The following is a 126,220-nucleotide window of genomic DNA, read 5'->3' as shown; positions in this document are numbered from 1 at the left end:
TTTCAGTGTTTAACGGTAGCACTCTGGTTTACCGTAACATAAACGCACATTGCTTGGATCAGCGATAACTTCACATGTATAAAACAGGCAAACATTCTAATAAAGACATGCATTGTTATACCTACACTCGACTCGTTTATTGTACTACCCTAATACCCCGGTTCTGCCTCCGTCTACAGTCTCCATATTCTAGTAATATTGTACGAGACTGACCTCTATACTGACCAACTTATGCATCGAAAACCCGACACAGTGGTATCGACATATCAGTCAAGTCCAAAGATGTATAAATAGTACCTACCAGCGCAGTATAGACACGTCACCATTCGAGCTACTTATAGGCGCTAAAATGAAGCTCAAAGAACCCAGGTAGCAAAGTGACGTCAACAACGTCTTAATGACGAAACAATGACGTCATAAATACGTCGCTGACGTCATAATGACGTATAAATGCTACCTGGGAAGACATGGAGATTTATGAGTTACTAGAACAAGAAAACAGAGACTGCTATGTACTAACTAGAGAAGAGAACAGAAGGAAGGCGAAAGAACAAATACCAAATACTATATTAGGTACAAGAAGAGAACAGGCGTACGTTTAACAGGAAACTGAGGAAACGGAAGGAAAGTACCAAGTACAAGGAAGGTGATCTGGTTGCAATAAAAATAACCCAATTTGGAGTCGGAATGAAGTTGAAGCCTAAGTACCTAGGTCCATACCTCCTCCTCCTTCATATGAAAAGATGGCCTGTGAACACCGATTGATAAGGCAGGTAATAAAAACTGTTTCCTTATTTTATTTTATCTTTTATTTTGTTGCTAGCTTAGGGTGAGAATCACATTGATCTTTTTCCCCCAAGTCATGTGGTATAACCATACAACGTTATACTCTTAAAGATATTATTTTAGATATGCTAATGATAAGACGGTTTTACCTAATTAAGATTTTGCTGTTGTAATGTGGCAAATGTCCACTTTCCGTGTTTAGCAGTTTGGTTTACTGCGACATAAACGCATATTGCTTGTATCAGCGACTATTTACTTGTATAAAATAGGACGATTACAAATAAAGAGGTTCATTACTTAAACCACACCGGTAGTTATCATTTATACTACTAAATACTCCCGGTTCTGCCTGTCCTACGCTCCGCATCTCCCCTTTAAAATATACTAATATTTCACTGTCACTAAACATATGATCTGAAAATAGCTGTGACTCGATTATCTAATTTTTTACCATCTGGTCTAAAGAAAAGATTTTTAATTATGTTTAGCTAAAATAACCCTATTCTAAGATGTTTAATTAATTCAGCTATATTTCAGAAACATGTTATATTTGTGTGAACTGTAATACTATAATGTGAGACTGAGAGACCAGTCTATATTTCAGGAACGGCCGACTGTAGGATTGAATGAAACGGAGCGTATGAATGACGAATTGCGAGTGAATGTGATAGACTAAAGATTGTCAACACGTATGAAAGGGATAGCATGAGTGAATTAAGACTTTTTAGATATCATATAAAATATAGGCCGTCCGCCATTGGAGATATGAATAGAATAGAATAGAATATATTTTATTTATAGTAAGTGTACAGCGTCATATTCAAAAATTATTTACAATTAGAAGAACAATACAATTATTATTAATTTATTACAATTATAAAACCAATAATACATTTAAAAGGCATATGCAAGTCAATACGTTTCTATTAAGTGAACATAATTTTAAGCATGTTTTCATTGAATTGAATTATAAATATAAAAAAAAAAATTGAAATGTCATGAAATGATTACATTAAATAAATTATAAGGTTTCGACATATTTAGTCATTCGTCTAGGAATTCTTTTACCGAGTAGTATGCTTTTTTGTGCAAAACGTTTTGAGTTCGCGTGTGAAACGTCGTTCAGTACTAAAGTTTTTTATTACTTCAGGTAATTTATTATAATTTTTTGCACCTATTACCCTTAAGGACTTCCCTGACTTCTGAAGCCTATGCGTGGGTATCGACAGCGCCGGTTTTCTTCTCGCTGAGTAGGGCTTGCTTAGAGGAAACTCATCAGGATTCTTCCTTACATATTTACCTATCTCAAATATAAAGAGCGAAGGTACAGTCATCACCTTTTGCCGACCGAAGCCAGCCTAGTGGTTCAGAAGGGCAGCTGTGGGAATGTGGAGTTGTTCGATGCGCTTGAGGGGTTCGGTAGAACTCTCGAGGCCATAAAAGGACAGAGTAGGAAACAGACGCACAAGGCGGCGGTACAAGCGTACATTGCCGAGTTGCGTGCTGATCCGATTGAAGATTCCCCAGCAGTAGCGGAGGTTCTCGTGGAGGAGGAGCGGCTGGTCGTACCACCTATTGCCGATGACATACCGAGGGTGAATGATGGAGAGCCTAGTGCCGCGGAAGTGCTTTCCGGTCTCTTACAGAGAGCGGGGAGCAGGGTAGCGGTGCAGGGAGCTCGGTCTAGTAACCCTGGCCGGCGTCGAGAGGGTCCTGTGACCGGCAACGCACGATTGTCGCGACGAGCACGGCGTAGAATGGAGTACGCTAGGGTGCAGGAGCTCTTCCGGAAGTGTCCTGGTCGTGCAGCAGCTGAAGCTATTGATGGCGCGTGTCGGGGTGTCTCACATTCGCTTGAGGAGATGGAAGCCTATTGGCGGCCTGTTCTTGAGAGGGTGTCGGAGGCCCCGGGGCCCACACCGGAGGCTCTTCGCTGGCTTAGGCGGGCAGAGCGGCACGGAGGTACACGTGACTACTCTCAGCTGTGGATTCCCTTCTGTGGATGAGATTAGGGAAGCCCGCATTGACGTAAGGACGGCGCCTGGACCGGACGGGATTCGTTCGGAGGAATGGCGTGGAGTTCCAGCCCCGGTTAAAGCGGAATTGTTCAACGCGTGGATGGTAAGTGGTGAGATTCCTGAGGCCCTAAGGCGGTGCCGGACAATCTTTGTGCCTAAAGTGGAGCGCCCTGCGAATCCGGGGGAGTACAGGCCGATTTCGATCGCGTCAGTACCTCTCCGGCACCTGCATGCGCTCTTGGCAAGGAGATTGTTGGCGTGCTGCCCCCCTGATATGCGTCAGCGCGGGTTCATTTGTGCAGATGGCACGTTGGAGAACTCGGCCGTTTTGGATGCTATATTAGGGGATAGCAGGAAGAAGCTCCGGGAGTGTCATGTGGCAGTGCTAGACTTTGCCAAGGCGTTCGATACGGTGTCGCATGCGGCATTGATTGATCTGCTGAGGGCGAGGGGCTTGCCTGGGCCTTTTTGTGAGTATATTGCTGGATTGTACCGGTCGGCAACGACTTCGTTGGCCGTGGGTGGGAAGTCCAGCCTTCCTGTTCAGGTGGGCCAAGGGTTCGCCAAGGTGACCCGTTATCGCCCATTCTGTTCAACATAGTGATGGATATGGTGTTGTCTTCTCTGCCAGTCGAGGTAGGCTACAGGCTAGAGGGAGAACGTGTCTCCGCTCTGGCGTATGCCGATGACCTTGTCCTCCTAGCGGGGTCTAGGCCGGGAATGCAAGAATCACTGAACTGTGTAGCGGAATCGGCGAAGTTAATGGGTCTGACACTAAACCATCGGAAGTGTTCTGTCCTCTCGATGGTCCCTGACGGGCATCGCAAGAAAAACCACTACTTGACCGAGAGATCCTTTAGGATAGGCGGTAGATGGATTAAGCAAGTGTCTTGTGTTGAACGTTGGAGATATCTCGGAGTAGACTTTCAGGCGTCTGGATCAGCGACGTTAGAGTGTTCAATACAGCAGGCTTTGGAGAACATTACCAGGGCTCCTCTGAAACCCCAACAGAGATTGGTGGTTGTAAGGGGCCACCTCATCCCGAGGTTCGCGCATGGCTTTGTGCTGGGCCGGATCACGGATGACAGGTTGAGAATGCTCGACGTACAGATCCGGAAGTCGGTCCGTTCTTGGCTTAGGCTACCTAAGGACGTTCCAACGGCGTATTTCCACGCTTCAGTTTCTGATGGCGGCTTGGGAATCCCCTCTTTGCGGGCCTGGATACCTGACCTCATTGTTAAGAGGTACGGGCGTTTGGGTTCTTCGGAGTGGGTGTATTCGAAGGCAGCTGCTAAATCCGAGCGGGTTCGAATGAAACTGAAGTGGGGTGAGCGTCAGTTCCAGAGGTTTTCTGCTGAACATCCCGTTACGCACACGAGGTCTGTGCAGCAATATTGGCGTGAAGCGCTGCATGTGTCTGTGGATGGCTCTGACCTTCGGGAGTCAACACGCACCCCGGATTCGACCAAGTGGTTGAGGGAGCGATGCATGCAGTATTCCGGCCGGGACTTCGTGCAGTTCGTGCACTGCCATATTAATGCGTTGCCGTCGAGAGTACGGAACTCTCGCGGTCGCAGAGTGGGTGATGGGTCGGACATCCTTTGTCGTGCTGGTTGCATGATGAGGGAAACCACCTATCATTGCATTCAGCAGTGTCATAGAACTCACGGCGGCCGGATTGAACGTCATAATTGCGCGAAAGCGATGGAGAGCGCGGGTTGGGCAGTGGAATTGGAGCCACAGCTGAGAACAGACCTTGGTCTGAGGAAGCCTGACATCATTGCTGTGAAGGAGGGTGTGGGGGTGGTCGTGGATGCACAGGTGGTCACGGGTCGCAGGCCGCTTGATGAGGCTCATCGTGAGAAACGGGCTAAGTACGGGACTCACGAAGGGTTGTTACAAGTGGTTGCGAGTAGACTGGGGCTACCCGGAAAGCAGTGTATCCGCGTCACATCCTGTACGCTTTCGTGGCGGGGTGTTTGGAGTTACGGCTCACATCACGAGCTGAAGACACTCCTAGAGCTGAAGAGACGGACCTTGCAGGCGATTCCGGGCCTGGTGCTGCCCTCAGCACCAGGCCCGGAATCGCCTGCCACATCACACACACACACACACACACACACTCACATGTCTCACATGAACTGGTCAAGGTTCAACCGAATGACTACCACTCGTGCGGAGTTTTCGTCCGAGCGATTGCCCGGATAGGGAGCCAGTGGGGGGGCATCTGTCGGGCCCCAAGCTGCCTCATGACCCCGCAGGGAGTTAAGGATCCGACCAGTCGGTCGCCTTGTATCGTCTTTTACTTGGTAACATCTGAGGCAGCTCCAAAATTTATTTCTTAATCCGACAAAATTTCGCCACGCTGAGAGTGGGTAGGGACTTGGGGGTCGCTCGCTCAAGAGTCAGCACGTTGGTCCATGATGATTATGTTCTGCGTTTGCTATGACGGGGCTGTGTGGCGTTTGAAAATTAACAAAGAGCTGCCGTGCAGGTTCGTCTTCAGGGACTCGGGATATCAATCTTATTACCTTTTTTTGCAGGATGAACGGTCGGTCCCTATCGGCCGCTAGGCCCCAAAGGTCAATACCTCTCGTTAGGTGTGCATGGAAATATGCATAGTATGCTGTCAGCAGGCCCTGTTCCGATAACGTATGCTTTAGGCGTCCTATAGCGTAGAAGGCAGAGTTTAGTTTTTTACAGATCGCGTCTATATGTTGGCTCCATTGCAAACCGCTATCGAAACAAAACCCAACATATCGAGCATAACCTACGGGTTCTATTTGAACCCCGTTAACAGTCAAATCCAGCCGTGGCTGTACCCTACTGTTAAGTGAGAATTGGAGGTTCGTTTTCTCGATATTTAACTGCATGCCGTTAGCTTGGAACCAGTGCAGCAATTTTAGAATTATGTCTGTAGCGTTCGACTGCAGTTCCTCTTGGCTACGACCGTGGATTATTTCACATATGTCATCCGCGTACATGATGAGTTTTGCAATAGGACTAGGGAATGGCAGGTCATTCATCAGTAGCGCGAATATACTATTGCCGACGTTTGAGCCCTGGGGAACGGACATATCTCCGACTAAGCCACATTTAGAATTCTCCCCGTTCACATCGGTGACTTGAACGCGGTGGGCTAAGAACGATCTTACTATATCCAGGGCCTTACCTCGGACACCGTAATGTTCAAGCTTCGCCGCTATTAACACATGGTCTACTAAGTCAAATGCACGAGACAAATCAAAAAATATAGCAGCAACGTAACTTTTTGCCTCTAGATGGTCTAATACGGTTTCCAGTAGCTTGCGCACCGCGCCTAGGGTTGATCGGCCCGCGCGATATGCATATTGGTCACCACAGAGTATGCCTTTGATATTGAAAAAATGTGCAAGCCTATTGCATAAGCCTGATTCAAATATCTTGGACAGTGCTGGCACAAGTGATATTGGCCGATAATTTTTCATTGTATCCTTACTACCTTTTCCCTTATACACTGGGGTTACTCTGATTTTCTTAAGGGATTCGGGATAATTACCACTTAGTATTGCGTCATTAAAATGTGAAGAAAATTGTGTGGTAAACTGTGAAGTATAGCAGTCGGAAAGCCATATATGTCCTTGGTTCCTTTCGCTTTGATCGACTTTATGATTGTCAAAACTTCCTGCGTTGTAAAAGGAGACATGAACATTGTGGTTGCTTGAGATGAGTACGTAGCGCGCAGTAGGCGCAGCGCTTCCACTATGCACGGGCGCAAAAGGGTGTCGCGCACCACGCCCAGGTAATGTTGGTTGAGCGCGTCTGCCAGCTCCCGACTGCAGCCCTGTTCGCCGCACACCGCTCGACGCAGCACGCAGAACTCGTCCCTAGTAACTCGGCCTTTGTTGGTCTCAGCCTTAATGACGTCCCAGAGGGCTAAGGTCTTATTAGAGCTACACTCGATTTTATTATTTATGAACGTTTTCCTTGTTCTATTTATGTTGTGTCTTGACATAGGTTTCCAAAGAAAACTCCAAATTCTAGGACACTGATGTGCTACATTTAATGTTCGAACACAGACTGACTTAGGTTACATCTACCCTCTATATGAAAACATAACAATTCCTCCACCAATAGCAAAGAAAGCTTCTTAAAATTAAAATAATCTAATAAATACATTAGAAAACTTATGTACTAAAATGGGCATCGGTACTCATTTATAAACTGGGTTAGGATTCCGAGTGGCTCGGATATTACGATCGGCATCCGTCGTAGGATGCAAGATGGTCTCGGTACCCTCCGTCCCACAGTCCATAAAAACATCATCATCAGACACCGGCCTGGCAACAGGCGAGACTACGGAGGCGGGGGGTGCACTTTCCCTCGGTACCAGCGATTGACAAGGCTCATCCGACTCATTCCCAATTTCGAGTAAACTTGACTCAGGGCTCTGGCCTTCGATCGCTGGTTGTGCCACTGGTTCATGATCTGGAGATAAAGACTCATTAATTGTTATTTCCAGCTCTGAAATGTTTTGGTTATCACTAGTAGTACACACAGTTTGACTTCCCTTGTACAACAGTAATTGATCTACATGTTTCTTAACAATGATATCTAAATCTATTATATGGACTAAATATAACATATTACCTATTGTTTTTTGTATACAACCTTTCTTCCATACGTGCTTATTACCGTTACTAAATATATGTTTAACTAACACCTGATCTCCTTCCTTAAAACACACCTTCCGCCGCCCTCCATAGTTCTTAATTTGTGAGATCTGTTTAAAAGAAACATTTTGGTTAGCTTCGGCGGACAACGACATCATCGGAAATGAGTGTGAGTCATACTTGTTACTAAGCAAATCGTTATCAGTCGAGTTTGAACTCACCGACTGCAACAGATCGAGACGACAACGGAGCGGGCGGCCAAACATCAGCTGTGCAGGCGAAAAACCGGTTGTGCAATGAACGGAATTCCTTATATTAAATAATAGCTTACCTATTCGCCTGGTTATAGGCTCCGTGTTGTTGCTACTTGCCATTATTATTTTTATGCCCCTTTTTAGGAAACCGACACTATTCTCTGATTGGCCGTTCGATTGGGGATGGTAAGGAGGACTTGTTAAATGTTTTATGCCATTAGCTAAGCAATAGGTATCCAATTCCTTGGAACAAAAATTTGCCGCGTTATCAGTTACTAAAACATGCATTGTCCCAAATCGACTATTTACCTCCACTAGCCTATCAATGATCGCTTTTGTGTCCGTTGATTGCATATGGAAACATTCGACCCACTTTGAGTGCGCATCGATTATAGCTAAATATTGTTTCCCGTCAATTGAAAACATATCCATATGCACATGTCAGATTTATTGATTGAAGATATAGTAATATACTTTATTTAATTAATTAAAATTAATGAAATAGGCAATAAGAAGGTAATGCAGTATTTAATTAAGACCAGTTAGTTACTGCTCAATGTATATGTTTTAAAGGGATACCTAGTTATCTACAAGGTTTGAATATGAAAACATGAAAAGTGTGAATATTATTTAATTATGAAGTAATATATTCGTGATAGCGGATATAAGTAAAAGTATATCGTACTTACTAAACATATAATCGATTTACATAATCGGCTCCATTACCAAAAATCTTAATATTGTATTGTTAAATTAGTCAAGTAAGTACGCTGCGCAATATATTGGTGGCTTATTATTAGTACTGGCTACCCTAACGTACATACTTGACATAATTTAAAGCAGTACTAAAACTAGCAAGGGCTGGTATATCATATATTACACTGTAATCAGTTGGAATATACGTTACGTAGTAATTACTAAAAACTCATTTTAAATCACGCTTATTAGGTCATCATAGGTCACATTGAAGATTGTAACGTACATACCATCAGACTATAATAAAAGCAAATCACACAGAAAGATATAATAAGTCATAAAAGTCACAAATAATAGAAATATAAAATTGACACTTAACTTGGTTCCTCGTCGTTAGCTCTCCAACCGAGAAGTGCCTCACAATTGTCAGACACCCGCTTATATTACATCAGGCTTTACCCCTTCCACCACTTCTTGGTAGGAGAAACAAAGTACGATGTTTCCGGCACATCCGGTTATCGTAATAATCAAATGTAGCAAATACAATTTATATGAAAATAAACCGATAGTAATTTAGGAAGGCTCATAATAAATAGATTAATTTATTATTAGCTTAAGACGGAATAATAAAATTGTCATCTAAGACTACCGCACATCCGGTTAGCGTAATAATTGAATTTAACAAATGTATTTGCTACATTTAATTTTAATTTATTATAGAATAATTAACGCAAACTAATACACATTTAATCGTGGCTAATTATTATTAATAGTTTACGTTACTTATGTTCTGACAGTTATGGTCACGAAATATACATGAAGGGTAGTTGTGTTATTGGCTGTGCTAAATTATTATAATTTATATCAATATACGGATTGCCTTAGCAAAAGTGAACTTTTTCGTGAAAATGTAAGTGTGATCGTTGTTAATAATACGTATCTCACACGGCCATACTGACAGGTACTTCGTTCTCGAAGTACCTTATTTCTGTAATCATATAAGCTGAGTACATACATTACAATCTTTTTTTTTTTTTTTACGGCTGCCATTTCACTTATTACATCAAGTGAGGCTCGCAGGCTCTGCAGCAAATCCCTATATTGCTACTTTTTCACATACATCATGTGAGAACGCGCAGGCTCGGCAGCAATTATCCTATTTACAATCATAATGCTACTGTTTCACTTATTACATCAAGTGAGCCTCGGTAGCATATATCACCCTAGGTTGGCTACTGGTCCACTTATAACATCAAGTGGGGCTCATAGGCTCTGCAGCATGTCCCTATATTGCTACTTTTTCACTTATAACATCAAGTGAGGGCACGCAGGCTCGGCAGCAATTCTCCTATTCACAGTTTCATTGCTACTGTTTCACTTATCACATCAAGTGAGCCTCGGTAGCAATAATTAATCCGTTATCATTTTTAAATGGGTCAAACATATTTCAAAATGAAGGTCTGTTTGGGAACAATACAATAAAATTATTTGAGTCTCAATTACTAAGCAAAAAAAAAATGTATCCGGCCTGTAAATTAGCGTTTGATCTTACTAATTTTGTGATGTCCACAAGAAGTTCACAATCGATCAATGATCTTAGCATGCAATGAAATGTGTATGACCCACGTGCGGAATTTCATTTATAATCATATCATCAACAAACATAGGTATAATAGAAAGAGGATTAAAATTCTAAATCAATTATACTCATGAAATAGATTTTATTAAGCATAATCACGTGTATTTAAATTATAATACGTGCTAATATTAATGACAAATATTAAATGATTACATTGTATGATCGTTTATTCGAATATTAATCAAATAGGTACTAATTTTGTTCGGGATCACTATTAGCAGCGTTCTCATCCAACAATTCCCCCGGCCATTGCCTTAGTTTATCTTTAGCGACTATCATATTTCGTAAGTTACCTAGCCCTCTCAGAGAATATCTATCATGCGGCATACCAATGATTTCGTATGGACCTTTAAACCTAGGACTTAATTTATCGAGACGCCTATGGTCCTGGTTTACGTAAACTATATCGCCGACTTGAAAGACTTTATTATCTCGCCTAGTAGAATCGAAATGGTTTTTGAATTTTTCAGCTTCCAACAATAAACGTTGATAAGCTAGCTCGCGATCTGCCCTGACATTTGTATTCAAATCTGGAACGTTTATTTCATCTAAACGGGCCTGAATACTAGGGATATTTGCATTACAACCTATTAGTAAACGAATAGGAGTAAAACCCGTAGACTTTTGGATGGTAGTATTAACAGATTGTTGTACTTTCCATAACCCGCTTGGCCAATCTGACGATCCATTGCAAGTAGTATTTAGCATGTTTATAACGGTCGCTACATATCGTTCTATCTGGCCATTTCCTCTTGGTGTGCCAGTCGCCACCATGTGATGCTCAATATGTAGTTCGTGAAACAGAGATCTAATTTGATGGGAGCTAAAATTTGTGCCTTGATCAGTGATTATCTTAGAAGGAGCTCGAATTGTGGTGATAATATCCCGAATTAGTGGCACTAAATCCTGGGACTTCAGACTTTTGAGGGGTTTTAATAGACAAAATTTTGTAAATCCATCTATTAAAAGGAGAATATACCTAAAGCCTTCATCAGTTCGCGTAAAAGGTCCTGTACAGTCCAAGTGGACAGTGTGGAACGGGATAGGATTTTTTTCAATGGGGTGTAAAAAACCCTGTTTTGGACCAGAGGTGCCGTTACGTTCTACGCATGTTAAACAGTGTTTAAGATATTTCTTTACAAATACTGCCATATGAGGGAACCAGAAATGTTCACGAAGCTTTCCTATGGTCTTTTCAAACCCAACATGGCAATTGTCATTATGAAACCATTTCAAGACATTGAATCGGCATGATTTTGGTATGTATAATTTAGGCTCACCAGGTTGGACGCTATAATATAGTAAGTTGTCACGCAGCAAATATCTATTTTCATCGAGATCACCAGCTAAAACCCGACCTATTAAATTTTGAGTTTCAGGATCATTTTGTTGAGCAGTATGTAACCAAGATTCCGGCTCCTCGATCAAATTTATATTAAGCACCACATTCGAAGCATCACAGTGCGACGACTTGGTATCTGAAGAGGATTTACATGCAGATACAACTTTTTGGTCATCAGAAATAGGCGTTTGAACAGGATTGCGGCTAAGAAAATCGACATGACCGATATATTTGCCCTTTTTGTACACTATTTCAAAGTCGAAATCTTGCATAAATGTCCACCAACGTGCGACACGAGGTGAAAGATCCTTCTTATTCATAGTGGATTTGATAGAATTACAATCTGTAAAGATTTGGAACCTAATACCCAGAAGATAGACCCGAAAATGTTTCAGTGCATTAAAAATTGCCAAAGTCTCTAAATCGTATGAGCAATACTTAGATTCTGTCGGTGTTGTTCTTTTACTGAAGTAAGCAACCACATTTTTGTTATTATTGACTTTCTGAACTAGTATAGCTCCATAACCTATGGAACTGGCATCAGTGTAAAGTTCTGTAGGCAACTTAGGGTCAAATACAGTTAAGAGAGGTTTGGTGGACAAGTGTTTTATTACGTAATTCCTCGCCTCATCCTGTTCAAGTCCCCATTCCCATTTTTGGTTAGCTTTGGTAAGTTTTGTGATGCAAGCCGTTCGTGCAGCAAAGTTCGGTATAAACTTGCGAAAATAACTTGCTAAACCCATTAACTGTCGTACTTGTTTAACGTTACGAGGGGCTGGAGAATTAACTAATGCTGATACTTTAGTCTCACTAGGTCTTACACCTTCATGCGATATATGTCTACCCAAATACTCTATATTGTCGACAAAGAATTTGCATTTTTTTAGATTTATTGTAAAGCCTGCACTACTAAGGGCCTTAATTGTCTCATCTAAGTATTCTAAACCCTCGTTTATGGTTTCAAAAGGAATGAGAATGTCGTCCATATAAACCAAGAGAAATTTCAGGTGCTGAACCGCTTTTGAAATAGCTCTTTGGAACACAGAGGGCCCATTGCAAATACCGAAAGGCATTTTTAAAAATTCGTAATGGCCGCTAGGTGTTACAAAGGCCGTATACTTTGTAGATTCTGCTGCGACCGGTATTTGGTGGAAACCATTTTTCATGTCAATGGAAATGTAATATTTTGCCTTACCTAACCTGTCGATTTGGTCTTCAATAAGAGGGAGGGGGTATCTGTCTTTTTCCAAATTTTTGTTTAATGCCCGATAATCAATACACAATCGGTCACTACCGTCCTTTTTCTTGACCAAAATAACAGGACTGGCAAAAGGAGACTCACTTTCTCGAATTATGTTTTTATCTAGAAGCTCGCGAATTATTTGATCCACTTTCTCCCTCTCTATTGGAGCCAATCGATACGGACGATAATAGACTACATTGTTATTTTTCATACGCAAATTTAATTCACCCGTTTGAACATTACCAGTTTCAGCCAAAACTGAAGGGTATTTTTGAAAGATGTTTTTGATTTCCTCCTGTAACTTGTCATCTAAATGATCTATCTTTGATGATAGATCGCATAAGTCTGATGCTAAATTAATTAAATTTACTTCAGTTTTGTTTGAAACCGATTTTCTAATTATCCGAGAACCAAAACAATCTGATTCAATTTTTATATCAGGGTACTTAACAGAGTTTCTACCTATTAAAAGGTCGTGATTAACGTCGTAATCTCTGGCAACATGAATGTCAAGTTCTAGGCAAACATCATCGAATTTAACGAATACGCTAATAATTGCAAAAATATGTATCCGGTTGTGACCTACACCATTAAGGTATACGGATACTGGTTTGAAATGACACCCTAATTTTCTTGCAACGGACTCTTTTATTAAGCTTACTGCTGCTCCCGTATCAATCAAACAATGTAACATATGATCATTAATAAAGCATCGCGTAAGGTTTAGTTCAGCTTCCCTAAAAAATTGACTTCTTTTGCTGGAGTTACCGTGGTCACAGAAGAATTATTAGATTCAGCACGTTGCTTGTGAAAACAAACTGCCTCAGTATGCCCGAGTTTTTTACAGTATGTACAAATTTTTGAGCGAAAGTCTGTAGGCCTGGGAGTCTGTGGAGCTTGGCTGGCTACTTGCACTGTTTTGTTTTTAAAACATTCAGTCTGAACATGACCGATCTTATTGCAAGTGAAGCATTTCTTCTCGCTATTAAATCTAGATCGCTTAGTTCCACTGGGTCCCTGGCCACTGACATCCTTTAAATTATTGGAATCAGTTGTCCTTTTCTTGGCTTTCGCGTATGTTGATAGTAGGGCTATGAGGGCAGATGATGTAGTAACACCGTTATTCAGTGAAGCCATCCTAATATCAACATCACTTATACCACCGCAAACTATCTCAACCATTTGAACTTCAGTAAAAGCAATCTTCGTATTACGCAGTAATCTCAATTTTTCTCTTGCATATTCACTATAGGATTCGGCAGAGTCAGAAGAGTAAAGAACAGCCCTGCTTAGTCTTTCGGACAAATTTTTCTTTTCAGGATAAGCATTAGTAATGTCAGTACGAAAATTACTCCAGGATCGGCCTTCTAATGGTTCCCAGGATTCGAACCATTTTAAGGCAGACCCTTTAAGAGCCTTACCGGCTTTAGCTGCAGTTTTGATGTCACTCCAGTTGAACTCCTTTGCCAGGGCTTCGATGCTGTCACACCAGCTGGCGGCTCCGCTGTCGCTCCGCTCCGGATCGAATAACGGCAGCGCAATGTCGTCATCCTTCAGATTGTTCCGTGTTGTGGTGACGGCATCACGAATCGCTTTTAAGAGGGCCTCTACTGATGCAGACGCTTCAGTAGACATTCTGGAATTCATAAATGAAATATGTTAACGAAGGTCGCATCATCCCACTTCTGATGTCAGATTTATTGATTGAAGATATAGTAATATACTTTATTTAATTAATTAAAATTAATGAAATAGGCAATAAGAAGGTAATGCAGTATTTAATTAAGACCAGTTAGTTACTGCTCAATGTATATGTTTTAAAGGGATACCTAGTTATCTACAAGGTTTGAATATGAAAACATGAAAAGTGTGAATATTATTTAATTATGAAGTAATATATTCGTGATAGCGGATATAAGTAAAAGTATATCGTACTTACTAAACATATAATCGATTTACATAATCGGCTCCATTACCAAAAATCTTAATATTGTATTGTTAAATTAGTCAAGTAAGTACGCTGCGCAATATATTGGTGGCTTATTATTAGTACTGGCTACCCTAACGTACATACTTGACATAATTTAAAGCAGTACTAAAACTAGCAAGGGCTGGTATATCATATATTACACTGTAATCAGTTGGAATATACGTTACGTAGTAATTACTAAAAACTCATTTTAAATCACGCTTATTAGGTCATCATAGGTCACATTGAAGATTGTAACGTACATACCATCAGACTATAATAAAAGCAAATCACACAGAAAGATATAATAAGTCATAAAAGTCACAAATAATAGAAATATAAAATTGACACTTAACTTGGTTCCTCGTCGTTAGCTCTCCAACCGAGAAGTGCCTCACAATTGTCAGACACCCGCTTATATTACATCAGGCTTTACCCCTTCCACCACTTCTTGGTAGGAGAAACAAAGTACGATGTTTCCGGCACATCCGGTTATCGTAATAATCAAATGTAGCAAATACAATTTATATGAAAATAAACCGATAGTAATTTAGGAAGGCTCATAATAAATAGATTAATTTATTATTAGCTTAAGACGGAATAATAAAATTGTCATCTAAGACTACCGCACATCCGGTTAGCGTAATAATTGAATTTAACAAATGTATTTGCTACATTTAATTTTAATTTATTATAGAATAATTAACGCAAACTAATACACATTTAATCGTGGCTAATTATTATTAATAGTTTACGTTACTTATGTTCTGACAGTTATGGTCACGAAATATACATGAAGGGTAGTTGTGTTATTGGCTGTGCTAAATTATTATAATTTATATCAATATACGGATTGCCTTAGCAAAAGTGAACTTTTTCGTGAAAATGTAAGTGTGATCGTTGTTAATAATACGTATCTCACACACACGACTCCAAGGACGCTTAGGGTATGGCCACACCGCGAGCGAGGAACGGGGCGGGGTCTTCCGCATCGCATTACAGATACTACATGAGCCTATCTTTTGTTCTATATGTTTGTCAATATCCGGCCACCACATTCGTGACCGCGCTTCAGTCTTTGTTTTGACGACACCAAAATGAGAACTATGTAATTCCTCTAAAATTTTCTCCCGGAATTCCTGTGGAATTATCAATTTGTGTCCCCTAAGAATACACCCATTTTCAACGTGAAGCTCAAGTCTACAATTAAAATATGGTTTTAACGTTTCATTTGTTACACGCGGCCACCCTTTTATGATGTACTGTCTGACCTCATTAAGAATACTATCAGACGTGGTTGCCTCTCTCACATCTGACAAAGTAACCGGTTTAAGCATGCTATCTGTGAAATAATTTATGTATAAACACATATCTACGAGTTGACTATCACTCTGTTCAACCGTCGAAGAATAACTGGCTATCGAACGCGAAAGAAAATCCGCGACATTTTCTTCGCTTTTTATGTACTCAATATTAAAGTTGTAACTCGACAAAAACAACGCGTATCTCTGTAAACGATTTGCAGCCATTTCCGGTATGCCCTTTTTATCGCCAAAAATAGTAATAAGAGGTTTGTGGTCCGTGCGTAGGACAAATGGCACGTCGCGGCCATACAAGTAGTGGTGAAATTTTTTCACCGCAAATACCAAACTCGCAGCCTCTTTTTGTATTTGAGCGTAGTTACACTCTGCTTTTGAAAGGGAACGAGAAGCGTAAGCGACCACGCGTTCTTCGCCAGAGGGCTGCGTCTGCGATAAAATGGCCCCAAGGCCAGCGGGGCCAGCATCAGCTGTCACAACCGTCACTAATTCGGGGTTGTAGTGCGCGAGGACCCTCTCGGAACCCATCTCCTCCTTAATACTTTTAAACGCTTTTTCTTGCTGTTTGGTCCACTCCCATTTTGCATCATTCCTTAGAAGCGAATACAAAGGCTTTAAAACGCTGGACGTGTTGGGCACAAAGCATCTGTAATAATTAACTAAGCCCAGGAAAGACTTGAGTTCGGTAGTATTCTTAGGAGGTACACACTTTAAAATAGCTTCCACTTTCTTGGGTGACTTATGCAACCCGTGTTTATCAATAATAAAACCGAGATACTCGACAGATTTTTGAAATAGATCGCACTTATCTCGTTTTAGTCGTAGACCGGCGTCCTCTAACCTACTCAAAACCTGTTCGAGCCTTTTTATATGTGTTGAATGCAGTAAGGTTCATTATTGAGTGGGAAATTAAAACACGTCCTGTTGCTATGATTTTTGTAATGCGACTAAATAAGAAATGCATGTATAATGCTGTCACTAGATATGATGATAGGTTTTGTGTGCGCGTTAACATACCGCCGGCCAAAGGACTACTAAGTCCTTTAAAAAACAATTATACATTTTAATAAATTGAAACCATGCAAAATAGATTGATACATTAATCATTAATCTCTATTGGTAATAAGCATAGTTTTGTAACAGGTCTTTTCACCACGCTATCACCACTTTTAACACTATACACTCGCGTAATATGGTCTGGACCTGGATGTTTAGCGACGATTCGGCCGAGAGCCCATTTTCCAGGTGGAAGATTGTCGGTTTTAATGAGAACAATCTGTCCCTCTTTGAACTCTTCTACTCTTTTCAACCACTTTGGTCGCTGTTGCAAACGTGACAGGTACTCTTGCTGCCATCTACACCAAAGGTATCTGACCAATTTCTGTGTGTGCTGCCATCGTGATAGTGAGCTCATTCTAACATCCTTCAAGTCGGGCGATGGGACGTTTATGGGTGCTTCGCCGATCAGAAAGTGCCCGGGTGTAAGGGGTTCTATGCTGTCTGTATCGTCGTTATCAATTGGACATAACGGCCTTGAATTCAAGCATGCCTCAATTTCGCAAAGGACCGTGTAAAATTCCTCGAAGGTAAGGTGAGAGGCGATGATCCTTTTTAGGTGATGTTTCAGGGATTTTACACCAGCCTCCCATAGACCACCAAAATTCGGACTATAGGCGGGGATGAAATGCCACTGCGTACCATCTTTAGCCAAGGACTCGGAAATTTCTCCAGTAAACTCTAGTTGTGCCTCTTTCCATGCATTAATCAATTCCTTATTGGCGCCAACAAAATTTCGTCCTTGGTCGCTCCACAAATGGTTGCATCTCCCTCTCCTGGCTACAAATCTCTTGAAGGCAGCTATAAAAGCTTCAGAAGTCAGGTCACTGACTAGCTCTAGATGTATGCATTTAACTGATAAGCATATAAATATAGCTACATACGTCTTCGTAGTCTTTGCTCCTCTACCCTTAGACATTAGGGTAGTGAAAGGTCCTGCAAAGTCGACGCCGCTATGTAAAAACGGTCTGGCAGGCGTGACTCGTTCTCTAGGCAGGTCTCCCATCAGCTGTGGTTTAGGAGCAGCGTTTTGTCTGACGCATACAAGGCATTTATTGACGTGAGCCTTTACCAAATTCTTTGATTTTATAATCCAAAATTTGGAACGTAAATAACTCATCGTGAGCGTTATTCCGCCATGCAAGGTCTTCAAGTGTGCATCGGCTATTATAAGAGGAGTTAAATTGTTTTTGTTACCCAATATTAAGGGATGCTTTTCTTCATTATTTATGTTTGCAAGTCTAAGCCTTCCTCCTACTCTTAGTAGACCTTCTTCCAAATAGGGATTTAAAGATTTTATAGGGCTCCGTTTGTGTACTTGTTTGTTTGTCGTTAATCTATCTATTTCTTCTCCAAATTCTTCTTTTTGTACAAGTCTTACACATATCTGCAGTGTGTGGTCCAAGTCATGAGTAGTTAATTTTAAATTGTCTATTTGTAGTTTTTTCATGTTCAGAAATTTGCGGCAATATGTAATTGTTTTTATCAGTTCTTGTAAATTATCAAATTCTTTAAATTGCTCTGCCAAATTTCTCTCTTTTTCGCTTCCGTACACGTTTAAATTTGTTTGTATCACATTTTTCCTTTCTATGTCTGTGGAAATGACATTTGGTCTTCTGTATTCTATTTCCTTTCTAGATAGCCATTCTGGTCCTTCCCACCATAGCTTAGAAGTCTTCAACTCTGACAAGCACATTCCTCTGGATGCAATGTCGGCGGGGTTATCCTCTGAAGTGACATGATGCCATTGATTTTGACTAACATTGTTTGTTATTTCCACAACTCTGTTTGCCACAAACGTTTTCCACCTTTGTGGTTCGCCAAAAATCCATGAAATTACAATGGAAGAGTCTGTCCATGCGAATATTTGTGAAGCCGGTATTCTCATAGCAAGGCTGACTTGTCGTAACAATTTTGCCAACACAACAGCTCCACACAGTTCCAATCTAGGCAAAGAGACAGTCTTCACGGGAGAGACCCTTGTCCTCGAAGCAATCAACCTTGTTTTGACTGTACCATCTGCCTTTTCTACTCTAATGTAAACGGCTGCACCGTAGGCGGAGATAGAGGCGTCACTGAATCCGTGTATCTGAATATTTGCTCCTTCAGTGCTGAAAGTGTCAAGCCATCTATCAACATGGATCTCATTGACATGTCTCAAGTCTGCTCTTAATTGAAGCCATTCGTCTTTCAAGGGTTGACTAAGTTCTTCGTCCCAGTTCACCTTTGCCAGCCACAACTTCTGTATCAATATTTTGGCCATCAGTACACACGGTGAGATCCAGCCCAGAGGGTCAAACAGTTTCTGGATATCAGACAAAATTGTTCGTTTGCTGATGTGATTGTTTACTTCTGGAAGGTTAAGGTTGTACTCGAACTGGTCTGTTCCCATGTTCCATTGGACACCAAGTGCCTTGATTGTGCCGTCCATGTTTAAATCAAGATGTGCATTAGCTGATCTGTCTTCGGGTTTCAAATTGCGCATAAACTCAACACTATTGGATGACCATTTCTTAAGCTGAAATCCACCTTTTCGCATAACTTCTTGCAATTGATTGCTGGCTTCTATGGCTTGTTCGGTGGTGTCACATCCTGACATCAGATCGTCGACGTAGAAGTCTTCTGTGATCATCTTTGATGCAATAGGAAACTCGTCTCCTTCATCTATAGCCAGCTGTTGCAATGTTTTAACTGCCAGATATGGAGCTGAAGCTGTTCCAAAGGTTACTGTCAGGAGACGGTAATCTTCTATTTCCTTGTCACTGCTACTTCTCCATAAAATTCTTTGATAGTCGGAATCTTCTTTAGTTGTCAGCACCATCCGATACATCTTGTGAATGTCTGAGACGAAGCATATAGCGTGCATTCGCCATCTCATGATCAAACTTCTCAAATCTTCTTGTAAAACTGGCCCAACAAGGAGGTCGTCGTTCAATGAGAAACCATTGGTACCCTTACAAGACGCGTCGTACACGACGCGCGTTTTTGTAGTTTCCTTCTCTTCTCGAATAATTGCATGGTGGGCTAAGTATACACTCTTCTTTGTATGTATTTCTTCTGTCGGTACCTTTTCCATGTGCTTCTGTTCGATGTAATCATCAATCACCTTTACATATTCTTCTTTAAGCTTTGGCATTTTTAGAAATCTTCTCTCTAGTTGTATTAATCTGTTCTGTGCTATTTCTCGTGTGTTTCCTTCACATGCTCTTGGTACTTCTGTCTTTAAAGGTAATTTGACGATGTATCGTCCTTCTTCATTTTTTTTGTAGGTAATTTCGTAAATTCTTTCACATGTTTGTTCTTCTTCAGTTAATGTTCTCTTTGTATCTGGTTCAACCTCCCATATCGTCTTTAATAAATCATCAACATCGACTTGATGATGCATCGTAATGAAAGATTTTTCTTGTGTACTTGTATCCGTCTCTCCATTATCTCCAAACAGGATCCAGCCGAAGTATGTTTTCTGAGCACATGGTGTACCCGGTGGACCCTTGATTATTGTTGTATCTTCTTGAATAATCTGTGCATATACTTTAACTCCAAGGAGAAGATCTACTGGACCTGGTGTGTTGTAACTTGGATCGGCCAGGTGTAGATTGTGTATGTGAGACCAGTTGCTTGTATTCATAGTTTTCACGGGCATTTGAGTGGTCAATTGCTTGGAAATCACATAGGCTCGAAGCTGTATGGAATACGACGTTTGATATTGCGACGAAACCTCTAATTGAACCACTTGATTTGCGTTCGCCTTTATAGGCCCCAATCCCGTTATGCTTGCTCTTGTTGACTCTCTTTTAAGTTTAAGTAATTGAGCCGCTTTCTCACTAATGAAAGATGCCTGTGAGCACGGGTCGATCAGAGCCCTGAGTGCAATGGTGTGCCCTTGCGCACTCTTTACGTTTACGATTGCAGTTGCTAATAAGCCATCACTATGTCTAGCTGTGTGGTGAGATGCGATTGCCATGGTAGCTTGAATTTCTGTTTCAGTCTCGTTGACCTTGGAGGGCGTCGATTGAGTATTGCTATCTTGCTGTGCTGTTTCCGGGCTCTTCGACACATGAACGAGTGAATGATGGCGCTTGCGACATATACGGCATGACATGGGCAATCGACACTTGAAAACCGCATGTCCTGGTGCTAGACAATTGTAACATAGCCTATTGTTTTTTGTATATTCACATCTCTCACTAGGTAGCATTTTTGTAAATTCTTTACAATGAGCGAGTGTGTGATTACCTTTACACATGACACAACTCTTCTCTGTTTGTGATTCTGTGGCGTGGAACGTGCGTTCTTTGACTACATTTCTTTCGCGGGGAGTTGATGAAGAAGCGGTGATGAGCTCTAGCGTTCGGAATTTAGCTTCCAGAAATTTGACGAAGTCTGTCCACTTGGGTAATTCCTCGGAATCATCCTTGTGAGCGTACTCCTCCCAATCCTTGTGCGACTCCGGGTCCAATTTCTGCACTACCAGAAAAATGATTAACGGATCCCAGGAATCGGTGGCCATGTTCAAATTTTGTAAACTATTTAAGCATTCAGTTGTAGTATCCAATAATGATTTCAATTGAGTGGCCGACTGAGTATTTAATTTCTTTTGCATAAATAACCGCTTCAATATAGAATTCACTATTAACTTTTTATTTCCATAACGCTTTTGCAGAATGTCCCACGCTTGTGTATAATTACTTTCAGTAATTTGAACGTGCTTTAAAATCGCCTCTGCCTCGCCGGATACACTGGTCTTCAAATAATGCAATTTTTGTACATTACTAAGCGACGCATTGTTATGCACTATTGACAAAAACAAATCTTTAAAAGTGGGCCATTGTTCATAACCACCAGTAAAACTTGGAAGTTGAATTCGAGGTAATTTTCCCACCTGGTTATCCGAGTTACATATATTGGGGTTGATTTGTTTCGTGTTGCTGTTCAATAAGTCCTTAAGATCACCTTCAATGTTCAAGTATAAATCTTCGTAAATAAAGTATTCCTCGTTAATAAAATATTGCGTAACAGCTCGTTCTTCGCGTGGCATAACCTTTATAAGTTCTTGATGTGTTTGTTTGAACGTCGCCCAGTACCCTTGTATGCAACTTAATCTCGCCTCAACATAACCTCTTGTTAATCGTGCCTTGGGGCATTTCCTCAAATTCACTTGTGTTTTCTGAAGTAAACTTGCCGTATCTTGCAAAACAGTCATTAATTGATCCACCGTAGTCATTTTTCGTAACTTAAATCTTCACTTATTCACGTAAAAACACAAGTAAACACAACGTTTTTTAAAGTAAATTGTGAGTTGAAACTAAATTGCATTGAAATCGTATATTTTAACTTGTTTTTAGCGGCTTGCTTATCACATTCTTTTGTTCTCGCGGCCAGGTGTCCGACGGCGGGCGCTCGATGCACTTTTTCCTTATCCGGATCGTTTGGACCATATGTTGAATGCAGTAAGGTTCATTATTGAGTGGGAAATTAAAACACGTCCTGTTGCTATGATTTTTGTAATGCGACTAAATAAGAAATGCATGTATAATGCTGTCACTAGATATGATGATAGGTTTTGTGTGCGCGTTAACAATATGAATTTCACGGTTTTCACCAGTCACCAGTATGTCGTCAATAAATATACAAACTCCGTCTATGTCGCCGAGTACGCTTTCGAGTGTCTGTTGAAATATATACGGCGCATTTGTGAGCCCAAAAACTAAACGGTTATAACGAAATAAGCCCTTATGGGTGTTTATACAAGTTAAGTCTCGGGACTCGTCCAATTCCAGCTGATTATACGCTCTAGAGAGGTCGAGTTTCGAGAACTCTTCCCCTCCATATAGCCTAGCAAACAAATCTTAAATACGCGGAACCGGGTAGTTGTCAACATATAACGCCTTATTTAACGTAACCGAATAGTCCCCACAAATCCTAATATTTCCGTCGGCGCGCAATACAGGTACTATCGGCGTCGCGACATCGGCGTGATCTACTTTCTCGAGTATCCCTAAATCCACTAAACGCTGAATTTCCGCTTCTACTTTACCTTTCAACGGCAACGGCACTGGGCGAGGCTTAAAAAACTTTAGAGGCATATTCGGCTTAACCTTGAGAGTAACTTTATATTTGCTAAAACAACCGAGTTCGTCTGCGAATAACTTAGAATACTTAGTCATAATTTTAGAACCTAAGTCATCTTCTACTATATTGTTAACGCTTTGTTTACAAATTTGCAAACTAAATGCCTTAAAAAAATCGCGCCCTAGTAAAGTAGGTCGATTATCGCTCTCCGCACTAACAAAAAACATAACCTGGTTAGTTTCCCCATCATAAGTGACGGGTAAGGTAACGGTGCCTTTAAGTGCCAATTTGCTTCTATTATAACACTTCAATACGACCTTTGGCGATTTTAACTCGTACTTGGAGAAATACCTATCGAAGATGTTATGGGGCAATAATGATACCGCGCTCCCACTGTCAATCTCGCAACTAATAGGCTCGCCCGCTATCGTGACGATCTGTATCATCGGTTCACCATTAACTGTTATAATATTGTAAACACTCTCACCTTGAATAATATCGTTATCCTCCTCTGCTATAAAATAATTCCTTCGCACTTTGGACTTGCACATTTTCTTTAAATGTCCCTTCTGTTTACACTTTTGACACGTATAATTAATAAAACGACACTGTTCTTTAGCATGATTTTTGTAGCCGCAAACTTCACAACTTTCCAAACTAGCACGAGGGTTACGTTGCGTGCGCGACGTATTTACGGTAAACACTGGAGTTTCGGGCACCGACTGTTGCGTTTTTTTCAACGCTAATCTCGCACAACGTACACTTTGCGCTAATTCTATAGCCTTGCTAAACGTCAAAGTGTCAACGCTTTCGGCAAATAATTTTTCTTTTTCTTTCACGTTCTCCAACCCTAAGACGAACCTGTCACGTAACACATTGTCTAGCTCCGATTTAAAACCACAGTATTGGGCCAGGCTACGCACTCGCGCGGCCCAATCTGGCAATTCTTCACTTGGACGCTGTTCAGCCTTGTAGAAAGTGTAACGTTCCGCAAAAGTACTCTTCTTGGGCGTGAAATGAGCGTCAAGATGTTCTAACAAGACCTTGTATTCCGCGACGTCAACCTCCTTTTGTGCCACTAAATCCCGAAGAATGCGGTAGGTATCTTCGGATAAAGCCGACAATAACACGGCCCTCCGTTTCACTTGTGACTTGTCCGATGTTTCATTAATGTCATTAACAGTACAGAATTGAAACAATTTGCTCTTGAAAATGCTCCATTCGTGAATCCGATGGTCAAAATTGAGACTGCTGCCGAACATTACGTTTGCACTTGTTGAAGCCATTTTTTTTCAACTAATTTATTGAAAAAACGTTCTCTGCACACGTAGATATCGATATCGTCGCCAATTGTTGCGTCTTGACATAGGTTTCCAAAGAAAACTCCAAATTCTAGGACACTGATGTGCTACATTTAATGTTCGAACACAGACTGACTTAGGTTACATCTACCCTCTATATGAAAACATAACAATTTAATAAAGCGTTATGTTTGCATGTATAGCATTTCGTAAACTGTATAAGATTTTTATTATCCGGGTAGTGTCTAGCTAGCATACCTAATAGCAGAAGAAATCCTTGCTTTTAGTAGTTTCAGGAATTGCCCACATCCTATCCTTCGGTCTAATGGGTACCTTTTTAACTGGGCAAAACGTTTCAAATTTACTAAGTAAAACTCTCAACATTGTATCGAAGCCGCCCATATTCTGTTGCGAGAATCTAGACCAGTCAGAGTTACCTACATTTTCAAGAAACCGCGCTAAGTGAGTTTCATTAGTTATTCTTTTAGTTATATGCCTAGTCTGGTTATTTGTTGACACAATCAACATTTTAAAGCAAACGGCACAGTGATCACTTAGACCAGTGTCCATTAGATAAGTCGAAATTAAATCCCTAGGAATATCAGTGTACACATGATCTAGGCAAGTTTTAAACTCACCTTGAATTCTGGTTGCAAAATTAACAATTGAAGTCAAATTATATCTAATTAAAATTTCTTGAATGTCCCGTCTTTGTTTACTCCGTTTCATAAAGTCTACATTGACGTCACCCATTATCAAAACGTTTGCATTTTCATTAATTAAATGACCAAGTAATAAATCTAATTGATGAGTAAATATGTCGAAATTACCCTCCGTATTCGAACGATATACACAAACAATGATTACATTTATATCTACAACTTGTACAGCGGCTATCCCGGCGTGCATTTCTATGGAGTAACTACATAAATCGGGTCTGTCAATAACTGTAATCCCGCTATGTGCATAGATGCATACACCACCATGCTGCCTAGTTGTACGACAATAGTGCGAGCTCAAAACATAATTGGTTATATTAGTTACTACTAACTCGTCAGGTGGCATCCAATGTTCAGTGAGCAGTAAGAGATCGTATTTAACACTACCTTGCAATAGGGACTCAATACCTACAGTCTTATTCCGGAGGCAACGCACATTTTGTAACATAATATGACATTGGCGTTCACATGCACTAATCATTCCATTGTTATTGTTGTTCGCTTGCCGGCGTAGTGTAGACTGCGGCGGACGCGGAGCCGTGCCCGGTGGCGCGGCGGGAGCGGACGAGAAACCAGTTTGCAAACTTGACACCGGGCGGCCACACAGTCGGCGAGCTCAGGCGTTCAAATAGGTTATTAGGAATCCTAATTATAAAGGAGGCGTGTCTGGTGGAATTAATCTGCCGTTTTTCGACAAAGTAATCGTTAGATTTCTCTATTTTGTTTAGAAATTGCAGGATATTGTCCTTAGTAGTATTTGGCTTGAAACTCCAGGCTTGTATATATTTTAACGACGGCACTGTTTTCAAAGTCTCGTCGATTTTCCCCGTTCCTACCACAATGGGCTTCGGCTTTTTTTTTTGTAGGTGGCTTTCTCCCAGGATTGGTCGTGACATTCATCTTGGTCATCATTAGTCTCCAACCTTTGTGTTGAGCCCTCAATCAGGCTGAGAACACTTGAGTGGTGTATCGCTCATAAGCGGAGCGATTTCAGATTTCGTGGCTACAACTGGAGTTGACGAATTCCTGCTGTCATTGGCTGAAGTGGACGTGTTAAGTGATTGGTCATTTGGCTTCGGGTCGTTTCGCATTTTTGAAGCAGCCGTTTGTTCCTTCCTTGTTCCACTAGTGTGCTTGTTAATGCTGGCAACTGCATTTGTCCGCGCTAGGCGCGCAGGTCTCTGTGATTTGGCAGGCTGCGCATGCGCAGGTGGCGGTGTCGGCACGGGCTGCTGAGTCTCTCTTGAAGACGATTGGCAGTTATCGTTTGAATCGCTCTCACCTCTGTTTTTACACAGCTGACAAACATTTATCACTTGCTTTTCCAACATACAATTTTGGTCGTTTATCTTGCTTTCGAGAGTATTCACTTTGTTCACAAGTGTTGTTACAGTTTTTTTTAGATCACGTATAAGGTTTTCAAGTAATTTCGACGTCATTTTTCGAAAATAATAATTAAATACGCGGAGTGCAATGACAGTGCAACCGAACTTGACCCGAGGTGGGAGGGGACTGATTGATGATTCGGAGACCTTAGAAAAAAGACGTGCCGTTAGGTTAATTTTGTTTGCCAATTTTTCTTTTAATATTTAAAAATATCTAGTTCAGTTTGAAAAGTGAGTTCCTTTCCAAATCCCCTTCCTACATTTATTTGTATATTATATATTTCGTTGGCGGCGGAGCATCGGGTAGACCTCCGGCTTCCTGGTGGTCCACTGTCAAAAGAGACCTGAAGACGCAAAACATCCCACCACTGACAACACGGGACAGATTGTCCTGGCGCAGATGCACAAGAAGGCCCGACCCCAAATGAAGTTGGGAAAAGGGCAGGATGATGATGATGATGATGATATTTCGTTGGCGGAGTACCCGAAACCCGCAACACAAGCCTTTCTTGAGCTTACTGTGGGACTTAGTCAATCTGTGTAAGAATGTCCTATAATATTTATTTATTTATTTCTGAAGTTGCTAGATTGATTAACTTTGGTTCGACTATTAACGGCAAAAACATTAAAGTTGCTATTAAAGGTTTTGTTTGTGATACTCCGGCAAAATCTTTTCTATTAGGAGTCAAGGGACACACAGGTAATTATTTGGAAAATAGAATGACATTTCCTGGCCATTGTGATTTGTGGTATAATGACGATGACGACGAAAGATGATGGACACGGATCTCATTTACCTACTAAACGCGCAGACACTCCCACACTAATTTATGAATTATGACTTTATAAATAACAAATATCATTGTCATGCTGTTGATGCATAAATTAGAGCAGGAAGTAATTAAATTGCTCACGGCGCAGTATTTTATAAGCAAAAGAGCGCCTATATTTGTGGTGACCTCGCGGTCTTTCTTAGCTTCTAATCTGAGCTCCATATAGCGGTGTTTGGATCTAGTCTGTAATGATAGATTGTTAAAGTATATACTTTTGCCTTGGAGTACAAATAAGTAATTTTTATGAATTAAAATGCGAAAGTACAAACGAATGCTTTTATATTTTGTCCAAGAAGAATGTTGACACATTGCTATGGTAACCAGTAGTTTTCTTAAATGTTGCTATATAAACTCTATTCTGCAACATATTCCGCCAACAGAAATAACATAACTAGGCACAAAATCAATACCTTATTAAATATAAACTACATTTTACATAAGCTCCTTGTATACTTGTATTACACAGATCAATATTTAGAGTGGACTGTAATCTTTTAAGGTTTGTGAAATTGAAATTAATATAACTCTTATTAAAACTTAATAAGTTGCTATGTAACCAAGTTCACAAGATTGCTACGAATGTAGATATGGAACAGTATGTAAGAACACAAGATAAGACACATGTTATATAACTAAATAAACATCTTAATATATTAGACGCGACCAGCATCAACATATAGCACATGACTACCTACTTACAGTTATAAATTAAGTATCAGTGCAATTCAGTAGGATTATTAGCCATAATAATACTTAACTAAAATATCAAAATACAGATATTATAACATTTTTAAAACATTACCTATTCATCTAAAGGCAATATACACACTTTGGTAATAGAAGTTGTATGAACTTTACCATTAGCCTTTTTAACTTCTAAGGCTCTTATCTTCCCATCCTGACCTGGAAAAACCTTAGTCACTCTAGCCATTGGCCAAGTCATAGGCGGAGCATCTATTTCACGCAAGATAACTAGAGCACCTACTTTAATATTAGGCAAGGCAGTCTTCCATTTAGGACGGTTTTGTAAGACATTTAAGTATTGTTTAGACCAATATCGCCAAAAATGCTGCTGCAGAGCAGTACATTTCCGCCAAAACTTTAATCTATTATCAGGTAAGTTTGTGATATCCTGTTCAGGATAGCAAGTTAAGGGCGCACCGGTTAAGAAATGCCCTGGCGTTAAATACGATAGATCCTCAATATCTGATGACATTGGCGTTATAGGCCTTGAGTTCAAAATGCTCTCAATTTGAACGAGTGCAGTGTACAGAAATTCATATGTTAAAACATGTGAGCCCAACATTCTTTTCAAATGATATTTAACACTTTTTACTGCGGCCTCCCATAGACCACCAAACACTGGCGAGTAACTTGGTATGAAATGGAATGTTGTTCCCAATTTTGCAGTTACATTTTGAACTTGAATTTGATGACATTTATTATTATTTAATTTATATAGCTCAGACAACTGAGTACTAGCTGACTTAAAAGTAGCGGCATTATCACAATATACCTCTGTTGGAACATTACGTCTGGCAATAAATCGTTTGAAGCTAGCCAAAAATGTATCAGTGGTCAGATCTGACACTAACTCTAAATGTATGGCTTTGGTAACAAAGCACACATACACAGCAATATAACCTTTAGTAGTGACGACACCTCTCACCCTTGACTGCTTTATCAGGATTGGTCCCGCAAAGTCTATACCAACCTTAGCAAACACCCGATCTATGCTGACTCTACCAGCGGGCAATGAACCCATCAGCTGTTTTGCTGTTACACCTTTTAGTCTAAAACATGTGAGACATTTATTCACAAACTTTTTTACCAATCTTAAGCCGTTAACTATATAATAGCGTTGACTTAAATTGCTAAGCACCTCTTTCTGACTGGCATGTAACAGTTTTAAATGTTCATTTTCAATAATAAGATAAGTCACCCTAGATTCTTTTGGCAAGATTATCTGATGCTTTTGGCTATAAGGTAAGGAGGAGTGTTGCAAACGTCCACCTATTCTGAGAATACCGTTAGCATCAATGAAGGGGTTGACAGATACTAAATACGACGAAACCTGCCTACCTGCCCGCAAAGAGGCCAGCTCTTTATCAAAGAACCTTTCCTGTTCATTCTTTATAAAGAAATGCAATGCCTGAGTTGCCTCGCTAAATGTAACGAAATTAAGCTTTATCTTTTGTGAGCCAGGCCTTACATTTTTACAGAATCTTTGTATGTAGGCAAGCACGTTAACTACCTTATTAATGTTAGAAAACGTATCTAACAAATCATTCGCAAGAGAAACCGATTGATATGATGCCATACACACCGGCTTGGAACCATCAGCATGCTTGATCTCCGGTAAGTTGTCAGGTACATTATTACTATCATCGGTGAATTTATACTCTGGATAAGACATGCTAGTCGGCCCACACCACCACAGTTGGTTACTTTGTAATTCACTAGGTTTTACACCTCGAATCAAACAATCAGAAGGATTGAGGTCTGTTTTTATATACAACCATTGAAAACCTTTGGTATATTCGTTAATTAATTTGACTCTATTAGCAACATAAGCGTTTAGCTTTGTTGGATCCGTTTTTTGCCATGACAAAACAACCTGAGAATCACTGAAAAGATGCACACTTTTAATAGACATTTTTTTACTTAATGTATTGTATGCTCTCAAGCATAATTTTGCCATCAAAAGAGATGCATTTAATTCTAATCGTGGCACAGTCCATTTCTTGTCTCTAGATGCAATGCGACTCTTAGAACAAAGAAGCGACATAGTTACTTTGCCATGCTCGTCAGTGACTCTTAAATAAATTGCTGCTCCATATGCAGAAATCGAGGCATCACCAAATGCTACTAGCTCTGCAGACTGAATGCTATCAACAGTGACATTTCGTTTTATTTTAATCTCTTTTATAGTCTGCAAATCATTGTAAAATTCAAGCCATTCTTTTAGTAAAATAGGCGAGGGCACTGAGTCCCAGTCGGTGCAAGCCTGAGCCAATTTTTGCATGATGATTTTGGCTTGGACAAAAACAGGTCCAGCTAGACCTAACGGGTCATAGAACTGGCTTATGTAACTTAAAATCTGTCTTTTTGTCTTAGGGACATTTTTTGACACTGGACATGAAAGTTTAAAAGAATCTGAGTCAATATCTAACTTTAAACCTAAAGTTTTGATGTCCTTATTCAGTTCCAGTTCTCCAACAACCTGCTGCTCTACTGGAATATTTGTCAAAATTAAAGGGTCATTAGCTGCCCATTTATGTAGTTTGAAACTACCTTTGGCAAGCAATTCTATCAACTGCGTTTGCGTGTCAACAATCTTTGCCAAACTATTCTCTGTATAAATGATGTCATCCACATATGTAGAGTTTAGTATTGCCGAACTGGCTAGAGGATATTGCCTCTCGAATTTCGTAGCCAGCTCGTTCAAGCATCTTGTTGAAAGATAACTTGATGACTTCATTCCATAGCAAACTGTGTTTAGCTGAATACATTTTATTGACTCTTTAGGAGTGTCTCGCCAGAGAATGTTTTGCAAAGATCGCTGATCTTTCTGTACTAAAATATTTCGGAACATACGCCTGATATCACAAGCAATGAAATATTTGTGCACTCTGAAGGACAACAATATGTCAAACAGCTCCTGTTGAACAATTGGCCCGTTCATTAAAATATTATTCAATGAAATCTTAGTACTCGTTAACATAGATCCATCGAAGACTACCCGAAGCTTAGTACTTACTGCATCCGGCCTTAAAACAGCTGAATGTCCCATAAAGTACACAGGATCTTTAGTAAGATCATATGAGGAAATGTCAACATATGATCCATGACCTAAGTCGAGATATTCATGAAATCCTTATAACCTTTATACAATTTCTTTCCTTTTGAAATCTCTTCTCAAGATTATAAAATCTTTTGAGAGCTAGCCCAAATGAATCCCCCAATGTATTGTTCACATCATAGATAGGTATTTTTAATGGCAATGAAACTGTAAATTGATTGTCATCAAGTTTGACAGTTTCAGTGAACAATTTTTCACACTGTTGTTGTTCAGATGTATGTTCCGCATATATTTCTGGTACTTTTTCTGTTTGCCAAAAATTAGACATAGTATCGCGTACATCGGTTTGACATTCTTGACAGAAAAGCGTAACAGCAGGTCGCTTAAGAATAGAAGATGGGACATCACCTCCTACTATGTAACCAAACTGTGTGTGAACCAAGCTGGGTGCGGCATCAGGATCGCCGCAGCTCCTCAGGCTGCGACAACAGGCACTGAAAAAAGATATTTGCAGCTAATAAAATATCTATCTCACTTGGAATATGGAAGGAGTCATCGGCCAGTGTTATATTTTCAGGGATCTCAATTTTTGAAATATCAATCTCAGTTTGTGGCATATTTTCCTTTGTAAATTTTTCTACCACTAACAGATTTACTTGTGCTTTATATGGATAAACACATGAGAAAATATCCAGTCGCAAACTATGTTTGACAGATTTATCTTCTAGAGTTACACCAGTTATTGTAGTACCTGGCAAGAGTGGGTAACCTAGTGCCTTTGCAAGTTTTGCTGTAATAAAGGAATTCTGAGATGCACAGTCAAGCATTGCTTTAACCATGATCTCCTTGCCACTTTTAGAAACCACTTTGACTTTTACCGTTGGCAACAACACAAGTGTCTGGTTATTAATGTTAGCCAATGACACCGATGGTTTCTCTTCATTAAGATGAAGTAGCGAGTTGTGGGATTCTTTGCACTCCTTACATTTAAAATGAAACCTGCACTTTCCTTGGTGAATGTTAAGACATATCTTGCACAGCTTTGTTTCCTTAACAAAATATATGCCAGCCACATGCCATATGGGCTCACCTAAAACCAGTCATAGACATAGGTAAGACATTAATTCCCGGTCAGACGCTTAAGAGAGTTCACATATTTTCAGACGGACCCAGTTCCCAGTACCGACAAAAAAAAAACAATTTTTATTTAATCAAATATTTCTCCACGCATTACAATGTCGATATCACGTGGTCGTTTTTCGAGAGTGGTCACGGAAAGGGTGTGGCTGATGCTATTGGAGGAGTTGTAAAAAGGGCTCTTGACAGACAAGTTTCTTACGGACGGGACATTATATCTGCATCAGATGTGAATTGTGTTCTAAAATCCACCGTTAAATCTATTAATGTGTTCTACATACATGAAACTGAAATTGAGAAAATCAAAAAACTTGTGCCTAAAAATAAAAGGGACGATGAAAATCCATCAGGTTATTTCTTTACCAAATGATAACTATATACACCATCGTATTCTGAGTTGTTTCTGCACTAAAAATAAAATACCTTGTAATTGTTACGATCTACTCAAGCACACATTTGTAAATTCAATAAAAACCAATCAGATTACCAAAAATAACTGTGACGAAACAGAAATTATAGACATTCCGGAATCTAGAACAGTTAGTATATGAATAAAAAAGATTTAGATTTTTTAATGAAAAGTTCCTTTTTCTGGTGCCAGACATGCAAACATTACACAGTGTACGATCACTATCCCATTGATGAATGCGAGTTCTGTTCTAATTAAAAACTTGTGTTGTATGTAAATTTATGTAAAAATTCGATTATACCTATAAGCTATAGTTTTAATTTAGAAACTAGTGTTCTTTTTAATTTAAAGTTTGAAAAGTTTTTTGAAAGAGTTTAGACTTGTTTACTATTAAGTTTTTAGTTGATTACAGCAATGTTGATTAGTGTTTAAAAAACCAAATCGACGTGCTCAAATTGAAATGGCTGTGTTTTATGTAGTATTTACAATTATTATGTACTGCGTAGTTTCTTAACTAGGTCTCCGATATAGAACTATTTAACTACACTTATAACTTACACGATCGTTAAAAAGGTATATAAGCCATTTAATGAAAATCATGACTGTAGAATAATTTGTGTTTAGAACACGATTGAGCTTTACTTGATTTATCTTTGCAATCACTATTTTTTGAGACGGTAAGTCTAAAAAGAGGTAAGAATTGTTAAATAACCTCGGTATTTGTTTTGATAGTAAGTATTTATATGTTTCAAGACACTTTTATTGAACGATAATAAATAATAAGTACAGTTAAGATTACCATCTTTTGTTTTGTAAGTGTTATGTTTTATGTGATGAGTGATGACGTCTTAAGAGAGTAAGACTGGTTAGTTGTGTTTTTTGAGAGCCGTTTATAAAATTGTTGAATATTCAATACTTAAGTAAAGTTAAAAGATTACTATCTTTTGTTTTTTAGGAGTTATATTTTTGTTACATATGTCTTGAGGGAGTAAGACTGGTTATTTGAGTATTTTCACATTATTTCCTTTGTAGTAAGCTACATTACCTATCTTTGTAGTCGACTGTACCTACACGGTATTTTTCGCATGAGCCGTGAAAAAGAGCCTGATAGCTCATTTACCTTTTTAGTAACACATATATATTACAAACTCTAACGTAAATATATTTATAAATATATATTTTATTGAACATAACAACGAAGTAAATCTTATGTAATACTTAAGTTTGACTTCCAAAAGAAATGTTCCAAACCGAAATTTAGTATTAATTAGTTACGTAATAATTCGTATGATTTTACAAAGGTTCTTATAGATCTCAATTTCTAGGTACATATATTATAATGGGTTACTACTATGTGCTCGATTTTTGGTGTAATTAAAAAAAATACTACCAATCAATCGTTATTTTATTTCATCAATTTCTCCTCTTGACAAAATAATTGTTTAAAACTTAATATTGAGGTACATTATATACACCTAGCCTTATATTTCATCCTTTGTTACCAATGGTCTTCTTTGTTACTGTCCCAACATTTTCACCGTCGTTATTTTCGTTTTATTTCATTTCTATTATATAAAAATAAATAATTCGGCTACTAATAAAACACATGAAAACGAAATTACAATATAATATACAAAACAATATTCAGATATGCTTACTTTACATAGAAAAAAAAACTATAAGGGTAATTTTATGTCAAGGTAACACAGAAAAAGAATCTGTACCAAATTTTTAAAGATAATTTTTAGTTTAATAGAATATTTTCACACGATTACATTACTTTTATAGTATTTTTTATAAAACACCAACATTTAAGGGATAAATTGTGCACCTCTTTATGATATTGATCAAAGAAAAAGTAACACAATAACAACCAATATTCTACTTACTCTCAATATTTTGCGATTTTTCATTATAAAACCTATTTAAAAAGCGGTTACTTGGTCAAAATCTGGAAATTTATAAAATATTCTATCAAATATCGTACATGAACTTTATATTTAGAGATATTTTGGTTTTTGGTCAATTTTGAAAACTACTGGCAAAAAAAAAAAAGAAACGCTCAAATGTCAAAATATAGTTTTTTTTTTGTTTATGGCATCGTGCTCCTGGCGCATTCAGCCAAACGAGTAAAACGGGGAAACGGAATTAAAGGATTACATACAATAAGGGATAACGGGTAATTCGGAATTTTGGAAAAGGATCAGGAAAAGGTAAATTATAGTAAGTTAAAGTTTAATGTTATGACGTGAGATAAATAAATATAATGATTTAAATATATATGGAGAAGAATCATTAACATACAGGAGTGTTGTAATAGATGTGGGAAACGGAACTTTCAAATCTGAAAGCTGTCTTAATAATATAGAACGGTCATATAGGTTACATGCAAAGAATATATGATTAAGATCAGCGGGATCAGCTCCACATGTACATGCAGAACTGGCCACGCGATTTAGTCGTTTCAGGTGTTCCGGTGAACAAACGTGACCCAATCTCATTCGAATTAACATACTAGTTGCAGGTTTTGGCAAAGAGATTTTAGCAAACCAGGGTTTGACAGGAATTGATGTTTGAATGCTCCGATAATGTAACGCAGCGGCACCCGCACCAGATGTCCATAATTTCGTCCATTCCTTTCGTAGGTATAATTTAGGCAGTGCCAACAAGTCTTCAGCAACATTCTTAAACGGAAACATGTCCCCACAACTAATGGCATCTCGAGCTAAGTCATCCACCCTTTCATTACCCTTAATCCCTCTGTGTCCAGGGATCCAATCAATGGAAACCGAATAACCTTTAAGGTGACATTTTAACAGTAGGCTACGGATTTGATAAATAATTGGGTTATTAGATTTAGATTTGAAAGGAAATTTATATATTGCCTGAAGTGAACTTAGGGAGTCTGAGAAAATAATTGCTTTTTTGAGATGCATTATAATGATGAACTCTATTGCTTTCAGGATTCCAAAGCACTCACCACTGTACACAGATGAAATATAGATTTGAAACGTAAAACGTTACTTGATTATTCCGTTCCACGCGCGGGCTTCGCTGCGCAGTGATTGGTGATCGTTGTGGTGCGTTTATGGAACGCGTTGCTTGCTGCCGGCTCGTAGAACACTGCACCGTCTGCACCGCTCAATGGCGGCACCTTTAAATTCGGCAATGCCAAACGGGACGACAGAAAAATTTTTCGTGCTTCTGGAATTCGCTGTTGCTTCTACGCAATCAATTTGATTTACTTACGGTTCGCGACTCAAAAGGACCATGTTAAAGTATATACTTTTGCCTTGGAGTACAAATAAGTAATTATGAATTAAAATGCGAAAGTACAAACGAATGCTTTTATATTTTGTCCAAGAAGAATGTTGACACATTGCTATGGTAACCAGTAGTTTTCTTAAATGTTGCTATATAAACTCTATTCTGCAACATAATGACTGTCGAATGGCGGATGACGAATGTCGGGAGACGGACGTCGAATAACGGATGTTGAATGACAGATGTCAGGTGGATGGTGGATGTATCATTCGAGGAAAATAAAGAATAATAAGTAGGTAAGTCTTCCTTCCTCTTCATATGTCGTGTACCCATGTAGAACGAGTTTTATTTCTTTCGAGTCTTTCTGCCTCTTCGCACAATAACGAAACGTTGACGTGGTAAGTTTGATGATTCGCCGCAAGCTTCGCCAGATGGCGCTCTGCGTTAACACTTTACACTGAATTGTTTTACTGCGATGTGAACATTTTACTGTGCGAAGTTCCACGGTGGGTCCCGGATCAATTTGTTCTGTAGAAGTTAGATATATATTTTTGCACTGACTGTTACATTACAGTACGTTGCCACAAGTATTTATAAAAAATAAATTTGTTTTAGCAATCATTGCCAAGCACTTGTCTCCTATTGACAATTGAGTCTGACATAAAAGAGCTCCAAATTGGCCAAAATGAAATGCTGCAACGATTAACAGCTTCATCTTCATTCACCGTTATAGAACATCCTCTACCGGCGGGCATAAAAGTACCGTGTGAGGACAGCGAGGACTTATCCGAAATCGAATCCTGGATTGCAATTCCAGAAAATTGTAAACTTCTGGTAAATTTACTAATAAATTCATGCTAGGTCAAATATTAGCACTGTTAGCCAGACCGCTAAACTTACTTTTTTTTATCTGGGGGTTTTAGCATTGAAGCTTTGTCACCCCCGTAATGCAAAGCGCAAGCTTACGAACTAACTACTATATTCCTAATTTATTGACGTAACATAAATGCTAAGTAGATCCCTGGCATCAACCGAGACTGACGGACGTCTGTTGTGATTTTCAATGATGCTCACGAGTTCCGTTCCGACTTGCTATTAAGGCGGTTCCCTGAGCTAGAAGGCGAAAAGTCTCCTTATATGATCCTGTTTTTCTAAGAGGCGTTGATATTCGTAGACGTGGAAAAAATATATGTAGTTCTTGACTATATTATCTTTAACATCATAGCTTCCGATACACGAATTATGACACTTCGCTCGATACAATTAATTCCCAAAGTAACCTCTAACTCGGACTTTTAATCCAACTTTACTCGGTTATTTATTATGTGGTACTATAAACAAAAAAAGAAGAAAAAACAATCTTAACTTAAATAATAATTTCATAGCTTTCGAATTTCGATATTGTAGGGTAACGTTTTTAAAATAAATAAAAATCGACAAAATTCGATCAAAATTGACACTTGGCGCACATGATCTTTCCCGTTCTTTCTTGCGAAATGTGACAGAGACAGCGGCAAGCCGATGGAACGGCCTTAAACAGGAATCTGTTATTCATATTTTGCAGGTAACATATCTCAGCCTTGTAGGTGGAAACAAGATACCAGTTATAATAAGAAGAATTTTAGAAAAGCTATTTACTAACAATTTTGCAGAATGAAAAATTAAAAAGACCAGGAGTGCGATTTTTGAATCTCACCAAGTGACTAATTCTCACCAATATGAGTGATTTCCGAGAGTTCGTATTTTTGAAACTCATTGGTAACTTACATTTGTCATACCTATGATGTCGCAGTTAAAGAGGTATTTCCCGTTCGATATATTTTTCATCGGCGCATCAAAAAAAAAATTTTTTTTTCGAAGATTTTTGAGCCCCCCTCCCCCCCGTGTAACGCGCCGTATCGTTTTCCTAAAAAATCCGTTCCCCCTATCCGTTCTTCCGTTTGCCGTAAAATTTTCGGGGAGGGGGAGAAACATTTTTTGTATGAAAAAAATTTTTTTTTCCAACACCTATTGTGTGTGGTATCATACGAAAGGGTTTTTTGAGGTGATTCTAAAAATATATCACATCATTACATTTCGGCCATTTTTTTAAATTAAAACAAAAAGAATTTTCGAAACATACCAAGTTTGGGGTCCTCCGGATACGATATGGCTGATTTTTTTTTTGTAAAAAAATATACCACAAATAATACGTGATATCCTCATATCCAACCCCAAGAAAGCAATTATGAAAATAATATCATTAACATTTATTTTTAAAGTTTTAATTGTACAAACTGACACAGTTCTACTTCAATACCTATTTTACGAGACTTATGGAACTGTACTGCAGATACGGTACATATTAATCATAAAATGATACGTAATATCCATATATTACATTTCATACAACAAAAAAGTGATATCCGCACATATACCGACACACAAAAATTTGAAACAAATGATTTAACGAAATAAAAAGAAGGGTGTTCCAAAGATTAAGGAACCCGAACATATAGATTTTGAAATATATTTAAGCGCATTAAATTGGAATGGTTTTCACGAGGATGAATTGATTGTAAAGGATAATTTACAAAATGGAAAACGAATTATTATTATATTTTCCCCAGCTGACATTACCAGTACCATCACCACTTGGTGCTGCCAGTGCTGGTTGTCCAACACTAACACAGGCGGCGGCGGTGGCTGTAGCAGCTCCACTTCACATTCGCCACCAGCCCAACTGCAAAAGCACAAGACGATGGGGACAAAGAAAATAACATTAATCCCTTGTACTGCCATGAGAGCGATTCCAGCGATGAAATGAAATCTTTTTATCGCGGATGTAAAAACAAGTTAATAAAAGCGTTCCTAAAGAATACTCTTATTAATACATGGCGCCTCCCCAATACTCCCCATGCGGTTACACACATTAAGAGCGGAAGTAGCGAGATTGTTAAAACGATTATATATCGAAGGTCACCATGACGATTGTCTCTCTCATAGAGGAGAACATTTCTAGGGTTATATGAGAGCGCTGTTAACGTTAATTTAGAACTCTTCGGACGATACAGTAAATGGATAAGGTTAATGATAACGATCAGGAGGTGGAGGAGGTGAAATCTTTCAATACTGTTTTATCTCCCACGCTGTTCTCGTTGTATGTCAATGACATGCCAAAAATCCCCGGTGTAAACTACGCTTTGTTTGCTGACGACACAGCGTTCTATGCGTCATCACGATCCCCAGCTAGGCTCACTTCACTTCTCCAGCGCGCAGCAGACTCCCTAGGCGACTGGTTCAACCGGTGGAGAATTGAGGTGAACTCTGATAAAAGCGTCGCTATTCTTTTCACCAGCAAGAACGGCGGCCTACAACACACTCAGAATAATTATGATAAAATAAAGCTTTTTAATAAACCCATTCAATGGAGCGAAAACGCAAAATATCTGGGCGTCACAATGGACAGTCGTCTCAATTTCCACAGGCATATCAAAACAGTAAGGGACAGGGCGGCGTTCATATTGGGTCGATTGCACCCACTTCTCAATCATAAAAGCAACATGTCAATCAGGAACAAAATCACATTATACAAGACTTGCGTTCGCCCGGTGCTCTCCTACGCAAGTGTAGTGTTTGCCCACTCCTCAACAGCAAAGTTGTATTCTATGCAAACATTGCAAAATCGTTTCATAAGAAGGGCGGTCGGCGCGCCTTGGTATGTCCGCAACGTCGACCTCCATCGAGACCTAGCCCTACAATCTATAAAAAGTTTCTTCCAGATGGCCTCTCGTAAATACTTCGATAGAGCCCCTCATCATACAACCCCCTTATCAACCAGACTGTTGACTACACCCCTAGACCTGACCCGAAAAGAGGGAATCGCGCCCAATGCTCGCTCTCTCTCTCTCTCCTTCTCGTGTAACTCACTGACAAACCAACAGACAAATCGACTAAAATAAATTCAAAACACTGACTGACTTACGTAGACATAATCTCGGAAATCTCTACGGAGGTAAAGACCTGCGTCCCTTCAGGACGCAGGCAACTCATTCTTTTCCCCCGGGATGCCCCTTCGGGACATCCCGGCGTCATCACATGGATATGATAGAGCTAATATTCAGTGATCGGAATAGGCAGAGTATATTTACCTACACTTGGTAGAACAAAGTCATGAAGTGGAGACTTCCTTGCGATAACATTTTTTTCCGGGACTTCCCGGATTTAAAAATCAGTAAAATAAATAAAATCTCACTATGTATCCCCAATGTACGTTAAATTAAATAGTAACCATAACACTACAAGTTTGTACTAGTTTACAGGTGATAATATAACATTATTGTATTTATATTATTTCAAACTTGTCCGTCTCTTTTACACCGATACCAGCTGTGTTTAAGTGAAAGAGTTAGAAATAACAGTATTACTATCAACTATGTTAATTGTACTTTCCATTGTTATCGTCTAAAATACAAAGCAGATGTCGTTATCACTTATCGCTGTTACCTGCTACCCTTTTTATGCATTACTTAAATAGAAAGTTGACATCAGTTTCTTACTATCCCTTGTCGAGTACGTACGGAAGTGTAGATACTGTGTTTTTTCGATATTTGACATTTGCTTGTTTACTGGAATTTCGCCTGCTATACTTGATTATGATTACACACGGCCTGAACTCGGACACCGATTTTGCTTTGATTGGATTTGGCGATTACTGGACACTGAAAACACCACGGATACTGCAAAACTACCAAGTTTCAAGGTAAGATAATGTATTTATTATTTAAAAATTTTACCTTTTTCATATATGGTCACGAACTATGACTATTGACTTAAGTCACTTACCTATGCTCATAATTTGGCCGAGTAATGTATTAAACCTACCTACATTATACTTACCGTACTGTACATAAATAGACACGTGTAAGCTTGTAAAGATTTAAATCATAAATATATGCGAAAAACACTATATACTTGCCAGACTACAACTAAATTTGAGAAAACGGTTGTAAACTGTACTCGGAGTTTGAAGTTTGTACCTTAAAATGGGGTTTTGTATTATTTGCAAGTTTGCACGTGTTGATTTTGATGGGAATTTGCAGCTTTGCTACACAAAGTTCAGCTCTTCGATAATGCGCGTCTCAAATATTTTTAATATTTGTACAAATGTGTTTTGTACATACTGCCGACCAAAAATCGCTCGTTAGTATGAACATGCGTACGCGTCTTCATACTAACGAGCTATTTTTGGTCGGCTAAAGCCGATTTCGCGTCGATAGGTTAAGAGAAACCTTACCCTTCATTCTGAAATATTTAAAGCTCATTGCTAACACTTCGTATAATTTATTTCAGGTACGCTTCGGAATATATTATATAATTTTTGTTGTCGACATGGCGAACAAAGTGAGACCCGAACTAGTCACTAGTTGGATTGTTAATAATCCGGAACTTGTATATGACGAAGCAAGTGGTATCATATTTTGCACCAAATGCGAGACCTCTTTCAAAGCCACGAAGAAAGGCAACGTTGATCGGCACATCAATGGAGCCATACATCAAGGCAGGCGACAAAATACTGAGAAAGAATTTTACTTCGACTTAGTAATTTTTTTAATTTTGTGTAACATCCCTTGGTCGCAAGTTAATAATTCTGCGTTCCAATCTTTTTTTGGCAAATATGTTTGCTACAGTGGTTGTTGTGTGTGCGTAGAAAAGAAAGTGCCATCTGAATCAATATTACGGAAAAGGTATCTAGATGAATTTTATAAAGATCGATCGATATCTCTTGACGAAACAACTGATTTTTTAGGAAGATATGTGGTTCATTTATTAGTGATGCCTTTAATAAAAAATGTAGCGACTCGACCGTATTTAATTGCATGTAAAGTGCTACAAAAGGTAAACGGGGAAACTATAGCAAATTTTGTGAACGAATCATTAAACGAAATGTGGGGAGAATCATTTGAAGAAAAATCTAACAATGTGCTTATGTTATGCTCTGACAGCGTGGCATACATGTTAAAAGCCGGACGTTTGTTAAAAATCGATTTTCCAAATATGTTGCACGTAACGTGCTTAGCACATGCCCTTAACAGAGTGGCAGAACAAATACGTTCTCAATACGAAAACGTTGATGATTTAGTAGCCAATGTAAAAAAGATATTTTTAAAATCACCTAACAGAGTAAGACTACTTAAGGATATGTACCCTAATTTACCGCTACCTCCTTAACCAGTAATTACTAGATGGGGTACATGGCTAAAGGCAACGTCGTACTATGCGGAACATTTTCAACAAATATCGGATGTTGTAGGTAATCTTAATAGCAATGAAGCAATATCTATAAGAAAAGCAAAAGCCGCGTTTAGAAAAGAAAATATTCAATCCCAACTAAATTTTATTCACGAAAACTATCGAATAATTCAAGTAGCACTTACAAAATTACAAGAGTCTAAATTATCGCTAGCAGAATATTTTGATATTATTGACAACGTTAGATGTGTTTTGAACTGGTCGTCGAACGAAATAATAGAAAATAAATTAGAGAAAGTTATAGAACGCAATCCTGACTATGACGTTGTTAGAGAAAAAAGTGAGAGAATTGTTCAAAGGATCGATGCAGATGATGATTCGATTTATAATTTTGCACCACTCACATCTGTAGACGTTGAACGGTCATTTTCTACATACAAGTGGATTTTAAGCGTGAAAAGAAATAGACTGAAAATTGAAAATGTGGAAAAAAATTATAGTAATATATTTCAATCATCTCCAGGAGAATAATAATAGTATTGAAATGAATAAAGGTTATGATTATGAATTTGATTCTGATAGTGACGAATAATTTTGTAAATTAAATGAAAACTGGATTTAATCGCGTAGCACTTACCCTAGCATAAAAGCAACTAATGAAAATCAAGTGCGGGTAATTCCAAAAACTCGTATAGTTAGAAAATGTTGACACAACTCCCTACCAGTATGCCTCTGACTACGGACGTAATACGTAATGTGACATCCGAAACCTTGGGCCAAATATAAACATAAGTGTTACGCGAATAAGTCCCGTTTTCATTTAATAATAGGTATGTGTGAAAATGGTGTTAGTTTAAATCAATATAATAATTTTGTATTTGTAGATTAAGTTGCAATGTTATTTATATTTAGATTTAGTAAAATAATAATAATTTTGTACATAAAGAGAGTTTATTAAAAATAAATATAGAAGAATCCGTTTATATATTGGTTGTTTTATTTTATGCCTATTTATTGTATTGAAGCAGTTTGTATTGTTTTTTGTACTATTCAGAACAATATTAATTATTCGGTAAATTCCCGGGACTTTATCCCGCAAAAAATTTAGTCGTAAGGAAGTCTCCACTTTTTATCTATGTTCTACCAAGTGTAGGTAAATATACTCTGCCTATTCCGATCACTGAAAATGTGTTAACTTTTACTGGACTAAAAAAAAAACAGCACCTGAATAGAAAATCTGCTTATCGTTTCTTACTCTATAAAAGTAGAAAAACAAAGTCTTGAAAGGTAGAAGACGGGACCTCTAATAGTTTCTGAGAAACAAGATACCTATTTTTGGGTCCCATACAAAAAAACAGACTTTATTTTTTTCTGCTGTCAATATGCCTTATTTCGCAAAAATGTATACCACATTTATTGTTCCTCATATAATTCTCTATTGGATAGCATTTTTCAAAAAATGATTATCTGAAAAAAGTGCGAATGTCCTCTTTTCGAGCCATCCAGCCCACCGTGTGGCGGCGGTACAAAGGGGCTTTGTGCAGAAGCTGTGCGGAGCATACCGCACAGTGTCCCTGAACTCGGCCCTAGTACTGACCGGGATCCTGCCCCTGGACCTCCGCATACGGGAAGCAGCCGAACTGTACAGAGCCAGAAAAGGCCTGACCCGTGCGTTGCCTGACGACAGGGAGGTGGAGGTTGCGTCAAGGTACACGGAGTCTCCTCACCCGGCCCTTTGCCAGGAGCTGAGCTTTACGAGCCTTCCGGACCGTGAAGCTCTGGAAAGATATGCGGTGCAGCAAGTAAATATGTATACCGACGGCAGTAAAATCGAGGGCAAAGTAGGAGCCTCCCTTTCCACATGGAAAGGTGAGCGCGAAGACCGAGCCATAAAAATTACATTAGCCAACTACTGCACCGTATATCAGGCCGAACTCCTGGCAATACACAGGGCGACCGAGGAGATTAAGAGGAGGGGTGAGGCGAGCTTCGGTATCTTCAGCGACTCAAGAGCTGCTCTTGAGACGCTGACAAACCGGGGCTCGCTCCACCGCTTAGCTCTGGAGGCAAGACGCAACCTTCAAGCCGCCTTTGACCAGGGCAAAGATGTCTCCTTGTTCTGGGTCAAGGCACACGCTGGACTCGCGGGCAACGAGAGGGCGGACGAGCTGGCGAAGGAGGCAGCGCTTTCGTCGGGGAGGAGGGCGGACTACGACCGGTGTCCAGTCTCATTCGCCAAGCGCTTCATACGCGAAGAGACGCTGGCCGAATGGGCCGGGAGATACGCGTCCGGTTCAACGGCCTCCGTGACGAAGGTGTTCTTCCCGGATGCGGTGGCTGCGTACCGGCTTGTAAGAAAGATCCAGCCGACGGGGGCCGTGACTCAGCTAATGACGGGGCATGGCGGGTTCTCCTCGTACCTACATAGATTCAAGTGCAAGGACAACCCATCATGCATCTGCGAGCCGAGTAAAGAGGAAACCGTGGAGCACCTAATAACAGAATGCCCGGTCCACGACTATGCGCGAATAAAGTGCGAAGCCGAAATGGGAGTGCCGATAAAGTGGGAAAACGTAAGCACAATAATAGAAGGCAAAAAGGAGAGAGAAATATTCCTGAAATTTTGTACAAAAATTGTTAATGTCGTAAAAAATAGAAATAGATAAACAATTATATTATGTACTCACATATATTATAAGAATATATTAGGAGAAACATAAATAAAAATTGTGAATAAAAATAGCAAACAGAAAATGTAATATAATTAAATGCAATAGATATAAGAAGTTTGTAAAAAGTAATAATAAAAGTCAAAAAAAAAAGTCTCTGACTTAAACCATGTCAGAGGACATTACCTCCCCCCAGATCCTAGAAATAAAGTAAATAGAAAACTGTAGAAAAAAAGAAATAATGTAGATAAACAGCATAGGGAAATAAACAAATGGCAGTCCCAGCCGTAGAGACCGAAAGACGAAGAAAGCAAGAAAGAACAGTATGAAGAATGAAAGTGCGAGAGGCAAGAAAGCGAGAACTGGAATGAATATGATAGAATAGGCTCCGATCCATGTGGAGGTAGAAGTATTAAAAAAAAAAAACTAAATTCAACCTAACATATTATTCAGTAACCTAACCTAAACCTAAGTTTAACTTAACTAAAATTAACCTAACTTAGTATTCAAAGTAACCTGCTTACACCTAACCTACATCCAAGTTAAGTTTTAACCTTTAGTAGTTTTAAGTTTAGGTATTTAGGTTTTAACCTAAATACCTAAACTTACCCATCTAAATTAAAATATCCTACATATCTTATACTTACCTATACTATGTCGACCTTTATTTTATTTAGTTTTACTTATTTCTAAAGCATTATTTTTGTTTGTGATAAATGCAATTCAACCAAGCGTAACCTTTTTATGAATTATATCTTAATAAACTTAATACCTCTCATTATCGAATAATAGGCTTGTTTTCATGTACATTTTTATGTTTTTTTTTGTAACACGATAAATAAACCTCATAGTAACATGTTTCTTTGTATTATTAAAAAATAAAACGGGATAAGGGCAGGGAGAAGATTTAAAAAAAAATTACGAGACGATTCAACATGATTTAGTCTGATGCATCGGCATTTCTGGTGCATTTGTATTCATTGTTATTATTTATTTATTGGAAATAATGTAAGTTTACAGTTTAAAACCAATTCACTTACATGCTAGGAGTACAGATATGAGTAGGAACATGGAAACTAATTAAAACTAACCTCAACATTAATACTTATCAAAACATGCGAATAAAAATGTCAAAACAAATTCTAATTTCAAATTTACTTACACGCTAGGAAACAAAAAAAAATCGGGTATAATATTAAACAATGTCAATAAAATATACAACATATAAAATAAAATGTCATGACAGTCAATTAAAATTATAAAAATTCAAAAATTGCCTAGCAGTTCTGCACAAATGTGCTAAACGATCGGCGAACATGTCAGCGTCTACATACTGAGTGAGCATTAAATGGAGCAATGATAAAGCACGCGTGGTAGGTGCGTGCCTCGCGTAACACGTGCGAGCGGCCGGCCGCAGCAACACACACGGCCGGCGACGCGGTGCGACCGCCCCGTCTACATCCCGCGGTACCCTCCTAGGCACTAACAACCCTATCCTCCCTAACACCTCTGGGCTATCAACTTGGTGATGAACGATTGAGAGATAGTGCACCAGGAGCAACAACTTCCGCCTTAACTCGAGCGTGTCTAGCCCAACCATCCCCGAGACAAAGATGGAAGGGTAGAGGTACGGGTAATATCCGTAGGCTTTTTTATACAACCAGCGTGCAAATTTTCGTTGTATTTTTTCAAGCATTAGGGAATACTTCGCCTCATACGGATCCCAGACAACCGCACCATACTCCAACTTGCTGCGCACGTACGCGTTAAAGAGAAACTTAGCCACTCCAACGTGAAACTGCTTGGATATTCTCATTACAAATCCTAAGGTTTTACTGGCCTGCTTGCTAATACGAGTGATATGCGAATGGAAGTCGAATTTTTTGTCTAATATTAAACCTAGGTCTCGGATTTCACTAACTTTCTCCAACGAGGAACCCGCCAAGCTGTACCCAGTTTGGAGATCAGAACGCTTACGCGAGAAAGTTATCGCCTTACACTTTTTCACGTTAAAGGGAAGTCGATTTCTCTCACTCCACCTGGCAGCAGCATCAATATCAGCTTGCATCGATGCACTGTCGCTAATACTACGAATACCTAGGAACAGCTTCAGGTCATCGGCGAAAAGAAGACACTTAGCAGCACTGATTGTGTCGGGCAAGTCGTTTATCATGAGGAGAAAAAGAGTGGGCCCCAAGGTACTGCCCTGACTCACACCAGACAGCGTACAGTAGTCACTAGACTCGAAGCCGCCCACCCTGACGTACTGCTGCCTGCCACACATGTAATTAGCAAAGAAATCTAATAGCTTTGGTGTGAAGCCCGCTAGCGCTAGCTTCCTCAGCAATATGTCGTTGTCGACCAGGTCGAATGCCTTTTTGAAGTCGAAATACGCAGCATCGACCTGGTACCCCTCATCCATCTCTTTGCAGACATAGCGAGGGCAACGAGATTCGTGACTGTAGATCGCGACTTACGGAAGCCGTGCTGACTGGGTTGCAAGCGATCAGCCACCTGCAGACTTAGATGGCGGTTAAGTATGATTTCAAATACTTTCCCAAACACAGGAAGAACAGCTATAGGCCTAAAGGAGGTAATATCTGTATTGTTACCATCCTTAGGAACCGGTGTCACCCTAGAAGTTTTCCAGCGATTTGGATAGGCGGAGTATTTGAGTGAGAGGTTATATATGTGCAACAGAGGAGCAATCAAGGTATCAGCACAATCTTTGGCCAGGAACACTGGGATACCATCCGGCCCACCAGATGAGCGAGGTTTTAGTTTGCGAATAGCCGCTCTAAAATCAGACTCAGAGACAAAGGGAATGGAAACTGACCTTGAGTCACCAGAAATGTATGCCTCTCGCGCCGCGGCCGCCGCGTCCAGGATCGGCCTATCCTGCTGAAACACTGAGCTGAAATAATTAGCGAAGGCATCTGCAGCGCCCTGACCACTTACTACATTTCCATCGATATAGAACGATTGATCACTGTGCTGTCGTTCCCTTTTTTTGTCTTTAACATAATCCCAGAACTTTTCCGGACAATTAACAATACTACATTGCAGATTTTGAATGTAAAGTTTATATGCGTCGTCAATTAAATATTTCACTTGCGATCTATAATATTTGAACATATGTCTGTTGAAGTCTTTGCCCTCCTGCCTGAAGCGTTTTAAGTGAAAGTATTTAGTTTTAATATTACGTATAATCTCCCCTGTGAACCATTTTGGGTATACGTATTTAGATTGGTTATGAGAGCGGTTTTTTAAAGGAACAAATTGATTAATGCACGAGTAAAGTTTGGCATACAGGATTTCAGTAGCACAGTCAACATCAGTAGCTGCTAGGAGATCGGTCCACTCAATAGCCGCCAGGGCCGAATAAAGCATTTCGTAGTCGGCCTTTCGCCAGTTCCAGTCCGGGCAGGAAGCGGCGCGCGGGCGCGGCGGCACGGACGGCGGAGGCAGGCCGCATGGAAATGTCACCAAAATCGCAAGGGGCGGGTGGTACGCGTCCATCGGTACTAGCATTTCATCAGAACAAGTATATACCGACAGCAGTTTCCCATCTAAATCACTCAGCACGAGATCTAACATGCCCCCGTGGTCGTTAAAAACATTATTATACTGAGTCAATTTACAAAAGTCACAAAAAATATCAAAGTCACTTTTTACATTAGATGAACATGAATTGAGATTAAAATCGCCAAACAAGATGAAACATAAGTCAGGATAAGCACATACAGCATTCTCAATACATGTCAAGACATTCGTATACTGCTCAGTATTATAGCTTGGAGGTAGGTATACGACACAACACAAAAATTTCAAATCCTTATAAGTAATTATTGCAAATAACAACTCCATATCTACGGTAAGGCCATCGATGTCATCAAGGACACGCATTGAGTAGCGCTCGCGTGCGGCCAGCAGCACCCCGCCCCAGCCAGCGTCGCCCGCGCGGTCTCGGCGCGCCACGCGCCACCCACTGGGGAAGAGCTCACCGTCGCGCACGGAGCTTGTCAGGAAGGTTTCAGTAAGGCCAATGATGTCAAACTTACTGATGGTAACATTTTGAATAAACATGCCAGTCTTGGATCGCAATCCCCGAACATTTTGGTAATAAAACAAAAGTTTTTTATGCCGGGGGCGGGCCGCTGACGCGGGTTTTCCCCCGGCCCGAACGAAAGTTCTGTCGCCAACACTTAACACATATTCCTTCGGCCCAGTTATTAGCTGACAGCACAAGCTCAGAGAACTTTGTGGGCACTCCAAGTTTAAATGACGAATAGTTCCCACGGGATTATAACAGCTTAATTGCTTTATTGGTAGATGTCTATTATATTTCATACTGACAATGGATTCATTCTTCCTATTATTTTTTTGAATTTGGGTTTTAGTAAAGAGAGCGTCTGTATTAGATGAACTTGTTGGGACATGATTTGAACGGTATTATGTCCTGCTCACTGTCACAGTATAAAAGCCGAAGAGAAATGGGGATGAGTAAGTATTATTGTCGTGGCAGTCGTCTGTATCAGAGCTCCTTGTATCTATTGCAGTATATAGAAATATAGTGTTGATTCAACAGTGAAGTGTTAAAGTGTTCATAGAAAGACCCAACAATGGATGTAAGTATGTCTTTCATACCGTAACTTATTTTTTTTGTTTTCACTTGTGTTCTTTGTGTTTTAACTAACAAGATTGTAAACAGTGTGTAAATTATTGTTTTATATTGTTTCAGTTCACTGAAAATACTTTCAAGAACTATTACTACCCGGATAATAAAGACGAATCAAGCGATGAAGAGGGTACGCTTGGTCTCAATGTTAAACAAGCCCTCGCAAAGAAACGTTCAGGAAACAATATCGACAGCTTCTTTGAACGACCTAAAAAGCAGGCTAAAGTGTGAGTTGTGAAGGTCTTCGAATGTGAGCAAAAGTTCACCAGAAGGTGTTGCAAACGTGTCATCCGGACAAGACGACGGGGCGTATGCATCTCATTTGATTAAAATCGAGATATATGATATGCAAAATATTAAAAATGTCCCACCCATGGAACACTGGAAGCACGCGGACTTCAGATTGAAATATTTTGCGTCGGAAGACGATTTGGAACTACAAAATACGCGAAATATTATATATAACATCACAAAGCAATTAGCTTCTAAGGACAGTTGTGTGAAATATTTTATAGATAATAAGAAACAGTGATAGTTATAATTTTTTACGATAGTAGTAGCTTAATGATTGTTTTAACGTATTTCTCATTTCTTACCTCTCCTTAAGTACATTTTCCCTGTAAGATATTCTTTTGTATTGTTTCGTATTACAAAAAACAAAAAGTTTTATGAAATATTTTGTAAATAATAAGAATAAGTGATAAAAATTATGTGTAGTTTAGAAAGGTTATTGTATTAGATGAACAAATAAAATTTCAAAACAATTAACTCACTTTAAGATACGGGGTATTTCTTTTCTTATCTAAACAATAACCTGTAAGTAGAACAATTAAAGAACATTTAAGCTTAACTTAAGGATGGTGTTGATGTTTTTAATATGAAAGGTAACAAAGGATGTTATCTTACCTGTTAACGAATTTTTCGTCGTAAGAGATTATTTTTATTGTATCGCATAACAACACGTTTTAATTTAATACTTCTGATTTGTAAAGGTTACAGTTCCCACTCTTAGAAATCTTATACCTGTACTCAACTATTTAAATGAAAGAAATCACTGGGACATTGCCCATTTCATAATGGACTCTTTGAGCTGTGATGTCTACGATCCTGAACTTATCAGAATCTGTGAAGAAATAGAAGAAAATGAAGATCTATGCGAGGCTGCCCGACTTGTGAGCCAACTTCATCGAGAGGCGTAAGTAATATTTTACTGTAAATATTCCTGTTCATACATGTTTATAACACTTAACCAGTACCTGTTTAACAAAAGGATGGTTTGTAATTTGTTGTGACTTGAACTTATTGTTAGGATAAACGTGAGGTGGGAGAGGGCTACTTATATAAGCGGGGTATCTCGAGTTGAGATCATTCAGTGTTTTGGCATCGTGCTTGTATTGTGATATTATTTTGCATCATGGCGTTTACTTACTATCATATTGGTCTCACTTCACCTCGTGATAAGATTGAGGAATTAAGTAAAGAATTTATTTTAGCATATTTTCACAGAAATATAAGAATGTGGTACATATCAAATAAATTACCTTACACTTTAGTGGAAGATTCTGATATTCGACCGTATTATACACCATGTGATGGTCATATCAAATATTCCAAGGGGAATACTCCGTCATCAGAGGTAATTGATGGAGTTTTGATGATGCAGGCCTATTGTCGGCAGTGTCGAAAAGACTTAAGTTAGTATATAAACAACTAACCATTTATGTCATTATTTTTATTGTATCTGACAATGTTATTTATTTTTATTTTTTATTGTTATAGATCTTCACAAATAGGACGGGGAGTAAAGAGGACAGCTGCAGTTTTGGAAACTGAAGAAGTCTTGGTAAAGAAAAACCGCCCAGCAGCTGCTGAATCTGTAGCATCAACATCATCCGGACCAGTCCCCGATGTCATTGTGAGTACAAAAAATAATCATGAAATTGAATGTTCTGTGTGTAATAAGTTTGTCTCAAAAAGATATTTTAAAAATCATTTAAATAGTAATCTTCACAAAAATAATGTTTTAAGGGCTGACATCGAATGGGTTAATGTTCAGTTAATTGAAAACGCTTTTAAGAATAGGGTGGCTACTTACAGAATATTATTAAATGAAAATGTTCACCAGCCATTTGCTCCCGAAAAATTTAAATGCGGATTTTACTCAAGAGAGCAAGCAAGTAAATAACACGTTTGATTTCCAATTATGTAACAATGTAGTTGATGCTAGCAGTGATAAAGATGATATTTTCGAGTCAGTAGTTAAAGATATATTAACAAAATTATCTAACTTTGAGAGAAAAGACAGTGGATGGAGTTTAGTAAAATTTAACTATCTAGATGTCAATGTAAACAAATTTAATCCATTGCGTGGTTCTTCTTATATCGAATTACCACGTGATATTCAGAACAAAAAAGTAGTTATTAATGTAAAAAATAGCGATCATGAATGTTTTAGGTGGGCTGTATTGTCAGGTTTATATTCACCTACAAGTCATCGTTCAAACACTACGAAATCGTATACAGCGCATAAAAATAAATTAAATTTTAGAAATTTAACTTTCCCACTTAAGTTTGGAGATATTCAGAAATTTGAAAAAATGAATGATATAAGTATAAACGTTTTTGGTCTTGAATACAATTCTCAAAGTAAAAAACATGACGTAATAGGTCCATTACACTTAACTAAGTGCAAAAAAGCTACCCACTTGAACTTATTGTACATAACCAAAAACAGTGCGGGGCATTATTGCTATATCAAAAATTTATCTAGGTTAGTATCTAAACAATTATCAAATACACAGCATGCTGCACATATTTGTGATGGTTGCTTGTCGAACTTTACAACTCGCGACAATTTAATGAACCATCAAAAAAACGATTGTTTCCATGTTTGTACACATTTACCTTCAGAGCAGAATAAAAAGAAAAACTGGTTCAATGAAAACGTCTCCTCCAATCAAGTTACCTTCGATAATTATGAACGTAAATTAAGGGTACCTTTTGTTGTTTATGCCGATTTCGAAGCCTTTCTAAACCCGATTCAAACACGTTCGAATGATCCTACTACATCCTCGACAACAAATGTACAAAAACATGAGGTATATAGTTTTGGATACTACATTAAGTGTTCTTATAATGATAAATTGTCAGTGTACAGAACATATAAAGGTAAAAATTGCACCCAGGAATTTATGAAGTGTATGGAAAAAGACTTAAAAGCCATTTGTAGGAGGAATACTTTTGTAAAAACTCCATTGCCTTTATCTAATGCAAATAATGTGCATATTGCTCAGAGTAGTACATGTTATATTTGTGATAGAAATTTGAACGGTGATTCCGTCATTTCCTATAATGACCATACTGGTCTTTATGAAGGAGTGGCACATAAATTTTGTTCTGAAAAATACGGGGCACCTAATTTTGTACCTGTATTTCTCCATAATTTGAGCAACTATGATAGTCATTTTATAGTACAGTCAAGGGCAAAGATATATATACATCACAGAATCTCAAAAAACGACGTCATCTGTAAGATCATATATGAGGAAACATCAAAAAGTGTATAAATATGTATACGTTGTTGGCAAGATAAGTATATAAGCAGCAGGTTCAATATGATGCCCTCATCAATCAACGCATAAATTTGGTATCAAATAAAATTCATTAATATGTATACACCCCACGTTTCCATTAACATGTACACACCTACGGCAATACTTCATTTTCAAGTGGCCAGCCACTTATGTAAAGAGTCTTCTTTCAAGTAGGTAAGACAATTATTGATAATGTTGAGTTGTATTGATAACTGGCCTTTAAATAGTATTCCTGACAAATGGCTGCAATTTAGTTTTGAAAATATAATTTTGAGGTTTGACGGACATTGTCAGTTAGTTTAGGAAATTATCTCTTAAAAATGTACCGCATAAGTGAACATACTAAGCATAGAATTGTTGCCTTATGTGAAGAAGGCGTTTCTGTGTCCGACATTGCTGATGAATTGGGCGTCTCGGTAAGTAATGTTTAAAGTTATAAGAATAGCTTATACCTACTACATATTCCTTACGCCATACAACGTTTTTGGCCAGGGCAATTTTCGGGCTATTAGAATTACACATCGGTATCAACAAAATTCGCTAGTATTGTCTTAGATATCGGCAGACTTCGCGATAATCTAGCATGGGGATTTATGCTTTAAATTAGTAACTAATGATTTAACTTAATTTAAGACTATTTTTCCGATGTATGGTATGAGACCACGCATGGTTTAAAGCATTTTCTAATTCCTGTAACAGATTCGATTAGGACCCTACTACTAAGTCATCAAAGTATGTTCGTCCATCTGTCACTAGGCTCTATCTCTTGAACCGTAATACCTATAGTTAGAGAGTTGAAATTCTCGTCAAAATAGTTAAAAGTAGTTTTATAGTTAAAAGGTTATCTAAAAAAATTATGATGAATAATTTATTTTTCAGAGAAAAACCGTATATCTGTGGAAGGATAGATGGGCACACGAGGGTGCTGTAGTAAATCACGTGTCCTTTGGCCGTCCTAAGAAAACCTCGTTATTACAGGATCAGCAGTTGATCGAGGACGTTCGGTATCGCAGATTTGTGAACACGAGCACTTACGCTGCCCAATTGAATGTGTCTTGCCATACAATAAGACGTCGCTTGCATGATGCTGGCCTGCACCACAGAATGCCTGCCAAAAAACCAAAACTAACAGATAGACACAAAATATTGAGGTTGAATTTTGCCAACAAGTATTTAAACTACGATTTTAATGATGTTTTGTTTGTCGATGAGAAAGTGTTCACGTCTTGTGCAGATGGCCGTCTTCGTTTATGGCGTGTTAACCATAGTCGATATGAACAGGGCAATGTTCTCCCTAATCGCAGGAGCGGCCGTATTTCTGTCGGATATTGGCGTTGGATGGGTGCGAGTGGACCAGGCGAACTTGTTGAAATTACAGGTCGATTAAACAGTCAGACTTATAAAGATATATTAGGGCAAGTATTAATTCCGACTGCAAATATAGTTTACGGACACAGACTTATCAAATTTGTTCAAGATAATTCCTCAGTACACAACGCTGGAATAGTACAAAGCTGGATTAATGGCCATAGCGGTCTCCATTTAATCAAAATGCCACCTAAAAGTCCAGACATCAATCCCATAGAGAATTTGTGGGGCTTGATGGTTCAACACTGGGATCCTTCGATGGTGAGAACGACACAAAACTTAAAGAATCACGTTCTTGATGTTTGGGATTCGTTTAGAGGTACAGAAGTATGCTCAAGAATGGTTGGCTCAATGAGAGACAGACTTCAAGCGATCAGAGACGCTGATGGCGGGTATACTCGTTATTGAGTTGAATATTTTTATTTTATGAAAATAGATATTTTAAGTTATGCCTGGATGGTTGAACAGGATGTTTCAAGTTTGAGTTATCTATAATACTATAAGCGTCTTTACACATTTCACTGTTTCATTTTATTATTAAAAACATAGCAATTTGATCGTGTTTCACTGCATTTCTAAATTCAGCTTTATAGACTTAAAATAAGGTTTTATTACGGTTAGGTAGCTTTAACTTCTTACTTTAAATTTTGACAAGTTACGCATATCGACGAATAAATAATGTTTAAAACATCATTAACGTCATTATTACAACCACAACGGTAGCATACTAGGTGAAAAATGTATAGTCTCTATTCATTGTGTTTTAATAAAATTGTAGCTAAGCTAAGCGATAAGCAAGTAATTTCGTGCAACATGTTAAAAATTAAAAGAAATGAAATTTTCCAGCTTCCTCTCCCTATTACCATATTACATGACATTTTCCTGGACATGCTCCTACAAATGCCAATGAAGGTCAACCTTGATAATGAAGACGTATCATTTTGTGGGGCATGCATCGACTGTGGCCAGAATGTTACTTTTGAAAATAACGATGATTGTGAGGACGATCAAATAAAACCAACGTATTTGTTTTGTGAGAGATGTACCGGCCCCTGCTTTATTCAATGCCGTCATTCACCAACTCACTGTAATTGCGTTTATGAATATACCCATAGATTCAACGAATAAAATATTTTCATTGCTTTATCATTTTGTTTCATTATCTTGGTATACGTATACCAGCCCGTTGGATGAGTTACAAAATATACCCTTAGTCGCAAAGAGCGTATAACATGGCGTTTACGCCCAATATTCAATGAATGTACAACATAGTGTACACTATGTTTACGCCCTTTAAGGTTAACGGTATAGATATGTATTAATATCAAGGCAATAAAATTGTGTATACATATTTTTTGGTAGATTTTTCGTATCTATATTTTTACATTGACGTAAAAATATAATGAATGACCTAAAAACTCAAATTTAAATCTTTTCATGTATATACAGCTCTCTTTTTAAAATTTAGTAAATACAGAAACAACACGAATTTGATACCGGAAGGAGTTTCTTGTCTTCATTTTTATGGATTACATCCTACGTAGAGGTCAAATGCAACAAAAAAGCAAAACATTCGATTTTCAAACGGTCATGAACAAACGAACGAAATCATTTGGTCGCCGCAGTGCTTAAATACGCTCATACTGAATAATTATAATATTTTTTTGCTTATTGACAGGCGTAAGTAAGTGTAATAATAAGTGTATTTTGAAATCAAATACTTGTTGATTTGATAACAAATCCCGTGAAAGGACAGCTTATTAGACATTGACATTGACAAGAGGAAAATGTATATTTGTTTTCTCTGCGGAAAATAATTAAAATATCGTGCTAAATCAACTCTGTGATGTTTTTAAACACATGATCTGAAGTAACAACACACAGTGCTATTTATTTGTGATTATATTATTACACGAGAAGCAACGAAATCATGAGTTATGACCATTGTCAATATCAACTTATAATTTAAAAGCTTACGGATTTAAATCGCCTTAGCTTCATGTTCATGTTCACCTACGCACCTTCAATCAGCCAGCGCGCATTTACATTCACCAAGCAACCAAAGAGAGCCACAGGAACTATTCTGCAACCGTCAGCTGCGTGCGCGACTACAGTCCAAACTGGGCTGGCAATTTGGCAAGTCGCTTTCTTTTTCAGCCGGTCAACATTTCATGAATCAGATGAAACCAAATCACTGCCAAAATGGAAGTAAAGTGTAGAGTTGTGATGTGACTTTGAAACGATTAAACTGCAAAGCGCAAGTACATTTTTTCTGGTATTTTAGGAATTCAAACTGCATCTTTTTTGAATTTATATTTTAAGCACTGTTTTTCTTTATTTGTTGTTGTCATTGTTGTGCCCTTTGTTTTGGTGTTATAAGCGTTTTCCTTTGCATTTAGAGATAGTATTAGTTTTTTAAAGGTCAAAGTGTTTTGAAATTGTATATATAGGTATTTGTATATGTTACTATGCAAGCCGCATCCCAACCTACCGCAACATATCCGTGTCATTTATGTTCAAAATCGTTTCTAACCCCTAAGGGTTTGAACATTCACAAATCTAAGTCTCACCGCACCTGTGTTAGTCAAGATGATGTGCCTCTGAACTTAGGTCACGCGCTACCGGCTCATCATACTCATCCTTTTCATATACAGCTCAGCCAACTGAAGAACAACGTTCAGGTGGTTAAGCGCATCCCTCGCGGGGCTAGAATCGCCGTAGCGACTCACCTCGCACAACTGGTACAAAAGTGTTACGAGTCAAACTCACCTGAAGTCTGGCACAACCTGCTTCTTTTTCCGTATACGATACTGCATGTTAAAGATGACGATCAGAATCTATCATTGACGCAAAAAATTAAAAATAATTGCTCACCCCATTCTGTCCCGCCGGCTGTACAAGAAGGACATCCGTCAACTCTGAATCGAAAAAAATACATTGAAAATAAGATCAGTGACGGAGATCTTAAAGGTGCCGCTCGCCTTCTTTTCTCTAGTGATGTGTTGTCTCCAGACAACCCTGACACTCTATTGGTCCTACAGGATAAGCACCCTACCGCTCCGGCAACCCCCTTTTTCTTTGATCCCCCGATACCGACCGAGTCATGCCTGCACATCAAAGACGTCGATGTTTACAGCGCCATCCTTTCGTTTAAAACTGGTTCGGCGGCTGGTTTGGACGGCCTGGCTCCTCAACACCTAAAGGATTTGACGGCCCCGTCTGTTGGAGATGCAGGTGTGCAACTCATCGCATGTATTGCTAAATTAATAAATTTTATGTACTCGGGCGGCATCCACCCGGATATTGTACCCATTATATACGGAGCAAATTTAATTGCACTGACTAAAAAGGACGGAGGTGTACGGCCAATCGCTGTGGGTTCAACGTTTCGCCGTTTGGCGTCTAAAATTGCAGTTCGGTACATTTTTGCAAGGTTGCAAAAAACTTTTGAACCTTTTCAATTAGGTTTCGGGGTCAAGGGAGGCTGCGAGGCTGCTGTGCATGCCCTCCGGTCTTATCTGGATGCCGGTCAGTGTGAGGTTTTACTGAAAATCGATGTCAAGAATGCATTCAATTCTTTAAACAGGGATACATTTCTTTCTGAGGTTAAATCTCACATTCCTGAAATTTACAATTACCTACTACATTGTTATGGGGATCCTTCGAAACTGATGTATCGTTCGAACGAATTGTCGTCCGAAGTCGGTTGCCAGCAGGGAGATCCCCTGGGGCCGGCAATTTTTAGTTTAGGGATAAACCAAATCATTAAAAATTTGTCTTCAAAATTCAATGTATGGTATTTGGACGATGGGACTCTAGGAGGTGACGTGGACTCTGTACTGGCCGACCTTTCTTTGATAAACGATAAATTCAGATCCATCGGACTAACTTTAAATTTCGATAAATGCGAACTTTACATTCCAGATTCCTGCGTCGATGTCAATAGTTTGATACAAAGGTTCAATCAGCTGGCACCCAATATAAAAATCCTCGATAGACGTACACTTTGCCTTCTAGGATCCCCAATATTCGAAGAAAGTTTTCCTGATTACATTCAAAATTCTGTATCAAAATTCCAGGATCATTCTTATCGTTTACTCGAAATTAGTCCCCATTATGCACTATCTATTATAAAATTTTGTCTTTTCATTCCAAAGTTAACATATGTGCTCCGTTGCTGCTCTTTGTGGAAGTATCAAGATCTTTTATCGCAAGTAGATGACTTAATTAAAAATAATTTAGAGAGAGTCCTTAACATTCAGTTTAGTGACCGGTCTTGGTATCAAGGGTCCCTTCCCATCAGGCACGGTGGTTTAGGCATCCGTAGGATGTCCGGTGTAGCTTTGCCAGCTTTTTTGTCGTCGGTCCATAGTTCGTTGGGTCTCATAGGGAAAATACTTCGCACAAACTATGAGATCTCGGGCTTGGAAGACGCAAAAAATGCGTGGCTTTGTGCGTGTCCCGGTCAAGACATCCCTGAACATCCAGAGTCACAAAGAAATTGGGACGACCCAGTGTGCAAATTGGCTTTTGCTACCCTTCTCGACCAGTGCGACGGCACTGCGGAAAGAGCTAGACTCTTGGCAGTAGACACCAGAGAGGCTGGGCACTGGCTCCGTGCGCATCCTTCCCCTAAAATTGGAACTTTTTTAGAGCCCAACACGCTCCGGCTCTCGATTTGCCTCCGTTTAGGTATTCCGGTGTGTGCCCCTCATCGTTGCCCCTGTGGTGCGGACGTAGACCAGTTAGGTCACCACGGTCTCTCCTGCCAGAGAAGCGCGGGCCGCTTCTCCAGGCATGCCGCCCTTAATGATATCATTCGTCGGTCTCTTGCATCGGTCAATGTGCCTGCTCTTTTGGAGCCGACCGGCATATCGAGAAGTGACGGCAAGAGACCTGATGGCATGTCTTTGATTCCGTGGAGTATGGGGCGGGTGCTAGTGTGGGATGCAACCTGTGTAGACACGCTGGCCCCGTCACATACCCACGGAACCTCTTTGAGGGCGGCAGCTGCTGCGGAGGCGGCCGAAAATGCAAAGGTGGGCAAATACCGCGGTCTCGGTGCCGAATACAGGTTTGTTCCTTTCGGCGTCGAGACCCTGGGTCCGTGGGGTCCTGGCGCTCTAAGTCTCTTTGGAGACCTTGCAAAGAGACTCAGGGACGTAACTGGGGACCTGAGAGCTGGCAGTTACCTCGCTCAACGCATCAGTCTGGCAGTTCAGTGGGGTAACGCAGCCAGCCTCTTAGGGACCTTGCCGCAGGGGCCTTTTTTAGATTTAGTTTAGTTTAGTTTACTTTTATTTTTATATTTATTTAGATTTATTGTAATTTTAAGTAGTTGGTATTTATTGTTTTATGCTGTATATTATGTTTTCAAATAAATATTTGAGATTTTGTTTATTAACATTTAGTGGTCGCTACCACCGGCCACTTTTACAAATGTTTTAAAACCCACACTGCGTTGTGGGGGTATGGTTTGCTTTTAATATGTTTCATGACAATATACCTATTATATAGTGTATGAATGACCTAAGTACTTTAAGGTAGCTTCAATGTAGTAAAATCTGTAAACACGTGATTCCAAAAACGAAGTGACAGGTAAAAACATGAGACAAACGTATACAATGAATTACAATGACAAGTCTGCACTGTTTTCGTAAATTGTCAAAACATTGTATTCAAATTTGTTTCGTGTCACAAGACAGTAAAGTTGTTTTTCGCACGTTTATATTTTGTAAACATATTTCTGTACTGCTTACTGAATCTATATTTAATGACATAAATATAAGTACAATATATTGCATCATTTGCAGGATTTATGTAACTTTCATGTTATATAAGTTTTTGAACTTGCCTTATACATATTTTTGCAGCCATTGTAGTTTCCATATTTATTACTATTTGTATGAGTATATATATTTTAAACTTATTATGATTACCTATTTTTTTTTAACATAACTTGCATATATATCTTTGCCCTTGACTGTACATGGGCTTGGTTTGGCGGAAGGCGACATTGAATTGATTCCAGAGAACAAAGAGAAATACATTTCATTTTCTAAGAGCTTGCAAATAAATAATCGCACAATCAAATTGAGATTTGTCGATTCACTTAAATTTATGTGCAGTAGTCTTGACAAATTGGCAAAAAACTTGTTGCCTGAACAATTTCATGAATTAAAATTGAATTTCTCACGTGAGGATGATTATAAACGCTTATTACGAAAGGGTGTCTATCCCTATGAATACGTTTCATCATACAATTCTTTAAAATTAACTTTTCTTCCTTCTAAAGAGGAATTCTTTAGTTCCTTGTCTGATAGTCACATCTCAGAAGAGGATTATGATCACGCAAAAGATGTTTGGTCTCATTTTCAATGCAAAAATATGGGGGATTATTCCGATTTATATCTAAAAACCGATGTTCTGTTACTAACTGATGTATTTGAAAATTTTAGAAACCTTTGTCTTAAGACGTATGGATTAGACCCCGCTCATTATTATACTGCTCCGGGATTAAGTTGGGATGCAATGTTAAGAACTACAAAAATAAAACTAGAACTCCTAACTGATATTGATAAAATAGCCTTTATAGCAAAAAATATTCTAGGTGGCATATCACAATGTAGTAATAGATACGCGAAAGCTAATAATACATTTTTAAAAGATTATGATCAAAATATCCCATCGTCATTTCTTATGTATTTTGATGCAAATAACCTTTACGGGTGGGCTATGTCTCAATGTCTTCCTACCGGTAAATTTGAATGGGTCAATACAGATACTGACTTTAATATATCTGATGACGCTGATCATGGTTTCATTTTAGAAGTTGATCTCGAATACCCTAATGAGTTGCATAACTCTCATTCAGACTTGCCATTCTGTCCTGAAAACGTTTGTTTGGGTAATTCCAAAGAAAAAAAATTAATTCCTAATTTAAATAGAAAAACGAATTATGTCATTAATTATAGAAACCTAAAACAGTGTTTGAAGAATGGTTTGAAATTGAGTAAAATCCATCGCATTCTTAAATTTCAGCAGTCTATGTGGTTAAAAAGTTACATAGATTTGAACACCCACATGCGATCGCAGGCATCATCCGATTTTGAAAAAGATTTCTTTAAACTAATGAATAATTCAGTGTTCGGTAAGACCATGGAAAATGTTGCAAAACGCGTAAATGTCAAATTGTTAAATCACTGGGAAAATCGAGGGAAATCGCAGGGGGTTCAAACTTTGATAGCGAAACCTGAGTTCCATAGTTTATCTATATTTTCTGAGAATTTAGTAGCCGTTCAATTGAATAAAACTAAAATATTTTATAATAAACCGATTTATTTAGGATTTTGCGTATTAGATATATCGAAAACTTTGATGTATGACTTTCACTACAACTACATGAAAACTAAATATCCAGACAATCTTAAGCTTCTTTATACAGATACAGATAGCTTAGTATATCAAATTTTCACGGAAAATTATTACGCAGATATAAAATCAGATCTTAATTTATATTTTGATACATCTGACTATCCTCGTAACAATAAATATGATTTGCCATTAATAAATAAAAAGCGATTAGGATTTTTCAAAGATGAAAATAATGGTAGAATGTTCAAAGAGTTTGTAGGTCTGCGATCTAAAATGTATGCCTTAGATGTTGAAAAATATGATGAGAATGATGAGAAAACTGAAAAATACGGTGTTTTATCAAAAGCCAAAGGGGTCAATATATGTGTTAGAAAAAAATTTACTCTTGATAATTACAAAACGTGTCTATTTAATAAAAATGTGCAACGCGCTCAAATGCTAAGATTTAAATCTATAAAACATATAATATTCACTCAAAAAATAAATAAAATATCATTATCGCATGATGATACAAAACGATACTTATTAGAAAACTCTTCTGACACTCTTGCGTGGGGTCATTATAAAATACCACAATAATTGTAGTTTCAAAGTTGTAATATAATCACACAGAACATTCGAATTCCAAATTATTGTTTGTACATTGTATATTTTTAAGATATTACTTGTAAGCATGTAAAATAAAAATTAAAAATAATTTTCTTTTATTGTATATTTTAAGGTATTTTTGTAAATAAGAAAAAAAAAATTAAATTATTTTTAATTAAATGCATGTCTTTTAAGTATTATTTGTGTTAGATATGTAAAAATTGTTTAGTTTAAGTATCTTTTTTGTGTTAAATTTTAACTGGTGGTGGTAAAGGTGATTTTTGATGAGTTTATTGCGGCGTTTCTTCTCATCAATGAAAAGAATTTCCGAAGCGCTGACAGTGTAAAAAAAACAATAAAAAAGTTTTAACAAAAATAAATTTTTTTTTATACTCATCCTTTTTTTTCTACTATATCTGAGTTGTTTAAATAGTAATCATCTTTCTGAATAGTACCATTTAAAGTCCATCCGTTATCATATCAACACACCCACACACATATATTACGATATTTAATAATGATTCACTTTTATCATCCTTTCACAACCATTGTCGCAGGTCCTAGTGGCTGTGGTAAAACTCAATTTGTTACAAACTTTTTATAATAATAATAATAATAAATCAGTTTATTAAAAGACAACATAGGTCCACACATTACATACAAAGCATAATTACAATTAAATAAATTAAATTAATTAAAAACAGAACAGAGATCAGTAATATTTTATACATCTATTCACTTAAAGCACATGTGGAGTGCACTACAGTGGTTCAGGTATGCCCCATCTAACCTGTCAGCATACATGGCCAGGATGCTGTTGGTGCTGTCCCTCACCCTGCATAACAATGAAGCGGCTCTTTTGCGCATGATGGCAGCAAAACTATCCACGCGCGCCTCTGCAAACATTGTTGATGCGCTGCAGTAGCGAGGGAGCCCCATCAGCACCCGAAACGCATTATTATACTGTACTCGCAGGGCGCTGTACTGTCTTTGCGTGTAGTTCACCCACAGGCTGCTGGTGTAAAAAGATGTACAAAAGGCTCGGAATAATGTTACCTTCACTGTCGGTGAGCTACAAGCGAACCTGCGGGCAATCATGTTCGCTCTAACAGCCAGCGCCCTGCGCTCCCTCTCGACGTCAGCACCGTCCTTGAGGTCAGAGGTAATCATATGTCCCAGGTATTTTTGAATAACTCCAAAGAGATATGTAATGTTGAATTTGATGAAATTATTTGGTGTTATAATGAAATGCAACCTCTCTACAATCTGGAAAATGTAAATTATAGTCGAGGAATACCAGATTTTTCAACTTTTGATGGCAACAAACCTAAACTTCTTATCATAGATGATTTGATGAGAGAATCAGATGGACGAATCGTTGACATTTTTACGAAAGGTAGTCATCATAGAAACTTAAGTGTTTTTTATATTACACAAAACATATTTCATCAAGGGAGAGGTCAACGTGATATTTCATTGAATACAAGCTACATTGTATTTTTTTTAAATCCCAGGGATAAAACTCAAATACGCTACCTGTCACGACAAGTTTACCCAGAAAACTCAAAGTTTGTGGATGAAGCCTACAAAGATGCTACAAAGGAGGCTCATGGTTACCTCATGATTGATCTGAAACAAAATACAAATGACATATGCCATTTTAAAATAAAAATATTTCCGTTTGATGGGCATTGCACAGTGTATGTACCTAAAAAGGGGTTTAAATATGATAAAAATCAGCATATTTTAGTCAGTTCTACATGATGCATGCAAGAGTAAACACATAATATAAACATTTACTCGAAGCATTGCAGTTGCTTAAACCCAAATATCGTACTGCGTTACTTAAATCTTGTGACGATAAAGAGATCAACATTATTTGTGAGTGCATTTATAACGTCCTAAATGGGAAAATTCCATTAGGAAAAAAAGAAAAGTCAAAACTAAAGAAATATAAAGATATATTAAGAAAATTAGTTTCGAAAGGGAAACATAAAATAAGAAAAACTGTTATAGTTCAAAAAGGAGGTGCATTTCTACCTATTATTTTAGGTGCAGTTTTAAGTGCTTTAGTGAACTCTTTATCATAAACAAAATGGAAAACACAAAAAAAATGTTATTAGTTGAATCAGATTTTATTGAAAGGTTGAAACGAAATGAGAGTCCACCCGAAAATTCGTCATCTCGGCTAGATGGAGAGATGCAAAAAATCCTTAAAAGTAAAATGAATGATCGCGAAAAGTGGACGTTATATTCTCAAGCATTGCATAGATTTCTACATTTTATTGAAACAGATCGAAAACCGTTTAAAATACCCATCGTAATGGAGGGTGTAGATCAAGTCATCAACGAAAGTCATGATATTATAAAAACAAAAGTGAACAAAAAGGAGGAGAATGAAAATAATGAGTCAGTTACAGGTGATATAACTGAAGCAGCTGAAAATTCCGCAAAAAATTTTCGACCGTAGATAATATACAAGTTATAACTCAACTAATAGAAAAGGCTAAAGAATTCAGGCTACCTTTGTACATGTGCTTCATAGATTACACGAAAGCGTTTGATTCTCTTCATTTCGAAGCCATATGGAAATCGTTAGCGCAACAAGGAGTGAACCAGAAATACATTAACATAATAACAAATTTATATACAAAGTGTAACGCCAGAGTACGATTAGAGCGGGAAGGTAAGGAATTCCCTATACAAAAAGGAGTTAGACAGGGAGACCCTTTGTCCCCAAAAATCTTTTCAGCTGTGTTAGAATCTATCTTCAGACGTCTAGATTGGGAAGCGAAAGGTGTAAAAGTCGACGGCGAACTACTAAGCTACCTACGTTTCGCGGATGACATTGTGGTATTTGCAGACAGTCCATCAGCTCTGGAAAGTATGATCACCGAGTTAGCAATGGAGAGCAAGAAAGCTGGACTAACAATGAATAAATCTAAGACAAAGATTTTAACTAATAGAAAACCTGAAGATATTACTATAGAGAACGAAAAAATTGAATATGTGAAAGAGTACATATACCTCGGACAAATAGTGTCGTTTGAAGATAGCACAGAAAAAGAAATACAAAGAAGAATATCTACATCATGGAAAAAGTATTGGGGACATAAAGAAATTATGAAAAACGGCTCTATTAATATTGGAATAAAGAAAAAGGTATTCGACATGGCAATACTACCGTGCTTAACATACGGTTGTCAAACATGGTCTTTGAAAAAGGCAGACGAAGAAAAGATTAATGTTTGCCAAAGAAAAATGGAAAGGAGCATGCTCGGACTAAAACTATCAGACAGAGTAAGAAATGACAAAATAAGGAAAGTTACCAAAGTAGAGGATGCAAAGATAAAAGCTCGGCGGCTTAAGTGGCAATGGGCAGGCCACATACGTAGGATGGAAGATAATAGGTGGACCAAACGGCTGACAGAATGGTTTCCGTATGATGGAAATAGAAATCCTGGACATCCGAGGAAAAGATGGAGGGATACATTTCAACAAATAGTTGGCGACAACTGGATGCAAAAGGCCCGCGACAGAGAAATGTGGAAACGCATGGGGGAGGCCTACGCCACAGAGGCGACTACTATTACTAATATGTAATTGCGGAGAACCTCCCCAGCCCTTCAGGCCAGGAGGATATGTGACTCCTGCTCAGGCAGCACATCACAGTTTATTTAGATGCTAATAATTTATATGGATGGGCTATGTCCCAGTATTTACTTATAGGAGGTTTTCGCTGACTATCTCAAGAGGAAATCATCAGTTTTGATATGAGTAAATTATGACCTGAAAATGATAAAGGTTACTTTTTTGAAGTAGATTTAGAGTATCCTACGAGCTAACATTTTGCCTTGAGAATAAGGTTCCATCGATAGGTATGAGTAAAACAAATAAACACACACATAGGTACACTAGAAAATAAAAGCAACTATATAATTCATTATATAAATCTGCTACAGGCTATAACATTGATTGAAAGTAAAAAATCCGATCCGAATCCTTAGTTCACTCAACGTCCATTGCTTTGTGGGAACACACTACATAAATGAAGATATACATATATATACATCGATTGACACCGTGTGCTGAGGCTGAGAAACAGTGACACTGTTCTAATAATAATAAGAACAGTGCGATTGACATACTCCGCGGTTAAGCAGAGAAACATGAAGTTGCTCTGACAAGAGCAGTTTAGTTTGCCACTGAAAAGGGCAGTTTTAATATTGCCCTGAGAAGGACAGTTTGAATATCCGGAACCAGGAGCCTGCAGCATCTTCATCGGACTCGTCGTGTCTTGTTTCCAAGCAGCGAGCGCGAAGCGGCGGAGCGAGGCACGGCGGACCGACGACACGATGTTAACTCCACGGGCTATAATCTTCAAACATCAAATTATAGCCTTAGTTATCTGTGGCGTTTGAATGTTTAGTATTTCAGTTGACATTTATTCCGCTCCCCTTGCCCCCGCCAACCTGTCAATTTTAAGTTTGCCACTAGTTTTTGAATACATGTTGACGCCATTACGACATTACTGTTTTAGCCTTGGTCGAGTGAAGTATCGTTATTTCTATCCGAGCTTATCCTCTCAAGTTAAATCAGTAATACTTGTGGGATAATAACTATTAATATGTCGCGCAAGTACTGTGTTGATAACTGTGCAAGTATACGACAGGACGTTAAGTTGCACCAGTTTCCTGCATCGGAGATAGGACTCCAAAAGTGGTTGCACTGTATTAACAGTGATCGGCTTTTAAACCTGAGTATCCCGCAACTACGTAAAGTGTTTGTGTGCCACAAACACTTTGAACGTAGATTTATCACTCCCAAGAACCGGATACAACTTGGTGGCTATCCCACTTTGTTCTCTCAAGAAGAGATCGAAAGTGGTATACCGAGTCTCCCACAGGAAGCCGATCTAACTGGTAAGTTTTAATGTCCTTTATTACTCGTGTAGTTTTAGTTAAATTTAATTTTGTAGCTCGGGCCATGCTAATGAGTAATGAGTCTTGTAAAAATACCATGCTAGTGAAAGTCCTCAAGAAAGTTAAAAGATGATTAATTTATTATAGTCATTATAGAAGAGGTAATAAATTAAACTTTTATCTTTTGGAGAGCTAAAGACGGAGTTCGTTTTGATAGATTTTGTTTTAAATGAAAACTGCAAAATATGATATCATTAATATAAAAATAATGTACAGAGATACTACACACATAGAAATATTACTTTGTTACTTTTATTGTTGTAGCTCTAGCAAATAATTATAATATGCTAATGTACAAAGTACTAAAAGTTTAGTTAACAGCATGGTAATTAAATTAAGCCTTTAGGCTTTGAAGAGCCAAAGATAATTTTAATATATTTATCTTGCAAAACTGACTGAAACATATGGTATTTATTTAATATGTGATTACTTGTCACTGCCATATTATTATCTGTTAAATTTAGGGTTGAAGGGGTTTTACTCAAGCGTTGCACAACACTGAATATATCCATATTGCATATGCTACTGAATATAAAGCCTGACCAGGAATATATGTGTCGCTTCACTTCAAACTAGTAAATCCATTCGACGCTCTCGGCAAATATCTACCCTATGAGGACTACGTTTGTATGGAGAAGTGATCGTCCGCTTTCCTGACATGTGACATCATTGTTTATCGTCATTGTGTGACGTAATATAGGCCATTACTTAATTTTCATTTGTCGTTTTTTTCTGCAGCCCACTACTCGGACGGCAGGAAAGTGAGTGACACGATAAAAAATACTTCGAAGGCGGTTTCATTTTTTGATGAACTGTTCGATTCCTGCAACGGGGCCACACTTAATAGCAAAGAAGCAGGTGGCAAATCTTTGAAGAAGGCGGTGAGTTGTGACAGATGGCTCTCAACACCATGAATTTTGGCGTGAAGCTATAAAAAAATTAGAGACAATAAGGTTTATTGATGAAAGACGAGGTGAAGTATCCGTGCCTTCGGTGAAAAACTGGATTATAACTTTAAAAAGTTATATAAGGCTGTGGCAGTTTTTCAAAAACAAAAATATTAAAATAATGCGGCCAAGGTATTTTAACTCGGACCCCATTGAAATTTTTTGTGGGCAGGTACGAGCGTACAATTACCGCAACAATGATCCCACTTGCCACAGCTTTATAAACTTATGGTTCTCAATTATTAAATATAAAAAAATGTTCGAGCCTAAAGAATATAAGGAAGCAGAGACCACTAATCCTCTTGACAACACAACGATCGAATGCGATTTAGAGGGCATGCAAGCACAAGTTCACCGTGAGCGCTTGAATGTGCACTCACGAGCATACACTGCGGGATGGGTAGTCAGGAAAATATTGCAAAAAATCAAATGCAAAAACTGTTTCACTGATCTAACCGCGCCACAAGAAGGATCTTGTCACGGTTGGATCAGTGAAAGAGAATATAATTCGATAAAAAATAAACGACTATCGTACCCGTCAGAGTATGTCGTGAGGATGTTTGGAGATATTGTAAAGGAATCAAATGAATACCTGGAGAAGAAGCCCCATATAAATAATATTTCAGAAAAAATTAAAGGGCATATCCTCTCCAAGTATTCATTTGATTTTCTGAAATGCGCGACTCACAAAACAGTTGTGCTTGAGATGTCAGTAACCGTCAGCGTGAAATTTGCTATATTCAACTGGTGTAATATAATTAACAAAATTTTGAAAGGCACGGATATTTGTCGTTTACGAAAATCTTTACCTTTAACTCAAAGGAAAGCATTGACAAAGTACAGAAAAACTTTAAAAAATAAACAAAAATAATTCTAATATGTTGTTTTATTTCTAAATTTAATTTCCCATGTAAAACCTAGTCAAAAATACATGACTTTACTCCTTACACATTACTGTGCAGGGTAAATATCATGTATTTCTGTTTAGGTTTTAAAAATAATTTTCAAAGCAACTGGTACCAGTACCTAGAGAGGCTCTTTACATTTAGCCCCTTTGGCCAAATATTCACAAAAAAAAAAAAAGAGTCCGATCAATTCTATCATGATCTTACGGTCTGCTATTGGCCGAAATAGCTCTATGACAGTTGTGCGTCTGATACGTAGTATCTCTTATTAGTCTGTGGTTAACTCCACAGCGGCCGGCGAGCGAAAGGACTCGCGCAGGCGGGCCACTCAGTTTTATTGGCGCGCCGCGGCACGCGTGCGCACGTGCCAGCGTACCTCCCTCGCGCGCCCCGCGCGGGGTTATCTCTTGTCTTACTCTTTTATGTAAATACGTCTCTTTCATTCTTTCCACCATTTTTGTATATAAACCGTGCATATTGTAAATAAAATTCATTCAATTCTTGTACATAGACAAGTTTTTTACTTCAAGATACTAACTACAAAACCTTCTGAACTACATAGCCAGTACCTTCGCTACAGCCTAAATCGTACATTGATCTCAATACAGATAAAATAATACAGTCTAGAATCAAGTTTGAGAAAGACTTATAAATTAATGGACAATGCAGTCTTTGTTAAAACTATGGAAAACGTTGAAAAGCGGCCGGATGTTAGAGTTGTAAGTGATTGGGAGTTAGGGAAGACGGTTAGGTGCGCGCGCTCTAATCGGTCGTCTTAACTTTCATAGCTCATCGATAATCAGTGTTGATATTTCGATAATACAAATGACTAGAAATAGTATAAAGTATGATAAGCCTATACAATATGTAGGGTTTACAGTCTTAGAACTAAGTAAAACTATATGTATGATAACCATCATATTTATATGTTGCGAACAGAACAATCTGACGAAGCATTTGAACGCCAATTGAGATCCTTTTTATTGGATAATCCATTATATTCTGTAAAAGAATATATGGAAATGACGTCTAATATTATCAATAGATTTAATTAATTATATAATATGATATTGCTTACCTATTCTTATATTGTAATGCATTGTACTATAATTTGACGACCATTACGAGATACCTAGGTATAACTAGCCATATTGACATCTTTTTCGTGACCATGCTAATATTGACATCGTATATTTATTTCCCAACATTTATTTGACTTTGTGATGAATTTTTATCTGTATTGACATTTGTATATAATAAGTGACGATCATAATATAAATTCGTATAGATTAAGTTAAAATAATTTATAATGTAATTTAATATTATGAAATAAATAAATCTAAATCTAAATCTATGTTGTCTAAATATAATGAAAATATGTGGCTATTATACACAGACACAGACTCATTCATCTATAACGTTAATTCAAATGATTTCTATGAGGATATCAAACCGGATGTGGAAGATCAGATTCTTACTTACTTACTCGTACTTACTTCGGTGACGCAACGGCCCAAAGGGAGTCCTGGCCTCCGACACCAGATCACGTATACATCCTTGTCTAACTACCCACAACGCAAGCCTTATTAAGCTCACTCTAGGACTTAGTTAATTTGTTACTCGTAGTGTCCTATAATATTGATTTATGACAACTAAACATGTATACAAGTAATATAAATAATACATGGACATATTACATACATATAGTATATTATAAAAATACATATACATACACATACATACGAAATCAGATGACTTAAATTATAAACTCTAAGAATTTACCATTCTGCCTGAAAAAAAAAAGAAGTTTTTAAATGCAAATCTGTTTGGACACTGTCTAATTTTAACAGGAAGACTATTCCAATGGTGTCTACCTGAATAAATAATGAATTGGACGTGTAACCTGTTCGGTGAGATGGTATAGACAGGGAAAGGTTGCCAGCAGTGTGAAGTTGACCATAGAGTAACTTATACTAGAGCGGTACTGTCATAGTAAATCTTGTAACCCCAGTAAATTCACTGCCGGACTTCCGGCCGAGCGTCAATCGCGGTCTGACGTGTTGAAAGTGGTTAAATCTTAAATTTGGTTTTTTATTTCATTTTGCGCTCAGATCAGGGTTTGTGTGTATGTATGTGTGGTGTTGGGTGAAGGTGGTAAGTGGTATTTTGTGTTTTGTCCCGTTTGTAGTTTGCCTTCATAGTTTACTTAGTTTTTTAAAACGTTGTGCGGGTAGTTCCCGCTATGAGCGATAATACCCCCGGTGATCCGGGGGGGTCGGACGAGATTTTTCTTTCGGCGCCTCCGTCTCCGGCAGCTTTTATAACTGTAAACCATGCGAATGAAATCAAAGACACGGAAATGAAGGACGAAAAGGCTGAACGTAGGAGGGAAAGACGGAAAGCTCGAAAAATGATAAAGTCGCAAACCGGTCCGTACTCTCGATCTAGGTCCAGGTCGATTCATTCTGAATCGGACCGAGAAGTACATACTACGTTTGTTGTAAAAAATGCGTTTTCGGGTTTGCCAGTGTCTGAGTCTCAAGAATCTGTGCTCCAAGCTTAAGCTAGTAAAATGTAACACAAAACGAAAACCAGTGTGGTTAACAAATGGCATCAGAAAATCATGTAGACAAAAAAGAATAATATACTTGCAATATCTGAAAAACAGAAACCAGTACAGCTATCACTATAAAAACTACAATAAATTGCTGAAAAAAGTAATTACGTACTCTCAGAGGCTTGAAAATTATAATCTTATCAATAAGTCTAATAACAAAAGCAAAGCAATATGGCATATTATAAATCAGAGTAAATACAGAAACCCTAGACCAGAGATAAAACAGATAAACTACAAAGGTAAAACTCTGCACAGTCCTGTGCATATAGCGAATGCTTTTAACAACACCTTTGTTGAACTAGCAAACACGTATTTCAAACAGGATACAGGGATTACACCCCAAAACAATATAGACTCGGTTGAAAATTCTATTTTTATGCAGCCAACTTCCCCAAAAGAAATCTTAAATATTATAAAAGGCTTGAAAAACTCGCAGAGCGTTGGACACGATGGGATATGTACGAAAGTGATTAAAACTTGTTCAAATGTGATAGTAGAACCACTCTCGCACCTAATTAATTTAAGCTTATTTACTGGCATATATCCAGAAAATCTAAAGATAACAGTTGTTAAACCTGTATACAAAAAAGGCGACAAAGAGCAGTGTGAAAACTATCGCCCGATAGCTTTAACTTCAATCATTTCTAAAATATTCGAAAGATCTATTTACAATAGGTTAAGTAAATTCTTCGAGAAATATAACATATTAGCTAAAGAACAATTCGGCTTTAGGAAAAACAGATCGACTACTTTAGCTATCGTCGAATTAATGAACACAATCTCAGAATGCTTGAATACTCGTCAACCTGTCACAGCTATTTTCATGGATATGACGAAAGCATTTGACTTTGTATGCCATAAGTTATTACTAAATAAAATATATCAATATGGAGTACGAGGGACCGCTTTCGACCTCATTAAATCTTATTTAGAAAATAGGAAGCAGTACACAGTCATAACTCGCATTGATAAAAAAAGTAAAACAGAACTTGTCTCGAACTCGATAAACAGAACAGTAGAACGAGGAGTACCACAGGGTAGTATATTAGGGCCTTTGTTGTTTTTGTTATTTATCAATGACTTGCCTAACGTTATTAAAAATCGTACTGTTCTCTTTGCTGATGATACAACTATCTTAGTTACAGGAAATGACAGCGATACCTATCAAGACAGACTAAACCTGGCATTAAACAATGTTATGAAATGGTTCACTGTAAATCAACTCATTGTTAACTTAAGTAAAACAAAATTTATGCAATTATACCTGCCGCAGTCAAAGCCAAAAAAGATTGTACTAAAATATGAGGATCTTCCATTACAAGAAGTAACAGAAATTAAATTTCTTGGGCTGACGTTAGACTGTCACGGTAGCTGGAAAGCACATACAAATAATCTTTGTAAAAACCTAAGTAAATATGTTTATGCACTTAGGAAAATCTCAACCATGTCCTCCCAAAATACTGCGCTCTGTGCGTATCATGGTCAAGTATCTTCTATTTTGAGATATGGTTTACTGCACTGGGGAAACTCTTGTAATAAAAATGACGTATTTATTCTACAAAAGAAATGTGTTCGATCTATTGCAAGAGCAAGACACACTGATAGTTGCAAGCCTTTATTCAATAAACTTGATATCTTAACCCTCCCCTCTATGTTTATATTGGAAGCGTGCATATTTGTCAAAGAAAATTTAAATCTCTTTAGAAAAATAAATAAAAACTTGCCCCGAAACCATCAAAATAAATATGAGATACTTCCAAAAATCCCTGTAAAAACTGCCTATTATAATAAAAGCATATATGTAATGGCTGCTAAATTATACAATAAATTACCTGACTCAATCAAAGATCAGGATGTAAAGGCGTTTAAAAAATCTTTAGTAAAAGTATTAAAAAAAGAGATTCCTTACAATGTAAATGACTTTTTCAATATAGATTTCTCTACAAATTTGTAATTTTATATGATAACACTTGGCCTATTTTTTCTTATTATGTAAAATTAGACTAAAAAGGAAAATATGGTCAATGAAAACATTGTAAATAGTGTAAATACATAGTTAGGTAATATAGATTTAAGTAAACAAATATTGTACGCCTTAAGGCAAATTATAGTGATTCCACTAAAATACATGTAATCCACCTTTCTGTAACAACCTATAATTATGCAATAAATGATTATCTTATCTTATCTTATCTTAAAAACCAATTGAATCTGAGACTAAAACTCCCCCCACTCCTCTACAGACGTCACCCCCGGTATCACAAACTGAAAGCTTACCCGCAACTCCATCGCTAGCCGTCACAGATAGGAAACTGTACAAACTTAGTGACCCTGGGCCGTTTACCATTCACGTACAATACGATAGTGAGTCCTTAGGTGCTACGTTGCATCCTGTGACTTTTGGACAATTTCTTCACAGCCATCACAGGGAATTTCTGAATGTCGTTGACGGATCCGTTAAGGGTATAGGACGAAATAGAGTTTCTGTCCGTTTTCACTCTGCTGAGGATGCAAATAACTTTCTCCTCTCGAACACAATATTGTCAACAAAAAATACAAAGCGTTCATCCCTTCATTTAATGTGACAAGAGTAGTGATTGTTAAGGGGATCCCAACTGAGTGGACACCGGAGGACATACAAAGTTTTGTCAAGGTCCCTGTGGGGTGTGGACCGATAATTAAATCCAGACGCCTGAATTTTAAGAAAAATAATTACCAGGATGGTACGTATAAATGGGTCCCCTCGGAAACAGTGGTGCTTACATTTGACGGACAGGTCTTACCTAGCAGGGTTTTGGCCTGTTTTAACTCCTTACAGGTAGAGGTGTACACGTTTCCAACTACTCAATGTCACCAATGTTGTAGGTTTGGGCATACAAAAAATACGTGTCGATCGGCCCCTCGCTGCTTCCGTTGTAGCGGCAGCCATACGGGTGACAAATGCGAAGACGATAGCGATATTGCAAAATGTGTGAACTGTAAGGGTGAGACGGGACACTTTGCTACCAGCAAGGCTTGCCCCGAATACAACCGACAGTGCAACATCAAGAAGACCATGGCAGAAAGTAACGTTTCTTACGCAGAGGCTGATAAAATGCATCCTACATTAGGGAAATCGTATTCCAACGCGGTCACGTCCTCGGCTTCTAACAAAACCTCTTATAAAAAAACGGTCTTTTTAAAACCCCGTACATCTCCCCCTCCTCGCATGGGATATGACAGAGTTGCCCATATGGCCCTGTTTAATGAAGAGGTAGAATCGTCACCCAATGGAACGGCATTGAATAACCCATATGCGTCTTCCCCCTCGGAAACTATTATTGCCCTACTCACGCAATTAATCTCTACCATTTCCAAATCAAAATGGTCCCCACCAAACAATCTGATGTCCCACGTCGCCTCTTTACTTCCTTTACTCTCCTCTTTCATTTCAACTTTTTATAATGGATCAGTTGGTCCTACAGTGGAACTTTCGTAGTATCCTTAGTAAAAAACACGACTTAATTTATTTATTGAACAAGCATAAACCCAGAATCGTCGCACTTTCAGAAATTTGGCTTAAGCCGGATACTAACTTCCGTATCCCTGGATTCGTCAACATTCGTGACGACAGAAACGATGGATATGCCGGCTGTGCTTTACTTATTAGAGACAATATTACATTTAATGTCATTCCAACTCCCCCCGTTGATGGTTTACATTTTGTTGCAATAAAAATCAAACAATTTACTCTTGTGTCCCTCTATATTCCACACCCGTCAAAATGTATACTGGATCAATTATTGTTGATTTTACAATCCCTATCTCCCCCCTTACTAGTGTTAGGGGATTTTAATTGTCATAATCAGGTTTGGGGCAGTGGCAAGACTGACTGGATAGTCTGTTACTTAAAATAATGAATGAATGCAACTTGTGCATTCTTAACGCAGGTTCTGCTACCAGACGGACACGACCTAACGAAGCTACTAGTGTGGTGGATTTGTCATTGTGTTCCCCCGATTTAGCCTCTCAATTGACATGGGAAGTACTAGACTCGTCATTCGGAAGTGACCATTTCCCAATCATAATTGATTTTCCTCCCTTAGCACTTAAAAATAAAACCCCCAATGTTCCCCTTCTCAGGATTAATATTCTCAATGCCAATTGGAAAGAGTTTAAAGACAAATCGGATTTTTACTCTTTATTATTTCCTATTTCTCCTGAAAAAATTGAGGACTGTGCTTCGTCTTTCACAAATGCTCTTGATCAATGTGCAGGGGCAGTTTTTCCACTTAAAAACGCAGCATCTGGCAAAGTCCCGTCCCCACCCTGGTGGGATTATCAATGCACCAATAAGGTTAAAGAAAGGAAGAAAGCTGAAAAACGATATCGATATAATATGACCCAGGATAATTACGTTTTTCTTAACAGGATATCGGCTGAGACCAAGTTATTTCTCCGTTCTAAAAAGAGAGAAGGGTGGAAGTCGTTTTGTTCATCGATTTCCCCTACCACTCCGTCGGGTTTAGTATGGAAGAACATTCGGAAATACAGAGGCTCCAAAAAAACGACTACCTATACACATCCATCCTCTCCTGACTGGGCTGATGATTTCATGGATACGCTCGCTCCTCAGTATGTTCCGAGTGAGATAGAAGCAAATTTAGTGTATTGTTTGGGGTCCTCAGATCCACTTGACTTCCCATTTTCTTTTATAGAATTAAAAAACGTTTTAAGCTCTGTGATAGATTCCACTCCTGGGGGGGGGATGGTATCCCCTACTCCTTTATATGTAATTCCAATGATCAATTTCTGCATTATTACTTAGATCTTGTAAATACTATTTTTGTTTCCGGTTACTTACCACAATCGTGGAGGTCTCAATTAGTAATGCCTATCCATAAAACCAACAAAGACCAAGCGGACCCACGATCCTATCGACCTATAGCTCTATCATCGGTCATGCTAAAGATTATGGAACACCTCGTAAAGAACCGAATAGAGTGGTTTGTGGAGAGGAACGATTTATTAGCCAAATCACAGTTCGGTTTCAGGAAGGGTAAAAGTACCTCCGACAACCTCAGTATATTTACTACTGATATTCGATTGGCCTTTTCTCGTAATGAATCAATGGAAGAATTCAGAAAATTTACCAGTAAAAGTGAGGTTTGGAACCACTTTTTGCGTTCTTCATCGGGCCAGAAAGCCAAGTGCATACACTGCAATAAAGTGCTTAGCAGTTCAGGCGGTAGCACATCCACTTTAAAAACTCACCTAGTGAAACAACATAATGTGAATACTGGACATACTGGTGCGGAGGCTTCTATGCCTTCGACGTCAACGAACAAAGATACACAAAAAGGATCCGTATCAGAAAAAACCGCGGGAGAGACAGAGGAACCTGTTTCAAAGAAAAGGAAATTGACCGACTATTATGAAAGTGAACAATCGATGGAGATGACAGTCACACGGATTACACTGGACGGGTTAACGTTTAGAGTGTTTGTTAATTCAGTGGATCTTGTGCGCCTCTTTAAAAAAAGTGGACACACGTTGCCTAAATCTGCCAATACGATTAGAAAAATTGTGTTGATGGAGTGCGAAAAGGCTAAATTAAAGGTAACTCAAAAATTGGTGCAATTTACAAAAAACGGACACAAATTGTCTTTAACAGCTGATGAGTGGAGTTCAACAAGAAATCGCAGGTATATAAACGTTAACCTGCACTCGCCTCTTTTTGAATCAACACGAAAATACATTAGTTTGGGGCTCGTACGCATAGTGGGCAATGCAACAGCAGCAAAGTGTGGATCATTAATAGAAGAGCGCCTTCAAAGTTTTAGCTTGTGTTTTGATGACGTAGTGGGCCTTACTACCGACGGTGCTAGCGTAATGGTGAAAATGGGCAAAGGTTTACCAGTTTACCATCAACTATGCTACGCTCATGCCTTGCAACTTGCTGTTTTGGACGTACTCTATAAACCAGACGTAACAACAGCATTTGAAACCGATGAATTGCCAATATATGACAGTGATTTTGAGGACGATGAAAGTGATTCAGAAGAAGACGGAATGTTAATAATTGCACCAACAGCAAGATATCTGACACTACTACAAAACGCTAACTATAAATCTGTAATAGACAAAATGAGAAAGGTTGTAAAACTGTTCAGAAAATCACCTACTAAAAATCAGTTTTTGCAGAAACACGTTCTCGAAGACCACGGGAAAGACATTAATCTCATTTTAGACTGCAAGACAAGATGGAGCTCATTGTGCAATATGATTGAGAGGTTTATTATGTTATATCCATCAATACAAAAGGCGTTAATTGATTTAAAATCAAGCTTACGTTTCACCAATGATGAAATAGAACTACTGAAGCATGTACACGAAGTATTGGAAATAGTGAGGAGCGTATTAGAAATCATGTGCCAAGAAAATGCGACTCTTTTGACAGCAGATACTGCTTTTAAACACATGTTTGAAAAACTTAAAAGCATGGCTAATCAGGCTAATACGGGTCGTCTAAGCGCTCAATTGTTGGCAGCTCTAAATAAAAGAATCGGAAACAGATACATTTTACTCCAGGGAGTTTTAAAGTACTTGAATTCGCCAAAAGAGTTTTTTGAGGAGCCTCAATCAGAAATCTTTGAAAAACCTTCGCGAGACATAATAATAAAAATAATTCAATCGTTGGCCACACAAACAAGCAAACTAGCCTGCAGTCAGACCGAAGTAGACACTGGTACTGCAACGTCTGCAACAGATGAGCAAGTGACGCAGTCTCAACCATTAGGAACATTTAAAGACCAGCAGCCTTACGACCTCTTGACGCAATTCATTTTAGGACCTAAACTGAACTGCGACGCTATTTCCTACCACGACATTGTTATTGCGATCAAATTTCGACCAAGCCAGCGATAAGCGACCCAGTCATTTCATTCACTCATCTCAAGTGTATTTCGTACCATGACCTGACACTTGAACCGAAACTGAGTCGCGGGAATGTCAAATTTAGCGATTGATAAAAAGTTACTCATTCGATGCATTATTCTGAATCGCTTGGTACACACATTAAACACATTAGTGATACCAAAAAGTTTCGTGTTTTTACAAGGAAAATGTAAGTACCTAAAGCTAATTTTATCACCTAATTAATTAATTTAGTAAAACTAATAAAATTTTAATAACTAGTAAAAGTTTTAAGATTTTGTTACCTAATGTTTTTAGATGTCGGACGAGCTACTTGATCTTGAATTTTTGGAATGCGATCTTGCAGAGAACGCATTCCAAAAGCAACGGAGACTTTATACTCGTCAACAGTGACTTTGATTTGAGCGACATGGAGTTCATACGACGGTATCGACTCTCAAAGGAACTAACACAAGAAATTTGCGACGAGCTTAGACCGATGGTTAGGGAAACAACTAGGTCTAGCGATATAGATTTAGAGACAAAGGTAACCTACCTACGTTATACGTTACTTATTACATTCACAAATAAGCAATTTAGTGTTTGAATAATGATGACTGACCTATTGTTAACTATCATCCATGTATTCTATCCAGATGGTGACTGCCTTGTCTTTTTATGCTGTTGGATCTTACCAGAGGCCCGTAGGGGACATAGCTGCGCATTCTATGGCGCAGCAGACAGTTTCAAATGCTATTACTCAAATAACAGCTTTATTAAATACACATGGTGTACGAAGAAAGTACATAGTATTTCCCAATACTCTGGAAGAAAGGAATGCCACAAGAACTTCGTAAGTACTTAGGTATAGGTATTATTCAGAATGTTGAAAAAATCCCATTTAAAACGAAGTCATTTTAAAACATTTATTTTTGCCTTTCCGTCTGATCATACTCGGGGACATAGGTATTGGTCTTATCACCTGATGATTTTATTACCTGTAGGTACAATAAGTACATATTTTACTGTAATTTTTCAGATTTTTTAATACTTTTGGGATGCTTGGACTTCTAGGGTGTATAGACTGTACACAAATTCCGATTCTACGACCATCACAGTATGAGGAGCGATATTACTGTAGAAAACAATACCATTCCTTAAATGTACAGCTGGTAATTTAATTCAATAAAAATTAAAATGATATTTTTTCACGTAAATATACTAAGTATTAATCTATTGACCACTTAAATTACAGATTTGTGATGCAGATATGCAGATCACCAGCATAGACGCTAGTTACGGTGGGGCAACCCACGATTCATTTATTTGGAACTGTCATCCAATAAAAACTGTCATGGAATGTCTGAATGAAAATACTTGGCTTCTGGGTAATTATTTGATTTATGTATGTACAGTCAGCAGCAGAAGTTGCTAAGCAGGCGAGGTGTTCAAAATGCCCTTGACACGCTGTTATTCTCTTAAAAATAAAGTCGCGTCAAGATCATTTCACTTCCCACCAGATTTTCCATTGAATCTTCTTGCTCTGGCATCTGTAATCAAATATATTTTACATATCAATTGTTGGACATTTTTATAATTTATTATTGGATTACATAATATTGTCTTCGGTTACCGCGATAGTTACTCATGAAATAAAACTATGAAAACGGATTATATCGCGTATATTGAATTTATAATACATCCCGACGTTTCGAACTCTTTACAGCGTTCGTGGTCAACGGGTGACTGAGCAAAAATTACAAAATGCAAAAATACCCACATACTAAAATAATGAACAATCATAGACTACAAACTTTAAGGCTGGTTGTACATGCAAAATCGGTTCATAAGGCTAGTTATACACTATAATTATTTTTCAAGTAAAGATATATATATACGCGATAAAAAAAAAACTATGCCGGCTCCAACCCTACACCACGGTTTTTATCGCTATCGCTATCGCGTATATATATATATATCTTTACTTGAAAAATAATTATAGTGTATAACTAGCCTTATGAACCGATTTTGCATGTACAACCAGCCTTAAAGTTTGTAGTCTATGATTGTTCATTATTTTAGTATGTGGGTATTTTTGCATTTTGTAATTTTTGCTCAGTCACCCGTTGACCACGAACGCTGTAAAGAGTTCGAAACGTCGGGATGTATTATAAATTCAATATACGCGATATAATCCGTTTTCATAGTTTTATTTTATTATTGGATTATTAAATTGATTGGATGAGAAGTTTTTAATTTTCTTATTTTGTTTTCTTTTTTTTTGTGTAGGTACTGATCCTAACACTAACACTTAAATAAATAAGATTATCACTAATATCAAGTACGGACAAAGTCTGCAATACAATATAAAAGATATGTAAGTATAGACTATTTCTTCGGGAATAAAATCACAGCAAGAACACTACAATATTTCACTGTTACTTACTTGATTGAAAGGCTCCACTCTGACACCGGGGAGCCCAGATCCAAACGAGTTGCCCAGTATTTGGAGGAACCTCTTCTCTATATCACAGAGAGATGTAGCCTCTGATGATCCTCCTCCAGTGCGTTGGATTGATGCGCGATTGAAAGCCACAGTTTTTTTCAGTTTAGATTTATAATCGTTCCAATACTATAAAAAATAAAACAAAAACGTTAAAAATGTTTTCTGTACCTATGTTTATTTTGATTGTATTTGCCGGCAACTTAATTTGCTCCATGCTTTCCAGTCTTTTATGGCTCCGTCACCGTGCGCGTTCAAAGTTTCTGTCACTCTTGACCACATTCTTTTAGAATGATCTCGTGCCCTTGCACTTTTATTATAACCATTCGCGATATCTTTATGACCATTTAAAAATTCCCACAGAGTCTCTAGCTGGGCATAAGTCACACGACGCCGTGGTCCTTCGCTAAAACAAAACAAGCCGAACACTTCAAGGAATTTTAAGTGATCCTACTTTGAACACGCAAAATCACTGAAACATTTGAGTAACTAATACAAAAAACACTGGTAATACGATTAAAATCAAATACTATATTTAAAGAATATAAGGTTAAATACTCAAGACATTGTATTTGTCTATAAATTTAATATTATTAAAACTTCCAACTTCCAAAACTTTATCACGACCGCAAAGCACAGCACTTCAAATAAACAAAAAAAATATTATTACCTGTCAAGGGCGAGACGTTCTGAACAGCATTAACGAACTGACATGAAACATTATTTAAGTTTGTCTTTTTTTTGCTCAAAAAGACATTAAATTTTATACAAAATTGTAACCACCATTATTAATTATACGTTAAGATGTTTCCTTATCTAAGCCTAAGTAAAATAAACGGATAAGTTAGTAAGTTAACTACAGAAAGGTTCTGGTTTTCGAACGATCAAACATCACAAGGATAAAACGAGATAGATTAATACGATTCCTATAGCGCCATCCTTTTCGTGTCGAAGCGATTCAGTTGCGGACCAGAGACAAATATCGGTCTTTCATTCACTTGTAAGCGATTGAGATTCGGCTCTGAATAGTCGACGTCGTGGTAGCAAATTGAGACGATCACTTTAGGTTCCTAAACTGAACTGCTCTGCGTTTGGATCGTTTTTAAAAAGATCGTGGTAAGGCCCCAGTTACTTCACAAGTTGGCAGCCGAAACTACCGCGGCGTCATCGTCCTCTGCTGAGACATCAACTTTAGTTTCAGAAGACGACTGCGCCCCTGAAATGATTTTATTCGAAATGGCTCTACACGAGAATGGAGGAAAACGGAGCAAGTATTTGTCTAAAGCATACCAACACTTATTGTCCATTAGGCTGCGTTTCCACCAGAGATGTGCGAGGATGCGTTGCGAGGGATGTGTTTGTCATTAACCAATAGAAACGCTTCATTTACCTATCCTCGCTTAGCTTAGCTCTGGTGGAAACAGCTCAGAGAAGCGAGGTTTTTGTACATACAAACGAAGGGAAAGATGTGTGCGAGGAATGTGTTGCGAGGCGGCGTCGTGCGAGGTAGCTAAGCGGTGCGAGGATGCGTAGCGAGGATTCCGGGCGAGCGGGGTGCGGTGAGGCGAGAGCGGAGCGCACGCGATACTGGCCGCTGAGTTCAGTTGGCTCCCGGTTTCCATCATCGATCGGTGTGCGTAATCAGCGTAGTTATGGACGAGAAATTAATTGAAGCGGTTAAAAATTATCCATGTTTATGGGACATTTCTTCAAAATATTACAAATGTAACGAAACAAAGGATGCTGCATGGGGTGAAATTGTGGAAGAAATAAAGTTTAGAGACGGTAAGTAGAAAAACTGTTTTTTTTTCAAAGAATATCTTATTGTACACGTGCCGGATGAATTCGTGACGAAATACGAGTATCTTGCCACGACACTTTTCCTTCATTATTAAAATAGGAACAGTATTTTTCTCTAACTTGATTACCATCACTTGTCTCAACGATGATTGGATTGTCAGTAATGGGTCTAAGAGTACCCGTTGGAATTGTTGTTTCGATGGTAGAGAAATAATCGGGCTGTCTTTCTATTAAAAAATTATGCAACACACAAGTGGCTTTTACGACTTTGTCTACTGTTTTTACGTTGCATTCAAAGTCTTTACGGTAAACATACCATTTTCGAGCCAATACTCCAAAAGTGGTTTCCACAATGCGACGTGCCCTCGACAGTCTATAGTTAAATATACGTTTTTGTTCATTTAACTGAACCCGCGGGTATGGGCGCATAAAATTTTCCAATAAAGGGAAAGCCTCATCTCCAACAAACACAAACGGTACTGGTTCTCCTCCTTCATATAAGGGTTCAGGTTGCGGAATATTTAATTGTTTCTCTCTTAACAATCTTCCGAAAACACTATCATCGAAAATTCCAGCATCACTGAATCTTCCCTGGGATCCTACATCAACCATTATAATCTTTCTTTTTGCATCAGCTAAGCACATTAACACTATAGAAAATCGATGTTTATAATTAAAAAAACATGATCCAGAATTTGCAGGACACTTGACATAAACATGTTTACCATCTAGAGCTCCCAAACAGTTTTTAAACTGCCATAGCTCTCCAAACTCTTTTGCAATTCGTTTCCAATCATCTTCAGTGGGTTTTGGTATGACAAGAGGTTGTAGTACCAGCCAAAGGGCATCACAAACTTCGACTACAATCCTCGACACAGTTGAGACTCCAATTCTAAAATTTTCTGCCAATCTATGAAATGACAGACCCGTTGATAAATACCTGAAAAAAAAACGAACGTGTTAAAAATATAGGTGATAATCAGGGTTCCGATAAAATTGCGACATTGCTATCAATAATATGGACATGACTCCAAATTTGAATAAATAAATTAATCATTCAATCATAATTTAAAAAAACCTGTTTTAATTAATTTTCAAGTCGAGGGTAATAAAGCTACTTGTGTTAGTATTTATTATAATCTGTTGCAGTTTTTTTTAAATTTTGATTGATCGATTAATTAATTTATTCATATTTGGACTTATGTCCATATTATTGATAGCAATGTCGCAATTTTATCCGATTTCTGGTGATAATGATAAAATATGTGTTTATAACAAGTCAATACACGTATTGATTACCAATCATACGTTTTGTTGTTTCAGTTCAAAGCGCAAAATCTCGTTGGAAACAGCTACGGGACAGCCATCGCGACGCCCTTAAGAGGCAGAAAACAAAAAAAAGCGGACAGTCTCCACGAAAAATACGTGAATGGAAGTATCAAAAGATCATGGAATACCTTTTGCCGTACATGTCAAATAGAGAGAGGGACTCAAGTTTGGAGAATACTATTCTATCACAAAAAACAGATGATTCAAGTTCTCAAACTTCCAATAAAAGCAACGATGATTTAAGTCTGCGAAGTGAAATAGCGTCTCAAAATTCCAATAAAAGCAACGATGATTTAAGTCTGCGAACTAAAATAGCGTCAACGTCCGATGTTTCATCCTCATCAAAGAAGAAAAAAGAAGATGATTTATCATGCATATTGAATAGACATCTAGAAAATCAGGAAAATTTTCGAAAAGAAAGACAAGAATTAAAAGAATTCTTAAAACCAACGGATCACGATGATATTGATTTGTTCTTTCTTTCAATGGCAAAAACATATAAAAAACTACCTGATTATCTACAAGTTCCTTTAAAAAGGAAACTTTTTAATATTATATCCGAAACTGAGGAATCTTACGTAATGTCATGGTATAATCCAAATGGTGGTTATAATGGTGGTTATTCTACTTGCTCTGGTAGCGATACAAATAACATGATAGGCCGGATGGAAACACCGTCGTTACAACTGGAATCTGAATTGACTAATAACGTGGTAGGCCAGATGGAAACACCGTCGGAATCTGAAGCTACTAGCATGCTGCCAAAACCAACACCACTGGGATCAGAAAAAAACCATTTCCCGTGAAGAATATAATTGATTACATCTTCTATTATAATAAATGATTATTTTTTGTACTAATTACTACGATTTAATAAAAACAAACGAATTTAAAAATAAAACGTTTTTACTTACTTCAAACATATTGCTATCCTTTCCTTAGCTGATATACAGTCTCTGAAGTGGGTGTCATTCTTCTTGATAATATTCTCAATTAAATTGAATAATATTTCAAAGGTATTTCTAGACACCCGATAAGAATTTTCGAATGTTTCATCATCAGCCGTGGCGAAAAAAGTAAAAAATTCTCCATGTTGTCGATGAAATTTTATATGGTTTCGTATCCAAAATCTGTGACGTCTTCTGTGTGTCAAAAGAGTAGAAATAAATTCTGTATTCTCTGCCTCCATTTCTTCATCGCAAATTGATAAATATAAAAGTATTTTTCTCCGCTGATCCATGCTACACATCTATCTACCTCTGAGACTGTCCAGTGACTACGCTCGTGTCCGTCGGCCAACACATCCTCGCACCGCTCGTAGCCTCTGTCACCTCCTCGTTACACAGCCTCGCGCCGCTCAGCCGCCTCGCACATCTTTGATGGAAACACTCACACCGTTACACCTCCTCGTTACACAGCCTCGCGCCGCTTAGCTACCTCGCACATCTCTGGTCGAAACGCAGCCTAAAGCCCACTAGTGTAGAAGCGGAACGAGCATTTTCCACTGCAGGATATTTCTGCAGCAAACTACGGTCGAGAGCGATACGTTACTTGCGTTCGTTTATTTCATTGTCGGCATCAGAGGGCCTACCGCGAACAACCTTTGACGTGTTGCCTCTCTATCGCAATTGTAAATTCGTACGTAAGTGTGACAGGGAGGCGACACGTCGAACGTGGTTCGCGGTAGGCCCTCAGGCTCAGGTAGGGTTGCCACCTTTTTTCTATAATAATAATATAATAACCCGCAGGGCAGCTTGTGGCGAGCTGTTGGGGAGTAACGACCCCACGGACCCGAGTGCTCCCGAGAGTCGGTCAGGGTCTCCGTCTCCGGCGTGTCTTCGTCGGTCGGAGTGGACCCCAAGGGGACCCGCAGGACTCTCAGCTCTGGCTTGCCTTCATTGGCTGTCCAGAGAGGAGTCGCTAGAGCTATATGCTCCAGGGGTGGAAGTGAAAGATGCATAAGACGCGAGTTGGCACAGTGGCTGTTAACATCAGTCACTGGGTAGAAAGCGGCGCACACCTCTCGACACCCCTGAGCCGCTCACACCGGTGTTGCTCCTGGTCGTCTTCACGACGGCAGTTTCAGGGGCCCATCTAGTCAGCGGCAAGTCACCACCTGCCTCGATAACGTGTAGTATTAACATTGTTATGGCAGGTGTCCGGAGTTCTTTACAATAGCCCAGTCTCATTGTCCACCCAAACTTCAATCCATAGACCGGTATACTGTTCACTTTTTCTGCAATAGTCCCAATGCCTGCTGCGACCGGTTCATGGGTGTCCATTATTGCGCCTGTGAACGGGTTCCAGCAGGCGTTCTACATGACATTAAAGCTCTCCAAGGGGCCTCTACGTGTTGGATCTATATCCCCACGCAAGCCTATCAAAAGACCGGGATTTATAGGCCCGTGATATCCAAGGAGATACATATAATAATATAGCCTCTTTATTCCTTAATAAACAAACATAATTTACAGTTTCATTTCTTAATAATTAAAATTAAAATTTCATTTCATGCATTTCTATTTCTTACATAATTAACATTCCGAATTTACATTTCCATTTCCTAGTTTACCTTTACCTTTTTTCTATACACACATAGTATTTTTGTCAAAATATTGAAAAAATATAGTATTTACTGGAAAAAAATTAAAAAAAAATTGGATTTTGAATTCGCCTCAAATCCAATTCGCATACGATGTGATATCGGTGACATTTGTATAACCCTTTCTTGAGTTATGAAAATATAGTATTTTTCGTACTATATTGTTTTTGTATAATATATAGTACAATGTACAATTGACTAAAATATAGTACGATACTATATATTATAGTATGGGTGGCAACCCTAGGCTCAGGTATTCGGTTTCATTCGCTGTTATTACTATTTACAATGCTGTGACCACTCCGCCATCGCCACCGAATTACTACATATTTAATGAAACAGTCATGCACTTCATTTTTATGTTTCAAGAAGTAAATATGACGATAGCTTGTGGCTCCATCCTTGAACAAAACAAAATATCTCTTTCCTGATACAGATAGTTCCTCTATAGGGCCACAGACGTCACTGTAAACAATATCTCCAGGTTGTGTTGGCCCTCTATGAGATTTATTAAATGGCAGCCTGGACTGCTTGCCATATTGACATGCTTCACATATAAAAGTATCACTACCAGTCACTACCACAGGAATTGCACCATTTTTGCTCATATTTAGTATTTCTTTAGTATTAACATGTCCGAGCCTGTCATGCCAAACTTTAATGTCAGTTACCACACTATTACAGGTTTCTTGTATAACAGTTTTAATGTTCAACTGATACAGATTATTGTCTTTCAACTCGGCACATCACTCCAACATTATTTTTAATTAGAAGCGCTCTTTTGTTATCCTTAGTAATAACATAACCTTTTCTAGTTACTGCACCCTCCGAGAATAAATTTCTTCGCAAGTCAGGCACATATAGTACATCTTTTAATATACTTTGCTCACTTTGCCCATTAACAACCTTATTTATGAGTATGAGTACAGAGCCTTTTCCATGAACTTTAATCTGTAGCTTATTCCCTAATTTGACCGTCCTTTTATCGTCACTCTGATAATCCTCCAAATCATGGAAGTATTCTCTTCTGAAAGTCATGTGCATGCTCGCTCCTGAATCCAAGAACCACACATTATCACCATATGTAGACGACAAGGTACTCTCAGCGCTGAACGCTAACATGTCCGATTGCTCTTGGTTCTTGCGAACAGATTTCTTCGGCGCTCTGCAGTCCCTTGCAAAGTGTCCCCGCTTGTTACAATTGTAACAAACAAATCTATGTGTATGATTGGAGGAACCGGCTTTACTATTTTTATGGCTATTTTGTTTATATTGTGCACCTAGCTTCTTTGACACTATTAATGCGGATTCACTTTCTTCCTCTGTAGTCAAAGTTGCTTCTTCGTCTAACAATCTTGAAGTCAAATTGTGTAGTGTTTGCTTAGACGAATCCAAAGATAACCACGCTTGCCGAAAAGAACGGTAACTTGATGGCAGGGTCGACAGGATTTTAGTCATTATAGCCATGTCACTTATAGTTTCTCCACTTTCTTGTAACTGCTTTGCCAAATTTTCGACCTTCGAAATATGCTGAGCAATGCTGTCGGTAGATGACATTTTATATTGGTAGAACTTTTCATGTACCATCATTTTGTTATACTCCGACTTCTGTTCATAAATCGATTCCAATTTATCCATAATCTCTTTAGCAGTTCCACAATTTTCAATCAACGAGATTTGATTCAAATCCATAGACGAGGTTATAATAAACATAGCCATGCCATCTTCTTTTAACCATTGTGTAGACTGCGTCGCCGTCGCCGTTCCTCCTTCCGGTTTTACTTTCGTAATATCCAAACCCTTTGCTTTCAAGGCGCAATTTATCTGAAATTTCCACTGACGGAAATTTCTACCATGAAATTTCTCTACTAGCATTGCATTAGTGACCTCCATCTTGAGAGTTGATATTTTACGCGAACCACAGTCAATCGCCAACTTATTTCTGCTCTTCACAGTTTATTTCTACGCGCACTAGCGTGCCTGGGCCTCATAACCTATTGGGGCCAGGCTATTATCAATTAAACTATGAGAATTCTTTTAATACTTTGTTTTAATTTCACATATATTGTTTAGCATTTTTTTAGCACATTCCAAAATTATTCAGCATAATTATGGCATAATTTAGACATGTCTAGTCATTTTTTCAAATCCCGAGTTGGCAACACTGATGACGACCTTTTTCGAAGCATTTCGAACGGCGCGGGGCGGGGGGAGTGGGTGGACCCAGACAGCGCTGGCGCATACATTCAGTAAATTTGAGCGGCGTCGGCGTGCCTGGCGGTTCGTGTATTTAGTGAAACGCACTTAGTGAAACTATTAGTGAGATACTGTTAAAAGGACGGAATGACGGAAATAACGGATTTAAGCATTGGTGGGTAAGAACACAATGACATTATAAATGTTATGTTATTAACTCTTATTATTACAAATTAAGTAGGTTTATGTGTAAATACTTATTTTACTTTTTAAGGTCTCGCGTATTTAGACGAATGAGGTATTTCCGCGGACACAATTAAACGTTTTGAAGGTACGTGTTTGGTATTTTCGTTGTCTGATTATTATTTTCGTTTTTTTGCATTAGAAAAAAGGTAAACAATGTTGACGTGTCTTTTTATTGATAAACGCTTTAAAAAATATTAAGTCTTGTCGGCCGCCATTTTGTGGAAAAGCTAAATTGAAGCGAACGTGTAATAACTGATACCTATGGTTTTCTAGTATGTTTTATAATATTCTGAATACCTAGTTGGTTATTTTATTATGCTTAACATATTTCAGATAACGAGATTTCCCTCCAACTTATGAAAAGTATGAAATATGAAGAGCTCAAGGAACTTGTACCGAATATAAAAGAACGAATTTTGTTTAAATGTGGATTGGAACAGCTCTACAAACTTACAGACGTACGTACCTACGTATCTATGTTTTTTTACATCAACCTTTATTTATTAGTTGAATCAACAGCTGCCCTTTTGTTAAAATGACACATTACTTTTCGTTAAATTCACAGTTTTCCTTTTTTTATGTAAATGGTTATGTTTATAGGATACGTCATCGGAAGCGGCAACAAGTGATAATGATATTATATCAGCGTCGTCTAGTCCAGGTACTCCATCAGGGAATGGGTTCAGTTCAGACAACTCGAGATCCAGAAAAAATCCACGCGCAAGTGTTTGAAACATTACTAAACTTGTTCTCTGCTGTGTCTATCTGTCTGTTCGCGATAAACTCGAAAACTATTGCACTGATTTTTATGCGGTTTTGACTAATACAATTTTATATTATAGCAATTCATGGGGAAGGTTTAGATATACACCGTGACCGTTAATAACCCGAAAGATTTAAGCTAACGATACTAGAGCCTAATTAGAGTATATAAAGTTATGTAACATATAGTCCAAAAACTCATAATTAAGGAGATATTAATTATTACAATTTTCAAAAATAAATTAAAGGCGTTACTAATTAAATGTGCTTGTTACGATATAAATGAATTTGAAAACCTAAGTGATAATTTGCAGTATTAGTAGTAGTGGATATTTGTTGCATGCATCTTTTGTTTGTAATTTAATCGAATCGATGACACTGACATTTTGTAATTTAAATAATTATTAATTTATAACATTATTCTATGATTATTAACTTGAACCAATAACTGACATATTGAAATTGTATTTAATTATATCTATCGTACATTTAAGTCTAATCTTAAAGCACTTGGAAATATGACGTGTAAAAAATTGTATTATTTTTACCAATAAATAATCTGAATCTGAATTTACAACAAATCAAAAGTTAAAAAATCTCCAGTGTAACACACCTTAAGGGCGTGAGCATGTCGTAGCCACCTACTTTTTTTACACGTAGATGCACTAACTGTATGGTTGTTAGCCAGTTTCATAAAGAAGTTTGGTATCTATCTACAAAAACTTTTTACTACCGAAAATATTTTCATCACGAGATAAAAGGATATAACATGCAACTAAAATACAGTGTAGTGCATTAAGCCGAATAATTATAATATCTTACACACTTCAATCTCAAGTAGCTTTTTTGTTATCACTGAGAATAGAGATAATTAGGTTTGTTCTGTTCTAAGTCGCGAGAGTGGTTCTTCTTATAACTGGCTAGTTTGAAATTGATTGTCACTAAAATGACACATTACAAATGATAACTAATTGTCACGCAAGATAAAATAACATTGAACATTTTATTGACTCTAATAAATAATATTCGCTATGCCGCATTATCCTTCGGCTCAAGTAGCATATATCCACTTTGTGTACGGATTTTGTGATGGGAACTCGCTCCAGGCAGTCGCCGAATACCGAAGACGATACCCAAACCGTCGTATACCTAACCATTCGACTTTTGCGGATGTCCATCGACAGTTTCGCGAAAAAGGGCTTCGAAAAGTTCACAGAGAAAGGGCTATAAATCTGGATGAACAAGCAGAGAACAGAATAATGAACATAATAACAGAAGACCCAACTTTGTCATCAAGAGCTGTAGCAAGAATGGTCAATGTTAACTATCAGCTCGTATTAAGGCTATGGAAAAGGTACGGCCGGCATCCTTTTCACTACAGTAAAGTACACGGAATCATTAACAATGACGGGCTAGCTAGAGTTGCCTTTTGCCAAAGGATGAATCAGAAATTAGTGGAAGATCCTGGATTTCTAAATAAGATATTATGGACAGATGAATCGTTGTTCACGAGAGAGGGAGTTTTTAATTCCCATAATCAGCATATGTGGTTAGAAGAAAATCCCCATGCGAAAAGGGAAAATTCATACCAGCTCAAATTTTCCGTAAACTTGTGGGCTGGCATTATTGGGAATAAAATAATAGGTCCCGTCATATTTCCAAATAGGCTGAATTCCCACAACTATTTATTATTTCTAAATAATGAATTAAACGACCTGCTAGAAGATGTCGATTTGGAAACCCGACGAACTATGTGGTTCCAGCACGACGGATGCCCGGCCGCGCATTTACAAAGGCTATACTGATAGGGTTCAGATGCGAACTGAACTAGATTAGCTTTTGTTTGGCCAAAACTTAACAAAACCCTAATCTGTTATAGTACAGAAATGTTTGCCGCAAACAACAGAATTATTAGATGGGGTCCAAGTTTCTCCTGTAATGGCACGCAACCATTGCCGACGTAAGTCAGGGTCCGTCGGAAACCGTCTGATCATCCGCATAGGTTATGATGCAGTTCTTTTACAAATTAACCCAGACTCGACGAAGCACGTTGTTGCTTATTTCAGTAGGTCCACGCAGGGGGCTGAAAGCAAATATCATTCCTACGAGCTCGAAACTCTAGCTGTAGTTAAGGCTCTACAAAATTTTCGACACTACCTTGTAGGTTTGAAATTTGTTGTTGTTACTGATTGTAATGCCCTGAAGTCCACCGAGCGAAAAAAAGACCTATTGCCCCGCGTTGCTCGTTGGTGGGTCTACCTCCAGGACTTTGATTTCTCGAACGAATATCGCAAGGGGAGAAGGGGATTATGATGCCGCACGCAGACTATCTTAGTCGAAACCCCGTAGTCCGTGTAAATCATATTTAAAAACCTCGAAACTGGGCCCAAATAGCTCAATTAGCTGATAGCGAAACCCAGGACCTTAAAAAAAGAGAGAGAGAAAAATAAGAAAAAGACAAGTGATATAGATGTCTAAGTAAATAGGGCCAGACCCCACTTTTGTGTAAATAAGTAATTAAAATATTTAAAATCAAAATTAATAGTGAATATATTTTCAGTTCTTATTACTGTTTAATAGCACCAAATTTAGTGTATAAATTAGGCATAACTTGTCATCAAGTTTTATACTATCCCTGATTTAAAATTATGTGAAACTGCTAAAACAATAACTGGATGCTATTTGGGTTAAAAGTATGATAAATAAAATAATAAGGAAACTTAATTGAAAATTTTAAAGGAACGTGGTTGGGCTAGTACATTCGGATTATCATGCGGAGGGGGTTCTATATGAGATTCTAACCAAACATAAAATAAGGACATTCCTCTCCGTTCCATGTAAACAAAGGACGACTATATGAAAAGATGGGGTTGTTTGGTTCATGGAGGTGAAGAATCCCTTAATAACTAAGAAACTCTTATGTGTTTGTAGACTGTTAGTATGTGTGTGTGTGAATAAAATAAACCTACATATAGTCTAATAGCTCTTTAAAAATAAGAATACATGTTACAAGTACCCTGATTGCAAGTGATTTTCGCAACCATACATATGAAGGTTTCAATAAGTTGATGCATTTTTCAGTTGAACCTTGCCAAAAGTTGCGGACGTAAGTTGCAGTAACTTTCGCATACTAAGTTAAAAGGCAATGTTGTAGCAACACTATAACAATCTTGAAAGTACCCTGGTTGCGAGAAATTTTTGCAACGTTATATAGGAATTTCCATTGAAACTTGCTGCAACTTAACTTTGAAAGGTAAACTTACACTGAAAACATATCTGTACCTATCTATATTTAGCTTACAGAAAATGACAATTGAAACTTTCTAGCATATTACCACTGTTAAGTTAACGTTTCCAAATTATAGTTATTGAAAGTTTTGTATTTTGTATGATCCATACGAGGATGAATCAAAAAGTTATTAGAACTACATATTTACAAAACCTCTTTACGCGTAGTTTTATTTTTATTTTAAACTGTCATTATGACGTATTATTTGACAGTTATTTGTTTTCGAATTTCTCCCGCCATTTCATTGTAATTAATTATTTTGTGCAACAAGTTAGCAAATTAGTTCAATTATGGAAAAAAATGAGTTGCGTGCCGTGATAAAATACCTGTGTTTAAAAAAAATGTCTACCAAAGACATTTTTTTGGATATTCAGCAAACTGTTGGCATTAATGCTTTACCCTATTCTACGGTCGCTTACTGGGTTGCTGAATTTAAAAGAGGCAGATCTGGCTGTGAAGATGACCCCCGTTCAGGCCGGCCTTCCACCTTAGTTAATGAAATAAATGTTGAAAAAATCGAAAAAATGGTGTTAGAACATAGGCGAATTACTATTAACTATCTAGCAGAGACCCTTAAGATTTCATTTGGTAGCGTGCAATCAATACTAACGGATGTTTTAGGGTTTAAAAAAGTATCCGCCAGATGGGTTCCACGAATGTTAACCGAGGCGAACAAAGATTTGCGTTTGGAGATTTCAAAGCGAAATCTAAAAATTATCGAGCGTGATCCGGATACTTTTTATCGGCGTTTTGTCACCATGGATGAAACATGGGTTCACCATTTTGATCCCGAAACGAAAAAGCAAAGCATGTCCTGGAAACGCCCGTCTTCTCCGCCAATGAAGAAATTTCGAGTATTTCCGACGGCAGGGAAAGTCAAGGCCTCAGTTTTCTGGGATACGGATGGTATCCTTTTGATTGACTATCTGCCAAAAGGAAAAACCATAACAGGTGCTTATTACACGGAATTGATCCCGAAAGTGCGGCAGGCAATTAAAGAAAAACGTCGAGGAAAATTGCGTGCTGGCGTGTTGTTCCACCATGATAACGCTCCTGCTCATCGGTCACAGATGGCTGTCACTGCAATCCGCCAAGCTGGTTTTGAGATCTTCAACCACCCACCCTACTCACCAGACTTAGCTCCGAGTGATTTTTACTTATTTCCCAAATTAAAAGAGCACATCCGTGGAACTAAATTTGATGACGATAACGCGGTGATGAGTGCTGTCGAGGAGTTTTTCGAGACTCAAGGAAAAACATTTTTTTCGGAAGGAATAAAAAACTTGAAAAACGGTACTTTGTATTGTATTAAAAAAGAAGGAGATTATGTAGAAAAATAAAAATAAAAACAATGATTAACTTTAGTTTTTGACCCTATTTCTAAGAACTTTTTGATTTACCCTCGTATAAGCAACATTGCACCTAATGTTTCCGGGACGCCCGTTAGGGCTACTTATAGAAGTGCGTGCAACCTTGCTGATAAATTGCAACTCTCCATTTGTAAGTTACGCCCACCCGATTTGTAGTTTCCGTAATTTTTCAACAACATATGCTTGCTCAGTGGGCTGTATCAATGACCGATCTAAAAATAATGTTATAGATCTGGTTTTATTTCAACAAGACCACCATAATTACGTTCGATAAGTTTCTTTCCGTTTACAGTTAAAATACACAGCAAAGAACAAATATTAGTTTTGAAATCCCAAAAACAGAATAAACCGTTACTTACTACACCTGGATGCTACGGGTAGTGTTGTTAAAAAACAGTGTGTAGTGAATTTGGTGTACTTAAACAATCGCGTCTACCTTTACTCAGGGGTCATACAAATACCTAAAAACAGAAGGATTTTCAGCGTGTACGATATATACATCCGTTCATTCCTGTCATGACACAAATTCCGTCTATAAAATGGCTTTTAATGAATGTAGTCTGCTGTCCAATCTTGTCATGGCTTCGTCGTTAGAGCTGGCCGATGAGTTCATTCGAAATATATTCATCCTGCTGCACAGCAAATATGTTTCAACGAATTCAACAAAGGCGCAAGAAAATATTATATTACTCTCTCAGCTTGATGCTCAAACAACGGAATCCGTTACTAACATGGGCACTACAGTTACGTCCGTATCGAAAGACAAAACCAAGACTTCCAAGTTTAGAAATAGCTCATTCTACAAACGCGGTTAGGCGCTCGAGAAGATTGAGTTTCTCAATATTAACAAATATCAACCACTCAATGGATCTACATCGTTTGAAAATAAATTAACATAAACGTATTTTGTATTGTTTTAGAAACCAGGAGATATAAACACGACTGTGACCGCACAAAAAGAAAAAGCCCGTGAGAGGAAACAGCCTGTGCAGCCGTATTTAATAGTTTTAGGTACTATTCAAAATATAAGTCAGTTATACCTGGTGGTGGACCAAATAAGATATACATTTAATTCACCACAAAGAGCCTTTGACGTACTGTTTAAATGCTATCACGTTTTCAATGCCAAATACCCTAAGGCAGCTGACCACATTTTGCTGATTGTGCAGCGCTGTGTTTATGATATAACAACAAAGTTTGATAATGTAGTCCCATACATAGCAGACGTATTAAGACTAAAAAACTAGTGTAATAATTATTTTGCGACTTACATACTCGTACTTTGACCGTAGTATATCTGTATTACATCAGCAACAGTAACATTATCCACTATGAAGTGTTGCAAGTGTGGTAAAGTTTTCGAAGATTTTAAGAAATATTCATTTCATTTAAAATTTGTACACGGCATATCTGATTATTTTTTCGTGCCCCTATTATGATTGTAATAGAGTATATCACAGAAAGCAGTCTCTTAAACAACACATGAAACATGCCCATAGTACCAATAATGTTGCTGAAAAAGTGCAAAATACTGTGATTACAAGTGAACAACCTATACTGCATAATAGTGATAACATTCCAAGCGTATTAGTCTGTGATAATAATGTTGAAAATGATAATGCAGACAAACTGAATATCTCTGAAAAGTTTGATAATGACTTAAAGTGTTATGTAGATTGTTTTACTTCTAAATTATATAATAGACTTAACCTGTCACGTATGTGTACACAAGAAATTATTATTGCTGTTAAAAAACTTGTTTCAGACATTACTGATCTCATCAAAAAAAGCAACGTTAATTTTGATGGTGTAGTAGTTGAGGCTTTGAATTGTTGTTTTTTACACATAGACACCGAGTATAAAAGGCTCCAGTATTTTGAAAATAGTAAGAAATATGTAAAGCCCATATTGTCTGTAATTGGATCAGCACAAGATAAAGCTAAGATAGATGATAATGTTGTAATGGCATTAAAAGATAAATTTATGTGTACCGTGCCACTAAGTCAGTCTGAAATTATTTTTGGAGGTTCCAGGTGTTTTTAATGTAACATATCAAACCAATCTCAAAGAAGAACAGGGTGTACTAAGAAACTTGGTGCAGGGTAAAATATGGAATGAGTTACACGGCGATGATAGTGACTTATACATCCCTTTAATAATTTCTTTTGATGACTTAGAAACCGGTAACCCTCTTGGGAGTCATGCAGGTCATAATAAACTTGGAGCTGTCTATGCATCAATAGCGTCCGTTCCGCCAGAATATTCAAGTCGACTTCAAAATATATTTTTGGTAATGCTTTTCTACAGTGCCGATCGCGTTAGATTTGGTAATGAAGCATTGTTCAGTACCCTGATTGAAGAATTGAATTTTCTCAGTGAAGATGGTATTTGTATTAATGTTAATAATGGTTTATTACGAGTAAAATTCTCATTAGCTGTTGTTGCAGGGGATAACTTGGGAATTCACAGTTTATTAGGATTTAATGAAAGTTTTTCGTCAACCAACTACTGTAGATTTTGTTTGTCAACTAAGCTGCAATGTCAGTTCCAAGTTTGTTGTGATGAGAGCACAATACGAGTGGTAAATAATTATGATGAAGACTTGCTTAATAATAAGGGAATAAAAGAAAAATGCATTTGGAATAATGTTAAAGATTATCATGTCTATAATAACTTATATTGTGATGTAATGCATGACGTGACTGAGGGTGTTCATCGGTATGGCATGGCTTTAGTCATAAGTAACTTAATAAGAGGTGACTTTTTCACTCTTGAGCATCTGAATGAAAGAATCAAGTACTTTGATTTTAAGTCTAGTAACACTCCACCTTATGTAACAAAGAATCACTTATTACAAGGATCAATAATCTTTTCTGCATCGGAAATGTTGTGTTTCGTTAGAAGTTTTCAATTTCTTGTAGGTGATCTCGTAGCACGTGAAAATGAAACATGGTGTTATTATTTCTGTATGCTTGAGTTAACAAATATAGTGTTATCCCAAACCTTTACTAAAGAATTGGTAATGCACTTAAATAGCCTTATAGTTGAGCACCATGAAATGTATCTGAGATTGTCCAGAAACCATCTTAAACCCAAGCATCATTTTCTGGTTCATTACCCTCAGTAATTGAGAAAATTGGCCCTTTGATATTAGTTAGTGCCTTTAAATATGAAGCCAAACACTTAGATTTGAAACGTGTCTCTAACGCTATAAATACACAACGAAATCTACCCTTATCGATAGCAATCAAGTGTCAGTTGCAATTTTGTTATAGACTTCTAACTAATGAAGGACTGTCTGATTGTATTGAACATGGTAAAGTCAAACAAAAGCATACCATTCCTGAATTAGAAGGAAATTTACCATGTGTTAATGTCAAATGGATATGTATCAATGGTATAAAATATTCAGTCGGGGACTGTCTTATGTCTAATTATGAGGACGCTATACCTCAATTTTGTAAGATTAACAAAATACATGTGGCAATAGACGATATTTCTCAATTCTATTTTTATTGTGAGAGTCTCAAAACAGAATCATTTGATCAACACTTCAAGTCATATATAGTCGATGAAGGAAGTACATTAAGACTATTAAGTTTAAAACAATGTTTTAGTATTGTCCCAAAACGTGTTAGGGTCATTGCGGGGCGCAATTATATCTTTTGTACCGAATAGGATGTTTTTTATATCTAAAATGCATCAGGATGATATGAGGATTCATTTGTACTTATACATGAAAAAAAAATGTACCTGTATGATTTGGGGATATAATTCGTCGCTCTATAATTTGCACATCTATTTCTGGTATGAGAATCACTATTTTTATGGGTTTAGTGAAATAACTTGCAGTGGTTTTCATAGGAAACTGTATCATAATTATCCCAGCTATTATGTTATAGTCATCATAGGTCAACTTGCTGCTGTAGAGCATCACTCCAGCAACCCCTACTGAATTCCAACATATTAGGCTTCAACTTTTTCAGCAAACAAGAGGCTGGAAACCTTTGTACTCATAATGATTGATTTTATTCCCTTTCCTTATTAGGAATGACTGAAATCGTAAGTAAAAATTTTTTCCAGCCTCTTGTTTGCTGAAAAAGTTGAAGCCTATTGTTGGAATAGGCAGTAGAGGTTGCTGGAGAGTTGCTCAACAGCAACCCCAACTTTATTAGGCTTATATATACGCCCAAACTATAGAGGTACATTTTTTTACAGTAAGTACTCGCACAAAGTCAGTACCAATTGGGTACTAAATCCTAATAAGGCTCGAAATGTCTATGTGGTTGACTTTTGGAAGAAGATAAACCTTAGAATTGTTAAGTAGGTACCTATATTTGCTTTCTTTTATTACACGATTCTTTTTTACTTAGAGGTAAGTATAATATTTAGTTATAAGCTATTAATTTAAAGGACTTGGATTAACAAAAAAGACACTATCCCTGGAAAGATATAGCCTACTAACTCTGTGGTAACTAATAGTGGGAATAACCCGCCTGTGTCTCATTTCAAACAATAGACAGAGAGAATCATAAAAGTTTTTTTGTTCTTATTTACTTACTAATAAATTTGGTTTTTACAGACAATAACAACAATAGGTAGGTGTGTGTAATAGTAACAATAGGTAGGTGTGTGTATCAATAAAAAATACTTGAGTAAATAGTTTTTGTATTATTTATTATTACTATGTTGTTTCCGGATAAGTATATCCAATAATGTGTAAATACCTAAATGCTGATATTTTCATGGGTATCCACTACCAAATAACCTTCTAAAAGAAGTGACTTATGTATTTTACTCATATTAACTCTATATATTAAAAGTATAATCCAAAATACTCCCTTATTATGAAGAGCTGTTTGGTTGTGGGCACTAATCATAAATATTTGCTTTGAAATAATGTGTAACTTTAGCCTAAGAAACAGATTATATATAGAAATGAGACACTCAACTATCTTAATTTCAAGAAATCCTATCTTGGTTCTGGTGCCATTATCTTCATTTGGGAGTCTCATTTATTCTCATTTAAAATATATTGTCTTAACCGTGCATGTGTTCCTTTAGATAATTTAATGTTATATCCAAGAAAATGTAATATTTTAGGCCGCGGACTGGATGCAAGCGGCGGATTTGGATTTCAGTCCGCGGCCTAGAATATTACATTTTCTTGGATATAACATTAAATTCTCTAAAGGAACACACGGTTCTCACTTTAAGACAATATATTTTTAAATGAAAATAAATGAGACTCAAATAAAGATAATGGCACCAGAACCAAGATAGAATTTCTTGAAATTAAGATACTTGAGTTTCTCATTTGTATATAATCTGTTTCTTAGTCTAAAGTAACACATTATTTCAATTAGAGAACCTTTTCTTAGGCTAAAGTAACACATTATTTCAATTAGAGAGAACCTTTTCTTAGGCTAAAGTAACACATTATTTCAATTAGAGAGAACCTTTTCTTGGGCTAAAGTAACACATTATTTCAATTAGAGAGAACCTTTTCTTAGGCTAAAGTAACACATTATTTCAATTTGAGAGAACCTTTTCTTAGGCTAAAGTAACACATTATTTCGATTTGAGATAACCTTTTTCTTAGGCAAAGTTACACATTATTTTAGTTTGAGAGAACGAGATCTCTTGAATCAAAAGAACTGTATTGTTAGGGTCATAATTTGCATTCTCTTGGATAGAGAGAAACGTTTTCTCAAACGGATTTGACGTGATTCTCACTTAAAACCAATATTTCATTGACTTAAAAGCATGATTCTCTTGAATTGAAATAAACGCTGCTTACAACTAAGACGTTACAATCATCAATAAAAGATAATGGATTATTTTACGTGGAAACTGTACAATTATTGATTAAAGAAAAGCGTGATCTTGTATTGATACAATTCTTTTTGGTCTCAGACCGTATTCATTTGCCGAAACTACTCTGAAGTCTTAACTTAACATAACATTTCTCAATGTGACGAAATAATATTTTGAAATGAGCAAAAATGCTGTTTTACACTGAGAGAATAGATTGTCTTTACTTGATAGAAACACTGCGTATTAAAATAAGAGTAAATTGTTCTTCAATGAAACAAGTATTATCTTAGGTAGAGAAAAACTAGAAAATCTCGGTTTAAGAATATTATTCGATTCGTTATACTTAAAACTACATTTCTTTACATGGAAGAAATTTGCTTTATATCAAGAAGTCTTTTTTTTTCCGTGTATAGTTTCTTGCATGTTAGGTGTAGACATATTAAACTTCATTATTGGTGCTGTATATGCTTCATGGCATAGCGGAAATAGGTAGTAAGGTAATAAAAAAAAAAAGTCAGTAAAAACTTTTTTTTTATCTAAGTTAGGTGGTAATGTTACGGTTGAAAATCGTAACTTGGGTTTTAGCTTATATAGGAATCAATCTCGTTTCGACACTCCTGGCGACATCTAGCAGCGAGATTATAAATGGTGTTGAGTATGTTAAAACGATAGTCGGGACGAAGGCGTTTAACGCCATCTGTCGAGGTCGGGCAATACCTTTTGCATAAACCTGGCAACATTTACTGCAAGGCGTGTTCTCAGATGACTCAGATTTCGATACATTACTTAAGGGTCTTGTTCTGGAAGTATGATTGAAAACAGCGCACACGGATTATTTTCCCATATATTCCATCGTCTTTCTCAAATTATTTTAGACTTATAGTTTGTCAATTGTTTGTTGTTTGTTATAGTCTGTCTCATTTCAAACATAGACAGAGAGATTCATGCCGTCTTTGTCTTCCACTAGTACTAGCGCCCGAAAGAAAGGGATGAATGATTTTTCCTGGTTGTTGCTGACTGACAGATTGGTTTGACCAACTATAAAGATAATTTCGATGGCTGTGAGTTTTTTTTTGTACTCTGTGGCAACTCAGTACTGGAGGACGTGAAAAGGTTGACAATACTCGAGCACTTGGAAAGGAATGGCGATGTAAGACTTCACGCGAAAGATTATCTCTTCGGGCAAGCAGCCCTAAAATGCAAATACACTTTGCAGCTTATAACCCGTAGCGAGCATACAACGTGGCAATGGCGTCGTCTTATTGAATCCCTTGTGAGGATATCTTTATATAAGCTTCAAATCAACATGTTAGAGGTTGATACCAACAATTTCATCAAGAGTCCGGCTTGAATGCCGGTCTTTTCCCCGGGTCCTTCCTTTCGCCCCTGCACACCTGGCTTTGTCTTCTGGAACGTGCTGGCGCAGCCTGCTCTTGCAGTATTGTTCTTGTGACTCCGTGCTGTTCATCGCGGCTGTGGCGTACCGGTAGAACGGCTGGCTGGATACGCAACGACGGTCTCGCTGCGTATCGTCGCGACTCCTGCCGTCTGCTGCGGGCCACTGGAGCGGCATGTAGCCGCACTGCCGTGTCAGACGTATCTCTGCTATCTTTAGATAGCAGAGATACGCCTAACCAGTGCAGAATGAAACTAGACACTATGCTTTACATAATACTTAAACAAAATTTTAAAAAATGTCTTTAGATATTTCATGTTTTAAGATAGACGTTTTCGAATTTTTGGACATTGAGTTATGCGTATCTCTTCTAACTCAAGTTAGAATAATTATGCGTAACTCTTCGCAGTTTTTTTACGGCAAACTGGATATCTACTATCTCGAGTTATCATAGTTTCGCGTAACCACACTCAGGTAGTACGGCGATAGGCGGCTCGCGGGAGGCGGGGCGCGGAGGGAGCGGCTCGTCGCTCCTTGCCACATGTATTTGTTTATTTGTGTCGTTTTCAAGCAAAAGGTACCACATTGTCGCTTATCATAAGGACATTCTGACAGGTTTTTCGTATAAAGATACAAGCAATTTTCGTCCTTATGGTAAGCGACAATGTGGTACCTTTTGATTGAAAACGTCACATTTACATTTCATTACGTACGTAATATTGACCCGGATAAGTTAGCGTTCCGGTGTTTTTTTTATGTTGTTTGTTCAAAATATGATAAATTAGTCTTTAAAATGAGTTCTTTACGAAGTAAAGCCTTGTTACGAAAGTGTAGTGATAGAAATGTCGTAGAAAACAAAGGTTGTGCGACTAATTATCTTAGCTAATCTCACTTTGTAATCATTGCTGAAAACCCTGTGAAAAACTAAACTATTTCGTTTATTTTTTTAAATCTTAAGATAACCTACATAGGTACTGAACTGTTTATCGTCGTCCGCTGTCTGTCATGAACTAGTCGTCAACTGGTCTTATGATTGTCATATCTAATTTTGAATTTAAATGTCGGTCGTTCCAAATGTTCCAATATTCCAAATATGTATGTCAGTCAGCTAGTCAGTCAGTCGGTCTATGTCAGGTCGCCACGGAGGTTAGAAGCCCCGACAGGTATCTACTTCTACACTTCTACGCTATACTTCTTGTACCTACACAGTTTGAACAATAAATGTTTCTGATTTCTGAAAAAATAAAAAGTGACAAACAAAAATAATTGAATGATAGTTATACCTGACAATATGTTAAGTAATGCACGAGTACTATCTTGTTACATACTTCTGTAGTAGTTTCTTTCTTTTGTAGAAGATAACTAATAAATGCATAAAAAGTAAGTAAAATTATGAACATAATTTATAAAACATATTTTTTACTCTTCTTTTTATTTTTATTACTAAAAGCAAGAAAAAGTTTGAAACCGTGTCAGTAGAGGCAAAATATTAGTTTAAACATATATTTGGTTGCTGGAGTGTGTTATTTTCAAATACATAGAAACGTATAGTTAATGATTCTGATTCTGAATAAAATTTTTGGAGTAACTGACCTTAATATTTTTACTAGGTATCTTCTAATGCCCACAATAAATTTACACCAAACCTGAACCAAAACCTGAGTTCCACTAGGTACAGCCGGGGTTCAGCATCAGCTCTATCTTGGGTACTGCTCTCCCAAGTGCTCATTAAGACGTGTTGGATGACCAAAACAGCGTGTGCCTATGTTACACCAAACCTGAGTTCCACTAGGTACAGCCGGGGTTCAGCATCAGCTCTATCTTGGGTACTGCTCTCCCAAGTGCTCATCAAGGCTTGTCGGATGACCAAAACAGCGTTTGCCTACGTTGCACCAAACCTGAGTTCCACTATTAGGTACAGCTCTCCCAAGTGCTCATCAAGGCGTGTCGGATGACCAAAACAGCGTTTGCCTATGTTACACCAAACCTGAGTTCCAATAGGTACAGCCGGGGTTCAGCATCAGCTCTATCTTGGGTACTGCTCTCCCAAGTGCTCATCAAGGCTTGTCGGATTACCAAAACAGCGTTTGCCTACGTTGTACCAAACCTGAGTTCCACTAGGTACAGCCAGGGTTCAGCATCAGCTTTATCTTGGGTACTGCTCCCCCAAGTGCTCATTAAGACGTGTTGGATGACCAAAACAACGTGTGCCTATGTTGCACCAAACCCGAGTTCCACTAGGTACAGCCAGGGTTCAGCATCAGCTCAGCTCTATGTTTACTAAAACCTTCTCCAGAATGTAACAAACACTTTTCTGAAAACCGCATCAAAATCGGTTCAGCCAAACGCGAGATAATCGCTGACAAACATACGGGTCAAACTGAGAACCTTTTTTTTAAGGCGGTTAATTTTTTTGGAGTAACTGACCTTCTGCCGTTAATTCCGCCTTTTATACTTACTGGAATTCAATATTAAATAAAGTACATACAAACAAACACACATACATACATACATATATACATACACACATACATACATACATACATACATACACGCAAAACATGCATACGCTATTAAACATAAGGCTCTTTCCACCAATCGATTGATCTACTTTATAACCAATGATGTAAGGACTGATGGATCTCGGGCTCCTTGTATGTAATGTGAGTTAGCACATTATAAAATGGATTATCTTATGTAGCCTGGTTACGCGTTTTACTAGGAGCACTAATACAACGAACTCTTACAACTTAAGATAAAAGAACTACGCGTGACCACCTCAATATTCCCCATGGCCTGGTTACACGTTTTACTAGAAGTTGATACAATGTAGTCTTCTAACTTTAGATAAACGAAAACCTCAATAAGCCCGCGAGCCGTGGCCACGCGAAATAGTATGAGCGCTCATACAACGAACTCGTCTAACTTTAAGTTAACATAGTTACGCGCAACCACCAAATGTATGAAACAGTGGTTACGCCAAACTATGTTTATGCGTTTATTTCAAAAACTATGTACTTTTACAAAAAAAAAGGAAAGAAATATTATTCTTCACGTCTATTGAAACACAAAACCCATATTAAACGGCTGAGGTGAGTAGGAGGATATTTGCATCTCTCCACTCTTTAAAGCGTCTCCAAAACTTCCTCCCTGTTCACACCAAGCTGACTATAGCGCGATCCCTCTTGATGCCACTTCTGGACTATGGTGACATTGCGTTCGTGGACCTCAAAGAGGAACTACTTGACAAGCTGGAGCATCTCCAAAATGTGTGTATCCGTTACATTTTTGGTTTGCGGAAATATGACCACATCTCCGACTTCCGTTCTCAGCTCGGTTGGCTTCGGATCCGTCGGCGCAGGGATGTGCATGTCTTGTCCTTACTGTTCAACGTCCTATTCAATCCGACCTACCCTCCATATCTCTCTGAGAGATTTACTTATCTGGCAGATGGTAGTGGTCATCGCTTGAGATCGAGTGCAAACCTGACTCTCGCTGTGCCGTGTAACAAGACCCGGTCATATGCGAAGTCTTTCACAGTGCGCGCTGTACAGTTGTGGAACAAGTTGCCATTATCCCTTAGACAGTCCCAGTCGGTAGCATCACTCAAGGGAAAATTACATAAGTTGTGGCTTTCTGATGACTTGTGTTGTACTTAGTTGAGTACTAAGATTATTTATTTAGTTGTGATAATATATATATATATGTATATATATATGTATTTATGGGTATATATTTGTGTTTATATGGATATGTATTGTATATATATGTTTATTTTATATTCTAGATTACAGGTTTTAATTATTTACGTTTGTAATAATTGAACCATAATTTACTTTCTGTTCATAGTGTTCGTTTGTCTATCTTGATCTGTTTATTGTTTCATTCTCAATTGCTCAAAGGTTGACTGGAAGAGATCCCTTATAGGGATAAGTCCGCCTTTGTACATTGTATATATTTATGTTCTTTTATTGTGTTTGTAATCTGTCTTATGTACAATAAAGTGTTTACATACATACATACATAATAATAATAATAAAATTTCTTTATTTCGGACAAATGCATCCATAGAGTGTTAGTACTACAAGCAGAATCTTAATCTAGTGTTAGTATTTAATACAATAGGTACCTACTTATATTATGAATTGAACAACACTTTTAATTTGCTCGGTCCAGTGCTTGAGGATCGGACAATCAAACCTATCCGCAATTTCTCTTAGAATGCTGTTGGGACTACATCTCACACGACTTAGTAATGAGACTATATTTTTACGTAATATAGTCTCAAAACTATCCGTGCGAGCTGCCACAAACATGCCCGATGCAGAGCACCTGCTGGGCAGTCCCATCAGCATTCTAAAAGAATTGTTGTACTGTACGCGCAAGGCGTTGTATGCTCGTTTCGTGCACCGGACCCACAGGCTGCTCGTGTACAAGGATTGACAGTATGATTTAAACAGTGTGATTTTTACATCATGTGAGCAACGAGCAAACCTGCGGGTAATCATATTACTCCGAACCGCCAACGCCCTGCGCTCCCTTTCTAAGTCTAGATCATCCCTTAGGTCGCTCGTGAGAACGTGTCCCAGGTATTTAACCTTGTCCACAACTTGCAATGGGCTAGAGTTCAACAAAATAGGTGGTACATAGTATGGCTTGATTTTACCCGCCTTAAATATCATCACCTCACTCTTTTTGGTGTTGTACTCTAGTCCATGGGTCAAGGCGTAGGCTTCGCAGTGGGCAAGCAGCTGCTCCAGTGCACTGACAGACGGGCTCAGTAGCACCATGTCATCGGCATAACTTAGGCTGTTGACACAAGTGCCACCAACATAGCACCCAGCATGCATGCCACTATCAGCTCGTTGATGTATAGGTTGAAGAGCTTCGGTGAGGTGATACCGCCCTGTCTTACCCCACATTCAAGCCTATACTCACTGGATAAACTGCTCGCCCACCTGACCTGGTTTATCTGATTGCTGTACCAGTGCCTAAACAGTCCCACACACTCCCTCGGTATACCTGTCTCACTTAGTTTTTGCCAAAGCAGATCATAATTGACTCGATCAAATGCCTTGGACAAATCGAGGAAACAGGCGTATACGGGGGTTTTCCTATCTGTATAATACCTGACCGTGTGCTTAAGACATAGAACTGCACTATCCGTGGACAGCCCCGCCCTAAAACCGAATTGGCCGTCATGTATATTTAGGTAGTTGTCTAGCATATTGTCAAGCACACGGTCAAGTATCTTAGCTGTAGTGGTGGCGAGCGAGATAGGCCGATAGTTGCCCTTATCAGATAGGTCACCCGTTTTATTTTTAACCACTGGTACAACAATTGTCCTCATGAGCTCCGCTGGAAGGTACGAGTGACCAATACATAAATTTAGGAACAACGAAAGTACTCGAGGTAGGTGCACTCCTGCATATTTAAAGTGCTCTATGCTAAGGCCATCGTGGCCAGGCGACTTACCCCTTTGCATATTACTGATAACCATTTTAATTTGTTTGGAGGTGAAATAGGTAGAACGCCTGCCCCCGATGGCCCTCTCATTTGCTTTTAGCTGGGAGACAGATTTTACATCTAGCAGCGATTTGACATTGAAATGCTCTCTAAATATGTTAGCAATCTCCCCACAGTCCGACTTACCCTCCACACTGACCGGCAAGCCCGGCCTCACATTCATTTTCTTAGTCCCATTCCAAAATTCTTTGAACTTTTTATTTTGGTGGGAGGTAGCTAGCTTGTCCATTAGGATCTGCTCCTGCCTGCTCTGACACCACTTAAGTTTAGACTTGAACACTTTCTTGGTATGATTCATCAGATCATAAACCCTACCCCGACGTGGTTTACCAGCTAACTCCCACAACTTGAATTGAAGCCGGGCCTCCTTGTGAGCTACTGCAACATATTTGTTCCATCCTGCTAGACAGCGACCCCTGGCTCGCTTACCACATTTAGCTGTCACCTTCGCAGCGTTAGATAAGGTGTTAATGACCTTGATGTACAAGTCATCGATAACTTTACAGTGATTACGGTTATCACACATGCCTCCACAACAGTCCCTAAGCGAGTCAGGAAAGTCAATGCCCTTCAATTCACTATTACAGATCCTGCTATATTCATCAATTTGATCTATTTGCCTTTCACCCCATATTACACCACTATTTACATAATTACCACAAATATTAATTACAGGTTCCAATATATTAATATTACATTCAATAAGCATAGGGAAATGATCGGACCAGAACACATCGTACATAACCGTAACGTTGCGTATAGTATTCCATGCACATTTCGTTACGATGCAATGGTCCAACCATCTCCTACACCCATGTATATCACTAACATATGTATACGTATCAGAGCTCACTCCCAATTTATCGATGTCCGCACATATCCATTGTTGCTCAGAGCAGAACTCCATCATCTCACTATAGAAAGGCTCATTAACATGAGCGTTAAAGTCCCCTAGTATAAACACCGCTTGCACGTCATTATTATCTGCAATAGTCGAGGAAAGCGCACCTAAACACTCTGTGTACAACGGCATATTATCATAGGAGTCTGTCGGCATGTAGATACATCCCACCAAAAAAGATACGTCACCTGTTAAGACTTTCACGAATGTTATTCTGTCACTATCACACTCAACTATAGTTACCGCATTGAACGCACTTTTCCTCCAAAGGATACCCACTCCACCGTGAGGGCGTCCTTTCAATAGTCCACCAGACACGTCAACCGCCGATTTACCCGTCCAGCCGAAGTCCTTATCAATCGTACTAAGGAAAGGCAGGTCAAAGGGATGAAGCCATGTTTCTTGCAACGCCACGATATCCGCACTTTTACACAAAGCCCTTATTCCATCTATAGACCTTTTTGCCGACCTACAATTAAAAGTTATTAATTTGCATGTATCAATCATTTTTCGATGTTATGAAGTTCGCTCGATTTAAATTCCGTATCCTCCATTTTCCCTCTAAACATAACAAAGCGTCTAAAAGTTATACCACTGGGCCACAAGTTGTCATTTAGGTATTCACCCAATTTTGATTTACTAACATAAATTTTATAGGAGTAATAGCCCTTATCACGCTTCATGGCAATTCTTTGTAGCGTTACTCGATCTTGAATTTTTTCAAATATATACTCAGATATATCTTTTTCCGTTACCGCTTGGTCTACATTCGAAATAAACATTGGCACCTTAACATCTGCCGCTTTAAACTTCGTATTCAACGATGTTTTAGCACTCCCAGTTTTACCTATAAACTGGTTTCGATGTCGTCTATTCTGAACAAGTTTCCATTCCTCATCCATTTCTTTATCCTTCCATTCACCGTTTTTCGGTATACATTGGGCATAAGACAGTTTATTGTTCGTTTGTTTCGTAACAATTGATTTATGTAGCAAATTATTCTTATCTAAGGTTGACTCATCCGACTGCATAGTTTGCTTTATATTCTCCTCTCCGCCCGCATAGGTAACCGGTTCTGCTATCGTCGTTCGCTCCTGCGGCGCATGCGTCGACTCGCTGCTATGCAGGAGCGAGACAGGTAGACACGGCTCAGGTACCTGAGCAGGTGCGCGCATCGGGTCAACGGTCGCGGGCGGTTTAACGACCTCGCTCTTAGCATTCGCAGATAACGTCAAACTATTTGTATTTAAAGTTGAACTTTTAACGGTAGAATCATAAATAGTCATACCGATTGGTCCACTATCTAACAAAAACGCACCTCTTCTACGGTTAACATTTAAATACGATTCATGATGACTCGTACAGGATTCCATATGTTCCTTATCTTTACAACTCTGGACATCTTTTCTTAGCAAATCAAGCTGATTTTGTGTCACATACGTATCCTTTATTTCCCGTATCTGACCCTGCAAGTTCACGATGTCTTTCAGCAGCCGTGTGACATCTATATTTTCAAAGTTGACCGGAGGTAGCTTGTGTAATTCCTTAGCTACAAATATGGGCAGTTCGTCTGTTTTTGTATTTTTGATGCACCGAATAATATCTTCAATGTCCCGCTCCAGCTTGTCTTTCCTTCTTGTTATATACTTTTCATTTCCTTTTAAACAGTCATACAATAATTTTTTTGCCAGCTCCACATCCTCAGCCGAAAACCCCGTAGCACATATTCTTACTAAACTGATATCATCCATAACATTAATCTTATTTTGCACGAATGCTAGCACCTCGTTGATAACAATATTGCACGATGCACATTTCACGATATTAGACAGCGACATATTCGCAGCGCAAGGTTACCCTCGCACACGCGCACACCTCTCAGCGCTTGCGCGACGACTGAGACATAAAAATGACTTAACTCAATAAACTCACGAAATATACGAGTTTATTAGTTTTCACGCTCACCAAAAACTTTGAAGTCGATTTACTCAAAACTGTGTTTTTTGAGATAGCAGAGATACGTCTGACACGGCAGCGCAGTTCTGCTGCCTCTGTAGCAACACGTGTCTCAGGTGTGGTCAACTCTAATTTCTCTTAGTGATCTCTTAAGACTTAAATTAACCTAGCAAGGAACATATAATAGTGGCCTCTTAGATTTGATTTCAAGTACGAAGTGCTAAGCGTGAAAACAGGACTTCATAGACTTTCTCACGTTTAACGTCTCATTATAGCATAGTTCACCCTAACATAATTACCATAAGTATGTAAATTCTGTATCAGGCCTACTGCCCGTCATCTATTTATTTAAGGATTGTAATTAAATGTGTAACTGAGCTCAAACAATAGTTTATTTCATCTCATATTAATCTTCCTTCTTTTGCACGCTTTATGTGCGCACCTGAGCGAACCTGACACCCAGGACACACACAGCCCGAAAGGAATTTGCAAGGATTCACAAGAATTGGACCAATGGACCCCGATTCTGTTCTCGGACGAGTGCAGAATGTGTTTGAATGGCTGCGACCGAAGAGAAAGAGTCTACAGGAGGCCAGAAGAACGCTACGCTCAGTGCTGCATCTCCGAAAGAGTCGCCTATGGAGGTGGCTCAGTCATGTTCTGGGGTGGCATCTCGTACGATGCACGGACTGAGCTGGTTTTTGTTCCTGGCGGTGGTCGTGGCGGTGGATTAACTGCTGCCAGGTACATAACGGAGATTTTGGAAGACCATGTCGTCCCTTATGCCGGTATTTTTGATGAGGGGTTCATGCTAATGCAGGACAATGCCCCCTGTCATACCCCGCAAGGGTCACCGCTGCCTACCTCCGCGAGGTGGGCATCGATACCATGGTCTGGCCAGCGATGTGCCCGGACCTTAACCCCATTGAGCACATGTCTGAAGAGGAACGTTCGGGCCCGGAATCCTGCTCCAGCCACTGTCGACGAGTTGAAGATTGCCTTGCTGGAGGAGTGGGAAGCGATTCCTCAAAATTACATCAGGAAGTTAATAAAATCCATGAAAAATCGTTTACTTTGTGTCAGTAGGGCTAGAGGTGCTAATACCCGTTACTAACGTGATAATAATAAATTGAATTTTATTTTAAACGAGCCTTTTATTTCGAGTTTCCCTTGTTTATTTTAAGGCCATTTTCGAGTTACTTCCGGTATTCGAGTTTTTTCAGCCTTTGGATCTGAAATATTATTGAATTGGCAGATTTTCCAAAGCGTTACATTGTAAGCTTTCATTTAATACCATAATTTTCAGATTCAAATGGGAAATTACAAAGATATCGGATGCAAACGAAAAAATGCAAAGTGATTCCAAGCTTTTGCACGCGTGTATCTCATGCAATCTGCTGCACTCTCTTGCCTTCCCTGTTTCTGACCCCTATAGACAAGGCATGCAACATTCATGCCCTAGGGCTTTATGCCGCTATCAAGCTGGATGATATCATACACAAGAAGAAGGGAGATTACACCTCTCTAGAATCCATACTAACCTACTACAGGGCTGGGTATGAATCAGTCGCCACCCCTGGGACCACCAGGATAACTGCTCTCCGATACATGGGACTTGTGGCCTTGACTTCCTCCAGATATGTGCCCCCAGTACTTAGAGTTAGCATTGCCTGTTTTAATAGGCTGGCAGAAATGAGGAGAGAAGATCCCCATCATGTCACCATGCTAGAGTGGGCTACTAATGGTCCCAATAATGCTGTGTAAGGCAAGAGTAGAAAGCTACAAGTTTGAGGGCAGCTTGTAGTAGTCTTATCCAAATCATTCCCTCACGACTCATCACTCGTTAAAAGTAATTCAAAGCTGCAAGTAGCTCGAGGAAATTTATGTGTCTTTTAACCTCCTGTGGGCTCCAAAAACCTCCGGTTCTTTCACCGTTACAATATGCTCCCCAGCCTGTCAAGGATGCGTCTGAGAAAATTTCTAAGATAAATTTGCCTTCTCGGATTGGGTTATATGAAGTTAAAATTTTATTTTTCCACCATGTAAAGTCAGGAATAAGGTGATCACCAATACTAATAAGGCTATATCATAGTTGTCTCCCGATTTTTGTAAGGCAAGAAATTTTTCACGCTCCAGGGTTTGGTGTAAACCCACCCATAAGCAATCGCTGGACAGGCTGAGCATAATTGGCCCAAAAGCTTGGCGAAATCACGTATAGTGATAGATTTTTTATTTTAAGTACATTTGAGGCAGTCTAAAATTTTTTGTCGTTTCTTATTTGGTAAGCCTAGACGCATATTAACAGAGTCCAACTCAAAACCAAGGTAGGTCTGAACTTGACTAGGTATTAATTTACTCTTAGTGTGGTTTCATACGAAACCTAAATTTTTTAATTTGTTAACGGTTTTTGAATGTTCCGAATCAGACCACGGTATTAGGGGTACTTCGTCTTCACTACCTGGATTGTGAGGGAAATCGTACGATTCTGGATAGTACCGATCATAATCATTGTATTCTGTAAAGACGATAAAAACAATTTTAAGTCTCTGAACATAGGCTCGCTATGCCGCTGGACTAGTGTTTTAAAGTCACTGGGTATAGGCTCCGAAATCCACACACACACACACACAAAGACGACACTACTATAACTTAGAAATCTACTGAGACAGAACTACTACAAAGACCCACTTCAGTCTCAACTTCTACACTAGTATAACCATTTGGTTGATATTGAGATTCACCTAGCTAATTCAACTAGAGAACCTCAAAAGTCCAAAAATTACTTAAAAATCTTCTTGTGAAATCCAGTCTCATCAAATTAGCTAAGATAGATCTCCAGAAGAGTAAAACTTATATCAATCTATTCCCTAAATTTGCTGTTGCAATGGCTCCCAAGGATCCCGAGCAAACAGAACCTTATCTCTAAGCTAAAACGAGATAGTGTATATTAGTATTAGTGTGAATTTAATAAATTGTTATATAGATTTCAATATTCTTGATCATTTACGTCCCAGTAGCATCTACCCAAGTAATAAACGCTTAGGTGATATATATATCTAGGTGACAGTTTGGCTTCTTTCCTCTGTCCCATGTCATCCTCTCCAACCGATTTAGTACCTCTCACCCCAGGGCATTTTCTCATTGGAAGACCCCTTGTCTCGCTACCGGCACCTGATTTGCAAGATGTTAATCCAAATCGGCTTCATAGATACGCAAAGATTGAGCAGGCAAGGCTTTAAGAGGCGGGAGGATGTTGGCACAACATAAGTACCAGCGAAGACCAGTTGACGGCACATGACGTCACACGCATACGTCACGGCTCCCCGTTCCGCGTACCTACATTTCAGACTGCACCGTACAGCCGAAGCGGCTACACATATCAATTATTTTATATAGATATATCGAGTACCTAAACGTTACTTGTACCTATTAGTTGTTAAGTTAATTAAAAGAAGATTAGTACTATCCTGGAGTTCCTTCATTCTACATCAGAAGAGCTTAATTGAGGAGTACACCGAACATTTTGGCGTCTTTGTGTGTGTTATTGTGTGAGGAATCCGATACGCGCCAGACGCAGAAATTGCTCGGGGAGATGGAACTAGGCACGCAAAAGCCGTCCCAACTCCTCCGTAACATGCGTGACCTTGCGCGAGGAAAAATATTAGACCAAACCCTGATCATCATGTGGAACGGCCATCTTCCACAGGCGGTGCAAGCGGTGTTGGCCGCATCAGAGGTTACGGATATGGAAAAATTAGCGGCCATCGCTGACAAGGTCACGGAGACCACGCGTCCGTTGGAGGTCACGGAAATAGCTACCAGTAAGCAGCGACCTAGGGATGACGATTTAACAACAAAATTAAATAGACTCTCAGTGGAGGTGGCGGAGTTACGGAAGTCAAGGCGTCCGCAGAGAAGTGCCACACCAGGGAGGCAGCCATCAAGGTCGCGAGAGCGGAATGCCAGCAGAAGTGGACGGAAGCCGGGTTGGTTATGCTTCTATCATTTCCGCTATGGAAAGAAAGCCGCGAAGTGTGTTAAGCCGTGTTACTGGGAGGACCAGATGGAGAAGGAAAACTAGATTCGATACAATCTGAGGCGGAGATGTGTATCGACGTAACGAACAATCGCCTATGTGTTACAGACTTAAATAGCCGGTTAAACTTTCTTATCGATACCGGATCTCACGTGAGTGTTTTACCCGTATCGAACAGGCGTGCAGCATCTGTGTTGGTGAGTGCGAGATATAAGTTATATGCCGCAAATGGCACCGAAATAAAAACTTACGGTGTGCGTACCCTAGTGTTAAATTTGAACCTCAGAAGAGCATTTAAATGGATTTTTATAGTGGCAGACGTCAAGCAGCCTATAATCGGAGCCGATTTTTAAGCCATTATATGTTGCTAGTAGATCTCCACGCGCGGAAATTATGGATACAGTAGTACTGAGGAATTTAGATTTTTTGTTTACGTATATCGATGACGTCATAATCGCGAGCGAAACAGAAGAACAACACAAAGAGCAGTTAAAGTTAGTTTTCGAACGATTTAATCAATATGGAATTACAACTAATGTGTCTAAATGTGACTTTGGCAAGTCTAAACTCGAATTTCTCGGTTACGAAGTGTCGACGAGCGGTATACGACCTTTGGACGACAAAGTACAGGCTATAGTAAATTTTCCGAAACCGGAAACCGTCGAGCAACTGCGACGATTTCTAGGTATGTTAAATTTTTATCGACTGCATATTCCCAAGGCCGTAGACCACCAGGCCGAGTTAAATCATTATTTGCATAACGCAAAGAAGCGAGATAGGACTGTTATACAGTGGACAGATAGGGCTAACGAAGCGTTTGAAAAGTGTAAGGAAAGCTTAAAAAGCGCCGTCACACTTTCCCATCCACTACCTAATACCAAGCTGGCGCTGATGACTGATGCATCAGAGGTCAGCCTTGGAGGAGCGTTGAACCAGAAAATTGGGGATGTTTGGCAACCCTTAGGATATTTTTCTCGTAAACTATCGGATGCGCAAAAGAAATATTCAGCGTATGATAGGGAATTGTTAGGAATTTATGCCGCTGTGCGATATTTTCGAAATCTATTAGAAGGTCGTGATCTTAGTATATACACGGACCACAAGCCTTTAACTTTTGCTTTTAGTAAGGTACATAGTGATAAAGAGAGTCCTAGGAGAGTGCGTTATCTGTCATATATAAGTGAATTTACTACTAATATATACCATATAAGTGGTATGCAAAATGTAGTTGCAGATACTTTGTCCAGGATAGAAGCTATCTACTGTCCCACGGGAATTGATTACGCGGAATTAGCAGTAATACAAGCTGGCGACGATTACCTACAGGAAAGCGTGCAAGCGTCACATGATACCCTGCAGTTTAAGCAAGTCAGCTTGCCCGATTGTGAGAAAAGTATTTACTGCGAGGTGTCAACGAACAATATTAGACCTTATTTACCTGAAAGTTTTAGAAAGCAAGCATGGCATTATATACATAATCTAAGTCACCCTGGTATCAGAACTACGAAACGTTTAGTTACTGAAAGATTTTTTTGGCCGAAAATGAATGCCGATGTTACTAAATGGACTAGATCATGTATACAGTGTCAAAAAGCGAAAATAATACGTCATACAGTGTCAGGCTTAGAACGATTTGCGGAATCTGATCGTTATGCGCATGTACACATTGACATTACTGGGCCGTTAGCATCAACAAGCGACGGTTATCGTTACTGTGTCACAATGATAGACAGGTTTTCAGGTTGGCCTGAAGCATATCCGGTTCAAGACATTACCGCAGAGACGATAGCTAGAGTAGTGTATGAGGGTTGGATTACTCGTTTCGGTTGTCCTACGCGTTTAACAAGCGATTGTGGTAGGCAATTTGAAAGTGATCTGTTCAAGCAATTAATGAAGTACCTAGGAGTCCATAAATTGCGTACAACCCCTTATCACCCTCAGAGTAATGGAATGTGCGAAAGGCTGCATAAAAGTATGAAAACAGCCCTTAAGGCTCGCCTTAGTGATAACACGTGTTGGGCGGACGAATTACCAACGATCATGCTCGGTTTGCGTGCCGCGCCTAGAAGCGACACGGGAGTAAGCTCAGCTCAGTTAGCGTATGGAAAAACAATTAGGTTACCTGGTGAATTTTATGACGATATCAAGGTTAGTGATTCAGTTTCGGAATACTTGCAAAAGCTTAGGGATACCATAAGTAAATTAAAACCGAAACCGCCAAGTCACAGTAATTCACGTTCTTTGTTTGTCCATAAAGATTTGAAAACCTGTGAATATGTATTTTTAAGGAACGATTTAGTACGTAAGTCCTTACAACCTCCTTATGACGGACCTTATAAAGTCATAAGTAGGAAAGACAAGACATTTGTTATACAATTGGAAAATAAGGAAACAATCGTTTCCATAGATAGGCTAAAACCGGCATATGTAATTAACGATACGGAAACTACAGATGAAAGTCCTGTAAATAGTTTACCTAATAATTTTAATTGCATACAGAATGACACTTCTTGCAAAATTATGCCCGCGAAAACAACGCGCAGTGGACGCGTTGTAAAGAGGCCAGTGAGATTTGCGGATGCAGCGTTATAGGCTTATAGCAAGTACAATAACAACGCCTCGATGCGGGAGGTATAATGTTGCGAGAATGCAATGTGCATTAACGTTATAACATAAGGTGTATTTTACTATGTTATATCATTTTAGCATTTGAAAAGTATTATTTAGGTTACGAACGTGTAATTTCTTCATACTAAGAATTTTTGTATTGGTATATAATAGACATTTTCGTAAAAAAAATGTTCATTATAAATTTTAATTTGGAATTAGTAACTACTGTTACTATAGTGTATTTAAACTACCTTGTTCCATACTTTGAATTTAACTTTGTATACAATGGGTTGGGGACAAAGTAAAGAAGGGGATAGGAGTGGCAGTGTCATAACCCAAACACAGACGGTAACCAACGAATTCCAATACCAGCTAGCCACTATAAGTTGGGTGTTAGTGGCCATGTCAGTGATGTTTGGCGTAATCCTGTTGTGTTTGCTATGGCATCGCTGCAGAAAAACAGCGAGAAACTGGGTGCAGAAACAGTTAGCGGCTACCCCGCAACAGGCAGTACCGGGCGCCGGCTATGCATAGCGTTATGTTTGCATATTGTTTGGTGTAGACGTACTAAGTGTTGCTGCAACAGTGTGTGTTTTAGTTATAAGGTGTTAAGTTAAGTAAGAAAAACTCTTGTTTGTTTTCATGTGTGTGTATTCTCGCCTCATATATTTTTTTGTAAAAAAACGGGAAGGGGGAATGGTGTAGGCACATGTAGAATGGGTATCTACCTATCATACATGTAGCTTAGTATAGCCGCGGCTGCGCCCGCGATAGATTATAAGTGCAGTTAATAAATCACTCGTAAACAGATCACACGTCTTTCGCTATCTCCGGATCGCTTGCAACCTTCGACATATAAATATACATGTACGTACTAAGTCATACAGTACGTACACGCTATATCGCTGGACTGACAATTTTGAGTCACTGGGCATAGGCACGCTATGACGCGGGACTGTAAGTTGGCATACCTAGCATAGCTTAGAATCGCTCGAGTAACTATTTATTATCTAACACCCATGTTATTCGATAAAAATCTTTTGTTTACAAAACGGTTACTAAGTAAAATGTTAATTTTAATAAAGTAAACAACGAATATTGATAATCCAGTAACAGTACAAAGGTTATAAAAAAGAATCTTTGTTTATGTAAGTTCGTTCGAGTTGAATTGAAGCATTTTTTTTTTCAATCTCGGGGGTAGATTCTATTTATCACGCATGCCACAGTATTTTCTCATACTAATTAATTTATGATAGTTTGAATTAATTAGGTAAGTACTTAATATTGTTCTATTTAAACAAAGAAAGACACTAACCTTCGTCTGTTGCCGACTCTGATGATGAACAACGGTTGAGTCGATTTTCTAATCGCCTACTCTTTTCTTTTAAATGACGATTTTTATCCTTACGTTTACGTTTTCCAATTATCTCTAATTTGTGCGATACAGAAAAAGGATACGATTTTACGGAATTTAACTTAACGGAAACTAAGTTACGTAATACGATGTTGCAATGCCCGCACAAAGAAAGAGAATGACACGAACTCGGGCACAAGAACCGGGTGACGGTGGGGCAGGAGTGGGGGAAGGTAGTCTTTTTAGTACTTTTTATTATATTTTCTAGCTTTAAACTAATGTGCAATGCCTGATACATTGAGAGTGAACTACAGTGACGATAAATCTTGAGGATGTAACGTCGTAGTATAATGCCGAACATTGTTGCACAAATAACTTGCTGCCCATCAAGCATACCGAATTTCGGACCATACGAGGGCTGTTTGATAAGTAGCCGTTTTCTAAATGTACTAATATCACTGGCCGAAAATATGTATACCACCGTATTAAGCCATTCTTCAAACATGAAACGAAACTGCAGTCTATGACATGGAAAAGGCCATCATCTCCAACTCCGAAGAAATTCAAGGTGGGCCCATCTGCCGGTAAGGTCATGGGCTCTGTTTTTTGGGATGGTAAAGGGGTAGTAATGATTGAGTATCTCGAGCATGGAGCTACTATTACGGGCACTTCATATGCCGAACAAATAGCAACATTGCGCAATGAGATCCGCGAAAACGGCGAGGTAAACTCTCGAAAGTTGTGCTGTTCCACCAGGACAATGCCCCGGCACACAAGTCCGCCGTTGCAATGGCTACAAATCGTGATGCTAAGTTCGATGTCCTTAAGCATCCTCCGTATTCACCAGATCTCGCCCCCAGTGATTTCTATATATTTCCGAGATTGAAAGAATACCTGAGAGGCCAGAGATTTGAAGCGTCGTCGGTAGTCGCTGCAGTACAAGATTTTTTAAGTACGATGAGACCTTTTTTAAAAATGGAATTTTAAGTTTAGAAAAAAGATATACTAAGTGTATTTTATGCTAAAAGGTGACTATGTCGAAAAATAAAATGACATTTAATAAAAGTTGTTTATAACATACTCATTCTCACTTTTTATTGAACTCCCCTCGTATATAAACTATTTGTAAACAGCATTTTCGGGAAAAGTATAGAAAACATAGAGAAAAGAATAACAATGCATTTTTGAAAGCACTGGGAAGACATTGAAGGTGCAACGAGATCTACATACGGACTAGAACGATATATTTCAAAACCAAACTTCCACAGCTGCGTTATTTTCTCACAAGACTTGGTCGCTGTGCAACTGAATCCAATAAAAGTAACTTATGATAAACCTAATACATATGTCGGATTCACTATTTTAGAGCTTTCTAAAACACTAATGTATGATTTCCACTATAGCTACATGCCATCAAAATATGGTGATAAGTGTTCCTTGCTTTACACGGATACGGATTCATTTATTTATGAAATCAATACTAGTGATTTCTTTGAAGACATAAAACCAGATTTACTAACCAAATATGACACTTCCGATTTTCCTACAAACAATGTTTACGGTTTTCCAAGAATGAACAAGAAAATGAATATATTGGACTAAGATCTAAAATGTATGCCTATACGTTAGAAGATATAAACGACGAAAAGAAGGCAGAATCATGTGTTAAAATAAACAAGGGAGTGACAGCCGCAGCTGTCAGAGAAATTCACTTTGACAACTATCGAGAGTGTCTTAATTTAACAAAATCATTTTATGATGATATGTGTATCATCAGAAGTGATAAACATAGATTATTCACTACCGAAATTAAGAAAAAAACATTGTGTGGTTTAGGTGATAAAAGGTTCATCATGAATGACCACAACAAAAAAAACTACCTTGGGGTCATTACGCTGTTAATCAACTATAATTGTCTATTTGTATAAACGTTGTTTTACTTATAAATAAAAGTAGGGTAAATATAAGGAGTCTGGACCACTTTAGGTATAAATGTTTTATTACTAATAAGGGGTCTGGACCATTCAAAGTAACCGAAAGGAAGATGCTGAGGTGGATGTGCGGCGTTACCAGGCTCAGTTACTCAGACAAAATCCGCAACGAGTGCGTGCGAGGCAGCCTGGGCGTGCGTGACATCGTCGAAAAAATGCAGGAGAGCAGGCTGCGATGGTATGGCCACGTAAGGAGGAGACCACCAGACTACGTTGGAAATTTGGCACTGCGTATTTCCATCCCCGGTAAAAGAGGCAGAGGTAAACCGAAAACAAGATGGAAAGACGTAATGCTAAAAGATATGATTGGGTGCAAAGTGTACGAAGACGACGTCGGGGATAGGGCGAAGTGGAAGCGAAAGATTTGGAAAGCTGACCCCATCACCATGTGGGATAGATAAGGGATCTGGACCATTATAGGTATAAATGTTTTGTAGGCGCTTCTGTGGTTGTTCATATCAGTCCTAACCGCAGTTCAACATTGTGAGATATTTATTATCTAATGGGGGCATTTGTTACAAATAGAACAGTAACGAATATGTTAATAAATTATTGATTGTTTTCACAATTTTATAGACCAGCAAAGAGTGTCAGCGTTTATATTATATTCAATTAAAAATGGATTACGCAATTGCGCTTTGCGTAAAGTTGTGGTTTGACAATGAGGGTATTACGTACAATTATAAATGTAGTGGAGATAAGAGTGACGATAATCTTCTCTTCATCTCGTGCGTCGAGGCGCTTGCTCCTGACATTGATATCAATAAATGGGGTGCTGCGCGAAAGGAGCTGAAAAAGGTCCTTAAGGAGCAGCTGACGGAACATTTGACGGTGACATTAAATTTAGATTTCCATGCGGAGGGGATCCTACGGGAGATTCTAAGCAGACACAAAATCAGAACATTTCTCGCTGTTCCGTGTAAACAAAGGATGATTATATGGAAAGAAGGGACTAGTTGGTTCATGGAGGTGAAGAATCCCTTGATAGCTAAGAAGCTCTATGTGTTTGTAGGTTGTTAATGTGTGCGTGCGTGTGTGTGTGTGTGTAAATAAAATAAAAGCGTAAGAATTATTTTTTAGCATTTATTTATTTTATAATGCCCTCATGCTAGGGTTTTGATACCATCATCTAAGATAAATCGCTTTTCATCTCTGCCGCAGAGAATTTAAGTAAAACTTTAATGTATAATATACACCACGATTATATGCTACCTAAGTATAGTGAAAACGTGAGGCTGTTATACACAGACAATGATTATTTTGTTTATGATATAAAAACATGCAACTTTTACGAAGACATTAAGCCAGACTTACAAAGTAGATTTGACACTTCGGACCTTTCAGAAAATGATGTATATGGTTTACCACAGGTGAATAAAAAAGTTGTAGGCATGATGAAAGATGAAAACAAAGGTATAATTGTGAGAGAATTTGTAGCAATAAGATCGAAAATGTATGCTTATATATTAGACGAATACACCAAGAGAACAATAGCAGAAAGTGTATAAAAAAGAATAAAGCTAGTATTTATTAAAATTTAATCGTCTGACGCAGCTGCTGTCGGACGATTAAATTGTAATAAATACTACAAATGCTTAGTTAGTTACTTTAGCGTATTACATTACACAGCTTAGACCTAGGTAGAGCTTTTAGAGTAGTCTTATTAGTAATTATTGCTATGCAGAACTATGTATCTTGAGTTGTATTTTATAGACTTAAAATAATTTATAATAATATGCTAATCATGTCTTGTTTTTTTTTATCAGAACAAGGGTGAGAAAAAGGCCAAGAACTCCAATTTGAGCGAATTTTTTTTAGACAGGTAAGAAAATACTAATTTGTTTGCATCATTTAGAGAATCAAATCAGTAGATTATATCGTTAGTGATGTTTTTTTTAGTGATTGTGTTATCTTAAAGTATAGTTTAAGTAGTTTTTTTTCTCTAATTTACTGCCTAAAAACTAATGAACTGTCTGAACTGAGACAGACAAAACCCTGAATAATAGGTTAAACTTTCAAGGCATTCGTCAAAAGGTCAACTTTTGTCAGCGACGTGACGCGTATGAACTTAACAAACAGAAATAAATCTGTGGGATTTCCTTTAATTTAATGCTAAGATATCAAATGTTCTGCCAAATATTGACGTGTAAGCTTTATCCCTAATTTCAGAACTATTAAAAAACCGACCAAGTGCGTGTCGGACTCGCGCACTAAGGGTTCCGTACCATTACGCAAAACACGGCAATAAAATCACGTTTGTTGTATGGGAGCCTCACTTAAATATTTATTTTACTGTTTTTAGTATTTGTTATTATAGCGGCAACAGAAATACATTGAAAATTTCAACTATCTAGCTATCACGGTTCATGAGACAGACGGGGCCTGGTGACAGACGGACAGACAGACAGTGGAGTCTTAGTAATAGGGTCCCGTTTATACCATTTGGGCACGGAACCCTAAAAAATAGCATCACGTACACCCATTCGCAAAATTGCATGGCCACTTTATTGAAGTGGCCATGCAGTAACTTAATTAGTGATAAGCATAACATGTTCACCCAAATTAATTCTAGCACGGTAAAACCAACGTAAATGGGTTTGTTATAGACAATTTTAGGTTTCTTTAACTGCACTGCCACTAACTCTTCAGAGAAAATAGAAGCGCTGTGAAAGTCTTGCATTGAATAGACCGCGGGCCAGGAACAGATTTCCATGACCAATCGCCTCCGGGGCGAAAACTCGTATAGTGGTTAACGGCTATGTATGATGAACCCTCGTGAACGTCAGCTGCCGCTCCGTTGGTGGGTTGAGGAATGGCAGCAAATAAACTGCAGTTAGCTGCAATTGCAACACCACGGCGCAACGGACAACACACCGGAAACCAGTAATGGCCGTCCGGCCCCGGGTGTGACGCGAGGGAACGAATCCAAACAGCCGCCAATATTGCCAGAGTATTGGTATTTAAGGAAACACTAAAAAAACGGATGGAGAGATGTAGAAAATGGCAATTGATGAACGACTCAGTGTGGAAATGGAAATGTAGTTGAAACGATTCGAGAAAAATTGATTAAGATACTGCAAGCTAACGAGATTAGCGAGTCGCGCTTTGCGCTGGATACGTTTAATCATTTAACTAGAAATACGGGTAAAAAACAACTTATTTTTCCACGGACCCCGAACGACTGGAAAAACAATGTTGATGGAATCGTTGATTGATTTACTTTTCTACACGTGCCGTTTGACGGGATTAACACCGAATAGTTCCTTTAATTTTTCGGTAGTATGCAACACTAACGCATGTTTTATGGACGAATATCGCTTGACAGACAATCAATTAGAACAGTGGAAATTATTGTTTGGGTGCTGCGCGAAAGGAGCTGAAAAAGGTCCTTAAGGAGCAGCTGACGGAACATTTGGCGGTGACATTAAATTCAGATTTCCATGCGGAGGGGATCCTACAGGAGATTCTAAGCAGACACAAAATCAGAACATTCCTCGCTGTTCCGTGTAAACAAAGGATGATTATATGGAAAGAAGGGACTAGTTGGTTCATGGAGGTGAAGAATCCCTTGATAGCTAAGAAGCTCTATGTGTTTGTAGGTTGTTAATGTGTGCGTGCGTGTGTGTGTGTAAATAAAATAAAACCGTAAGATTTTTTTTTAGCATTTATTTATTTTATAATGCCCCCATGCTAGGGTTTTGATACCATCATCTAAGATAAATCGCTTTTCATCTCTGCCGCAGAGAATTTAAGTAAAACTTTAATGTATAATATACACCACGATTATATGCTACCTAAGTATAGTGAAAACGTGAGGCTGTTATACACAGACACTGATTATTTTGTTTATGATATAAAAACATGCGACTTTTACGAAGACATTAAGCCAGACTTACAAAGTAGATTTGACACTTCGGACCTTTCAGAAAATAATGTATATGGTTTACCACAGGTGAATAAAAAAGTTGTAGGCATGATGAAAGATGAAAACAAAGGTATTTTGTGAGCGAATTTGTAGCATTAAGATCGAAAATGTATGCTTATATATTAGACGAATACACCAAGAGAACAATAGCAGAAAGTGTATAAAAAAGAATAAAGCTAGTATTTATTAAAATTTAATCGTCTGACGCAGCTGCTGTCGGACGATTAAATTGTAATAAATACTACAAATGCTTAGTTAGTCACTTTAGCGTATTACATTACACAGCTTAGACCTAGGTAGAGCTTTTAGAGTAGTCTTATTAGTAATTATTGCTATGCAGAACTATGTATCTTGAGTTGTAGACTTAAAATAATTTATAATAATATGCTAATCATGTCTTGTTTTTTTTTATCAGAACAAGGCTGAGAAAAAGGCCAAGAACTCCAATTTGAGCAAATTTTTTTTAGACAGGTAAGAAAATACTAATTTGTTTGCATCATTTAGAGAATCAAATCAGTAGATTATATCGTTAGTGATGTTTTTTTTAGTGATTGTGTTATCTTAAAGTATAGTTTCAGTAGTTTTTTTTTCTCTAATTTACTGCCTAAAAACTAATGAACTGTCTGAACTGAGACAAAGACAAAACCCTGAATAATAGGTTCAACTTTCAAGGCATTCGTCAAAAGGTCAACTTTTGTCAGCGACGTGACGCGTATGAACTTAACAAACAGAAATAAATCTGTGGGATTTCCTTTAATTTAATGCTAAGGTATCAAATTCTGCCAAATATTGACGTGTAAGCTTTATCCCTAATTTCAGAACTATTAAAAAACCTACCAAGTGCGAGTCGGACTCGCGCACTAAGGGTTCCGTACCATTACGCAAAAAACGGCAATAAAATCACGTTTGTTGTATGGGAGCCCCACTTAAATATTTATTTTACTGTTTTTAGTATTTGTTATTATAGCGGCAACAGAAATACATTGAAAATTTCAACTGTCTAGCTATCACGGTTCATGAGACAGACGGGGCCTGGTGACAGACGGACAGACAGACAGTGGAGTCTTAGTAATAGGGTCCCGTTTATACCCTTTGGGCACGGAACCTTAAAAAATAGCATCACGTACACCCATTCGCAAAATTGCATGGCCACTTTATTGAAGTGTACAGCAATTCAATTTTCTCAAAAGGTTGTCGCTCATCGTCATAATCTTGTCAAACGGTTAATTTCCCATTAAAGCTATAAACTATATTATATTTTTGAATCATAGTGCAGTCATATCGCAAAATGTAAATTCTTAGTGTCGAATGTAGTCCATAAAAACACATTTCGCCATTTCCCGCACGCGCCGACTGCGCGCGCGTCGGCAAAAAATCTAACTGGGTCGCGAGAGTCGATACGGACCCGCACGTAACGACCTACCTCCGGAAACTGTCATTAACCCAAACGACTTAACCGCTGCAACCCCACCCATGTGGCATATCATATCAGATATCGCTTCTTCATTGCTGCCGATGCAACGTGAGAGTTTTTCGAATTTGTTATCTGCCTATCATGAACGTTATGCAACATATCTCATTCGACTAAACTTACGCACCGGGCGCAGCCGGCGGTAACCTATACTATGGATACATATGTTGCATAGTGATGGCGGGGAGATACGCCACTGTATCAATAATTTCATTGAGTTTCTTGCCAGTTCTTCTCAACGAGGATTTTAATACCGTGACGACCGGTAATAGTAAAATGGCGCCTATAGTTTTAAAATTTGACGTGTAAACGTGTTCTAATTAGGTAATTATTATGCGTCTTCAGTAAAAAAATTGTAACCTTAAATAACCATAAGACACTTAAATAAATAAAATAGC

The 126,220-nt window shown here is 38.3% G+C and overlaps 5 protein-coding genes across 5 annotated transcripts; 3 read left to right on the top strand and 2 right to left on the bottom strand.

Moving 5' to 3' along the window:
* Positions 1–6,821: 6,821 nt before the first annotated feature.
* LOC134747434 (uncharacterized) lies at positions 6,822–24,332 on the bottom strand. The gene is made up of 2 exons (XM_063682059.1): positions 23,534–24,332; positions 6,822–7,566 (listed from the first exon to the last, which is right to left on the bottom strand). The coding sequence occupies exons 1-2, from the start codon at positions 24,330–24,332 to the stop codon at positions 7,553–7,555; spliced, it is 813 nt and encodes a 270-aa protein (XP_063538129.1). The 3' UTR covers positions 6,822–7,552.
* Positions 17,003–22,103, bottom strand: LOC134747101 (uncharacterized). The gene has a single exon (XM_063681667.1). The coding sequence runs from the start codon at positions 22,010–22,012 to the stop codon at positions 17,018–17,020; it is 4,995 nt and encodes a 1,664-aa protein (XP_063537737.1). The 5' UTR covers positions 22,013–22,103; the 3' UTR covers positions 17,003–17,017.
* A 14,620-nt stretch (positions 24,333–38,952) lies between the features above and the next one.
* On the top strand, positions 38,953–46,275 carry LOC134747433 (uncharacterized). Its single transcript, XM_063682058.1, has 4 exons — positions 38,953–39,375; positions 41,228–41,476; positions 43,672–44,700; positions 46,174–46,275. Exons 1-4 carry the CDS (start codon positions 38,953–38,955, stop codon positions 46,273–46,275), a joined length of 1,803 nt encoding a protein of 600 aa, XP_063538128.1.
* An 18,445-nt stretch (positions 46,276–64,720) lies between these two features.
* LOC134747432 (uncharacterized) lies at positions 64,721–85,261 on the top strand. The gene is made up of 6 exons (XM_063682057.1): positions 64,721–64,817; positions 65,261–65,559; positions 67,226–67,319; positions 68,118–68,260; positions 68,499–68,682; positions 84,360–85,261. The coding sequence occupies exons 1-6, from the start codon at positions 64,721–64,723 to the stop codon at positions 85,178–85,180; spliced, it is 1,638 nt and encodes a 545-aa protein (XP_063538127.1). The 3' UTR covers positions 85,181–85,261.
* A 28,856-nt stretch (positions 85,262–114,117) lies between these two features.
* LOC134747431 (uncharacterized) lies at positions 114,118–114,516 on the top strand. Its single transcript, XM_063682056.1, has one exon. The coding sequence runs from the start codon at positions 114,118–114,120 to the stop codon at positions 114,514–114,516; it is 399 nt and encodes a 132-aa protein (XP_063538126.1).
* The last annotated feature ends 11,704 nt before the right edge of the window (positions 114,517–126,220 follow it).

The sequence above is a fragment of the Cydia strobilella genome, chromosome 14 (assembly GCF_947568885.1).
Source record: "Cydia strobilella chromosome 14, ilCydStro3.1, whole genome shotgun sequence".
Lineage (NCBI taxonomy): Eukaryota > Metazoa > Arthropoda > Insecta > Lepidoptera > Tortricidae > Cydia > Cydia strobilella.
This window is presented reverse-complemented; position numbering and strand designations above follow the sequence as displayed.

Bases quoted from the DNA above. Each gene is read 5' to 3' on its own strand.
- LOC134747101 (XM_063681667.1), bottom strand. From the start codon at position 22,012: ATGCCACGCGAAGAACGAGCTGTTACGCAATATTTTATTAACGAGGAA.
- LOC134747434 (XM_063682059.1), bottom strand. From the start codon at position 24,332: ATGGCTTCAACAAGTGCAAACGTAATGTTCGGCAGCAGTCTCAATTTT.
- LOC134747433 (XM_063682058.1), top strand. From the start codon at position 38,953: ATGGATAAGGTTAATGATAACGATCAGGAGGTGGAGGAGGTGAAATCT. The intron at 41,477-43,671 runs GTAATTTTTTTA...GGCTTTGTGCAG, and splicing joins AAGAATTTTACTTCGACTTA to AAGCTGTGCGGAGCATACCG. The intron at 44,701-46,173 runs GTAAGCACAATA...CACGCGTGGTAG, and splicing joins TGCCGATAAAGTGGGAAAAC to GTGCGTGCCTCGCGTAACAC.
- LOC134747432 (XM_063682057.1), top strand. From the start codon at position 64,721: ATGGAGGGTGTAGATCAAGTCATCAACGAAAGTCATGATATTATAAAA. The intron at 65,560-67,225 runs GTATTCGACATG...ATCACTCCCAAG, and splicing joins ATATTGGAATAAAGAAAAAG to AACCGGATACAACTTGGTGG. The intron at 68,683-84,359 runs GTGAGCGCTTGA...TCATACGTTTTG, and splicing joins CATGCAAGCACAAGTTCACC to TTGTTTCAGTTCAAAGCGCA.
- LOC134747431 (XM_063682056.1), top strand. From the start codon at position 114,118: ATGTGGAACGGCCATCTTCCACAGGCGGTGCAAGCGGTGTTGGCCGCA.